This window comes from Brachionichthys hirsutus, unplaced genomic scaffold (genome assembly GCF_040956055.1).
Source record: "Brachionichthys hirsutus isolate HB-005 unplaced genomic scaffold, CSIRO-AGI_Bhir_v1 contig_327, whole genome shotgun sequence".
Classification (NCBI taxonomy): Eukaryota; Metazoa; Chordata; class Actinopteri; order Lophiiformes; family Brachionichthyidae; genus Brachionichthys; species Brachionichthys hirsutus.
Window position 1 is genome coordinate 1 of NW_027180448.1, and position 141,763 is coordinate 141,763.

At 42.6% G+C, this 141,763-nt stretch overlaps 10 protein-coding genes and 2 non-coding genes across 12 annotated transcripts in view; 4 read left to right on the forward strand and 8 right to left on the reverse strand.

Annotated features, from left to right (window-relative positions):
* The first annotated feature begins 6 nt into the window (after positions 1–6).
* Positions 7–3,608, forward strand: LOC137914978 (translation initiation factor eIF2B subunit delta-like). Its single transcript, XM_068758457.1, has 11 exons — positions 7–48; positions 130–212; positions 576–608; positions 982–1,073; positions 1,177–1,291; positions 1,866–1,942; positions 2,082–2,184; positions 2,312–2,439; positions 2,656–2,833; positions 2,918–3,098; positions 3,263–3,608. The coding sequence occupies exons 1-11, from the start codon at positions 39–41 to the stop codon at positions 3,460–3,462; spliced, it is 1,200 nt and encodes a 399-aa protein (XP_068614558.1). The 5' UTR covers positions 7–38; the 3' UTR covers positions 3,463–3,608.
* Positions 3,609–3,801: 193 nt separating this feature from the next.
* On the reverse strand, positions 3,802–8,222 carry LOC137914985 (all-trans retinoic acid-induced differentiation factor-like). The gene is made up of 7 exons (XM_068758464.1): positions 8,096–8,222; positions 7,809–7,942; positions 5,480–5,548; positions 5,067–5,138; positions 4,858–4,979; positions 4,690–4,790; positions 3,802–4,546 (listed from the first exon to the last, which is right to left on the reverse strand). Exons 1-7 carry the CDS (start codon positions 8,186–8,188, stop codon positions 4,442–4,444), a joined length of 696 nt encoding a protein of 231 aa, XP_068614565.1. The 5' UTR covers positions 8,189–8,222; the 3' UTR covers positions 3,802–4,441.
* Positions 8,223–9,504: 1,282 nt separating this feature from the next.
* LOC137914976 (sorting nexin-17) lies at positions 9,505–26,929 on the forward strand. The gene is made up of 15 exons (XM_068758455.1): positions 9,505–9,564; positions 12,286–12,360; positions 13,892–14,009; positions 15,411–15,475; positions 16,462–16,572; positions 17,783–17,873; positions 19,310–19,397; positions 21,105–21,174; positions 21,738–21,830; positions 21,949–22,152; positions 24,079–24,207; positions 24,327–24,404; positions 24,594–24,668; positions 24,770–24,811; positions 24,963–26,929. The coding sequence occupies exons 1-15, from the start codon at positions 9,505–9,507 to the stop codon at positions 25,080–25,082; spliced, it is 1,419 nt and encodes a 472-aa protein (XP_068614556.1). The 3' UTR covers positions 25,083–26,929.
* A 2,442-nt stretch (positions 26,930–29,371) lies between these two features.
* On the reverse strand, positions 29,372–35,263 carry LOC137914986 (zinc finger protein 513-like). The gene is made up of 4 exons (XM_068758465.1): positions 35,224–35,263; positions 33,594–33,728; positions 30,432–31,202; positions 29,372–30,321 (listed from the first exon to the last, which is right to left on the reverse strand). The coding sequence occupies exons 1-4, from the start codon at positions 35,261–35,263 to the stop codon at positions 29,372–29,374; spliced, it is 1,896 nt and encodes a 631-aa protein (XP_068614566.1).
* An 8,142-nt stretch (positions 35,264–43,405) lies between these two features.
* LOC137914981 (E3 ubiquitin-protein ligase RNF19B-like) lies at positions 43,406–53,855 on the forward strand. Its single transcript, XM_068758459.1, has 9 exons — positions 43,406–43,571; positions 44,222–44,696; positions 48,406–48,611; positions 48,732–48,879; positions 50,271–50,433; positions 50,819–50,933; positions 52,391–52,522; positions 53,095–53,365; positions 53,564–53,855. The coding sequence occupies exons 1-9, from the start codon at positions 43,406–43,408 to the stop codon at positions 53,853–53,855; spliced, it is 1,968 nt and encodes a 655-aa protein (XP_068614560.1).
* Positions 53,856–56,191: 2,336 nt separating this feature from the next.
* LOC137914982 (low density lipoprotein receptor adapter protein 1-like) lies at positions 56,192–75,757 on the forward strand. Its single transcript, XM_068758460.1, has 9 exons — positions 56,192–56,276; positions 65,986–66,128; positions 67,429–67,541; positions 72,152–72,266; positions 72,589–72,661; positions 72,970–73,047; positions 73,517–73,644; positions 74,875–74,909; positions 75,667–75,757. The coding sequence occupies exons 1-9, from the start codon at positions 56,192–56,194 to the stop codon at positions 75,755–75,757; spliced, it is 861 nt and encodes a 286-aa protein (XP_068614561.1).
* A 5,993-nt stretch (positions 75,758–81,750) lies between these two features.
* LOC137914980 (fibronectin type III domain-containing protein 4-like) lies at positions 81,751–94,898 on the reverse strand. Its single transcript, XM_068758458.1, has 6 exons — positions 94,823–94,898; positions 89,905–90,020; positions 88,682–88,886; positions 85,522–85,611; positions 83,440–83,573; positions 81,751–81,792 (listed from the first exon to the last, which is right to left on the reverse strand). Exons 1-6 carry the CDS (start codon positions 94,896–94,898, stop codon positions 81,751–81,753), a joined length of 663 nt encoding a protein of 220 aa, XP_068614559.1.
* An 8,090-nt stretch (positions 94,899–102,988) lies between these two features.
* On the reverse strand, positions 102,989–108,088 carry LOC137914977 (tyrosine-protein kinase Blk-like). The gene is made up of 12 exons (XM_068758456.1): positions 108,017–108,088; positions 107,852–107,882; positions 107,439–107,532; positions 107,232–107,333; positions 107,037–107,140; positions 106,801–106,950; positions 106,296–106,448; positions 106,020–106,199; positions 105,150–105,226; positions 104,247–104,397; positions 103,791–103,922; positions 102,989–103,191 (listed from the first exon to the last, which is right to left on the reverse strand). The coding sequence occupies exons 1-12, from the start codon at positions 108,086–108,088 to the stop codon at positions 102,989–102,991; spliced, it is 1,449 nt and encodes a 482-aa protein (XP_068614557.1).
* Positions 108,089–113,601: 5,513 nt separating this feature from the next.
* On the reverse strand, positions 113,602–113,684 carry trnal-cag (transfer RNA leucine (anticodon CAG)). The gene has a single exon. It is a non-coding gene; the product is annotated as a tRNA-Leu (tRNA).
* Positions 113,685–115,614: 1,930 nt separating this feature from the next.
* Positions 115,615–128,338, reverse strand: LOC137914983 (dentin sialophosphoprotein-like). The gene is made up of 7 exons (XM_068758462.1): positions 127,970–128,338; positions 125,730–125,895; positions 125,086–125,213; positions 123,470–123,681; positions 122,898–123,043; positions 120,953–121,141; positions 115,615–120,374 (listed from the first exon to the last, which is right to left on the reverse strand). The coding sequence occupies exons 1-7, from the start codon at positions 128,336–128,338 to the stop codon at positions 115,615–115,617; spliced, it is 5,970 nt and encodes a 1,989-aa protein (XP_068614563.1).
* A 5,009-nt stretch (positions 128,339–133,347) lies between these two features.
* Positions 133,348–133,430, reverse strand: trnal-cag (transfer RNA leucine (anticodon CAG)). The gene has a single exon. It is a non-coding gene; the product is annotated as a tRNA-Leu (tRNA).
* An 8,167-nt stretch (positions 133,431–141,597) lies between these two features.
* LOC137914974 (transcription factor Sox-7-like) overlaps positions 141,598–141,763 on the reverse strand; it is a 2,209-nt gene continuing 2,043 nt past the window's right edge. The window contains exon 2 of the mRNA XM_068758454.1: positions 141,598–141,763. This exon is cut by the window's right edge and continues 826 nt beyond it. Coding sequence (XP_068614555.1) covers positions 141,598–141,763 — 166 coding nt within the window.

Below are 141,763 nucleotides of genomic sequence, written 5' to 3' on the forward strand. Positions count from 1 at the left end.
AGACGGCCACGGCCAAAGCTAAAGTGCTGCCCAGTGAGATGTTGCCAGGTACTGTAATAATAATAATCAGCATCATCGGAAATTATATCTTATATAATGGAGAAAGTCACACCTTTCCAATATTTTCAGTGGTGAAGAGGCTTCCAGAACACGTCCAGGCAGACAACCCGGATGTTTTGAAGAAATTAGCGAAGAAACTGGAAAGGCAACAGGTCGGCTTACGTAATGCTTCATCTCTAAACATTTCGGTTGTGAATGTTTTGTCTCATTCAGTTCACATAATGACGCTCACACACTCACCACTGCGTGCTGTGGACAAACTGTGTGGTAATATGAGCATGAAATGTAGGAAAACACCATGACGGAACGAAAAAACTTTATTCAAAGAAGGTTGATGACTCGCATCGACCTAAAAGTCGAATCTTCACACATCTTCTGTAACGAGCTGTGATAATTGCAGTAAATGTCTTTACCCGTTGTCTTGAATTGTTGTCGGTAATAATAATAATAATAGTAAAACAAAAACAGTAGCGTTCTCCTCGCGTGACCGTGAGTGATAACCACGTTTCTTGCAGACACCAGAACACAAAGCTGCTACAAAGGTCCAGGTCTGACGTTTCCCGTTGTTTAACGCTGACTCTGGTCCCATCGCTGCTATTATTGTACTTCAGCTCTACTAATGAACGGAAGCATGTAGAATATGGAGGTATCCCGGCGGCATGTTGGTAGCGTGGTTGCTGTGCAGGTTTATACTTGTGCTGCTTTTGTTTGCTGTATTTACAGCGATATCCGTTCTAATAAAACTCGAGTCGTGCCATGAGAAGCGTCGTTCTGTTAGCGACGTAGCTCTGGGCTCTGTAGCGGCACACGTTTGGCTGAATGATGCCCAGGCTGTGCTGTGATTGTGTGTTTCCCTTACGAACGCAACTGTCTGGGATTTGGCGCTTGTGGTTTCTAATCTTTACTATTTATTTATTCTAGATCCCTCTCCGGCCAGAGTACGGCCACAAAGTCAGCCTGTTCTCACATCTCCACCAGTATAGTCGCAAAGCGCATCTAACCCAGCAGATCGGGTAAACGGATGACACGCCATGCGGCACCGTTTGTGAAGAGTTCGTTTAACTTTAACTTTGGATCACCTTAAATCTCACCGTTACTGACGTCTTGTCGTCGCAGCATCCCATCCACAGTGATTCATCCTGATATGGTTCGACTGGGTCTCCAGTATTCACAGGGTATTGTGACTGGATCCAATGCTCGCGCTATTGCCCTGCTGCATGCCTTCAAACAGGTACTGAGCACTAACTGCTAAGTCGTTCTCTGATTCACTTGTCTGTAGATGTCATTGTGAATATTGTTGCAGCTTTCATTTGCAGCCACAGAGTCTATTCTAGTTTCCCCTCTATATTGTTGTTTATGTTGCATCAACACTGTGATAATGTGTGTGTGTGTGTGTGTGTGTGGATATTCAACATAGATCCTCTGGAGCGGGCCAGATTTTGGAGCATGAAGGACTTTCCTTTCAGATTAAAAACTGTGAAAGAATAAAAATGTGTGACTTCTCTGTCGTCACACATGTTGCTCGGAAGACTTAGACTTCAACTCATAGTTAATTTCCTTCACTTAATTTTGGTTAGAACACTTAAATGTCTCTCAGATCCTTTTCTGTGCACTCGGCACATTTATGTCCCTATAATTTCCAATTTGATGCGTCATATTTATCCCTTTTCTATTATTCAAGCTCTTCATGCTTTAATTGTTCCCTCAAGTGGAGCTAGGCCAGTAATACCATCCTGCTTAATTTTTTATCATTATTGTGGACTGATTTGAGGACTGGAAAGTTAAAGCATTGTTTTTGTTCTCAGGTGATCAGGGACTATACTACACCTCCAAACGAGGAGCTCTCAAGGGACTTGATTAATAAGCTGAAACCTTATATCAGGTACAAAAAGGCTTTTAATTGTAGCCGATTCTCATCATTAGTGAACTACTGTTGCTATTAATGTTTCTCATCACTTCACTTACGAAATAACTTCAACTTACAGGCAAACATAAAACTGATTCCTGTCGTCTTCTTGCAGTTTTTTAAATCAATGTCGCCCTCTGTCAGCCAGCATGGGTAATGCAATCAAATACATGAAGAAGGAGATCTCCAACATTCCGAGTCAATGCAAAGAAGAAGAGGTTATTCTGTTATTTAGCTCATAATCTGGACAGATATTATAAGATGGCATTCCTAATACAGACACAATGTTGCTGTTTTTCACTCCCAAACTCTTCTTCCTCGTGTCTTCATTTATTTTCTGTTCAGGCCAAGAGCAAACTGCTGACTTGTGTTGAGCGCTACATTAATGAGAAGATCATTCTTGCTGCTAAAGCCGTGGCCAAGTACTCCATAGAAAAAATCAGCGATGGAGATGTCATTCTAGTTTATGGATGGTAAGTCATTAAATCTGACATGCGAAAACATTCAGCTGCAGAATCAACAGTTCCCATTTTGCCCTGCATTGCTTTATGTTATTGCTAAATACCATATAAAATAAGCACAACACGTATATCTTAATTTTGAACTCGGAACTTTCTCTTCTCTTTTTTCTCGTCTTACTCTTTCACCATCACCTTCCCGCCACTAACATCATTATCTCTTATTTCCAGCTCGTCACTCGTCAACAACATCCTTTGTGAGGCCTTTGAGAAAGGCAGGAAGTTTCGTGTGATAGTGGCGGACAGCAGGCCGCGGCTGGAGGGTCGGGAGGCCTTGAGGCGCCTGGTCCAGAGAGGCATCAGCTGCACCTACGTCCTTATCTCAGCCGTCCCTTACATCCTTCCAGAGGTTAACACCAATCAGTTGCAGATTCCAGAGCCTCGCCATCTTGTCGAACGCATTCTTCTTCTAATCGTTGTATGAACTTAACAGGTATCGAAGGTGTTCCTTGGGGCTCACGGGCTGCTCGCCAACGGCTATGTGATGTCCCGTGTAGGGACGGCACAGATCGCTCTGGTGGCCAAAGCCTTTAATGTGCCTGTGCTGGTGTGTTGTGAGACTTACAAGTTCTGCGAGAGGGTGCAGACGGATTCCTTCGTATCCAACGAGCTAGGTATAGAAAAGATATCCACTGCAGCTTGGCTTGTTGAATTATTGCACAAGGTTTATCGTCCTGTCACTTCAGATGTCCTTCCTGCCCATTCTGTGTCCCTTTTAATATAAACACCTTTACAAGACAACTACAGAATGAATCTGAATCCGTTTGTTTGTTTCCAGATGACCCCGATGACCTGATTGTGACACGGAATGGCAAGACCCAGCTGAAGCGCTGGCAGGAAGTGCCCTCGCTGGGCCTGCTTAACCTGGTATATGATGTGACACCGCCTGATTTTGTGGACCTGGTCATCACAGATCTGGGGATGATCCCGTGCACGTCGGTGCCCGTGGTGCTGCGAGTCAAGAACGTGGATCAGTGAACCGCCTTCTGCTCAAATCGACCTGCACACAGAGGCGGTTTCTATATTTGATGGGGTCGTGTGCGCTTGATTACCTGCACACAACCAAAATATCGTGCTTTTAGCATGCAATAAATATATATCAGAAGTGACATACACTTTTTAAACAGAGTCCGTTTGCATTTTTCTTTTGTCAGGAATGAATAATTGTAGATTTAAGGAGGGTTTTGGTTAAAGCGTAGATTTTTCACTTGATTTTACACCAGAACATTTAATATCCAGTATACAAAGCGAACGAGCTCACAAAATGCTCCCACAACAGCATGTAACACTTAATCAGCCAGAAACAAAGGTGCAGTATCTCAAGAAGAATTTAATTTTTTTAATTCTAGTTTAAACGCATCAGTTAAACAGCATAAAGAAAAAGACATGAAGTAGTGAAACATTTCTTGGCAAAGTGCTTTAAAGTTTCAATAAAAAATACATAGTGAGAAATATTTTCCTAATTGCTACCAATTATTATTTGGCATTACATTAACTGATAATCTAACATGAGGCATTTTAATGACATTTCAAGATAAGTTGCTCATCTGAACAAATGCTTGTATTTGTGCAGTTATTTGGAAGCTTGAGCAAAACAAAATCTTTCATTCTTAAAAACCAGAAGTGACTGAAGAACAAAATACAGATTCATGAATGTAAACCAAGAGCAGGCTTAACGTTTTGATTCGTTTCATCGTGGAGACAAAACGAGAAAGATGTAACAATGGTCAAAAACCTGCTGTAGTAGTCTTTTTTAATGTTTCCATTAATTCAGAATTTTATTAAATACAATTTCAATTTAAAAACAGACTCAATAGTGTCATCAGCAGTATCTAGTGTGTTTAGTAGCTCATAACGAGGGTGCAAAATCAAAGTATGTTGAGAAGAAGTCCGGGATCACCTCAGACTCCGTTTCAGCGCAGCACAACGTTGGAGATGATGAAGATGCCGTTCACGCTCAGAGTGGCTTCACCTTCCGCCGCTGGGTGATCCACAGCAGGAAAGTTAGCACAACAGTAGCCGCTCCAAGAGACGCAAAGACGTTGAGGGATGGGAACTCGCCCTAACAACAAAGGAAAAAGAGCATAAGAAACGAGTGCAGCAGTATTAAACTTCTGGAATAAAATCAGAACATGCAGGAGACCTAAGCGTTCTAGTTTCTTAGAGCTACACGAAGCTTCACATGGCTGTGCCTGCAGGACTGACCTCGCGGAGACACTTGTATCCATGATAGTTGTCCGCACAGCTGCACCCGAAGAATCCGGGGCCGTAGCGGCCGCAGAGGGAGTTCTCTGGGCAGGTTACGGCTGCGGGCGGTCAGACATTAGGACGAGCAGATCTGAACAACTGAAGGATTCTGAGACGGGAACTTACACAGCTGTCCAGTCTGGTTGCACATATTTATCTGCCCTTTGCAAATACGATTTCCATCTTTGACCTCCACTTTTTCCCACGAAGTGTTGCCTCCCAGACAAAGTAGGTCCTGCGGCAAAATCCTGCATAGACACAAAACAGGTACAATGAAATAAAACTTTCATTTGTACACGTATTTTTTTTTCCTCTCAAAGTTTTTATGTACTTACAAATAATTCAACTCGACAAATCCTTGAAATATTGCATCGCTGATGTTGACGAGGGGATTGAGCGAGAGATCTCTGCAAAGCCGAAGTTCATAAAGTAAACTTTTGAAAGGGCAAAGAAAGTTTTCATACAGTCATCAGTTTAAAATAAACATTCATACAATACTTGTTTGGGAAAAGATGCAATTACCTACTATTGTAAAAAACCGTATTAAGGACTAGAAGAGTTTTGATTCTCGTCACCAATGAGAGGGACGTTTTTAATTTGCGACTAGGAATTGAAACTTGAAGCTGCACAACATTTCTTGAGACCAACGGTGCAGAGATCTTCCAGTTTTCATGTGACACAGGCCCCTATAATCAATCTGCCCTCAATGTTGTCTCCAAGCATATAAAAATGTATTTACTGCACACACATCATTAAGGCTGTTGATGCTCCCGAGAGATCCTTCACGTCAGTCAGTGAACAATTGGAAAGATCCAACCTGACACACACACACAAAAAAAATAAGATGTTGAGAAATCAACAAAACAAATTAACATTTAAATCTTACCTTTTACAATAGGAAAGGCATTGCAATCAAAATGAAACAGTAATGATTGATAAAGTATTATTTTGACTATTAAGTGTCACCACATCTCGTACGACAGGGGCATCTGAGAAACTGAGCATCTTGTAAAAAGTGAAACGTTTTCCCATAATTTAATTCAAATGGAGAACCCTTTAAATATTTCAGATTCATTACACATAAATCAAAATGTTCAAAGTCTTTTCTCTGTAATTATGGTTTTCAGCTCTTGAAAATAAATAAAAAATGTGGTAGTTTAATATATTAGCATTTTTGGAAGATCAGTCAAAGAGTCTGTGTTGACTTTGGACTTAATAAAACACAGATGACGACGATGGATCCCGAACCATCACTGACTGTGGAAACTTCACACGGGACTTCAAGCAGCTTGGATTCTGTTCGTCCTGCAGACTGTGGGACCTTGATTTTCAAAGGAAATGTCAAATTTACTTTCATCTTAAAAGAGGCGTCTGGATCACTGAGCAATGGTCCTTTGCTTCTCCTTAGCCCAGGTGAGATGCTTCTGATGTTGCCTCTGGTGCAGGAGGGGTCTGACACGAGAAATACGCTTGCAGCCCGTTTCCTGGACACGTCTGTGTTGTGGATCTCGTTGCTCCTCTCCTTGTGAAGCTCACCAAAGTCCTTCAATCAGCTTTGCTTCGCAATCTTCTCAAGGCTGTGGTCATCCCTGTCGCTCGTGCACCTTTTCCAACCACAACTTGTCCTGCAAGTCAACGCCCCATGAATATGCTGTAATGCAGGACTCTGAACGGCCAGCCATTTCAGCAATGATCATCTGTCACTTCCCCTCCCTGTGGAGGATGTCAGCGAGTGTCTTCTGGAAAACTGCCGAGTCAGCAGTCTCATTATTGCAATAGTGAGTACTGAAACTGACAGAGACTCACGGTGTATAAATATATATATGGCAGTTCCATCCTCAACATCCTTCTACCGATATAGTCCCTGTCTCTCCTCTAGACGTGTCCAAACCATCAAAGTCTGGTCTCTCTGACTTTGTCTCCAAAATGTCTAACCTTCACTGTCCCTCTTATTGTCTCATTTCTAATCCTGTCCAACCTGGTCACTCCCAAGGAGAACCTCAGCATCTTCATCTCCTCCTCTTCTAGCTCCGCCTCCTGTCTTTTCCTCAGAGACACTGTCTCTAAGCCGTCCATCATGGCTGTCCTCACCACTGTCTTGTAGACCTTTCCCTTCATCCTCGCTGACTCTCTCCCATCACATAAACACATCTGATACTTTCCTCCTCCCGTTCCAGCCTGCCTGCACACGATTCTTCACCTCCTTTCCACATTCTCTCCATCACTCTGCACTCTTGACCCGAGGTACCTGAAGTCCTCTCCCTTCTTTACGTCTGTTCCCTGTAACTTCTCTGGTCCCTCCTGAACCTTCTCATTTACACACATTTATTCCTGTTCATCTTAATTCCTCTCTTTTCTGGAGCAGACCTCCACTTCTCATAATTCTCCTCTACCTGCTCCCTGCTCTCAATGCAGGTAACGATGTCATCTGCAAACATCATTTTCCAAGGAGCTTCCTGTCTCCCCTCGTCTGTTAGTCTATCCATCACCATGGCAAACAAAAAGGGGCTCAGAGCGGATCCCTGGTGCACTCCCACCTCTATATTAAACTCCTGTCACTCCTACTGCACACTTCATTGCTGTTGCACAACTGTCATACACGCTCTGAACTACTCTGACATACTTCTTTGCCACTCCAGACTTCCTCATTCCTCACCCTGTCATAGGCTTTCTCTCGAATAGATGCACAAAGACACAATGCAGCTCCTTTTGACCTTCCCTGTACTTCTCCATTGCTAGTCTCAACAAAAACATTTCATCTGTGGCACTCTTCATCTGCATGAAGTTATTAGTCTTCTTTCATATATATACACAGCCTAAATGATGATTTACTCAAACTTCAAATTAAATATTCTAATATTTTTAGATGAAGCGTTTTCTATTTTTGAGCTGTAGACCATAATTATAGAACTAAAAACACATGTAATATTTTAGTTTACTTGTAATGAGTCTAGAATATACCCATTTTCCATTATACAGTATATTCTACTCTTTGGAGCTGCAGTTAGGCCACTTCTTACTTGGCGTCCAAAAGTCAAACTTTTTCCAACATTCAGGAAGGCAACACTGAGTCCTACCCGATGATGCGTTCAGGGTCGCTTTTGTTGTCACTTTTCAAGCAGCAGCGCCTGTCGATGCGACCAGCGGACGTGGAGCAAAGCCGGCCCACTGCGGTGTCATTTAGAACCGTACCGCTGCAAAGCTCACATACCTGTTATTGCAGATTAAAACAGAGAATAAATACTTAATAATAAACAACGACATTTCCTCCCGTCCACCAAACGAATCCGGGTTCCATTGTGGATGCGGTTGTTCCATCTGCTCGCTCCCGTAAAAACGACTTCTGGTTGGTTTTAAATCTTACCTGCTGCTCCGTCAGTTGATGACTTGTATTAAAACAAAAACTGATGATTAAAACAAGCACTCTGTGTTTGAGCTGGCTGCCCACAGCTTTCATTTTCCTCGACCAAAAATCACATGATACTACTGTAGTGATCACGTGACCGGAAGCTGCTCAGTGTTTTATAATTATTCTGCAGCGCAGTCAGCGATTTAGAGGAAATGTGCCGCAGTTAGTCTTTCGCTGAAGCAGCGTTATTATATTGTATTATTATACGGGAATACATAAAATAATAAATATGATAGTTATTTTGTATAATCAAATGCCGTTGTTTTGATTCGGAGTTCTCGTGCGTGGAATAAATTATACATTTTAAACCTCACGAGTTATTTGAGTATTTGTTTCATCGGAAAAATATTTTCAGCAGTAAATACAACCTGTCAACGAAACCAAAATGTAAAAAATAGTTGCTAAAATTAAAAAGGAAAAAAGACGCTTTCAGAGTCCCTTTGGACTGCACTATTTGTAGTGTGGACTTCGAATTAGTTGATTTGACGGAATTCGATTCAAGAATAGAATGCGTTGGCTTCACACTTTCACACATGTATTATGCAATTACGTATTTAACTGTAAAAAAGGTGACAAAACATTTTGATAAAGTTTTATTTAATTTCTATCACTGAAGAATAGACCACCCCCCCGGCGGAAGAGGAGATGGTTTGGCCCAGAAGGATTGTTGCGTTGCCTCTTGATGGGTCACTAGCTAGAGATACCTTGAACGCAGAATGTCCTGTCCTGTCCTCGCTGGGACACGCGTCCTCGGTTAGTCCACTTGTTTTATCTACGAGTCTCCGTCGCCGAATAGATTTTTCTACGCCAAACTTTAGGAGCCGGGGACGAACAAGCAAAACGAGTGTAACTGTCTCCTCTCCTTTTTGGAAAGGTTTGCTAACGGGGCTTACGACGTTTTGTTTTTGCAGGACCCAGAATCCACCTTTAATCCGGTAACTTTATATCTGTCTGCGCAAACGAACAATTATCTATCGAAGTTGAGACTCAAATATCACAAGTAGGCGGTTATAGGTTCCTGCAAATGACGCTAAAGTTCCTGTTCTGACGCTAATAGTAAAGGTGTAATTGCTTAACACTTTGCAACATGGCTGCTGCGGGAACGGCAGTGAGAAAAGTTTTGCGGTGACGTGGGAGAGGAGTTTTATGTGAATGCTAAGTTAGAACGTTAAAGCCATCAGTCGTCTCCTCCAGCCCGCCGCCGCGTTTCTCCCGGACTAACACGCCGGCGGATGAACCGTGCGGAGCCCCCTCCTCCTCTGTAGCCACCGCCGACAGACACTGCAGCGAAGCGGGCGTCTCCTCCATCGGCAGCGGGATCGGCGTCGAAGGGCAACGACTTCATTCTGCGTTCCGTCGCTGAAATGCATTTTTCCATCCCCGAGACGGAGGCTCGTTCGGGAGAAAGCGGATCGAGCTACGTGGTGAGCGGCTGATGATTTGTGTTTGCTTTGCCTGTCAGGGTAACACGGTGCGTGCTCTCAGCTGCACAACAGGTTGTTGTGGGTCCGTCCAAATACATCAGGTGTCCAGGCACACTTGCGTGTATATATATATATAATCAGTCCAGACTGCTTCAGTCGGCTTGTATTTATTTCCCTTCAATCTGCTGCTGTTGTGTGTTTCTGATCTGTGTTTGTGTTCAGAAACGGCTGCAGTGAAGCATCACGCGTATAAACCGACACACAAAGCTGTTCAAGATGTTGCACATTGCTTTTCCTCAAACCACCAACGCCAATCGCAGACACACACACACACACACACACACACACTGGATTGCGCAACCAGCAGAGGTAGTGTTGTTTAAAAATATATAGTATTTGGCATTGTGCTGCTTTCTAATCAGGTTAACAGCGTTTGTGTGAACATGTCTTAACATGCATGTAAACCAGAAGCTTTCAGGAAGGCACTACATTTGGTTGCTAGGAAACAGTTTGGGTTGAAGCATATGTCTCGTTGCTGAGGGAAATGATTTGAACGAACGTTTTAAGAAATTCTGCTGTCCTTCATAATGCATCTATAATGTCCAATTTGTCAATTTGAACAGTTCAGCTACTCTCATATATTCATCCCCGACTCTGAGCAACTTCTGATCGTCATGTGACAACAGACTGTTGACCTCGACTCCGTGTGCTAGAAAAGAAAATACGGGAATATCTTGAATAATCAGTAGTTTTAGCTCATCAAAGTGTCCCCGTGGAAGAAGACAACCCCAAATTCGTGTGATGCAACTTATTTTGCGGCGGTGCTCGACTGTAACGCTGTGGGATGTGCTCTGGACCTTGGAACCGGTAGGAAACAAAATCTGCAGCGTTCGCACGGATCTTTTAACAACAAGGGCAGCACTTTTTTACGAGACGCGATTACGGTGCGAGTGCCGACAGATCAGTATTTTCCTCGCGTCTTGTAGGCTTGAATCCTTCTCTCTGTTTACTGGGCTGTTTTTTAGTGTGTTGTTGTTGCTGGTGGTGAACTTAGATATGACAACCTTTATCTGTTTATTGTGCTACCATTGATGCTCGGCAGTCATCCTTTAGCAGCCAGCATGAGAGTCAGCAGCATGTCTGAACCTCGATGCTTAAAAAAAATAGCCTATTTCAGAAAACCCCTGACTTAAACGCGCTGCGTCCTCTACATCCTGCAGGTTGGTTGATACAAAGGAAAGTAGAACACACACTCATCAACTTAAGTGCAGCTCAGGTAAAGAAATGGGGCCGATGCGATGACTGCAAGCTGCAGATAGATTTAAACGCAGTGTTTTGTTCGCAGTCTTAGTGTTTCATCAGGTTAAAACATGTACATGAATGTGTGCAGAAAGGAGACAATAGATCACAGCAGTCATATTAAAATCCACACGTTGAGCCGGAATTGTTTGTAACTCACTCTTTATTTGATTTTTTTTCTATCACATAGAGCAAAGATATTTTGCAGAGTCATTCTTCCTTCCTGGATTCCGGTCACGTGCTCTCTGTCGCTTCAGTTCATTTGTTGTCTAAATTCCTTCTGACGTTTGCCCGTCGATGGGGCGTGTCGCTCTGTAAATGGCATGTTGTGCCGCATGGGTCCTCAGAAAAATGCCTCGTTTTGATGCACGACCCGTCGGGTTGAGTGTAAATATGAATTCAGCGAGGAGAGTGAGCAGATATAGTTTTGTGCTTTGACACCCGAATTGGGAATCTTTTTAAGCAGCGTGCTTCCCCTCATCTGAAGCCAGAGCTTCGCTTCCTCGGGTGGAAGCCACTAGTTTTTTATCAAATCAAAAAACAAGTGTTATTGTTGGTAGAAATGGTCCAATCATTTTCACGAGTGAGTTTCTTGTTTTTTTCCTAAAGCATTAATGAAGAAAAAGCTCCAATTTACCTAAATTCCAATTTGGAATAGTTTTTAAAGTAATTTTCTGGTTTTGTTTGAGTCTCCTTTCCCCTTTTTGCTCAAATCTTCTGCAGGGTTTTCAGAATGAGTTATTGTTTTCGTATTCTGCACCGCGATGTTTCTATTCTTGGCCGAGGTGACCAAAGACTGAATTCCTTCAGCTGGTGGGAGCCGGTCTGCGTTTTTTTTAATGTTTTTATCAGTTTAATATTTTTATCGCTTAGTAACTTGGCATCTGGCGCGTAAAATAGATTTGCTTCATGGCATTGGCTCTAAACTTGATTGCAAGCACATGTTTGGATTGTTGATTCCAGGAAATGATGTTTTTTGCAGAGGCTTGGGGGGGGGGGGGGGGGGGGGGCACACACCTCCTTTTATTTCTGTCATAACAAACGGGGGGGGTTCAGATTGAGGTTCCTTCTTTCTGTGTTGTATAAGGAGAGACTTGGTTGGATTGAAAATGTGCAGCGCGCGTTTTTGCCTTTTGGAAGTCGGCGGCTTTTGATGGATTCCAATCACACATCTTTTCTTGAGCCCTACTAATGAAAGTAAAGAGCGAGGGATGAGACGGATGAGAGCGAGGCTGCTTTTAGTACAACCTGCTGGTGTCGGATGTTTGTTGTTGTGTAACCGCCTTTCACCAGTTTATTACTTTACTGCGTTCGTGCTTTAGATGTTTTCCTGTGCGCCTACCGCTTCTCAGAATGGCAGAATGTCAGACTTTCACATTTCAACGAGTCCTCTCTCTCTCTCTCTCTCTCTCTCTCTCACAGGCCTACAACATCCACGTGAATGGCGTGCTGCACTGTCGGGTACGCTACAGCCAACTGCTCGGCCTCCATGAACAGGTAAGCCTTCCATCATGATGCCAGAGCTTTGGCTCAGAAGTGACCCCAAAAGCTGCGTAAACGCCACCACGCCCACCCAGCATGAACCCGCGCTGTCTCCGTGTCATGCAGTCGATATGTGGCATCACTTTGAATCAGGCGCACAGTGGCTTTTAGTCTCGCACTCTTCTTTTTTCCCCCCTCAGAGTCCAAACTATTCCAGTTTTTAGTCGCCAGTGTTGCGGGGGTGTCTGGAGGGGGGTGGGCGCCATGGAAGGAATGTTTCTGACCTTTATTTCACTTCACCTGCAGGGAAAAGGAACTTAATCTAACAGAAATATTGGAAAATATTGCGTCACCAGGTTTTAAAGACGCATTTTAGGCTCCACGTTGAAGCTTCAAACAGAGCCTCAGCTTTCCTTTAGAACGTTTATTAGGAGTACTCGAGACCTACTTGTTTTTCTGTAGTGATGTGGAAAATCAACTTGTGAACGCCTCTTTTATTTGCTACTGTGAAATGGTGTCTCAGGGGTTTGATGCATTTTCTGTAAGATGGATTTACCTGCTTAATGCTACGTGCTAAAACAGTCTTTGAGACTTTCTGCTGCTTTTGCCCACTAATACATTAAAAAGCATCGCCCAAACTTCGCTATCGCCGTCCTCAAGTCCTATTTTATTCAGTTGGTAGGTGTTGCCAGGCAACAGGGTGTGTGGTAGCAGACGCACCAGCATCACACACGACCTCAGAACGCTTGATTGTGGGGTGCACGCTGCACACACTCAAGTTGTTTCTCTTGTTGTCTTCTCGCGAGGTCACGCTTCTCCTGGAACAACAGCTTGTTTAAAGCTGATAGTGAAAACGAAATGAGCGTTGCTAAAGCATAAAATAAAAATAAAGGCCCGATGAGTTCAGGAGTGCGTCTGTGGCTTGCGTTGAGTTTGTGTGTCTAGCAGCACCGACGGGTTTGCCTTGCAGCGCTAGCTCTGATGCACTCACAATGCCAACATACCGTGTGCGGTCCCTTCTGTTCCCCTCGTAACCCTCGGGGCCATTCTCCATCATCCCGCGTGATGGACCTGACTGTTTCATAATTAGAAAACACCGTGCTGGTGAATTCCTAATGACGAGTGTGATGCAATGCTTCTGCCTGCAGCAACGTAGATCAGACGTTTGATCTGCGAGGACTCGGTCGAAGAAACCCGCAGCTCACGGCTACGAGCTCTCGGACGATAGAAAAGGGGAAGAAATGAGTCAAGGAGTTGGGAGACGACGTAAATGTGGAATGACTAGATATTCCCGGTTCCAGATGTGTCTGCGTTTTGCACGGAAACTCCTCCGGGGAGTCGTTTGAAACGGGGCTTAAAATAAACCTTGAGTCATCTCAAGCAGCGAGAACTTCAGACTCAAAATTAATCCGCAGCTCTTTAATTGGATCGACCGCCGCTCTATTCTGAAAGTGTTTCCATTAGAAGGAATCGTATATTTGCTTTCAGAAATTCTGTAAAACGTTGTCGAGTCTGCCGTCCTCACCGTCATAACTCGCATCAACAGATCAAGAAAGAATATGGCAGCAACGTGGTGCCTGCGTTCCCTCCAAAGAAGATCTTCACGCTGACTCCTGCCGAGGTGGAACAGAGACGAGAACAGCTGGAGAAGTACATGCAGGCCGGTAAGCTCTCCGCGCTGAACGGGCTCCTTGCAGATGGTTCCGCTTCATTTTGTCTGGATTCCAGTTCCACCGTTGTTGTTTTGCTGTCGGTTGTTTTTTTAATTGGACAGGATTCCTTTCTAAATTGCGGGATGCGCAGCCCCCAAAAACAAAAATCTGCTTTCCGACTTAAATGGAGGACAGTGCAGGTGTTCTTGAAATGAATGTTCGCATCTCCACAGCAGTCGCAGGAGCGATGTGTCCTGGTGTCTGTGGGGAGTCCGTCCGTCCGTACGCCGGGACTGATCTCTGCACAGGATGAGCTTTGATGTCGGCTCTCCTCGGAAAAATGAGTCCCTTCATCGGGATTTCAGGGTTTTGAAAGGTTTTGTGCGATTCAGGCTTCACTTTGCACCGTCTAACGAAAGTGTTTACGGAGAGAGACCCGCATGTTATTTCTGCAGTAAACGCGCCTCAACCATTTTGAATGCTTTCCTTTGAAAGCTTTCAATCATATTCACAAACTGATCTCAGTTCGGGGAGGGTTTTCAGCCCATTGCCTCGCTTTTATAAGCAGGTTGAGGGTGAACACACACACACACACACACACACGAGTAAGTGGAACTGGCAGCAACGCTGAGGGTTTGTTTTAATCCTCTCAAGCACCAGCAGTTACAGCAGAACAAGGACGCGTTGTTCAAGTGTGTATTTGCTCATAGTCTGGGCGCATACGCACACAAGGGCGTTCTTGGCTTCAGGTTCGGTCGGTTACATCATGGCTTTTTTCTTTTTTTTTTGCATAGTTATGGAAAATGAACTGCCACAAGCACAATCTGTTGTGACGCAGAAGTTTGATCTTTTGTGAGAGGGGGTGGCGCCATTTAGAAAAGGACAACGGCGTCCAGGCTGTCACGCTCTGTCGTCACGCAGTCGCAGCGTTAACACGCAGATAATTAAGTGCAGTCCTGCACAAAACGCGTCTCGATAGAGAACCAGGGACATGAACGAATGACAACAGGACCGGCTTGTCTGCTGCTTACCCAAAGTGAAGCCTGCAGAATGAACGCCGCCGCTTCGTAATCCTTTAGTTTATAGAACTTTATGGAAACGGATCGTTAAACTGGCTTCTTTTCATAAACGGCTACTTTCAATTATTTATGTGAAGGTAAATAGACTTGATACAAATCTTGAAAGGTCAACGTGACTGTGCAGAAATGAAATGAGACCTGCCTGATAAGATGATGATGATGACGAAGAACAGGGAAATGACTGGCTTGGGCGTTTTGTGTTTACATAACATCCAGTAAAAGACCCTCAACTAATTACGGAGTTCAAATCCAAACATTTGGGGGGGGTTATGGAAAATATGTGCTCCAGTTGCTGCTTTCCTGGTTTCCAAAGTTTCTGTTCGTGTCTTCGCAGTGCGCCAGGATCCTCTGCTGGGAGCCAGCGTGATGTTCAACAGCTTCTTAAGGAAAGCTCAACAGGTGGGTGATTCGGGTCGGCGGGTGGGTGATTCGGGTCGGCGGGTGGGTGATGCGGGTCGGCGGGTGGGTGATGCGGGTCGGCGGGTGGGCGATGCAGAGCTGTTTCAGGCGTCTTCTGATACGTCGCCGTGACGAGGCAGGACAGACGTCTCCCGCCAACAGGCTGATGGAGTCATTTCCGTTGGCAGCGTGGTCGACGAGCTCACGGTGGGTTGTGGAGGATCGCTCTCGTTCAGGACTGCGTCATCGCTGCTTGTGAAACCGTCGGTCAGACGTTTGCTCACGTGCAGGCGTGATTAATTGAGATGAGGAAAAGCGAGCCTCACGATTCATCTCCCCCGATTCGCCAAAAGGCTTTCCTTTATTTTCAAACGGACGACTTGCCGATTCCTCATTCGGACCAGGTCGTGAGATTCGATCGGCCGTCGGTCAAGCTGTGGCCTGCGTTGCCAGTGGAGACGCAAATCCAGTAACCTTCATGGATGTAATCGTCCATCTGCAACCGCATCACACCCCATCTGCTTCTCCTGCTCCATCCTCCCATCTCATTAATCTGTGCCCTTACACGTCCACCTCACCCCCACCACCGCCCACATTCTCCCGGTGCCTTTATGGACTGAAAGGGACAGCAGGTGCAGAATAGAAGGTGAGTTACCAGCCGACAGTCATTTCATCTGCACCTTCAGTGGTCAGGATGTGGTGGAAGATCCCACTGGGGCGACGGGGGGGATGTTTCTTCTAATTCCGTTACTGGAATTAGAAGGAATCCTCCAGTTTACACACTTGAGGAATCAATGAATCTCAACCATCGACTTGAAGCAGCTGCCCTCGTTCCTCGGATCCATGAGAACGAGGTGTAGGAGGAGCGCTGTTGCATCTGTCCGGCCGCGCCGCGCCTGCTTGTTGTGGTCCCACTGAAATGAAAACAGGAACCTTATCCCCAAAGCTGCAGGACGGCCTCGTGATGCTTTGTGTCTTTCCCACAGGAGACGCAGCAGATTCCCACAGAGGACGTTTGCCTGGACATCTGCCTCTCCAACGGTCAGAAGGTTACGGTCAACATTCTGACCTCGGATCAGACGGAGGATGTCCTTGATGTGAGCTCCTTAGTGCGGACAATTAGGTCGTAGTTCATTCAGGTTATGACGGGGAATCGTGTGATTTAGATCTGATTAATGGAATCCTTTTATTGTTCATTATCACCCTCTGCAGAACGTGTGCAGAACCTTTACTTTCCCTCCGGTATTGATGTAGATTCTGAGCTCTGATCTTTTAAATGAAGTCGCATCCATTTTCTATCGACCCATTTCGCCACTAGCAAAGATCACACAGTTGGACTTCAGGACAGAACAAAAGGCCGAGACATGAATGAGACGTGCTTTACAAAACGAGCTGACCCGACTATGGAAGCAGCCTCAGACATGTTGAGACAACACACCACAACGACATCAAAGCATTTGTCTTGACACTGGCCAATCGAACATGTTTAACAAACCTTTTAGCATACACACACACACACACGCACACACAGTGCTCATCACAGTACAGTAAACATGGGGCTCAGACGCTGTTCTCTACAGCAAAGCTCAGTATCTCAGAGTAGAAACATGTTTTCATCGTCATCTGGGTGTCGTTTACCCAAATCTTTAGCTTTTGTTCTTGTTTTCAGGGGATTTACAGCCGATAAAAAGCAAGTCAAAGTAGAAAATGTCACATTTAGCCAGAATAGCATAATCTAAATTGGCTAATCAACATAAGAATCCCCCCCCCCCCTCCTACCATAAAACAACTCCTGATGTTCCACTTCTTTTCACAATGAGATTTGGCTCTGGAGTATAATCCAGATCTGGGAGATTAAATTATACACATGGAGGAGGTAATATGGAATGGAATATGCTGGTATGTAGATGAGATCATGTTGGTTTTCTTTCATCTGTTAATATGAGGGGTTATATCGAGATGTAATATAGATTCAACCCCAAAGTGTCGCCTTGCTGCTGCGCTGTCATGATGAATTAGCATCAGTAGCATCGGTGGCGCTAGGAGCCCTATGAATGCATGTAGTGAACACGCAGAAAACAGTCGTGTGAGCTTAGCAGTAAAGATTTGTGCAGATGTTGGAAGAAGAAACAAGAAACCATTTTGACTTTAATTCTCCAAGATCAAAAACATTTTTTATTTTTTAAATTAAGGACAATTCAACCTTCAATTTGAAAGAAAACATATTTTCCATCTCGATTTAGTGCGAAATGAAAGTCAGGAGGAGAGCGCCGTTAACTGAATCTGATTCTTATCGTCTTCTCGCAGGCTGTTGCAACAAAGCTCGACCTTCCAGATGACCTTGTTGGTTACTTCAGCCTGTTCCTCGTGCGCGAGGGTGTGGAAGGAGGTTTAACATGTAAGTCCGAACACAAACGTCTTCTAGTGGAAAAGACAGATTAGAGATCAAATGAATCCATAATTTATTCCCAGTGGTTCTTTGCATTGTGTTTTTATTTCAGACAATCTGCATCTGAAGGATTTTTTTGTTGTTTCTGTTGTTTAAAGGCTGCAGCTTGAAACCATGAACAGTAAACCAGTTTCATTATCAGGTTAAACAGAAACAGGCCGCTGGTGTTTCCTGGTTTGTGTAGTCGTGCTATGTTAACAGCTTCTGCCTCGGGTTGTTGTCCCACTTTTTCTGGGTGGGGCTACACAATATGACCTAGAGCTCATCCCAACCAAATATCAATACATTCATCATCATCATCATCATCATCATCAGATGCAATAAACTAGTAAACCTCCGGCAAGCAGCTCATTCCCCCTCCTAATTAGATTTACACCATCCACATGGTAACTTTATACTTTATGTATTTTTAATAGATTTTTGAATCTGTAAATGCGGCTTTCAATGTTAAAATGTTATATTTTTTCCTAACTCCATTCTCCATCTGATCTGAATGAAACTCTGTGGTGAGACAGAATTATTCCTGGTAGCAGTCCCAACATTTCCTGAAAATTTCATCACGATGCAAACCTTTTGAGTTATGTCGCTAACAGGCGGACAAACAAATCAACCAATTTATTAATAAATAAATTACCAGATATAAATGCCTGTGTATTAGGTTTTAATTCTATGCTTGATAATAAAGTGTGTCCTCATATTTGTTTATCTTCCTCCTTTCATGTAACTTAAACCTGAGCGTAGAGGATCTAGAAAATAAATAGAAAATGTGGTTCTTGAGGCGCTCAGAATGTGCTGCTCCTTTGTTTGTGCTCATGATGAAAACGTTTGTAGAATATTTGCATCCTTTCTCCTTTTACCCGTTTTTGTTTCCATGGTTACTTGCTGAGTTGAGGTGTGTTTTTGAAGTGAGGGTTTCTCCCTCAAACTACGCAAGCCTTTTAACATTTAGTGAATTTTAAGCCTTAATATTGCTTTTTTTTTTTTTGTGTGTGTTTAAAAGTGCTACCTTTTTTCTTTCATGCAGCTTCCTACTGAATGTTTGCTTTGTCTAAGTTTGTTGGGGAAACTTTCTGAAGCTTCCAGGTTGTGTCTTTTTGCCTTTTTATAACAGCAATACCGGCAGAGAACATGCAAGTAACCACCGTGTGTTTCAGCTTCCTGTTTACAGCATGACAAAACACACGTTTACAAAAACTGCTGCCAACCTAAAGCTCTTTTCAGTCATTTGATCAAATTTTTTTGATCACTATGAACTTGAGAGCACAAAAACAAAATGGTAAAAAGTGTTAACCCCACTGTGACCAGCCCGGATGGACTTTCCGCCTCCTTTGACACTAATCATCGTCATCCTTCTCCCTTTCTCTTTTTCTCTCTCTCTCTCTCAGTCGTGCGGAAGCTGCAGGAGTTTGAGCTGCCTTACGTTTCCATTACCAGCTTGCGGAGCTCAGAGTTTCACATACTCCTACGGAAAAGGTACCGCCACCTGCTCGAAGCACCCTCTGCTGTAATTCTGACCGGGATTCATTAGGAGGGTATCCACGTGCTGTTTGTCTAACCTTGTGAAGAAGCAGGCTGCTTATCTTTTACGTTTGTATGAGCGGCACCGAGCCTCCATCTGCTCCAATGTTGTGAAGCGCTTTCTGTTCCCGTTCTTCATGTGTAAAGGTAGCCGTTAGCCTAGCCAGCAGCTGCTAATCGGACTTTACATCTTCTACAAACTGGGGGTTATTTAGAAAACCGACCTGATCCGTCTGATAGCCGGTGCATTTGGCGAAGCACTCACCGATCATGTGTCTGAGTTAACAAAAGGTGCAGGATGTTAGCCTCAAATGATCAAAGTACTAAATTATTGACTGTTATCAATGAGGTTTTAAACAGTTTTTTTTTTTAAAGCAGCATCTATGGCTTGGGGGATGTTTTTAATTCCTCCTGCTCCTATTTGTAGCCGCAGCATCTACAGCTGCAGCCGGGCCTAAATAATGCATTTAAACGTGTCGTAATTGAACAGAAGCTTCATTTTTGTTTTTTTCCTTCCCTGATAGTGAATGATAAAGGATGACCTGGAGCTAAAGCTGAACGGACACATTGCAAAAGCAGAAAAAGGAACAGCCTCAATGAAACCAAACCCCTGCAGTACTGGATTGTGTTTCCTAGGATTTAAAACTAATTTGAGGTTTTACGATAGAACCCAGAGTCCGGACTGATTGTGCAGGTTAATGATCGTCTCTCATCATGGGCCTCATGGCTGAGCCAGAGTGCATAGGAAAGCCCCAGCGTTTATTCCCCCATCAGGTCTGACTGCTGAACATTTCTCTTCTTTGTCATGCGTCTGTTCTCTCATCGCCCCGGCCTCCCGCTGTTGGAGGTACACAGGATGTTTACTTTCTTCCCTCCTCAGTGGAAGTCTCAGTCCTCCTGACCTAGTTATTTCTGTGGAGTAGCGAGGGAAGAATGAATGTAGAACTAACAAGTGGAGGTGGAGGAAAAACAGACCTCCAGCGGAAAGATCAAGTCAAGATGTTTTCTCTTCCTTCCTCTTCCTCATAGCACCTTTTAGCTTTCTTAACTCTTTGTGCCTCTCCTGACTTGCCTGAACAATTCTCTCGTTCCTTTGCACACCAGTAGTAGCAAAAATTACCCAGACATAAATGTAGTTAACTCTTCCAATGCCGTCGAGGTCTATCCAAACCCAAACATTGAAATCTGCCTCTCTTCAATGGCCAATAACGGCAGAACAAAAAATTATAGGAACACACTTTTTTCTCTCCCCCTGATGAAAGAAGAGACTTTAATCTTTCAATTTGGTAGATGTTTGCATAGTCTTAGTACAGAATATTCTGCAGGGCTTGAAAAGTGAGCGACACTTGGGGCACTCTGCATTTGGCTGAGCTGAAGATGGCTGGCACTGGAAGAGTTAAGTTAAGGTGGATTAAAAGAAATGCTGCTGTTCTAACAGACGGTAATAACATGAATCCAGTCCTGACTTCATGACGATGCTTCACAAGCAGAGGCGATTGTTGGGGTTTCATAGTCAGATTTGAGCACGGAGCTGACGTTAACCCGTTAACTCCTGTGCATTTGGTCGTCATAGCAAATTGAATAATCGGAGTTAGAATCCAATGACTTCCACTTGATTCGTCGTAACGCAGGCATAGATGAAGGCTGGTTTTCTCTCTGCAGCTACTGGGACATGGCCTACGACAGCGACGTCATGGACAACAGAGTCGGCCTGAATTTGCTCTATGCCCAGGTAAGAGGTGACTTTTGTTTTTTTTTACTTTCATAACGTCGGTCGCTGCTGCTGTTCTTGTTTTCGGCAGTGCAAAAGAGCCTTTGAGATTAAATTGCCCTTGAAATGTGCAACCAAGCAGAAAATCCAAATGAAACGAGATTACGTTTGTTTGTTTTTTAAACTTGCTCAGCCACCATTTCATCCCAAGGCATCCAAATACCTTCGTATACGCCAGGTTGCATTGTGGGTTGTTTTGACTTTCAACACCCTGACTCCTTTTGTTCTTGTGTTCCTCCGTGATCCTGTTAGCTGCAGCTTTAACTGAGCTTTTTAGCATTTCAGGCTTTTAAGTTTTGATTAGATTCTGAAACTACTGGGGGGGGTTAAAATTAAATAAAGTAAATGCATGCTTTCTTCACATGAATGTGCATTTGTGCATGTCTCTGAAGAATGAATCGCTGACCTGCACCGTTCAATGCGTGATTCCTCCCACACGTATCAAAGGAAATGCCCTCAGGCCCGGCTTGATTTATCAGGCTGTGCAGAAAGATGAACTTCAGTTCTTGTTGTTGCTTCACCAGACAGTGTCTGACATTGAGCGGGGCTGGATCCTTGTCAACAAAGACCAGCACAGGCAGCTGAAATCACTGCAGGAGAAAGGCTCCAAGAAAGAGGTGAGCAAGGGCATCGCATCTCACATGTACAGCTGACACTGTAAATCTGCAGAACCATAGTAAATAAAGTCACTAGTGCAAAGTACATGTGTGTTTTTTTCATATCCCCCCCCCACAGTTCATCCATCTAGGACAGACTCTGAAATATTACGGCTACATCAAGTTTGATCCGTGCATCACCGACTTCCCCGAGAAGGGCTGCCAAGTCATCGTCAGCGCCGGCAACAATGAGCTCAATTTCCACGTTAAGCTGCCCAACGATCAGATGAAGGAAGGGAGCTTCAAGGTCACACGGATGAGGTGTTGGAGAGTCACGTCATCTGTGAGTGTGTGTGTGTGTGTGTGTGTGTGTGAGAGAGAGAGAGAGAGAGATGGAGGATGAGCATTGCTTCATCTCCAGCACTCCTAAATAATGAGATTGGGATTTGTTCAGATTTTAACCCAACAAGTACGCCCTGCAGTTTAACCTGCTGCAAAGCTCTCACCTGGAAACAACGATCTTGAATCAACCAAGCATCAGTTTGCACTCCTAATGCTTGTGAAAAGTGCTGACCGCCACACCATCCATCTTCTTCAGTCCAATTATCCCAACACGCAGGGCCAGGCCGGTATTGATCTGGCAGCATCCTCTCGTCGAAATGATAGTGGTGAAGGAAGCCGATGGCACACGCAGTGAGAACGCGTCCATAAAGCTGACCCTGCATCCATCTACACAGCGTTCAATAACAATATATAAAAAAAATGAATAGGCTTTTAAAAGGGGACCCCCAGAGGCCCAACAGACACACAACTACTGCTTAGACTCTTGCCTAGTAAATTAATTGATCAGTAAACCTGAGAGGGCAGTGGTAGAATATGACGTTCAAATACCAGGCGTTGATATTAAAAAAAATATATAGAATATATTCCTGTTTGGATACATCCAATGGAATTTTTGGAGTCAGAAGAATCGGCGCAGTCAGTTCGCTGGGCCTTTGTTTGAAAAACCACTGCTACTTTCAGACTGGTGGGTTGTCAGATGAATGGAAAAACGGGACAAGGTGGAATACCAAAAAAGGGACATTCCACCAGTTTAGAGGGACTCTTTATTCAGTTCTTTGTGCATTCCTCGGTGTTTCTGCAGGTTTAGTCTAAGAATGAAAACAACTGTGGAAAGATTGTGTCCGAAATTAGGATTGTTGCTCGATTTCCCGATCCCTGTACCAAATATTGTTGGAGCTACCTTAGAGAGACGATCAGAAAGTTTTAGCTTCATGGATTTTGCCCAAATTTCAAAAAAAGACCCCAAAATACTAAATCACCCCCCCCCCCCTTTCTTTTTTCTTTTTTAACATTGTGAGACTCAATTTAACACTCCAATTAAGTCTTTATTTTTATTCATTGATTCTAAACGCACCCATGAGAAAATCATCTCAGTCTCTCAAAATCAGGATAAATTCACGCGCCGTGCGCCGTACAGCTCGTCCAGAGTCTGGAGCTCCTTCTGATTGATGCCATATTTTCACTCGTGTATTTACAAGATGAAAATTCGAAAAAGCCAAACTTTGCTGAAGTGGAGACGAGGACAAACGGTTCGTTTCCATGCATTAGTGTCGGAGCAGCACAAACTTAGTGTGTCAGAAGCGTTCCTGATTCTCCTGAAGTTATTTTGCTCACGTGGATCCATGGCAACACATCTCAAATGAAAATGGATGTCGGCTTGTCTGATTATGCAGGCTCAGCCCCCACGCTTGTTAATTCCCGAGCTCATTCTAACAGGGCAAAGTCCTTCTAATGAGTCCCTTCTTTGTTGCTCTCTGTAAGTGGTGCAGCGCAGCAAGGCCTCATAGCCACATCTCAAATTACATCTGAAAGAATGTGCATAAAGCGTCTGAGCGTGCGTCTGTCCCTTAGTTGTTGCCTCTGATTCTGCTTTACACTATTGTAATGTGTTTAATGCAGAAGGTAGCGTGTGGGTGCTGTCGTCCTTCCGTCCACCCAAGGACATCTTCAGCTCTGTGTTACTGGTGGTGCGGCAGCTTAAGAGTTAATAGGTCTGAGCGCTTACGTCACCCCTCCATGACATTAGAAGCTCATGTTGGATGTTGCTTAAGAAAAAAAATGAACAAATATTCATTCACCAGAAGTCTGTTAAAAGTCCTCAACAAAGAAAAAGAGCCTTCGCCAGAATAAAGCTAAATCCTGAGGGGCTGATGGTAACGGTCGTGACCCCCCCCCCCCCCCCCCCCCTCTCTGTCCGACCCTGCAGCAAGTCCCAGTAGCCAACGGGACGACCAATCCCTGCGGCTCTTCCAAATGCGAGGTCAAGCTGGAGCTGGCCTTTGAGTATCTGATGAACAAGGACCGCCTCCAGTGGGTCACCATCACCAGCCAGCAGGTGAGTGGGTTATGATGGGGGGGGGGGGGGGGGCTGATATTCACTCAGTAACTTAAACTTGAAGCGTCTCAGAAAACTGTTCCGTGTTCCAGATCGTGATGTCGACTCTGTGATTTCAGGCTATCATGATGAGTGTCTGCCTTCAGTCCATGGTGGACGAGTTAATGGTGAAGAAGTCGGGCGGCAGCATAAAAAAGGTTTGTGTGGATGAAGATTAGATTTAGTTCTATCTCTGAGAGCAGCCTTTATTTATATGACTATATGGCTGTTGTTGTTTTTTAATGTGATGATACAGGAGGTCATTGTCACAGCAAAACCTCTCAATTCACAATAATCCTCACGAAGGTTCACATCGTTTCTCCTGCTGTTTGGCCTTCACCTTCCAGATGCTGAGGAAAAGACATAACGGTTCCATCCACCGGCCAGACTGTCAGCAAACTGTGAAATCTCCCCCTCTACTGGTGAGAAAAACGCCTGAGAGGCTCTGAAGTCTCTTTGATTTGTGTTTCCTGGGTATTTCAGGACTGATCGTCTTTTTCTTTTTTCTTTTTTGGGGCTGCAGGACTCCCCCGACCCCAACCGAGAACAAACTGTCAAACTCTCAGTAAGCATATTTTTGATTTGTTGCGCATGTGCTACTGTTTAATGAGAAAAGCATTGACGACTAGTCAGATAAAGTGTTTCAGACCTTTTAACGGATTCTAATCAATCACTGTCAGTCTAGACTTTAAAACAATATTGATGATTCCATTTAGACCAAGCTGAGCTCTGTGTCCCTAAGAGGGATCAGCGCCTCCAACTCTGCAAATGATATCAGCGGAAATGATTTCCATGGCAACTATGCTTTCGAGGGGATCGGAGATGACGACCTGTAACGACTCGCCCTCCTCCTCATCATCATCATTCCACTGTCAGCGACTTGGAATACGAAAATTATAAGCTGAGCTGAGCCGATCTGAGCGGACCACACACGGAGTCCCATTCTGAAAAATTGTAGCTTCTTTTGTGGAGAAAAAACTGCCTTAAGCTCTCAGTATAACTTTGCTGTCTTTTTTTTTTTTTAACTCCTTAAAGCTCATCGTAGTGTTTTTTCGCTTTTAATCATTCAGTCGGAATTGTGTCCTCTGTTATTCCACGCGTGCCAACATACAGCAAATAGCATGTAAAGCTACGGGTGCTTAAATAGGCAGGTTTATATATATATACTTGTTTAAATTCCTATGTCGCATCATTTCATTCAAGACACATGAAGTTCTGTTATGCTCAAAGTCTCAAGGTAAAAGAGTTCATTAATATAAACCTGAAAGATGCTGGATCCTTCCTAAATCGGTTGCATGTTCCTTTGGCCAAACATTCAGTCCGACCTGGAGCTCGTGGCGATGAAACCGAACTTTCTGCAGTTATCAGAAGGACCAGGAATCCAACGAATGCGCTGAAATCCATCTCAGAACCGTCGACCATTCCGAGCAATTGCTTGTTCGTGCGAGATGATCAACGTTTGGCTTTGCTTGATACCAAAACATGCTTTTATACTGTAGTGATCATCTTTGCTACTCATGTGCCAAGCCAGTAAAATAATACCCTAAGGAGACAGTGATGGTATTTCCAGCTAAGGTTCGAGGTACAGTCGCTCATATTGCCTGCAGAGATAGTCTGATGCCTTAACTTTTCCTTTTCAGCCGCTTGGGGGTGTCAGTTTTCATTGGTGGGAATGTTAGCATCAGCCGGCGGAACCTGGAATCTTGCAGGACTTGATAGATGCGTGATTTTAGCTGTTTGCACTTGCTGAACCCGTCACTTTGCACAGTATTACAGGTGGAGACGAATGTGAGCATGACTTTTAACATTGTGTGGAGATTTTTATTATATTTCTGAGGGGCTCTGTAAATCCATGTGATTGTTTTGTTTTTTTCAAACCATTTTTTAATGGTTTCTCAAATGCCAAATTATAGTTTACTAAAGCATTTTGCACAAAATAAACATAAAAATCATGACAATGTCACTTTTTATATTATGTACAACATGCATTTAAGTATTCAGAACATTTGCTGGTACCTTTATCATCAATAGTTTATTATAATCAAATAGATTAAATGTAATCTAAGCTGTATAGAAAAAGATTTTTAATGACTAGCATTTATCATTGTTTACATAATGTTTAGGGGACTTCATTAGCTCAAATGAAAGTGTTTACAAACGTGCGTCTGATTTTCTTTTAAGCGTCGTTTGGTTGAGCGAGGCTTTAGTTCATTTTAATTTGTACGTACGACGTGTCGATCATCTCAGAGGATTCAGTTTGTTTTTTGATGAGGTGATAAACGTGATGGTTGCTGGAGTTGTCAAAGTTGCGTTCCATTCGAACGACTGTGGGCGTCAATGTATTTTGAAACTTGTAAATGTAAATCGATGCCAGCCAATCAGCAAACAGCCTTGCTCTCACTGGTAGCCAGAGCTGTAAACAAAATGTTCTCTCGATATCTTATTCTTTCACTGCTCTGCTTTGTCTCCAGTTGCAATCACAATAAAGGGATGCCAGCATTCATTTCTATCATCTCCGGTACATGGACGGTCCTGGATGTTAATTCATGTGCAGGTGCCAAAGTCACACTTTTAAAGTGTGTTTATCATCATCAGCATCACAATAGCAGATTGTATTGACTTGATTCATTTTGATCATTGATCGTGACAGCTGTCATGATACTACAATAAACTCTGATCATGAGGTTCTTGTCATGTTTTTTGCCTTTACTAAATATTCTGTGTATTTATCACTGAAAGTAGGGCTAAACTGAGGCTGTGAGAAATGTCACGTATTCTGACAGGAACCAGATTGAGAACACATTTCCCCTGTTCCGGCGTTGCGTTGGCTTCCTGTTAGAGCACCTTTCTGTGCCACGCCCCCTCCCGCCCCCCAAAAGGTGACAGGTCAGACACTAAAACAGCACCTGGCCAAAATGCATGGACATGCATTGTGTTCATTGGCAAAGCAGACAGAACTTCTCGGTGATTTCTTGGTCAGGTATTTCAAGGATATGGATATTTCACTGAGGAGCTTTAAATATTTCAACGAAGGATTTTATTTTACTCGGTTTCGATGTATATTTGTGAAAAACGGTGGATTTAACATCACTGCGCCGGTAAGGGAGTCAGAACACAGTAACGGTACAAATTTCAACTGACTGTCGGCACCACTGAAATCTATGGACTCTGTTCTTGTAAAGCACGGTAAGAATTCATCCTTATTATTTCATAGACTAAGTTTTTGGTGGCATGAAATGCGTAAATTTACTCTGTTCCGGATCAACGTGCAGTAGCCAGGATTTCTTTTAGAAGCAAGTCTCAGGGGGCGGTGAGGTCTGCTTGTGATTATTGTCCAATGTGGTCCGAGGTTCGTTCCCCCCCCAGGGTTTCCTTATACTTGATGGAATCCATCGTACCCTCTCTACACTGCAGGTCTCTGACCTTTGAAAGCAAAGCAGCCCAAGATAATCATCACTCCACTTCTGTGGTTCATCCAGATGAACAGAACAAACAGATTTTGACTCATACTTTTGGGCCAGAAAGTGGTGAACATCTGGGTTAGACCACGAAGTCATAATGTAAAAGCTTTCACAGACCCCCCCCCCCCCCCAATTTCCAAATGCTAGGCAGAAGTGATGAATCTCCCAACTTGCATGCCTAAAAACGCACCTCGGACATCGGATGGAAAGGAAAGTCCACTCGGTTTTCGGACATTCAATGAAATGACTTCCAATTTGTTTATTTCAAAATCCTCACTTAAGGCATTTATGAGACTGCATGAAGACAAGAACGGACCAACAGATTCGACGCTCCGCCGGATCATGGCAAGACGGAAACCTGAAAAATCGCTCACTTGCATATTACAGGAATCCAAAGAGTAAATTTAAGTCACAGTCCCTATTAGTCTGTGGCATCTTTAGTGGCAATAAAAGACACATCACACATTCAAAGTAAAAAACAATTCTCTCTCTCTCGCTCTATATATATATATACTGTATATATATATATATTAAAGTACGCACTTCTAGTAATGTGTTACACTCACATTAGAAAAATAAAAATCATTACACACTCACATGCTTGCTAATAGTGTGATTTGTTTTCAAGTAAAAGACACAATGGGCTACTTTCACAGTAAACAGTGATCAAAAACAAACAGTTTCCATCAAACAGGACACAAAATGAACAAATGGAAGCTCTAAAAATGTAACTTAATGATGCGTCGTAAAAATCTACGGGGCCGAAGTCATTCGAATGACGAGCTCGGTTGTTCTTTGTGTTACTCGGGATCACAGCTGAGACGCAAACCTCGACCCCCCCACTCCCTCTTTTTGAACCCGACTGTGCATAATTGTGCTTTTCCTTAATCATTCCATCCGAGGCTGCAGACGGGCTTCCCAAATGTCTATGCATGCAATTTAAAATGACAGGAAATAAACAACTTGGCCACATGTAAGTAATCCTGAGGGATTTCTTTTTTTGGGGGGTGGGCGGGGGGAGAGAATCACATGGGAGATAATTCAATTAGATTAACAAAATCAAAATCTAGTTCATCGATTTGAGGACTTTAATAGGGTATATACATTAGTAAAATAACACAACGGCCCTCACAAGAATATATATATAAACTTGGCATTTCAAATCTTTCTGTCAAAATAACCTCACGAAGGCAAGTAAGGGAGAGCGAGAAGGAAAACAATGAGTAACATTCAAGTCATTACTTCAGATGAATACAGCAGTTGTCCCTTCTTTAAAGAACTAGATAAACAACACAGGAAGAGATGCGCATGTGTACTGAGGAGTATTTGGCTGCGTTCACCATCCTGTAAAAAAACAACAACCAGATATGCGTGAGAGGGAAACGAGTGTGGTCTGACAAACGGAATGAGAGTCAAAGACTCCGACGGCAGAGAACGGGAAATCATTTGTCGCAGAGTAGAAGACGAACTCAACAGACTGACCCAGGATCAACGTTTTTGGAACAGTTTTGTTTCATAGTTGTGCGAGATTCTGCAAGTAAAACGTTTAGCAGCTTTTGAAGACTGACCGAAAACACCAAGAAGACGAACATACACACTTGAACGATACGAAGGCTCTGTTAAAACCAAAAGTTGCTGGTAGCTTAGTTTTGCTGAGTTATCGTTTATACAATCTCGAGTTTGTAGCATGAGTGTATCGCCTGACCCCCCTCCCTCGACATGTACTGCATATCAACGCCCGCCTCTTTTCTGTGACTCTGGCCGCTGACTCCCATCTCCTTCCTCGCCGCGTTCTCTTCACCGTTGCCGGTCATTGGAACCTTGACCCAGCCGTCTGTGGCCAGGCCGTGCTTCTTCTGGTGTCTCTTGTAGTTGTCCCAGTGGCCGGTGGTGTAGCCGCACTCCTGACACTTGTACGGCTTCTCGCCGGTGTGCCGCAGCATGTGCCGCTTCAGGTTCATGCTCTGGTTACAGCTGTAGCTGCACACGGCGCACTCGAAGGGCTTGGCGCCCGAGTGCACCCGCTGGTGGCGCTTCAGGTTGGCCAGGTTCCCGCAGGCATAGTCGCACAAATGGCACTTGTAAGGCTTCTCGCCCGTGTGCACCCTGTGGTGGCGCTTGAGGTTGTCGAAGTGCGCCGACGCGTAGTCGCACTGTGGGCACTTGTATGGTTTCTCTCCACTGTGAGTTTTCATGTGGCGTGCCAAGTGGTTTGGGTAGTGCGTGAGGAAAGGGCAGGAGGAGCAAGTGTACACCTTGTCGCTGCGCTCCCCGGGGCTGTTGGGAGAGGACGAGTCCTTGGTCAGCATTTCAAGGGTACACTTGGCACAGATCTGGGCCGAGGTGCCGTCCTCGTCCTCCAGGACGACGCCACACAAACGGCAGGTGAAAGGGAAAAGTGACGGGGGCAGGGCGGCACCGTCCTCGACGCCCCCCCGGGTCACCCTGCTGCCACTGCCCCCTGTGGTCCCCAGCAGGGGCGGAGGCTGGTGGACGGGAGCTTGGTTGGAAGCTGCTACGGGCGGCGTCGACGTTCCCTTTAAGGTGTCAAAGGCCGACAGGTAGCCACTGTTCTGAGCTCCCAAACTCAGGTTTGAGGTCGGCCTCGCGACTTCTGAAACGTCACAACAATCACAAAGTGGTACTTAGTACTCAAAGACTGGTGAAAGCCAGCTAGCGGGAGCGATCGTGTACAATGGAGCAGCGGCTAAACGCCATACTTACCCTTGGTTGACGCTCCAGGCACCTCCTCGCCGAGTCTTTGCTCGGCCGCAGGCCTCTTCAGTCCGACTTGGCCGCCGCCCGGCCCTGGTGAGGCTTCACGCCCCGCCCCCGCAGACGGCTGATGCATGCGCTGGTGCCTCTTGAGGTTGCCGAGGGAACTGCAGGCGAACGTGCAGCTGTCGCATTTGTAGGGTTTCTCCCCCGTGTGAATGCGCAGGTGTCTCTGCAGGTTCACCAGCTGGGCTGAGGCGTAGGTGCACAGGGGGCAGTTATAAGGCTTCTCCCCGTTGTGCGTCTTCATGTGACGCTTCACGTGGTTGGCGTAACGCGAGGAGAAGCCACAGACGTGACACGAGTGCAGTCTGGGCAGCTTGTCCTCGTCCGTCAGCGCTTTGTCACCCGCCTCGTTCCCCACTTCTTCGTCATCGAGCTGTAAATGTGCACCCGAACGAATCCCGCTAATGCTTGCAAAAGGCGAACAGAAGTCTGTGTTTTTGGCCTCCCTGGACGCTTTGCAGCACCGAAGGCAGTATGGACCGACCAGGTCGACGCCGGGTCCCAGAGGTCCGTCACGGAGCTGTCCGCAGCCCCGGCAGGACAGGTAGGGAGGAAAGCTGGGCTGGGAATGGGCCGCTCTGCTGTCATCGTCCCGGCCGCTGTCAGCTGCGCCGTGTGAGTTGCCCGTTTGGCTCTCCATGCTTAGCTGGCTGTAGGCAGGGCTTTCCTCATCACCCAGAGGATATACAGAGAAACCGATCTCAGCAGCGACTTCTGGAAAAGAGAGGCACAGAGAAAGAGCCGTTTCTAAACGCTGCACATGTTCACCGATTCCAAACGCCATCGCAGACGGCGATAAAGTCGGAGCACATTCCTGCAAAGCGTTTGAATTAAATCAACCATCCCATCGCCGTCCCTCTATCCGGAATCACTCATGAGTCAGACATTCATTTTTCTTTCATCGGGCGCCGCCGTTCAGATCCAGCTTTCTTCTGCGAGGCTTGCCCGGATCCATCAGAGGAAATAATGAGAAAGAGAAAGACTCGCAGACGTCGCCATTGATACCGCATCGCTAACCGTATTGTTCAGCCAATCAAAACAAATACCAAACTACAACAGATGTTGAGCACGCATTAATGGAGATGAAAAAAAAAAAGACTTTGGATGAACGAGTCCCATGATTTATAAGCATGAGAGCGATCAAACGAAACACACTCCTTTGACATCGTGTGTGATCAAACAAAAGAAGCCAGAAACAAAGGTTTCAAAAGAGGGATGCATTCTGAAATCAGAGGAGGAGAAATAATAGCTGTATTTGCACAAAGAGCCACTGAGATCGTCACAAATAAACCGGTACGGCGTTCTAATGGCACCAGAAAGAGACAGAAATCTGAAGGCACAAATCCAGCAGAACCACAAAGTACTGAAGGAGTCAAAACTGACAGAATAATCAGCCCTGCCTAGCCGTTACAGATCCCCCCCTCCCTTCCCTTCACACCAACATAACTTCAACTCAACATCATCCTTCAGCAGAAGAAGCGGGGGGGGTAATTTCAGAGAAATAGGTGAGATTCAGTTTTACCAGCACGGTCGACTGCGTTGCTGCTGCTCTCAGACCGTCTGAGGTTGTATTATAATGAAAAAGAAAATCCTCAGGACTTCGGCGCTCCTCGGCTTCGACGCGCGCCGCCGTAAGAGAGACGAAGACCACCGTCCTCCACAGACGCCGAGGCAGGATGAGAGGGAGGCGAGGGTGACGGCTGCCCTTTTATCCTGCCCCGTGAAACCCCCTCATGGGTGATTACTGAGCCTAATGATAATGATGATGACTATACTGGTGAAGCTGCCGCCGCCGATGATGATGATAATGATGATGAGGGTAGATGATGATGATGATGAGGGTGGAAGATGATGATGATGATGAGGGGGAAACGATAATGGCAGTGGGGTGGTGGAAGCACAGCCAGATGATGATGATGATGATGATAAATAAATGTCCTCTTATAATGGTGTCCTTGATGGTAATGGCCCTATTTTTATGACCATTATATAATAATGGTGTCTCAGCTCTTTTCCCTACTTTTCCATTTTTCAGATCAGTCTCTCTGACAAAGAGCCCTGCTATAAAATCGACGCTGGCGCTTCCATTCGTCTTCCTGTCGCACAGAGGGGCAACATTTCATCGCCCGGAAAACAAACTACAGCAGCAGTTTGTGGCGAGGCCGCCGCCACATCCACATTACAAATTAATTCATTCATTTTTAATGCAAAACACGATCACTGCGGAAATACAGCTCAAATCGTGAAGCGGACCGAGATGTCTCATGACCAGGCTGTGAGATCACCTCATTTCCTTTATTGTTTATCCGACAGACAGATTTGCTCAATGTGGGACGAGTGGGAAGTTGCAACATGTCGACACAGCGAGATGCAGAAAGAGAAACATGCGGGTTGATAGACTTGCTCTTCTTCATCTGTATGGATGGAAACAGGATGCCATTCCTGCACGTCGTTATCCAGAGATTCACGGGAAACGTGAAGCATGTTACCGCCACGCCCGAAATGCATCTGACCGTCTGACTGTTTGAGTCGATCGCTGTACTAGAGCTGTTAAAAAGGGAAATACTTTAAAAGTTCTCTAAAAAGGGGAACGCTTTTTGTGGTTGCAAACACGTAGTTTGTATTTGGGAAGTCTCTTGATTCAAACTGTCCCTGTCCAAGTACCGAAGGCCAAAAACAGCCAATTAAAAAGAAAAAGAAACAATTGTGAAAATAACCTGCAGCCCAATCGAATGAACGTTTGTTACTGAGCCATGCAAACACAGGCAGGCTAATGAAAAAAGACCGTTTTGTGTATAAAATGCACTATGATGTCGAATTTTTGTTTAATCTCTTCTAATTTATTTTGTACACAGTGCAAAAATAAATAAATAAAAAATGGATCATCTAAAAAAAATAAAATCGAACAGTTAGTTCAGGTCTTTTCTTTCACAAGGAACAGCTACAGTGAGCTGCTATGAATGGCTGCATATACAAAATACTAAGGCCTGCTGTTACCACGGTGACCATCGTTGTGAAAAAAATAAAATAAAAAGAAATCCGCCATAAAATCCTCAAATGTGCAGGCATCATAAATGAGAATAGCTTGTAAAGTAGATTGCAAACCTGAGAACTTTTCCAGGCCTAGAAGCTTGCCGTCATGATCAGGATCACCGAACTCGAGGTCTTGTCCTAAAAGGAAGTCTGTGTCTAAGGTGAGGTTTCCAGGAGCTTCAATGGTTACACCATCCTCAGAATCCACTGTGGTCATAAAGAGGAGCAAACGATCGCTGGTTAAACCCACTTGATTGTTCAGATTTAAAGGAGTCGTGTGGATAATTCAATGAAAACGGCACCCAAGGCGCTGCAACAATGCAAAACATCTCAGACCCACGAGTTTCTCTGCTCTTTCTACGTGGCCCCACTCCCGTGGGATACCTCAGGGGTCCATGTTGGGCCAATTACCGTTTCCCTTGTATATGCCATTCCCCATTTGTGTGGGTTAATACGCATTCATCCACCGGTCAATGCTCTGAGGTCGCTCAATCCGACGGTGAATGAGCCTTTGCAGTGGCGGAACCAAACTTATGGAATAGTTGACCTATTCAAATACAAACCGCTCAGACCATTGAGTGTTTCAAGTTCATTTCCCCCCAAAACTTACCAAAAGTGACTTCACACAATGAATCCCGCTGCTTATCCAACTTTGGGAGTTGGAGTAGACCGTGTGTGGGAGTTAGCTTGCAACTCCTGACCTCCTCGCCTCTCTCCTACGCATCTGGCTGATGAAATACTTGTGCAAAGTATTCTTCTTAAGTATAAAATAAATCTTAACTATAAATAAAGCAAAAACCAAGGATTAAATCTAAAGACGACTGCCTGAGGACACGCGGCTCACAGATTCAGCCACTTCTTTTGAATCACTCTGAAAACTATTTTTTATGGACTTTTATCGATCTCCTTTTGTTTGTTTTTACTTGCCCTTTAGTGATGCCATGACATGCTGACATGCAATAACGTGACTGAAAACATTTTCATTTAGCACAGTGGAGCCTTCCTGGAAAGCCAACGCACCAAAGAGCTCCACCCTCACCTGAAGTGAACAAAAACGTAATTAGTTTGCTGTAGAAAAAAGTATATGCTTTTAGTTTGTGTTCATTTTCTCTTCAGAAACAGCATCATTCTGCCACCTACCGGCCGTTGTTATGTTTGCATCCAGACAGTAGGAAGTCTTTCATCCACAGAAAGAAAGTTCCCTTTATTATTCCACATGGGGAATTTCTTTTTTCACTCGACATACATTTTTTTTCTCATATATACACAGTTAGATCTACATTTCTTATTACTTTTTCAGACATCTGTTAAATGGGTGCACAGAAAGGTCCTGCTAAAATATGCTGGTGACATGCTCCTATAATACTGAAAAAGCAGGAAGTCAAACCACTTAATGTATTATTACTACATAACATCACAACACATGCCTTTACGGTGACGACTTTTTTTTTTCTTTTTTCTAGCAGTGATGACATTCCCTATTGAAATACTTAAAACAAATTACAGAAACGCAAATTCTTTCCCTGCATGACTGATAATAGCGTAAAACACCTGGTGCCGATGTGAGCATATAAAACAGGACAACAACAAAGAACCCAGTCCAATACTCATGAATGCCACTTGAACTAACATTCAGTGCACAGATGCTGCACTCAACCATGTCAGACGTTTTCAACATGAAAAAAGGCTGATGAATACTTACACTTAACTGCCTGTGGATTCTGCTGTTTTTTTCTTGGCATCTTCCAGTCAGCGCCTCTGTTTTTAGCAACGTCTTCTTGCAGACTTTGACAACCATCAGCTCATTCTCATCTGTCCGGAAGATATTCTTCAGTATTTCTGGAAATGCGAGATAGAACAATTAAAATTAAAGAGGGAATATTTTTTACGAATTTTATTATCACATCACAATTTCCCAAAGGCCAAGGTGATCGTCAAATTGCGTTTTGACTCACAAACACTGAGAACCCAAACAGATCAACTCCAAAATTATGAAAATAATTATAAATACACAGTACATGTGACGTTCAGATCACTACATTTGCAGCAGAACGCATCAGTGCAGTTTTAGCTGCCCTGCAGTTGCGTTCGATCCTCTTTGCATAGAAAGTGTTGGCTGGGTTGGATAAGGCTAAACTGTTTACTCTCGCTTAAACCATTTGTCTTCAAAAACATTAAGATCATCTGCCCCTGATTTATTTGAGGGTCCCAGAAAGAGTCAAGAGAAATTCAGGGCAGTTATTTGTCATTTGTGGCCGATCTCTTCACTTGAGCATTTAACTACATATGAAACGAAATCATCAACTTTTAGAATGTTGTAGATGACATACATTACACACGTATGCTATTTCTAATTTAATGAAACAATTCTGTATTATATTTGAATCCTGATTTTTATTCCTATTGGCATTCTCTATTAATTAGCAATTTTGCTTTATATCTTGTTTTTTCAGCATGATATGCATTTACATGTCTTTGCTGTAAAGTACTTACAGCTGCATTTCTTTTCTGAAGGCGCTGTGTAAATAAATGTAACTAAAAGTATGGTCCACGATGATGAAACGTATTGAGACTATTAAACAAGAGTAATACGCCTGACGATTTAGCTCCACAGACACTGAAATAATCCCAATTTAAAACAAATTTAAATTAAATGTTTAATTTATAACAATACAAGGACGTAAAACGATAATAAACGTATACAAAGTAATCTCTTGTCTAGCTAGTACTTCCATCAAAGTACCTTGATGGTAGTACTAGCTAAACGGCTAAATCATTAGCTTCGTTACTGCATTAAACAGAGAGCAGACAAGCGGGTCAGCTAGTTAGCAGTATATAGTAAGTAATGTCCTTACATAGCCTTATACAGCTAGCTAATGTTGTCAGTGTACAAGAAGAAATATTAGCCATGATTTGTTCAATCGATAATTACACCACGTAACCAAACGCTCAATCGAATTCGTCCCCATCAGCAAATAGTAATGATTGACAAGTGTCATCTTCAGTAAAGATTAGCCGTGCCTAAACATGTTAACCATAAGCTAATTTAGCCTAGTAGCTATCAAGCTAACATACCTACAAAACGAACCGATGTCTGTCGATTAGGATGCTTTTCATCGCCATCGGGTGTGAAATGCTCCACCTCAAATGTACTACGCCTGAAGATCCGCCATTTCTTCATGAGCTGCGGCGACAAAGAAAGGCAATTAATGGTATTTTTCATAACTTAATTGATTTTTTGACTCGTCTGTGAAATGACAACATCAACAACGATACGACTTCCGGTCATCATCTTTCAGAATAATGGTAACATCCTTACTAAACTCCGTCAATTGGCAAGACAGCGAACACAGAAATTAGATTTCAATCGTTAGTTGAGTTTTAAAGACTGATGGTTTGCGTTGGTGTTAGGATTAGGTGTATGTGTGTATGTGTGTGTATGTGTGCGTGTGTGTGTGCGTGTGTGTAGGTGGGCAATTGCTACAGATACAGGTTTTTTTTGAAATTGCTAAAGTACAATTTTATAAACCAGGTTGGTTTTATATATATATAAAAAAACACACACAATTCACAAAACCACACACCCGAACTGCAAAATACCTCTTATATCCTGCAAAATGACGCACTTCGGCGAAAACCACATATTAGCATTAGCAAAAGCAAACTTTTGTTTTTATTTATCCAGGTAGGCCAATTGAGAACCAGTTCATATTTACAATGACAAACTGACATTCAGTCATTCATTCATTCACTCACTCACTCACTCACTCACATGCTTACACCAATGTGAGACAGTGGATCCAAGGTGGTTGAAGTGTCTTACCCAAGGACAGTTTTATAAAATGAGGCAATAATATATATATATATAAATTTTCTCTCAGCAATTCAAATTTAATTTAATTTAATTGAACTTGTTTTAATTTATTTCATTAGTTTTTATTTTGAAAGCCGAGGGATGAGACGGGACATATTAATGACGCTGACGGGATGCACCTTGACTTCGTTGTATGCTCGTCGCTTCCGTTGTGACGTATTTCCTTTTCCGAAAACGATTTCCTGATTCTTTATCTCACGGGATTATCGCATTTGTAGTTTGTACGTATTATAGTTGAAATATTCTCGTCCTCGAAGATGTTTTATGATTTTTCTTTCACAGCTCTGTAACTGTGCGTCTTTTTTAAATATATAATTTTCAGTTGTACAAAGTTCAGCACACTCTATTCTAGTGGAAGAGAGAGTGCTTAGTCCAGTCACAGTTTTATGGGTTACAGTATTTATATGGCAATAAGTAAAAAACAAACAAAGCCCTTTGCCATAACGTAATTTAAAGCTTGAACTACAAGGTGAACAAGAGAATCCAAATAGCTGATGATTCATATTGCGCAGCATTTTACAGTATCGAATTTAGAAAAATCATAATTAGACACTGTAAACGTTGATGACCAAGATGTAAATGTTGAATATTCATTTTCCACATGATTCCGGACACTGTGGCTCATTATCTTTATTTCAGAAATATATCAAATATTACGAGAGCAGTTTTCCATGAAGACTTTCTCCACAGATTGCACAAATACAATACAATACAGTCCAATTAATGATCATGAGAACATTTTCTATATAATGACAGCTGGACATTACATGTAGAAAGGACCTTTGTTGAGTTTCTTTTCTCTGGACAACATAATGCAACATAGATTTGCTTTTCACAGATCGACTCGCAGAAGGTGCATCCATGGGTTGTCCTCTTTAGAAATTCCACAGATTATATTTAAAGATCTAACCATGTCAGGATGTGCCGTAGCTTTTTTTTTTGTACTGTATTTTTGAGTGCTCAATTTTTACTTTATTAACTACAGATTGGAAAATATCTGTGTTGTTTCCAAAATGTGAGTTGTAAAATACAGCTTTTTGGTAAGAAAAAAAATCTACACAAAAATGACATTGTATTTGACCATCTCAGGGCTCCACAGACAGTAGAAGACCTTCCTTTTTAGAAAAGCGTTTACAGGCTGATTTTATCTGATTTCTTTTCTTTCTTAGTAAATTACTTATTAGGGTTTGGTTCCCCTTTTTTTTTTTATTGATTCTACCATGTTATTCTTAGGATTTTATGTTTTGCTCTTTCTTGTTTTTTTGTATTGCACCTTGAGACTTGGTTGCCAAGTATAAAGTGCATTATAAATCGAATATATTATTATTATTATTATTATTATCATTTACTTGTTTTTAATACTGATAATATTTGAGAAATGGGATCGCGCATGCATGAGCAGGAGATTCTGTGTTCGTGCGTCATGCTTCATGACGTCACCGCAGTGTGCCTCCCCTCAGGCCGCCGCACGGCCAGCCGTCAGTCTTCATGCTGCATCTCCTCCTCGCCGCGCATCCCTCCTCCTGCGCCGGACCGAGCGTGGCTGTCCGACCCGCCCTGTCTGCAAGCGTTGACGGTCAGATGTTTTTATTTTCTTTTTCTGAGCAGAAGTGTGTGTGTGTGTGTTTGTGACTTATGTATTCCTTTTTGGTCCACAAGGGGAGGAGCCAGTTGTTGAATCTCCTCTACCGTGCAGAGGTAGAGAGACGGTTTACGTAATTTCATTTATTGTGCGTTTTATTTGCGGGCTTTCAAACGCGCGTTTAATTGCGCGGCTTGTAGTGTCGGTGTCTCGCGTCTGTGGAGGATATATGGACGTGAATGCGTTTACTGAGCCAATATAACATGCCACTCCCTGAAATAGCATATTGATGCCCCTGATAAATGTAACTGATAGAAATGGAAGTATGACAATATGTTTTATTATATAGACGTGAAGATTATGCAGTGCAGCTTATTATTAAGTCGCTTTAATTACATCTGTAGTTTAAAGCATTTATGCCTGCTGACACACATCATATATATATATATGCTGTGGTTTATTTTGATGTTCTGTTTATTAATAACACTTCTCATATTTAGCATACCTTGAGTCAAAATAGTGACTTTTGTTACACAAAAAAAGACAATTGCCACTGCTGCAGACGTTCCACAACAATACACTTTACTACAGCATGATATAAAGCAAAAACCTAATCCTTCAAGCGCATGTTGTGGTTATTTAATACCATCAGTAGCCTACGGGCTGCCACAGGTTACGGTATTGAGCAGCACATGGTGCAGACACAGGAGGCTTTTGTCAGGGATACCGGTGTGTAGGCGAGGATACATTGTGTGTGTATTGGGTGCAGGCTGAGGTCACTCTCATGCCTCTGAAACCCGCATTGCTGATGTGGGTTGTGTCGAGTGAACAGATATTTAATAGCGTACATCATCAGGTTTCCCCGGGCTAAGGCAGAACTCAACATCAGCCTGAGCCTCATTGCTCTACTTGTTTTCTGGAGATAGTATGATTTAGATCAAATAGTTCATCCAGAGGACCAAAACCCATCAAAAAATAACAGTGCTGCCCCCCCCCCCCCCCCATCCCCCCTCCTTGTATCGAAGGAATGCTTCAGGCAGGTTCTAGCAAAGGCGTGATTTTTAACATAAAGAGGTGGGTTTTGTGAAAGCAGGAAGGTAAAATAAGACTCAAGAGAGACTGCAGTAAAAACATGTTCTGAGGGTATTTACATTGTTGAACTATCATTATTTGGTCTGTCTGTCTATTTTATTTGAGCAGGATTACTCAAAAGTTTCTCATTGGATTTTATTGGATTTAGAGAAATAGTGTCGCGCAACGCAACAATAAATTACATTTTGGTGGTGATTTGGCTCATTACTGGCCTTCATTGCACCGTTCATGATTTGCTGCCTGTTAAAGGTGTTCAACAGGGAGATGACAGTAGAACACCTGCAGAACACCTACCAGGAGAGGGCACCAGGCTCCCTTGAAGGTGAGATCCATTACAGATTTGTTTAGAAAAGGATGGAGCGCTAGATTTTTGCAAATTCTTTTTTGTTTTTAGTTTTTGCAATTTTTCCGATTTCTCCCACAGGCTTTTAAATTTGTTTTCCAAACCACTACTACACAGATTTGTATTTTTACTTCTATAAAGCTGCTATATGTCTGTGTTTCTGCATCTGCTACATCTGCAAAAGTCGAGAAGGAATCTGGTGTCAGAATAGAACTTTCTGAGACATATTTAGTGTTTCTCCTTTATTTCTCTGTGACACTTGAGATGCTTTTAGAATGCGAATTCTCTTACATACAATCTATGCTGAGTTGTCTGGAAAGCAAGTGAGACTAAAGAGTGCCAGGAAAAATCTTCGTGTCTTTGGCCTCAGGAGCATCGTACCATGTCCCGTGCACACAAACACACCGATAAAACCATTAAGTTGTAAACTGAGGGTCTCTCTCTCCCCCTCCCTCTCTGAGCAGCATCTGTGTCCATCCTTCATGCCGTTAGCTGCGCCGTCCCCACAACCTTTTAATGGAACTCGTCTTTATATTTCTATCCACTGTATCGTTGTTTAGTATAGTTAAAAGTATAAAGTCTGTGTAGCAGAATCATTTCAATATGTTAATCAACAGATAACAGTTAACCAAATGAGCTCCAATTTTCCCTTTAAAGATCCTCCATCATATAAGAATGACAGCATCATCTCCTTGGTGCAGCAGCAGTAATGTTTTGTTACAGCTCAAATACTGGGTGCAGTACAACACAGGGTACATGCAGTATACACAGGGGTAAGGAGAGGAGCCGGGCAACAGGTGGAGGCAATAACAATCAGACAGTCTCAAAGGAGAGAAGAAACGAAGACAGAGCGTGTGAAGTACAAACAAAAGGAAAGCTCATTTTTGCAAGGAATAACAGGGAATGTTGAACACAAAACAGTGAGAATAAACCTACGCAATAGCAACTATCTCTAGGTATAAGTAGGTCTGCGATGGGATGAGTCCGAGGACCACGCCGGAGCCAAAACCAGGATGCTCCAGCTAAATGGAGCTGATTCTTAGTCAGTCCGATCGCATAAATCCCCATCCAATCTGGCAGCCCATGTATGGACCAGAGCTGGATGTTGGAGCCAAAGCACAACAAATGGCTAATGAAATATAACATATAATGCTGCGACAATGTTTTTGGAATGTTTGAGCTTTTATTTCTCATGAAACATAAAAAAAATGGACAGAAAGAATAAGAACTGCAACACCTGCTCTGCATTGTGAGGCGGTGAATTGTGCAGCCTAATTGTGCAGCTTTGCTGTCCTGTCAGGGCGGCGAGGTTAAAGCCTGGCTGGAGTCTCACTGGACTGCCATGTAAAACCTCTGTGTGCCGGTTTGCACAAGCGTCCGTGCATTTGAGCGTGTTTGTGGGATTTCTGCGATGCCGTCTTTTGATGTTTTCAACGTGGGAATTGGTTCTATAAATAAGCAGCAGCGCAGCGATACGTTTGTTGCGGAGGTCGGCGCTTTGGATCCTTTGCTTGGGCTGAGATTTCTGTCCCTAAGAACTGTTGAGATGGGAAGATCCAGTGCACAATGCAGCTACCAGGAAGTAGGTGCACATTTGGTGAAATCGGCTTTATTTTTTCATTTCAAAGGTTTCCATGAGAGATTTAATCTGAAATTTTAATCAACGCTGCAGTGGATAAGATTTTCCATTCTGTGAAGTTTAACTGTGTGCCAAATGTTTGTAACTGATATTGATGTCTGCATATGGAGAAAAGGTAGACTATTAAATACACTTTATAGCTTGTGGTAATGTGGAGCAGTTTTGTTCATTTCTAAAAGGTTTCTAATGGTGGCGGTTAAAAAGAAAATGAGACAAAGCATAGAACAGATTGAAATACCTCTGTTTGCTTCTGTTGGTTTGTATAACAGAACTTTGAATCTGCAGCCGGGGAGAAGGAGCTCATATTATATTCATGCTCACGGGTTCACACAGAGGTTCGTCTATATCAGGAAGAGACTGAAAGCTCAAACGGGAACACTGCAGAAAATTAGGAATTGAACCAAACTGCTGCTGAACCTGTAGGAAAGGCAAATTATTTTGATTTTAGAAAAAAACAGTATATTCATATTTTTTTAAATTTTCAATTAATACAATGCGATTCTGAATATTGCATGGATGTAATGATGGAAAATATGGTTCAAATAAATCACGTTTAACTTAACATAAGAACAAACACGCCTTGTGTCATTCTTACGCAAGATTTAGTGGATACACAATCCCAAATAATTACAAATATATTCTCATTGAGATCAAAAATGATTTATAATCACTGTGTAAAGATTACATTAGTACTAGTGCATTAGTACATTAGTACTAGTAATGAAATTAGGTTTTCTAAGTGGCTGAATACAATAAATTGTGTTCAACTGCAATGCCATGATTATGACAAAAATATTTTTCACTCTCAAGTAAATTCTTTCTTTATTTGGACATAAGAAATATGTGCAAGCATAACACGTAATCAAATATAATACATATATATTTGATACATATCTAGGTTGATAACTGATCTGAGGCATTCAGCAGCAGCTGCTTTGTATTTTGTGACCAGGGTTACAGAACACATCCGTCATTTGTTTCCAGGCAGATGAGGAGGGCTGACACGATGAAGGACAGCCGGCCAGTTCAGGTCTAGGTCAGGCTGAAGCAGCTGAGGTGGAGGAGGAAGAGGAGGAGCCAAACACGACTGGAGAGAAGAAGCAAATCACATGACCAAGCCACAGAAAAGCTCCTAACTGCTGATGCTCCCCTGCAGCAGGGATTACCTCCTCCCCATCTTCTACCGCTCCATCACTCCCGCTCTTCCTCCCACGTACAGCAGAGCAGCCGCCAGGCTCCTCCCAGACTCTGAGCTGTGAGAGCTCACTGCCCACCCCCCCCCCACCCACACACACACTGCTCATGGTCGTTGGCCTGCCCTCCTCAGCTGCTGCTCCTGCTCCAGTCCCAGACCATGAAGAGACCCAAGCAGCAGACGGGGCCGCTGAGCTTCCTGAATTTCTTCACCAGAAAACCCAAATCGGAGCCGAAGTCCGAGAGGCCCCTGGAAGCCCGGCCCAAAGAGGAGGTGGCCATCACCCTGACCCCAAACGAGAACCCAGAGCAGGTGAGACGAAGACGTCGCTGCTGAATTACTCCCGCATCGTCTTGTTTCTCCTCCTTTGGCTTCTTGCTTTATTTTAGGACATTTCATAAAACATGAATATGCTTTTATATATTTCACTCATTAAATGAAAGTCTTTAAATGTAAGGATGTGTCAGGGTTTTCCGTATTTGCTATAATTTCTTTTTTTTAAATAACTGTATGTTGAAGTTTTAAAGAGCTGGTATGATTTCTGATGAATTCTAGATCAGTTTCCCTACACATAATAAAATATATATTTCTGTTGTATTTGTTATCAACATTAGAGAGCTTATTAGAGTATTCCAGCTGTTCGGTCTGAGGAGAGTCTGTAAATCAATAACTTGTATTCACTTCTGGTTGCTTCCTCCCTCTCCCATTCTGTTACAGCCCAAATCCATTAGAGTGTTTATTTAATTAATTGGGATTGTAGAGAAACTGGGTTGCCAAGAAACCAGCTACACTAAATATAAGCAGTAAACACCTACATGCACGCTGTCCTGCCCTGAACTGATCTGAACCGCTTTCATTTGATTGTAAAATGAAACGACAAAAGGTTTTTGACTGTATGAGAACATTGTAAAGGCACAGGACTAGATTTGCTAAATCACCGCTTGTGTAATTATTCACAGGACCTCAGCCTAGCAGCAGAAGAGGCTGGAGAATCAAGAGCTTTTGGAGGAGAAAGAGGAGAAAAAGGAGGAGCGCCAGGAGTAGCTGAGGGGGTGGCGGATGGCGCTGCCGCTGCTGAATGCGTGGGCGGGGTCAGTAGCGGCTCCACCTGTGTCTTGTCCCTCTCCTCCTCCAGCCAGGAGCAGCTTTTGGAGGAACACCTGGAGGAGTGCCCACTGTGCCTGCTCAGTCAGCCGCGATGCCACTTCCCCCGGCTCACTTCCTGTTCGCACCGGACGTGCACCGACTGTCTCCGCCAGTACCTACGCATCGAGATATCGGAGAGCCGGGTGAGCATCGCCTGCCCGCAGTGCTCCGAGACGCTGGCGCCGCTGGATGTGCGTGCCATCCTGGATGACAGGGCGCTGCTGGAGCGGTTTGAGGAGTACCAGCTGAGGCGGTTCTTGGCTGCTGACCCAGACACTCGTTGGTGCCCTGCACCTGACTGCAGGTGAGAATCAGATCAGCACATCTTCGTTGTTTCCAAACATATTAATTTTACAAAACGTTTCAAAAACATGACTATGAAAAACCTGTTAATAAATAGTCGTATACACCAGGGGTTCCCAAAGTGGGGGTCGCGAGACCCTGAGGGAGGGGGGTTGTTTAAAATATATATATATTTTTTGTGATAATTTTAAATATATATATATATATTATATCTTCATCATAACTGTTATTTCAAAATAAAGCGTGCAAATAAAAAAATATTACACAGGCATTTAGAAAGTTACCCCTGATGAGATGAGCGACGGGTCAATCACTTAAGAGCACCACATACCAACAGGAACATTTTTTTTGCAACTAGCCAACAACAGCTTCAGGTGTAGGTAGCAAAACACATTTTCATCAGGACAGAACACCAGAGAAACCAGCGGAGAAGCCGGCAGACAGGCCAGCGGAGCACAGCGTAGAAGCACAGCCGCTAGAAAAGCCATCCATCGCTGGTGAGGCAGGAGCCCGCCAAACTCCAAAGCAGAATAGCCATCAGCTATAGAGAGGAATTTATCCAGCATGGATTCACGTGCACCATCATCAATGAGGTGCAACAGCCTGTGAAAATGCTAAGACACCTGAACACCAAGCCTCGCAGCTAAACCCGTTGATTTATTTCCCGCAGAACGGAGAGAGAGTTAAGAGGACAAAAGACACTCTTAAGTAAACAAACAGCAATCCCTCAAAAGGCTTCGTATGAGGTGGCGTGTTTAATTGCGCAGGCAAAAAAAAAAAGCCTGAAAAAATCTGAATGAATCCACTGATGCATCAAACTCTGCTCAGCTCCGTGCCTTCGTCAGATACGGTTTTGAAGGAAAACGTAATGAAGAGATGCTGTTTTGCGCCCCGCTGAAGGGCAGCGTGCACAGGTGAGGACATTTTCACTAAACGTCATGGAATAAGCGCGTCGCTGTGTGTACAGACGGCACAGGAGCAATGCTGGAGAAAAAGAAACCAAGAAGCTCTTGCAAACAAAACACTGGATTTAATGCCTCCTTGAAACTGGAAGAACTTGCACACATTCCCAAAATCCTCGAGGTCTTAGTGGCGGAGGCTTAACTGGAGATCGTGTTGGCTCTGCATGTGTCCACACATTTGTGTCTGTGTGCACATCTTGTTCTGTTTTCTCGTGCTCGTCATGACTCTGCAAGTAGGTGGTTTCAGATTAGAAGCTGCCGGCGATTCTTCCCCAGCAGAAGATGTTTCATGTGAAAATCTTTCTGTGTCTGTTGAGGTCAAATAGCAGTGCGCTTCTACGCAAAATTCTTTTTGACAATAGACTTTTGAGAAATGATTTTTCTATTCACTCATAAAAGAAGCGTCACCTAACATGATGCTCACTTGCTGGCGACCGGATTCATATGTGTGCATACTGTATGCCTTGGGAAATAAATGGTAAATGGACGCGACGGGATGCAATTTGCAACCGATGGTCGTTGGACTCAAGCCACAGATAAGTGGACAATTGCCCTGCCTCCTGAGCCACAGCTTCCCAGCTGCCTCCATAAATATATAAAGACTTGTGCAAAAATGAAGCAACAGAAGTACACGTACCTAGTACATTCTGCTTTATGGATTGCACAACAATGGAAACCTCTGGCGTTTTCTCCAAATATGTGTGGAGCATTAAAAACTTCCGCTGCTTCTCTACGTCGTTAAGTAACAGACAGCAGACATCCGTAGGGGCCTGTGTGGTTGATAGCAGAGCAGGTCAGAGGCATAACACAGCTGGATCCTTGGACAGACAGGAAGTCAGTTTAAAGATCTGAGCAGAGCAGTGATGTAATCCACCCTCCTGGTATTAGAGGAGATTTGAGCTGCTGCATCCTGAATCAGCTGATTCTGGTGATGCTTTCCAGCACAGCCTTATTGAACAATGATGCAAACTTAGTTTCCACACCGAAGAATCTGTGCTGGAAAAGTGCTGACTCTGAGCATATTGTATTTGAACTTCTTCTAATGATACCACACAGTCTTTGCTATTTCTGAAAATTGCCAATCCAAAGGTACCTTGTGAAATAAGATTACATTTCTCCACTAGAAGATTGTGTGTTTAATTGCTTAATTGTGTGTATCCTTTAGGCCTATTTATCATCTTTTCTCTCCTTTCCTCTCTATTTCTACAAAAGGGCTGCACAGATTTTCATTGTTTTGTGACTATTTAAAACCACTAACCACCACCACTTTCTCCTTTTTCTGATCAACTGCTGTGTTTGTGGGACCTGACTGACTGGATTATTATTATCATTATTATTTTGGCTATCGCGTGTATAAGATTTGCAACATCAAAAAAGGGACGAGTTCAGGCCAAAACCTTTTTCAGAATTTAACCATTAGACTGCTCTTGGTTCTGCCACACAGCCAAAGTTTATGTGCGCTTACTTTGAATCTAAGTTGTAAATGTATGTAAATGAGAAGGACACAGGGGGGACAATGAAGTTACAGGGAACAGACGTAAAGAAGGTCGAGGACTTCAAGTACCTCGGGTCAACAGTGCAGAGTGATGGAGAGAATGTGGAAAGGAAGTGAAGAATCGTGTGCAGGCAGGCTGGAACGGGAGGAGGAAAGTATCAGGACGTGTCAGCGAGGATGAAGAGAAAGGTCTACAAGACAGTGATGAGGCCAGCCATGATGGACGGTTTAGAGACAGTGGCTCTGAGGAAAAGACAGGAGGCGGAGCTAGAAGTGGAGGAGATGAAGATGCTGAGGTTCTCCTTGGGAGTGACCAGGTTGGATAGGATTAGAAATGAGGCAGTATGAGGGACAGTGAAGGTCAGACGTTTTGGAGATAAGATCAGAGAGACCAGACTTCGATGGTTTGGACATGTCCAGAGGAGAGACGGGGACTATATCTGTAGAAGGATGCTGAGGATGGACCTGCCAGGGAGCAGGACTAGAGGTCGACCCAGGAGAAGATACATGGACGTAGTGAGGGAGGACATGAGAGTGGCTGGTGTTGGGGAGGACGATGCAAAAGACAGGGTGAAGTGGAAATAGTTGATTTGCTAATAAGACATTCACTGATATCTCGAAATGTGTCCAACTATAAGCTGATCCCAGCCAAGAGTGTTTGATTTGAGCATCAGACAAAATCAGTTTAAATCTTAGGCCGAAGCTGAATCTAGGCAGCGGTCTTTTTGTCCACCTGTGTGTGGTACTGTCCTCTGGGTCATCTGATTCGTCTGCCATTCTAACAAAGCTATATGAGCCACACGAAGCGGAAGCTGCCAAAGGAAGAGCCTGCAGGAGCTTGTCAAGTACTTAACAGCAGAGCACTGCATGGTTATCTTGATCAATAATCACAGGACCATTTAAATATTGAAATTGATGGTAATGTCCCTCTCTAAGGAGTGACATGAGGTCCAGAGGCATCAGGCTTCGTGTTACTATAATGGCTGCCAAAGAGCTGATGGCTTGGTGTTGAACCCTGGAACGCCATCCCACAACTTGTGATTCACTGTGATTAACCAGGCCGATCAGATCATCGATACAAGGAGAGCCGGCAATTGGTGATATCTTTACTGTAGCTTTTTCCAGCCATTCCAGCCAATCAGCCAGAGGAAGTATTTGATAGGGGACTCTCCTGGCTTTCCCTTTAGACATCATGTGACATGCTCATGGTGTCACTTTGGCATGTTTTAGCGGCAGTTTCTTTTTCTCCTCAGCTATGCTGTGATCGCTTATGGCTGCGCAGAGTGTCCCAAGCTGAGCTGTGGCCGAGAGGGTTGTGACACAGAATTCTGCTACCACTGTCGGCAGCTGTGGCACCCCAACCAGACCTGTGACCAGGCCCGGCGCCAGCGAGCCCGCCACACATCGGGCGGCAACGAGGCCTCTGGCCTGTACGTCTTCAATGAAGAACCTGGAGGAGGTGAGCCGGACGGCTGCAGTTACTCCACTGTGCTAGGCTAGGATCCCTATATCACACGTGTTAAATGAATGTTACGAAACATGTGGTAAGCGCCTAACACATTGACTCCCCTTGCTGGAGATGCAGAGGAGATCAAAGCGTGCCCTCGCTGTGGCGCCTACATCATGAAGACCAATGACGGCAGCTGTAACCGTATGAACTGCACTGTGTGTGCCTGCCAGTTCTGCTGGCTGTGTATGCAAGAGATCACCGACGTGCACTACCTCAGGTACTCGTACTGTAAAGCAGGGGTGTCAAACTCGTGTTCTCCAAGGGTCACATTAGCATTATGTTTGCCCTCTACAGGCCAAATGTAACAGTAACAGTTTACACAGTAAAAAATGTGTACAATAAAATATTCAGTTTTGATATCACTTTTTTAAAAGGTTGTAACTTAAAAATTGTTAGAGATAAAGCCATACTGTAAATGAGAAAAATCATAAGTATGAACCGAAGTTTGTGATGGGAATAAATTAACACATCTAATAATGTGGAAAAGTTCCATTCAAATGCACTAATCACTACACTCAAAGCAAAACCAAAAAGCCACCACCTTGTCTTGTCATGGACGTGCGCAAACCATGGAAGTGGGCAAGATAAAGAACATTCCCCGAGTCAATGCCGCGGAAAAGACGTCACTTTCAGAATCAGCACTGGACAGCTCCATATGTAGCCGACTACCTATGGAGCTGTCCAGTGCTGATCCTGAGCGCCATATGTCGCCGGGATCAACATGTTAGCACATGCTGGAAAAAACAAAGAAATGCTCCCGGCTGCATCTTAAAATGACTGCTTGTGTTGTTCGAGCGCTCGTTAATGTTACCACGTTGTCAAATCATGTTTATTCAGAAAAATTATGCAAAAGGCTTCTATGAATGTGTCTATGTCAGATGCATGAGAGGTCGTCATCTGAATTACAATGATACTGCTGTGACCAGAAGTGTGTCTATGAACGATCGACTCAAAATCTGCACTGATGCAATGAAACCAGCTGTAGTCATAGTACCGTGCTCTGAGCTAAATGCCTTGCAGGTGGACAACAAGGCAGTTAATCTTCAGAGATATCAATCTGTCCATTTAGGAAGCGCAGGTGATTGTCAAGCCATTTTTCCTGCTTTTGGGACCAATGAAAGTGACAACAGGTGCAATGCAGAGGCAAAAGCAAGACGACATCCGAGAAGAGAATGGTTTGGCAGTTTGTGGCCACAGACACTTTACTTTAATATTTGATGTGATTGTGAATTTAATGGTTTTGGATTTCATTGATCCTTGTTATGCCATTTTGTTCTCAATAAATGATACAACGTGCATCAGTAAATGCTTTCAACTCGAATAGATTGTTCATCAATTTGCAATGTGATCTAAGCCTTCCCTTAATCTTTTCAAACAGGGCATTTTCCGGGTACATCATTTTAATTTAGGCTCTTAGCTGGCCAACATATCTTTAGATCGTGAGAATTGAATTGCATTTTTTTGGGGTATTTAATCATAATGTCACCCGATGATCAGGATAAGAGTGTTGGAGGTAAACACAACGCAAGGCATTTAAGTCGGGATTGAACTGGTTAAAATGTTCATTGCTGTAATATGAACCATTAGAAATCTTCTCCTGTGTCTCAGTCCCTCAGGATGCACATTCTGGGGGAAGAAGCCATGGTCTCAAACGCGTAAGGTCCTGTGGCAGGTGGGCATGTTGCTCGGAGCACCGGTGGTCATTTCCCTTATAGCAGGCATTGCCATCCCAGTAATTATTGTCGGCATACCAATCTACATGGGCCGCAAGGTATGGAACAAACATTAAACCATTTGATTTGGAAGCATGTACTTTCTTTCTAGGTGTTTGGTTGTGTATTTGTCAGCAAAGTAAGCAGCCCAAGATACGTAAAATGCTTTTTTATTTTTTTAAAGTTGGTATCAAAAATGTCCTTAATTTTACATGTAATAATAAACTGATGTGAAATGCATGGTTAATTGGAAACGAATACACCCAATGGTATTTTAAACATTCATTATCCTTATATTATGTCTTTCCATCTTGTGTTGGACATCTGAGACTGGGACACATGAATAAGTGACAGGAATCAACTGTTGCAAATAATGACAACAAATCCATGGAACAAATACAATTTTGTATTCATCTCATTTATGTTCTATGTATTATGTTCCAGGTCCATGGCCGCTGTAAGAAAAATAGTATCTCAGGAAGTAAGCACTACTTGACTGTTGCAAGTGGGGTGATGATGTCAGTGTTTGTGTCGCCAGTCATAGCAGCTGTCGCTGTGGGTAAGGAACAAGCAACAACGTGGCTGCCTTCTGGCCCTGTGAATACAGTAATACTTTTATATGTTTTTCCCATTTCTCATAGGAAAAAAAAACATTTTAAATTGCTAAATAGACAATCACACTACACACACACGTAATGATATAATAAGTGAAATACAATATTGCTGTAATATAAAATCCATCATCATGCATTTTCTTCCCTTCTCCCTGCCATCCTTACCACTCACTGTCTTTGGATCCATCACTTATAAAGAATACACAAATACAGCGACAATCACTGAACTAGTGTAGCGTGCTCGGGGCTCTCGGATCGCTCGGCTATCTAACGTCAGAATCTGGAAGCGTTCTCGCTCGTGTCTCAGAACGCTCGTATGTTAAAGCCCTCGTATGTCGAGGTTTTACTGTATTTACAGTTTGTTTTTTTAATTAAGTGTTAAATTAAGCTTAGGTTAGGGACACCTCATAAAGATGATCCATGTGGGTCAGATTGACTCAGACTGTCCTCATTAGCTTGCAAAACCATGAAAGCTCAGCTGAGCTCAGTGGCATGGAGTTTCATTTGAACCACACTGCCTTCAGTCTTTGCTTCATTTAAATTCTTCCGTTTTGTGCCGTCATCGCATTCAAACAGCTCATATTCTCCTCACCTACTTTCTTATTTGTCAGCCATAACTCCCTGCCATGTCTCTGTGTTTCACTCACACACGGCCTCTTGTGCATCCTCCTCTTTCTCTGTCAAGCCTTTGGCTGGCAGGCTCATCCCCATGCCCTGCTTTCACTCTGTTGCCAAGCTAATAGTGCCCCAGTGTTCCCACTCTGCTAATGAGTTTGGATGGCACTCGGCTTTGTTTTTCCCAAATTCCTATTGCAATCACGGGTTGCGTAATCACGGGACACACAATGCTGCTCATCCAGTTCAGGGACTTATTCAGCGTGCTCATGGAGGAGGAGAGTGGGAAGAAATCAAGCTTCTGGATTCCTACTGTTTCATTGGTAGCTTGGTTTAAAATGAAGATAAGTAAAACAGGTTCCTAAAAGAAGGTCTAACGAGAGAGAGAGAGAGATCCACAATAGTATAACATTAGAAAGTATTTGCATACTGTGTACAGTTCATGTCTGTGTCGGATCATAAAGATTAAATCATCAAACACATAAAGTGTTTACAATGTGAATTATTCACATTCGTATAGATGTTTTTTTAGTGGACTATATTACTACTGGGAGTTTGAAATAGGCCAAAAATGATCAAGCTTTCCAAAAACATGTTACGCTGTTGCATTATGGGAAACGTGGAATCCAGTAATGTTGGAGGCTAACTTGTAGATGGGGTGGAAAGTCAGACTAGTTTGGCTCCTTTTAAAGCATTACATGTTTAAATGATACTTTGGATCTGGGTCTAGATGAGGGCTAATGAATAAATGAGGAATTGTTTCTCATACTTTTCTGTTTCCCCGCAGGTGTGGGTGTGCCGTTGATGCTCACTTATGTGTATGGGGTGGTCCCCATGTCACTCTGTAGGAATGGCTGGTGTCGACCGCAGAGCGAGCCCCCTGAAACTCACAAAATCCAACTCGAGGATTTAGCGAGCTGTGAGTAGAACATATAAAGAAATTGTCACTCATTTTCTTTCTTGCCAAGTTTTAGAAGTGAACGCCAGACTACAATAGCTCATTATCCATGAATGCCATTCCATGTTTCTGTCCCTTACCGTACTTCACCCCTCCCTTTCTATCACGAGTCGAATCATCCAGATCCAGATTATGGATTTCTATTCAGTTGTTTCGGTGCTTTTATTTTGAATTTCCTCCTTATTTTTTATCATGATATTTGATCAATAAAAAAAATAAAATGCTCTCAATCTCACAAATTTTTAACAAAGTGAAAAAAGCGATGCAGCCCACATTTGCAAAAAAATTAAATCAGCTATTCCCTGGCTCAAGATACATGCCTAAGAAAAATTTGGTCAAAATCTTGCAAAAACCAAAACAAACAGCCACCGCTCATTGAATGAGGCACATATGCTAAAATGCAAAGCTAATCATTTTACCCCGTGCTTAAATCAGGCTAAGGACTCTGATGTAAGTGTCATTAAGTACTTTGAGCGTTGTAATCTTTGCTTCAGGACGCGGCTGTTCTGATGGCATTTCAACTTCTCTTATAGATCTTCTATTCTCTCATGTAGTCAGCGACCACTGGACGGGTCAGGCCAATCCACCTCTCAGCGACGCCAGCGTCCAGGAAGTTAGAGTTAGCGTACAGGAAGTGGGCATCCCCCCCACTGGGAATGCCACACCCCCGGAGCCAGATAGCTATGAGGAATTGGATGAAGCCACAAAGCAGCACGTCTACACCCAGCAGGACGGCCAAACAGACTGTGAGGTGTTTATTGTGCCTAAATTCAAGCTCGATGGCACACAAGCGCTTCCTTTGAGGTGAATGCAACTTGTCCTCTTTCTTGTTTATAACCCTGCAGGTTTTTAGGTGACCCCCCCCCCCCAGGCTGATTTGTATTAACTTTAATGAGCCTTTCACCTAGCAGCACCATTACAGCAAAATAACAATAAATTAAAAAGACACATAATATGTACAACGTCGGTGGATTTATCTTTGCTTTTCTGCCATCACCACAGGGAAGGAACCAATATTGAGGTACGTGTGGAAATTGAAACCCATCCCAGAGATGCCCGACAGTCCAGCCTAAGTAGCATCCGCTCAAGCCGAAGCTTGTCAGTGGAGTCCGTGGGACACTCCAAGTTCCCATTCCAAGACTACCTGTGTGCCTCAGAACTGGAAGAAAGTCAAGAGGGGGGAGGAGATGGAGAAAGAGAAGAAGAGGAGCAAGAAGGAAGAGAGAAACCAGGAGGAGTTACAGAAGAATATGAAGAGACAGTTTGGCCAGTCTTTGAAATAGACAGTGTATGAAGTCTTTCAAGTAAAGCTGTCTTTTTTTTTTACTTGCTTCAAGAGTAGTGAGGTTTTATGGAATAGAGAAACCCGTGAGTTGACGCATCGTCAGACTGACCTGAAAACTGTTGCCCAAGGCCACCTCCTGGCCCTCCCACCAGTTGCCTTGTTGCTACAGCCTCGAAAAAAGACGCAGGTTCAGAGAGAGCAAATTAAAAAATTGTGTGAGAGCGTTTGCTCGAGACAAACGGCATGCGACTACTAAAATAGGAGGGGGTGAAACTGCAATGCAGACAAGATAGCATCCATCAGTTAATCTCAAACAGAAGTGACAATTAGAGCATGTTAGCTGATTAGTTCAGTCTTTTTTTTTCGATCTTGTCTTTCCTGAAGGAGACAAACGTTCTCCCCTCGATGATGAATCTATTCCATGAAGTCTGCTCTTCGTCTGTCCGCTCATTCTTATTTTTAGCAAACCCTCGCCTCCCTCTCATTCCAAATAAAGAGATTGCGAGCATGATTTGTTTATTGGGAGGGGAAAGAATCTAACTGCTGTGCCGCCGATTAAATATAATCTAAAGACCTTCTCATATGATCACAGAGCATTGGAATTACAACATCAGCATGCCACCTCAGGCTCACCTCTAATTACCCCTACTAGGCGATTTATGAGAAATACATTCTATACATGCTCTGCTTATCATCCTGAGTGTGAAATATTTGTGCGATATGAACTCAGATGTGACAGGAGATCCTGTGCTGCATTTTGGAGGAAAATAAAGATTTCACCATGAAGGACACCGTATATTATGTTTCTGTAACAAATTGACTTTTTTAACAGAAAATAAAATTAAGTGGAGATTTACTAATTGTGAGCAAATCGGGCTTTCTGTTTTTTTTATATATATATAGCTTAGCAGGAAACATGCAGGCATGAAACTTCCTGACCTTCTTACTTCGTGTCCTTTTAAAATGTATTCATGCTGACTAAATGTCTCGTCAACACATTCACACTGTTTAAATATTGTGCTGAGGCTAAATAATCCATAAAGAATCAATGATTTAAGAAAAGTCTGACAGACTAAAATGTTTTCATTTATTTATTTATTTACTGTGTGCCTAAATTCTCAGGCTGGGAATTACTGTCTGACACCGGCATCATTCTGTGAATGTGGAAACAGCAACGCTGTAATTACTGGTTGCTCTCGATAGATGGCGCCAACACACAAAACAGTAAAACAAGTACTGAGACGCGCTGAACTCTGGAGCAGTCTGAACGTTCACTTCGCTCCACTTGCTGCGACCCGCTTTCCATAAAACCCTAAAATAAAGCATGAAATCATTCTGTTATTCATCACAAAAATCTCAATCTGAATTCCCCTCTTTAGAGTGCAGACATTTACTGCATTTATTAACGGTACACAAAAAATTTCCTTTAAAATACACTTGGTTTTCTTTAAGAAAGTAAAGAGTTTTTCTTAATATGATCGGCTGAGATGATTAATGGGTGCATTACTTATTTACACGTACTTTTAGCAGGAGATATTACTTTCAGTGGCTCAGAAATGTGCAGAGAGTTTATTGAAGATGCTCCAATAGTTCTTTATTTCCAGTGGACAGTGCTTTATTATATTTCTGTACAACGAAGAAGTGCATTTTACTATCACCCGCAAAATATGTCAGCAATAAGAGAAGCTGAGAATAAAATACACAAAAATGTGAATGACATTAATCCAGTGAAAAATCCGCGCCCCAGTCTCTCCGTCCCGGAGACTCGATCTGCCAGGAGGGCCCGCCCAGTTCAACCCCATCCATCATTATCCAGCTCGTCTCCATAGCAATAAGTCCTGGTGGACTATAGAGTGTTTGGGCAGAGGCGAATCTGAATTCAGTTAGAATTTGAGTTGAATATAAATTCAGTGATTCATTTCCAGCCACCGGGACGCATGAATGTCTGCTCAGGTCTCAATCGCCTGACATACAGCACAGGTATTAGAACCAATAACATCATGTAGTAATTGCTGTCCAAACACATGCACGAACCCTCGACTCTTTTTGTCAGTCAGACAGACTCGTCGGATTTAAGATGACTCGTGAGCCCGACTCGAGTCATCTCCAGTGACCGAACCGGCGCGTCGGTGCAGGACGCCGGAGGCTGCTTCAGGTGGACGGACACGCCCCTCCACGGCGGCGGCGGCGGCGGCGGTTCCCGTGCTGGTCCTCAGTCTCTGCGGGTGGGGGGAAGCAGACGAGAGTCAGAGCAGAGCCTTGTCGCTTCTCCGACCCTGTGGTTCCGGTGACCGGGGGGGGGGGAACTCCACCTGCCGGTAGGAGCAGACGCGCCTCGCCCCGGGATGGACGCCCTCAAATCCGCCGGCAGAGCCATTATCAAGAGCCCCGGAGTTCCGCGGCACACATGGGGAACTTCTAAGCACGAAAGTGAGTCTGATCATGCTGACTGTGGCATGCGCACCTTTCGGACGGAGCTTCTGTCGGTTCCGGTGCCGAATGGACCCGAGTTTCGGGCGCTGAGGTGTGAAAACGCGTAAATTAGAAGCTGCGGCTTCAGCTGTGATCGCTTCTTTACCTCTGAGTAACTTGGCTGTTCTCACCGGTTTAACTGAGACACACGTATCGCTTCAGCTAAACCCAGCTCGATCTACCGATACCGACGATTATTTGATTAATTGATCAGCTTCTCAAATATGTATATATCTGAATGCCTTTTTTTTTTTTGCGATCATTTAGATCAAGACTGTGATTGTGATTCGCATTTCTCTTTTTGATTAATATGAATTAGGACTTCATGGAATTGGACAAACATTGACATCGGAATATTTCAGTATTTTATTTGTGCAATTCATATTTCAAGTTTGATACACGTGGTGTTTTCTCCACATAGCATGAATAACTATGAGGAATTTTTAAAAAAAATCCTTTATTTCACTTGGAAATGAGGCAAATGGGAGAATTAAAAACAATTAAGTTTTGTCAAACTGGACTTATCAATCAATTATGTTCCATCAGCCTTCTGACGTTGGTCAATTGTGAAGGATGAAAACTGTGAGGGTTTTCTCAAGTTCATTTGTTAGAGGATCATCTTGGAACGACTTGAAATAGATGCTGTGCAAAACCCAAGTCATCCTTTTGCAGTAAGTTAATATACTGCATTATCTGCTTTTAATTTCTTAGTGGGCCATTCGTTTGATTGTGAAGGGGTTTTCTTGGCGTTTCTGCAGAAGGAGGAGGCATGGAGGTTGTGACTGTTGAGTGAACGACCCTTCGCACCATCTGCGTCGGGCTGTTGTGTTGCCTGCAGCCTCCCCACTGACATGAATGCCATAGTTCACTGCCTCATGGGTTCCTGCCGAGTGAATAGTGAACTTCCATTGACGACTGAATCATTTCGCAGCCAGGAAGGTGCGCTTAGTTTCTTAATTCTCTCAGGAGATGTTCTGTAACTTTATTGATTATTGAGTACCGATTCTGTGTCAAAGTTTTTCGTCATTGGATTAATCCTTTAATGAGTCTCTGATTGGCTACACTTTAGTCTGTAAATCGCTGGTGGGCTGATGCTTCTGACATTGACTTGATTAATGAGGCTCTTTATTCATTTCCCTCAATTGGCCAACACTAACATGATCACATCCGCTATTATCACCATGGCGACTCTATATGCTGACAGAAGCTGAGAAACAAATCATCCACCTGGTCTGTCTCACATTGGAAGCGGGCGCTTCCTCGTTGTACTTGTCATCTCTTGCTGTCGTGGGATTTGATGATGTCGCCAGAAGAGAGAATGCATGATGGATTTCAGCATCTGATGACAGAAGCGGTTTGTGTCTGGGATCCGGCAGAGGAATGAGGCTGGAGAACTGTGAGCATATAGCACGAGGAAGCTGTGCAGACAGTGATGGTGACTGCTTGATGTCCAGAGGAGCCTAGCTGGCTGTCGGCACGCAAATAATTGTTCAGTATGTGAGAATGTATTGATTGTGTGTTAAATATCGGTGCTGCTGCAGCATTTTAAATAAGACTGGGAGGGGACAGAACTGCGTCACTACTTCGTGACTTGGTTTTGTGTTTCTAGGGCCGAACAAGCAAGATTACTTTGGCTCAAACTTGACCTCTCAGCCACACCGTAGTGCACAATATTTTTTAACTTAAGTAGTGAACTGATCAAACAGAAACATGGAAATAACAATAGCAACACGCTGCAGTCAGGAAATTAATAATCTGCTGGCAGTGACTATTGAAAGTTATTTGAACTTCTTTGTTTTTTCCAGCATGTGCTGAAATGTTGATCCCGGCTACATATGGCGCTCAGGATCAGCACCGGACAGCTCCATATGTAGTCGGCTACACTGTCTGAAGGTCACTGTCAGCTGGTAGAATTGTGTAGCTGTTTAGCCAATAGCTGTTTGAAGACGTGCATGAATGACATCACAATCAGCCAATGAATGTCCTCAACTCAAACGTCCCATCTCGTTCTCCCTCTGGCGTAGGCCTGTCGTGAGTCAAAGATGAGTGGGAGTATTTTTGTCCTTTTATTCCCACAGCTCTTGTTTTTGCATTAATGCCCCCAAAATCCTCAAAGCAACCATGACGAAGGTGCTTGTTGAAACGCATCCTATAAACGTTGCTGAGATGTCCCTTCAGGAACAACCGTTATTTATAATCTTAATTTTGTCCCGTGCTGTGAAAATGATCCTCTGAGGACTCAATTTCAACTCGATATTTAGATGCTGAATCAATGGAGATTGTTTTTCTCTCCTTCAAGTACCTTCGTCTTTCTGCTGCATTTGAAGCTGGAGTCATATTTTCTTCGCCATTGCTTCATCTCTTGGAAAACTGTTCCACCTCATATTCTACATTGATTTTCTTTGTGAGACCTTTGGGACGTGTGTTTTGGCTGTAAAGCTCACAGTATATACACAGTACATAAAAAGGATGTGCTTGGTATCTCATATGTTCTTTTAAAGCCTTTGAGGTTATCGAAACTGGATTTTATTTCTTAAAAATTGCTGACAATTTTAAAGAAAATCATATTTTACTCCTACAGCCAAGCACAGACTAAATACATGCCAGAATATCTCGGCCACTGAATTTGAAAACAGTGATGAGACTTGCATTTACAACACAAGAACAATCTTTATTTTTATAGCTGTTGCTTACTGTGAGATATTTAGCATATCTATTGAATGAATAGAATATATATATATATATTTTTGTCTTTTTTTTTTTTTTGTCTCATTGTTTGCGTTGGAGTTGGCGTTCCAATGGATCCACATTTACTCACAGCTCATTGTGGGGCTGTTGTGTTCAGTATCTCTGGAGGGTTGCGGCACCAGCGAGGTTCCCCGGCCTGAGGTAAGGTGAATTATGCAACACGGGAAACAGGGATTTTTGCGTCTTTGGAAAGTCGCCCGTTTATTCTGCCTCAGAAACAGAAACACACGCAGCTGAGCTTCCTTTTTCTACGTTGAAGATTCAACATCGTTTTTAGTATTTGGTGTCAGTGATGGCTTCCTGTGAAATAGGATATGCTGTCACTCCAGTGTGACAAACCTTTGAGAGGATGTTTTCATTTGTCTGTATAGTTAGTTCAGTGTGTGCGTGTGCGTGTGCATGCATAGCAGTTGTGCCTGCTCCTCCATCAGAGACCAAAATCCCATCTCTGTCTTCTGTTTCTTTGACAAATTCAAACTCCATGCACGCTTTCTGAAACATCGTGTTCCTATCTGAGCTCAGCAGCAGCAGCCGAGGAACTCGCTCCTTAAAATACATTTGTCCTGGAAAAACAGGAAATGGGAAACTGCTGCAGCTCGGTGCTGTTCAGAAACGCAGTAATCATGCTTTTAGGTTTTCAAACCAGCCCAGAATGGTTTTTCAATTCAATTCAATTTTATTTCTATAGCACCAGATCATAACAGAAAATGATCTCAAGGCACTTTAACGATGTAGCAGGGGAAGACAGAACCCAACTCAAGCACTTTGGCGACGGAGGCAAGGAAAAATGTCCTTTTATCAGGCAGACACCTTGGACAGAACCTGAGACTCATCGTGGGCGGCCTGTCTTGACCGGTTGGGTTGAGAAAGAGAGAGACAAAGGTAGAAAGACAGAGAGACAATGATAGAGAGGGAGAGACAGAGACAGGGACAGGTAGGAGGAGAGTCAAAAACAAAGAGATGGAGAGAGAGTGATAGAGAGACAGAGAGCAGGAGCAGACAGTTGTCAAACAAATTGAGAAGAGCTTTTGAGGTTCAAACCAGAACCCCTGCACTCGTGTAAAGATTTATTCCTACATTCAGTTCAGAGCCTTTTAGCTCAGACAGAGACGTGCTGAGGTTAATCTACTTTCAATGAGCACGGCTCAGGCTTTCACGGCGATTGCTCCTTTAATACCCACCGATAGATACTCCAGAGACCTTGAGGTACCCGGCTGCGTCTGCCATCCATCAGTGAGCCGGAAGGGTCTCTCCTTTCCCATTAGAGGGGATTCCCTATGGGAAGCCCTCATCCGGGGACGCAGAGCCGCGCTGCCTCAAATGAGATCAACAGCTCTCAAAGGTGACTTGTTTGCTTTGGCGTGGTAATGGATGGGGGATGCCAACGGCGGCTCAAGCAAAGCGTTATTTTTCCCCAACACTCATGTTGAGATGTGGGATGGGAAACACTGGGAATTTAGGAACCACTTGTCTGTTTATCACAGCCCTGCAAAAAAGCTTTGTGTCAGTCAGCAAAATGAGCGAATTTATGGCATGTACAGCAAATTTAGTGATTTGTGTTACCTCTTTGTCTGAAGTATTTAATGAATTTATAGCTGAATACTTTTATCATGGAACCTTTACATAACCACTGCGTTCTCTCCCATAATGTGGGGTAAGCAAATATAAAGCTATGATGATAATAATAATATAAAGGTATTTATAGTTAATGAAGAAGTTGAAATGGAAGCTAGAATACTCGAGGCAGAAAAGATGCGTATCAACAAAGAGAAAAATCCCTCCACGGAGCTCAGCCATTTTAATTTAGGAATAAATAGCTGGAAGGATATGGTTTTGGTTTGGTTTTGGATATGGTTTTTTTCTGTAGTCTGTTTACATTGTCTTTAATTCCTTTTTCTGTGTTTGATTAACGGGTGTAAGTAAGGATAGTAGGAGGTATGCAAACAGGCCATTGTTTTGAATAATCTGTATTATTTCACCCTTTGTGAACATAAATCTTAATCTGTCAGATGACAGCTGTCTACACACGTGGGGGCGAAGACGAGCAGTCGCCGCTGAAGCACTTCATGAAGATGATTTAAGGCCCTTTTGAAAGACATTTATTTATTGCCACCTCCATATTTAATGGCCTTTAGTCATAACTGTCAGGAGGTTGTAAACAGTCTGCGTAAAGCACCGCCTCTCCTCCCACTGTGTTGCGTTTGTTGTATTAGCACATAAAAAAAGTAGATTGATGATTATTTAATTCTTTACTTAATTTATTTCCTCCAACAGCTACGCAGTCAGCGCTTTCAGACCTGCCTGTCCACAGTGGCCTTTAGAACCCGAATTAGGAACTGTTGAGGATTAATATCAGACAACAGTCGACTGCTGTAAGGACGCTTCTAATCAAAGAATGCCGCAGGTCATGCTTTTATTATTTATGTCATTCTGCTGGCATACATTCACAAGCTGACTGATCAATTAGAGATTTATTTATTTTTATTAAATATTCCTAACATAATATTATTGATCTTATTTATCTTTTCCATCTCTTATTTTGAAAATGATAACATCCTGTCTGCGCTGGAATATATATATATGTGTGTGTGTATGTGGTATTAAACCTTCCTTTTCAGCCTGCTTCCATGCAGAAGTTCTGGTGAGGTGATATCCATCTCTTCTTCAAATATCATTTGAAGCAGTGGGAGATGGCTTTTAATGGGAGGCTCAGCGGTTGCATCATAGCTGCAGTTTGTGGAAACGATCAATCAGGGCTTTGGAGGAAGTTGTGATTGGCGTTTCAGACATACATTGTTTTTCTTGTTCCCAATCACTGATGCTTTAATGCTCTTTTTTTCCTTTGAAATGGACACATTTTTTTCCACTTCATTTTACCTTCACATTTTTGCTGACATTGTGAGAAATACTGTGGCAGTTTGCTGAGTGTTAAATTACTTGATCCCTCATGCACATTTAATAACATCCCATAGCCTGCAGCTGTATAGATTCAGTTAGCAAAACTGGAAATGGGTTAGATTGTTAAAATCCATTTTATAAAACATTTTTTATTTCATCTTAGAATTTTGTTGCACCTGCAGATTTATTTCATGCTTGGTCACAGTCCGAATATACTCTTGTTCCTCTATTTCTGCTGCAAGAATATAAAACGACATGATCGCAGCATTGCAGCGGCTCCCATTTGATTGAACCGTTTGCGCAATCGCGCCTGCAGATCGCTCACATCATCATGATTTACAGCAGAGACGCTGCTCGAAGAAAGAAAGCCGTTAATGAGGGCTTGTGATGAAAAGGAAATGATGTTGAGCCATCCTTTTGAGGGTCTCGGTAGATACCTTCACTGTGGTGGAATATATTCTCTATTATATGTATAAATATTAGTTCTGAAGCTGAACTTGAGTTCATGATAATGATATTAATAGAGCAAATCACACTTGCATTTTTCTCCAAGGGAGCTTTGCGTTCTATTTCATTCGCCTCGGTTCACGCCTTGATGCTTGAACGTGATGCTTGATCTGCCGGCTGAAGCGTTCCTCTTCATTCATCAGCGCGTCGATGAGAGGACAGAGAGATGATGAAATCTGTGAAATGTTTTGACATGCGCTTCAGTGTTTGAGTAATAACAGCTGAGCACTTGATCCAGTCGGTGCACCTTCTTCAGGTGCCTAGCCCAGGTGTTCAGTTTAAAAAGCGATTCTGATCAATATATGTGAGGGGGGGGGGGGGGCTTTACTTTCATTCGAGTGGACTCGGAGCCAGACGTCCGCCAGGTGATCCACGGGATGAGAAGGTGAGCGGAAGAATTGAATTAAGAAGACGGGAGAGAAATGGCTTAAAGTGAAGGACTTTGCATCTCTTGGTTCCAGTTAACCCCCCCCCCCCCCCCCCCGACACACGCACACGCACAGTCCCAACCTGCCATATTCCTTTAATACGCGCCCTATTTTCCCTTCAAGGTGGTGTCCTAGATTCAAAGTTCTCCTTGGATGAGTAAGACAGACAGGGAAATAGATTAGATCAAGAATGCTTTGGAGGATGGAGGATGGGGGGGGCTGCCAGTTGGGTCTACAGAGCTGGCTGAATGTTTATGCATATACTGTATTGTTGTTCCACTTATGGTTTTGGACCAAGATAATGTGTGATGCCTCTGAAGACAGATATCCTGTTTATTAATGCCTCATTAATTTGATCCCGGAGCACATACTTATTCCAGTCGTTAACTTTGATGATGGCATCTTGGGGAAATTTTGTGGGTACCCCCCCGGATGCCTTTGCACGTTCCCTTATGTCCTATATGTTTCTTGTTTGCATACCGTCTGCCCTCCTGTTTGCGTTTGTAATTAGGGATCAGTGGCGGCGTTTACCCGGGTACGATTACGGCTCGTCGCTGCAAATTAAATTACTGTGAGCAGAGAGAGCTACAGGCGACAGATGGTGAACGCTGCGTGTAGCTGAAGGCGTGCGGCGCACATGGCGGCCATTATACAACAATCAGATCAGCTACAGTGAGGTGCTACGCTTATCACGAGTTCCTTCAACAGTGTCAAATATTTTGCTGTGCTCGGTATCTCAGGGCACCGCTTTTGTTACTTCTAATGCAAAGTCCCGGTGCAGCAGAACGTCATTATGCCACGCCTGGATAGTAACGCATCGATTTTTATTGTGTGGCTTTCGTGTGAATTTAATGCAGTCACAGCATTTGGTGCAGAGTCCCGGGTGTTTCAGTTTCAAGGTGCTAACATCATCAGCATCACGCCGCACCATCCCTAATCATGTTTTGTGTGCCTTTAAATCACATCACCTTAACACGCACGCACACTGGCACAGATGGCAAACCCACAATTCATTAAAAAGTAAGAATCAAAATTTGAACCCGGTGTTTTCTTTCATACAATGAGACTCCATATGTTCTTGTCACTCTTCTCTGAAGACTCACAGGATTTATCAAAGATTTAAGCTCTCCTCCCTTTAAGGGGATAGTATATTGGAAACCCTGCAGCATCAACATGCAGCTCTTTAATAATTCATGTGTGTAGCCTGGTGAAGGCACAATATGGACCGCAGTGCACAATCAAGCTACCCACATTGTGGTCGGACATAGCAGGCATCCCACCAGAACTCGTATGTAAACTGTGGATTGAAGGCTTGTTAGCTATATTTTCTTTGATAATTAGTTCAAACCCCTTTTGAAATCCATCCCTTATACTTATGGGAAGACTAAAATTGTTCCGTTTTCCAACCTTACTGTTTTGAGGGATGGGCCTGGCCAATTTTCACCTATCAGTGCAAGTAGTTTGGTTTTTATTACTTTAATAGTACTCTATAGTAAAATGCCTTTCCAGGATATTTAATTTAGCAGCAGGCTGGATTTAATAAATGCTGCAGCTTCTCAAGGCGGAGAAAGGTTTCCTCCGCTTCCCCAACTTGCTTGCAAAACGGAACAAACCTGTCTTCAAGATAAGAATTGTCTTCAGTCCCGGATGAAAATAAAAAAAACCCAGTCTCATTTAATAATGTCAAATGTGCTGTCTTTTTTTTATTATTGTAATTTTTTAGCCAGCCCCTATAGTGTGACTGAAGATTAGTTAATAATTCAGAGCTGATGGAAGCAGCGTAAGTGGCAGTGGTCTGTTCGCCTTCACAGCTGCATGCGGGGCTGCCAGTGACAGATGGCTCGGCCCATGTGGGGATCTGGTGCCGGTGTAGCCCAGTAGACAGCTCAGACGGGGACATTGTGTGTCTCTCCCTGTCCGCTTCTTCTGTTCACACGCTTTCAAATTCATTTCTATCAGTTTAGTCAGTTCTGCATGTGCTTATCTTTGTGGTTGTCTTTATTAGAACAAGTTCCTTGCTCACAGAATGCATTGACATTTTGTTTAAAAGTGGATCATGCTTCATTCTAACGGTGTAACACAGAATATGGTAAGTTGGTTTGTATAAGTTATTTGTATCCCCGATGTTTAACAAGGGCTGTCGAGGATGTGGCTTGAGGATACGGCTTTGAACGTGAAAAGCACCTGGAGAGCGCAGACCTCCACCAAGCAGCTCATTCACCATTTTGGAAAAAGCCTCCATTATAAGTAAATGGGAAAATCTGGATTCTTTTGTATCCAGACAGGTATCCGGATCACTCTCAAAATTTAATGGGATCTCAATCTTCAGATTTATTTTTCATCAAGATCCATCAAGCAGTTTGTTCCGTAATCCTGCTAACATACAAACAGACTGACAGACAAACACCGTCAAAAACATAACCTCCTTGTTGGAGGTAATTAAAGTCACAATCATTTCAAACTTCATCCTCAGTTTTGTGTCCTTTATTTAGAAATGTGATCACATTTCAGATAAATTGGTGGTGACAATTTAACTTTGTTTATTTGTTTGTTTACTGAAATCAACATTCTCTCATTGGTTTGATGTTTGCACAGATCACATTTATTGCTTTGCTCGTACGTCGGTTCTGATTGAATGCAAACTAATGCAAAGATGTGAGTTGAAGTATGGAATCAGATCAGTCAACGTGATTCAGTTTAAATCGCTGCTCTTGACCTATTTTCTCTTCCTGGGTGATGCGTTACTTCCCGTCCCAGGTCGGAGGACAGGTTGGTGCTTCTTGTTGGAAACCCCAGCAACATTCAGACTAAAAATTCTACGTGATAATTTTGTCATACGTACAAAATCTGAATCCTGAAAAGAAACACTGACAGACTTCTACATTTATATTCCACTTCGTAATGATCCATTTCTTTCAAGGTGATTTCAAACTCTTTCTAGATTGATGCCATACATGGAGTAAGAGTTGTTGGTTGTAGATATATGTGTTGATGATTACAGTCTGATTTTATATACCCTGTCTTTTTCAACTTTTTAAATGTATTTTGAAGGTTTCTTTTTTTTTGTCCTGTCTTTGTCACAACAGAGCTGCCAGAGAACTGGACTGACACCAAGGAGACCCTTTTGGAGGGGATGGTGTTCAACGTGAAGTTCCTGGGCATGACTCTGGTTGGCCAGCCCAAAGGAGAGGACATGGCCTCGGCTGCAATACGCAGAATTGTTGCCATGGTGAGTCTCGTGTGTGTGTGTGTGTGTGTGTGTGTGTGTGTCCTTTACGTTTTTACAACCACGGCTTTCTGAAGCTTGTTTACTGTGCAACTAATGTGAAATTCAGTACATTCCGTATGCAATCGTGCTAATAAAAGCAAAAATGTTTCATACGTGTCTCAAGACAAGGCGGACACCATCAGGATGGCAACAGAAGCTGAAATGAGTGTGTTTCATGCCCATGATTTAATCCATCACAGATCAGCAAATGTAGAGACCCCAGTGTGGACTCTGTCGAATTACCAAATCCAGTGTTCAATATCAATCAATATTCAAGGTAGCACGCAGGACCAACAGCCCATTGAAATCAAACGTGCTTCCTTTAAGTATCTGGTGTGTTGATATGGTTGGGTCATGCTTATAGCCAGTAGGATGGCAGCATTCAAACACAACTGCCAATCAGGGATCATCAAGACTCCACATGTGCAGCAGCCAAACAGTGTTGCGTGTTGCTAAACAGCGACTCATGCAGGGGGTTTCATCATCAATACTGAGTTTGGTCGGTATGAAAGACTGCGAGCAGAATTGCTGAATGATTGCAGTGAGCCCCGAGACGAAACCTCCAGTGATCTCTTTTGAATGCACTCACCTTGTACATCTTTTTCACATTTCCTCCTCTCATTTTTATGCAGCGTCTGCATGCAGGCCTTTTCACCAACTAGAATATGCAATCATTTGCAAGGGTTTTCTCTTGCAGGAAAAGAAGACGCTGGCGCTGGCGGCCTTATCGTAAAGCCCCCCCGACTTCTCAATTAGAGACCGAACCAAAACTAATGACACGATTAAAATTCAATTGATTCGTACTCGGTTGTCTCTATCTGTTCCCTTGGAAACCAATCAACCGGAATGAGATTATTGAATACATTTGCGACATTTTCATTTTCCACATGCTTTCAGTCAGACGTGATAAGACCAGACAGTGGACTGCCTGTGTAGAGAATGTCTTGAACATGGCGTATCTCGAGCTGACAGAATGATTTCGCCTTGTGGCATAATAAGAGTAACATGGTGGAAGAAAATGTAGATGTTAGCGCTTCCTGTACAAATGAGCAGCTGCAGTAGGACGCAGCGGCGCACAATGTCGCTTATGAGTCCTTTGGTTCTGAGCAATGTCACCTTGCATAAATGTCCCACATTTCTGCCATCTTTAAGCTTCCTAACTCGCCTCACATTTGTGTTATTTTGTCTTTAAATCAAAAGTGAGATTGTCCAATATTTACATATTTGTGAAAGTTTGTGTCTTTCATTTTTACGCCCGCAGGCCAGAGCAAGTGCCAAGAAGTTTCGTAAAGTCACATTGACTGTGTCGCCAAAAGGAATCATCATCACGGACACAGAGACTGCTGACCTCATAGAAAATGTCTCCATATACAGGTAACTCAAAAGTACTGGATTAATGGTTCTAACACCTTTGCTGTATGTCAGGTGATTGAGACCTGTGCAGACATTCATGCATCCTGGTGGGTGGAATAAACTGATTTTATTTGTCCCATGATGTTTACTCTAGCGCCACCAGGAGGTTGATATTTGTAGTTTGGACAACTGCTGGCTGGATTGTTGGATAATATTGTAAAAATATTTTTTTTGGTCTCCAATCATTTTTGTGACTGTTTATTAAAACTGCTTTCTTCGTCAAAGTCAAAGTAGATTTATTTGTCAATTCCTTCACATGTCAAAAGCATACAAGGATTCGAGAGGACGTTTCCCGCTCTCCTACGGTGAAACAGATAAGATGCATAGGCACACATTTCTGATATTAAAAAATATATATAAAAACACACGATACTCAGAGAAAAAATTACATAACAGCAATAAAATAAGATTAAATAAAACCGTACAGTAAGTTAGACAATTGGAAGTCTCTTAGTGAAGTAACAGGATGTATTCTTATATGATTTTAAATAATAACGATATATTATTAACGACATATTATTAACACATAAGAAGCAGTGATCTGTTGAAAGCATCATGCAAAACAGTATGGACTGTAGGTTTGAAATATTCATAGTTAATCCAGAAATGAATGTCTGACTTTCTGAAGGAGTGAGGAATATTATATTGAATTGCCATTCCTTTTCTTTCTCTATAATGATTGGTTCATCACCAATCCGATGCTGGTGGCCTCATCTGATTGGTGAAGAACTGATTTGCTTTATGTAGGTCACTTTACTCTGTCCTCTTTTTTTTCAGCATTAAACCAAGCAGTTTTCAGCTCAGAGCTGTCGAGTCTCATGTTTAATCAGTTCTCTAAGAAACCAATAATGGAGGGCATGAGCTACAGTGTGTCGCCTTGGGCGGGGGGGGGTGTCTGTCCCTGTCTCTCTGAGCTTTTTCAGCAGCATGGAAGGTTTTATTCTTCCAAATCAAGTGTGTGTATGTGTGTGTGTGTGTGGGGGGGGTTAAAGTGCTCCACAGGGAGGGGAGCAGCTACCCAGAACGCTCCGTCAGCGCGTGGTCCTGAGAGGTAAATGGTAAATGGACTGCACTTATATCGAGCTTTTCCACCTTCGCGGTGCCCAAACCGCTTTACAATTTGTCCTCACATTCCTAGTTACTATCCCAGCAGTCAACGGGCGAGAGGTGGAGTACATCCCGGACAAGCCGCCAGTTCAATTTAGTGTAAACATGCACCTAATTTGCATGTTTTTGGTGGTGGGAGGAAGCCGGAGAACCCAGAGAGAACCCATACAGACATGGGGAGAACATGCATACTCTTCACAGAAGGGCCAGAAGTCTGATTCAAACCTGTGACCTTCTTGCTTAAAATGATTTCTGTTGCAACACGCCAACAGGAAAACCGTGTTGGACAGTGGAACTGTTTTTATAAATATAAATGCCTTGTGTGTGTGTGTCCTGATCAATTGTATCAGCAGCAACAGACCAGGAGACGCATCCTCAGCTTTGATCTCCTCCTCTTCTCTCCTTCTCTGCCTTCCCCCTTTCCTTCTGACTGGCTGGAGAACTTTCTTTCTTTGCTGCTCATATTAACATGAACAGATCTCCCACCAATAATTGGCCACTTTGAAACCCATCCTGTCTTCCCAGATACTCCCTAATGACGGAGGAGAGACGCACGCTGAGCTCAGGTCGATTGAGGAAGGCATGCGCTCCTTTATGAGAACCCACCCCCCATCTCCCCCTTATTACAGCCTCTTCATCTTTTGCTCCTCCCTTCATGTGACTTTTTTTTTATTTGCGGATCATTAATTTATATATGAAAAAAAATTGACTGTAAGAGAATGGAGCAAATCAGTCAATGCATTATTCAAAAGAAACGGAGGCGAAAATAATTGCACATGGTGTGTGTGTGTCTGCACATACTGTATGCACACACATGGTTGGGCATTTAAATAATCACCCCGTCCAGTGTTAATGTGTTGTAGACTTCAATGTGCATTCAGATCGGCTCAAAGTGAGGCATTTTCCCTGAAGGCAGAATCTTGCGGTTGCAGGAAATAGAGGGGAAGACATTTTTCCATCACTGTGGAAGTGGGTGCTTGTAGCTGTAACCGTCCCATCCTGTCCACCCACAGACAAACTCAAACCCACACAAGAAACAATGCATTCGCCCTTTATCAACAGTAAAACCGCAGAGTGAAGCAAATCATATTGTTACGAGCTTCGTCTGCCTTGTGCTGCTGCTGGAGGTCAAACTAGTAGCAGGGATCATGTCAAGAATTCAAGAAGAAGAGAAAGAAGGATGTAATTATTATTTTAATCAAATTGTATGTCAAAATGCAACCGTGGTAAGGCAGCCAATGGAACCCAGACATTCAGTATGTTTGTATGTTAGTAACGAGAGAAATGTGTCAATTGACTGACAGTGTAAACGCAAAATAAAGTGCATTTTACGTTATTTGTTTCAACACATCTTTTACGGGAACAGTAAGGTTATGTAAAAATGCATCCAGGTATAGCTACTGTAATAATGCCAGCAACATTCACTGTGAGGTGTTCGGCTTCTCTCTGGTACTGATTTCTATTTTTGACAATTGTTCTCAGAGATGCATCTTCTGTAAAAACACTGGAAATACAAGCCAACAAACCCTCTTCAACCGTAAAATTCCGTTTTTCAGTCTCGCATAAATGTCGAGTTAAAAAGTGGCACAAATACACTTGATTGTTTTGTTAAAGAGCAAACCTGCTAACTGGTGAAGCTTTGATGTGTGAAGTTCACGCTGTAAATATTTCAATATTCCCATTGATATTCCGTCTCACAAGCGCCGGCACTCCGCAGCGCGGAGATGAAAGGATGTGGTCATGCAGAGTGACGGCTCGGCTGCTGTTCTCAAGCTAACAGAAAACTCTCTGATGCTGTCATCTCATTATTTTTTTGCTGTTGTAACAAGATGAAAGCCTATTTCGTGAATATGATCCATTGTGTGGTGCATCAGTGGCAGCGATTCACACGGTTCTTTTGTACCAAGGATTTTTTAATGGGCCTTCGTCGACATATTCATCACACTTAAGACCGGATTCTTGTCGAAAATATTAAATGTTACCTGTATATGTTTTACCTGTATTCACATCATCCCCATTTTGACTTACCTAATTAACTTAATGAAAAGTTGTCCAGGAGTTTATTTTGCTAAAAAAAACAATGGAATAGCAATGCAATGTTAAAGGAAGACTAAATAATTGATGGATCTGTCTGTGGATCCACAAATATGATGGTGTTTATCAGATCTGTGCATCCATGGTGATATTAATTAAATTATCAATAGTTAATAGTATAATTAATATTACTGAAAAATAAATTAAAAGTCAGAAATTCAGCAAAGCACAGGTTGTGTATAAAATTATGTTTAGAAGGTGAAAACTGAAGTTTGTATTGAGGAGTTACATCACTCTTGTTTTCTAAATGTAAATAGGTCGGTGCGTTCAACTTTTTGATTCCTTATTTTTATGCACATGAAATGCAAATATAAGTTTGGGAGGGGGGGGGGGGTACAGAGCTGGGTGTCCTGGGCATTGCAATGTGGGTCAGACATCGGCAGTGAAAGCAATCTAAGAGGAGAATCTGAAGGCTGTGTGGTTAATATGGAAAATAACTTCATTTTTAATGACTTTCTTGAAGTGGGAAATGGACGAGTGACTGCCACTCTGAAATAACAGCAGAATAAGTGGAGACCCACTCATCACTGTCTGGAGTCTTATGGGTTGCGCTCTCATTTATGATGATGAGCTGCATGCAGTCTAATTGGGATGCGATGCTGTTCTAGTAAGAGATAACAACAACTTCGGCTTCTTGAGTTCTGTGCCTGACATGAGAGTAAAGCTAATCTTGTCCTCCCATGTCTTATATCAAAGGTTGTCTAAATTAACATCAAAGTGCATCGCTCACTGAGGCTCATTTGCACGTCATGTTCAGAGCAACAAACATGATGAGCATGGCCGGTTCAGTAACAGCCTCAGAGAGAAGTACAAGGTCAATGCAGCCTCTAACAGCCTGCAAGAAATGCTGCCAAAAAAACAACAACTTTTGGTTTTCTTTGCTTCACTCTGGTGAACCCATGCAACCTTTTGTGGGAAGGAAAATAGATTGTTGGGTTTTGTCTAGATTGGCTTCAGATAACCATTGAAAATCCCGGCGCCAGATCTCATCATCTCCAGACCTCGACACGAGAGCCAGAAGAGATTCAGCATGACTGCTGGAGATAAGGTCTCAAGTGCAATATTGTCACAGTGGAGATTATTTCCTAATCCTAGGAGTTTTATTTCCCGTAGACAGTAGAGATATTTAGATATGTCAGTACTGGTTATTCTATTTATGAAACCAGACTGATCTTAAATAAAATGGTTTGTACTCAATGAGGCTTACTATGTCATTCTGCAAGTCTGCAGCTGTTGGTGCATGTTGTCCTGCGTCTGTTAGGCTTGAAGTATTCATGTCCCAAATTGAAACCCTGTCTTTGCAATTGCTTATTCGTCATCATTAGCACCGAAGTTAAATGCATATTAGAAATCTGTTTCTTCCCTTGCAGAATTTCCTACTGCACAGCCGATAAAACTCAGGACAAGGTGTTCGCTTATGTCTCCCAGAGTCGGTTCAACGAGACCCTGGAGTGCCACGCGTTCCTCTGTCAAAAGAAGAAGATTGTGAGTGTGCAGCAGTACAGTTATAGCTCTTGGAATGGAATTTATGCTGCAGGACGTGAACACAGATGGTGCGTGGCGCCATCTTGTGGAAGTTAAAACGTGCCATTCTTATCTGTTTCCGTTAATCCAACCCATGAGGTGAAAAAATCAAGTAAATATGGAAATGATCTAGTGCCTTAAATGAAGTTCACTGTGAATTAACATATTTATCACAGATGATAAATGATCGGGAACTATATGGTAGAGCCGTATACTTTACTCATTATGGTTTCACTCTTCATTTCATTCCGGTGTTATTCTTCCTGTCTTCTTCTCCCTGCAGGCTGAGGCTGTGACGTTAACGGTGGCCCAGGCCTTTAAAATAGCCCTCGATCTGTGGGAGGTCGCTCAGGAAGGTGAGCTTCCTGAACCGAGGGGAGGAGGCAGAATAGTGGAAAGTTTTCTCCTTCTTCTACGTAGGGAAAAGTTCTACCTTTCAAATCAGCCTGGTAGGACAGTTAAGGAGTTTGAATAATTAAGTTTGACGCTGCACGCGCACATTCGGACTTTCACAACCTGTACTGCCCGAGCATGAATGACACACTGCAACTGGAAACGCATGTAAAGTTGCGACTTAAACTGAATTATTCACATCTAAATGTTAACATAGTTATACATACAACAATGGGATCTATAGTTTAGTTCTTTTTTTTTCTGTCTGAAGACAAAAGCAGGAAGGCCAGGACCTGCTGCTCTTGTGCTGCAAGCAAAGCCCAGACGGAGACAACCGACACGCCCGTGGGTGAGTCATTTTGATGTTGTCTTCATCCCTCAGCACATGCACACTTTTTGCACGCCACTTTATTAGTGAATTCACACTTGTACTTTGCTCCGGTGCGCCCTTCTTTTCTGAGAAGCGCTAAAGTCCCCTCGATTATTATATTTTACACAGTTGAAAAAAATACGTCTTCAGACCCAGACCACTGCTATCGCGTACAGAGAAGACAAGTAGGCTTTAAGTTTTAACATTTATAGGTCAAAATGTTTTTGACGGCTCAGGTCTGCAAAATGAGACTTAAACATTCGGTTTGGCGTTATGTAAGAGCCGACTTGTCTCTCCTGGACAGAGTGAGAATGTGATGTGAGTTCCTCCGGGGACTCTGGGGGGACTCACAGTACAGTACAGTATGAAGGTTTCCTCTTCCTTTTCCATCTTTGCCTCTCTGCTCTCCTCCTGCTGACCTCCCGAACATGCCCACCATCTCCCTCAGATCCAGCGGCTCAGAGGCCCGCTGGGATGGAATCGAAGCTCCAGAGGACCTTCTTCTCCACCTCACTCAGGCTGCCGTCACCGCGGAGCAACCCTACTCGACGGCGACCGATCAAACATGACTCGTGGGTAGGTCATGTCATCTGCCTCCAACCTGCTAATTAGGGATGGGTTTCATTTGAGAAAATATACAATACCGACGCTCTTGTAGAGACACGTGTATAAGTTGAGCTAATCAGCATCGTATGAATGGAAACAGTTTTTAGTTTCCCATAATTTAAACAATGCAACGTCATTTGATGACTTGCTTTCCCACCAGTGCAGGAAGATTAGGGCTGCATGGTATGTTAATTCCTTTATTTAAGTCATGGGATGTTACCAGGGGTGGATCGGTGGTGTAGTGGTTAGTGCTGTTGCCTCACAGCAAGAAGGTACCGGATTCGAATCCTATCTGTGCTGAGGTTGTATGTTGTTTGTGTGGGTTTTTTGCCCCCCCCCCCCCAAAAAAGAAGCAAATTAGGTGAATTGATTACTCCAAATTGTCCATAGTGTGTGTGTGTGCGTGAATGGTTGTTTGTCTCTGTGTGGCCCCGCGATGCACTGGCGAGGCATTCGGGGTGTACCCCACCCCTCGCCCATATCAAGCTGGGATAGGCTGGAGCAACTCCTGTGACCCACAAACTTTAAAGGTAATGGCAATAATAAAATGCAAACTACAGAGCTAATGCTATAGGATATACCAAAAAATACACTAAGTAAAAAAAAAAAAAAACGTATGTACACAGAACCCACCACGAAAACAGCAGCATCACGAGTGGATCCACAGATGTGTAACAGCAGCAGCAATAAAAACTAACATAATCACGCAGTGCAAACAGAACAGTGCAAGTTACCGGCTGTAAAGTGTCCATGAGTCTGAGATAGAATTATTAAGTGTTCATTAGTCTTACAGCCGAGGGGAAGAAGCTGTTTTTGTGGCGGGAGGTTCTGACACGGATGGATCGGAGCCCCCCGACTGAGAGGGGAGGGTCAAACAGTCCGTGTCCAGGGTGAGAAGGGTCGGCTGTGATCCGACCTGCACGCCTCCGGGTTCTGGTGGGATGTCATCTTACAGCCGATCAGCTTCTCCGCAGCACGTACGATGTGCTGCAGGCTGTGTCTGTCCCTGGTGGTGGCGCCAGCGTACCACACGGCGATGGAGGTGATGAGGACGGACTTTCGGTCCTGAAATCATTTGTGTTCCTTGAATAAAATAAATGGTGACGGCTGACTCTGTGGATACACAGCAGGGCTTGAAAGCACACGAGCAGCAGGATTGTAATTTTGTGTTATTGATTCATATCGTTTATGTTCCAACAGGATGTGGAAGATGGACTCGATGACACCTTCTCAAGGTAACCTTTGCATCTGACAGCCTCAAGTAGTAAAGTGAAGGCGCGTGCAGCTAACATCAGCTGCGTTTAAAAAGGATGCAGCTAAACGTTTTCTTTAATTTACCATTTGTAAATGAATGACGACCATGTGACTGCTGTCCTGCCCTTAAGGCGCTTGAGTTGCTCTTTTCCTTTCAATGTGTGTCTTTACATTGTGCATAATGAAGCACATGCGATGTGCGATGCCCACTTGTTAGAGTCCCTGTGCCTTTTTCTGAGCTCTTACCCTTTATTGTTAAGTAATATTGTGGTTTCTTCTGTCCTCTACCTGGAATGCAGCAACATGGAAGCAGAGGAGAGGAAAACAGGTGAGTCGTTCACGGTTTGGTCCTTCCTGGTCGCTCGAGGCCTTCCAAACAGAAGGTTCGCTCTTACATAGAAACAGACATCAATGGATTTAAAGACAATGATAGAGTCTTCTGTACTCCTTTGAGAAATACTTACCGGTAAGTACTTACTTATATGCAGTTTAAAAAAAAAATCCTGTTTGTTTGCCTCATGGCTTGCTCGTTTTTCTTTTTGTCATTAAATTGTGTTTTTGCATGTTTGCCCTCTGAACCGTTCAGTCATTGTGACCCCCCCCCCCACCCCACCCTGCATTTGATCCCCTGTTATCCTCTCACCTTTAGGCAGTTGCACATCCAGGGAACCTGATGATAAATATTTACTGCCTCTGACCTCTGCAGTTTTACATTTCCTTTTACTCTCCGTCTTTCAGACTGGACAAGTCCAGCTTCGAATCCGTCTGTGGCAATGCAGCTCTGAGTGCCCAGGAGGTCACGGGGAGCCTGTTGCTACTTTCACTTTGAGTAAAAATCCACCCAGATAATAACTGCTCAGCCTTGCAGCACCACAGATGTAAGACGGATACCGAACCACAGGCCCAGATCACTTTAACCGGAGGGGGCGGAGGAAAGCAGGCCTATCGGTGCCGAGTCCAATCAGAGAGGCTCTGGTTGATATCCATTAGGTGTTAACGCCTGCCAGCCCAACACACTTCACTCACTGTAAACGGCGATCGCCTGCCGTATTGAAATCCCTAAAAACTGCCAGGGACACGGCGCAGGCTGCACTCCAAGACAAACTAGAACTACTGAACACGCTTCTGTAAAATACGCTCCAGCATTACACGGTGGACACCGTCTGCTTTTAAAGTCTAGATTAGAGGGACATTCTATCAAATCTGGATTTCCTCGTGTACATTCTGGTGAAGAGATCATGAGCGGTAGAAGGCTGTCTCTCTCTCTCTGAAAGTGGAAAAGCAGTCTTCATTCCAATACTGGATGACATATTACATTAAAAAAGCAAAGATGAATTTGTCATTCTGTTTCTTTTCAATGAAGCAGCATACAGTAAACAGACTAACACTGAATCCATGTTCGGTTTTTATTGACTGAAACATAAATTGGATGAGAAAAAGTGAGAATCAGGACTCAAAGGAAAGAGTCAAACATAACGTTTTACAGTGTACAACTGTCATCCAATCTCTGTTGCCCAGCGGCTGGAGTAGCTCAGGGCTCGTTTGTCATGTAATAGATGGAGCTATTAAAGAAATAGCAGAAATTCATTGTTTTTAAAGACCTATTTTCTGTTATCACAGGATCAAAATTCACGCGGAAATCGTGCTACAACAAAACAATCCATTGTGATCAACTCAATCTGCTGGAGAGGCCGTAAGAGTCCAGAATAAAACTGCGATTTTTGTTCTGTTCTCCGGTGTGACGCGCCGTTGGAATCTCTCTGACCTGTTTCCGCAGGCTCAGCAGCACCTCTCATCAAAGCTTAACTGCACCAGCTGTAAAATAGGTCGAGTAGTTCCTAATAAAAATCTATATCTCCATTTTAGTATCCATGAAAAGACAAGCTTACAATTGTCAGAAACATGGGAATGAATCAGTCAATAAAATGAATGAGCCTTGTTTCGTGCAACTGTAACATCAATAGTCCATCCAGGTTTTGTAATGCAAAAACACAACAGCGAACAGACTGGCCTTCCCGTTGTTCTTTATGCTGTTACACAACCATGCAATGTTCTTTATGTTGGCTTAACAGTCTTTTACTTCCTCATTTAACATGCTGCTGCTGGTTAGGTTGCATTGATGGCTGTGTGTATCAAGGCCAAACTAAATCTAGTAAATCTACCTGTTTCCAAAGCTGTGTAATTTGTCTTTTCTCGCATTAGAAATGAAGTCGGATGACCAGTGAGGCTTGTGCAAGGCTTGTGTCTTTTGTTTGATAATTCCTCTGGCTGCTTGCTTTGCATTAGGTGAGATGATTTGTACACATGTGATCACATTTTTGACAACTATCCATCAGTAGCCCACGTTTGTTCACCCGTTGCACTGGTTCACAGTTATATGTCTGCGCTCAGACTCTGACTGTCCTCGTCCTTCCCGTTGGATGATGCTCACTGTCAGAAGGATGTTGTGTTTTTGCTGAAGTGGTCTTTCTCTCATCCCATTCATCACCACTGTGACGTTAGGGAAGCGGTGGCTGGCTCTGGCTCATTGTCATGACAACCGGTGCAGAATAATTGGATAGCTTGTCGGGTTACGCCACAAAGTTTAATTGCATTGCTTGGTTCCTGACCGACTGAAAATGCCAGCTCCGCTGCATGTCAAATGACAGCTCTAAACGGCAACCCTGCGGCGTGTCTGTTTGTATTTTAGTGCCGATCAAAGTCGGCGCAGTGTCGACATTTAGAAATGATTTCTACTACTTTTTCACATTCTTTTCCGCTCTGCAATCGACTGACTGATCATCCACACATGATTTATCCATGTATGGATGCTTCAGTTCCACTGATCCACTGATATTTGCAGGTTGGCTATTGTCCAGCAGCTCTCACACTAAGAACTGGTCAAATATTTTTTTTTAAACTAAAGATTCATCTTTGGAGTTGTCGCTCAAAAGCTGTACATTTCCTAGTTAGACTGGTCCTAACAGCAGTTAGATATTGATTGATTTTGCAGCCGAACCCCTCTGGAATTTTGTTTGATCGACCCCTGTATAAATGAAATGAAGGTAAGGGGTGTATTTCTATGTTATGGGCGTACCGTGTATAAGTCTGGGTCACACTCGATACAAATCAGCCTGTGAGGCCAGAAAACATTTGAAGCTGTGAAACCACTGAGTTGACAGAACTGATTTACAGTGAAGGTGCTTACTTTATATCTATGCAATTAGAGGATTTGCAACAGTGTTGTGATGTCGTCATAGCAATTTGTGTATAAAGCACAAGCAGTTGTCCTGAACTGTCAAATATGTATAGAATTGAACTGTTGTGATTTGTTTCATATTTATGTACAATAATATACTTTCTATAAGGTTAGCGGAGTCCTGGGATTTTTTTCAGGCATCTTTAATCAAAGTTTACAGCAGTTTGAGCCTGATATTTGCGTTCTTGTGCAATAAATGGACAAAAAAATTGTACAAATTCCTGAGTGAAAGGTTTATTATCGTGGTCTTTTCAGGACATTTTTTCTGTAAAAAAATAAATATGAATCCATAATGTTTGCTTTCTGACTGACTGATCCAAAGCCATTCTCTGTCTGTCTGACAGGACATTGATTGATATATTCTCTGATTGAGAATCTAAGTGAATGCCGACCAGGTTCAGGCAGCAATGTCTCTGTTTTCTCAGTATGAAATAAATGTAAAAAATAAAACCTCTGATACCAGACATTTTCATATCTACGCACCAGATGGTGAATATAATGATCCTGAGCTGCTATATTTATCCCAGCATGCTGCCGGTTGCCCCGGGAAACCTGGATGTAACTTATTACCTTGCACAAATACCTCTCTGAATGTAAAAGTCTTCTTCGTTGTTACAGCACAGCAACCTAATACATAATTATAATCCTATCAACATGCAGATTTTCAATCTTCCAGATCTGAATTATCATCCAGATTATGGTCTGGATCTGGATCCATCTGTGCACAGTGGTGGAACATTATGTGTCATTTCTGCCTGGGTATTTCTATTTCATTTTTATGATAATGGAAACATTTTAAAAGCGAGAACTCAGAATGTTGAAGTGAAAAAGCGATATGTCTGCATCAGTGCCTGCATCCGCCTCCAATTTTGCAGAAACACTAGCAACCAGAAGTGGGTGATGACAAAAAGTGATGTAAAGAGGGGCTGTTACTTTCTGCAACCACCGCTGTTTTCACATTGTTGTAGGAAACACAAATTCACAGTTTAAGGTTTTAATAATATTTACTCGTAGTTGTTTTTGATCACATGCAGCATACTAGACTAATGAGTAGGCTGAAACACTGCTCTAGTGGAGTATAAGGTGGATGGCACAGTTCTTCAAGGGGAAACAATTCCTCTCCTAGCGGTGTTTAGAATACGTTTACATGGCTGACAATTCACCGGGCTAAATCTAATGTCTTCCTTTTGATCCCAGGCCTAATTGATCATCACAGATATCTGAATTGTTAATGCTGTCTGGGGATCTTACAGCGTTCCTGATTTCATAATGAATTCCTAACTGGCTGTTGGATGCAATCTGAAATGGTTGGTTAGTTTCTGATAAGGGGCTCCACGCTGCCCTGGTGGCTTAACGCTGTGTTGGTAATGGCTGTACTGTTTGATATTGAGACGGACTTGTGAAAGTCAGATACTCGTATCAAGGAGAATAACCTTCAAAGACAGTGAATATTTCCACTTGAAGACCATCGAGCACATAGCTGTGAAACGTCTGACTTGTGTTGCATATTTGGAATGGATATTTTTATCCATTCCATTATATATATTTTTTGAATACAATCGCCACAGGATAAATACACTGTGTAAGGGCCAATGTGCGCACGCTGGGTGTGCGCGCGCTGGGCGTGTGTGCGCGCTGGGCGTGTGCGCGCGCTGGGTGTGTGCGCATCCACGCCACGGTGATTGGGGCGTGGCACAGCTGGAGTGGAGGCTTTATTTGTGTGCGCACCTGCGCTGCGTCAGTGTGTGTGGCCTTGTTATGCTGGTGGGGTGAGCGTGAGGAGAAACTTTTTGTTGACCGCATGACCATAACGCAGGATAGATGCGACGGAAGCAACGGCAGATCGCACTGGCAAGGAGGTATTTACTGTCAACCATTACAACAGCCAAAGTAAGTCCTCAAACCGTTCTCTCTGCGAGCTGGAGCGGAATAAATCTGCCAAGGCCTGTGCAACGTACTGCGTGCGCGTCTTCAATGTTTTAACCCCTTCGACTTAGCCCACCGTGGCGTTTGGATTAATTTTATACACGCCGCAATATTTTGTCAACAAAAAGTTTCTCCTCACGCTCACCCCACCAGCATAACAAGGCCACACACCCTGACACAGCACAGGTGCGCACACAAATAAAGCCTCCACTCCAGCTGTGCCACGCCCCGATCACCGTGGCGTGGATGCGCACACACCCAGCGCGCGCACACACCCAGCGCGCGCACATTGGCCCTTACGCACTGAATTTGTAAAAAGTGTATTTTATTACATTCTGTTGCAGCAATTTCAGCATTGTGACAGCGCTCCACAGAGACCTGCTCGAATAAACCTGGCAGGAATATGATGCTGATGTCATTGCACATGGGAAACCAGTGCTGCAATAATGGATCCAGACTGCGTGTTGCTAAATTATTTATCTCTGAATCACGTCTGAAATCTAGCCATTGTTTATCTCAGACACACAGCCCATAAATCAATTAATGAAATAGCGATCGGAGCTCCACAGTATTAGATAGGTGTTGTTAATCTCCATTTAAGATGAGCTATAGTCTTAAAAACATTTGTGTAATATTTTTGTCGGTCATGTTTGTCTCATTACTTTTGATTCAGTTTGGCATTTTTTTTTTAAACATTTGAACACCTTTCAGCGTTGCTTTACCGCGTTGCTCTTTAAACAACTTCCACACATATTGCTCCTGTGTATGCATGCAGTATCCTACTGCCCTATCGCCAGGAAATAAACTTGTGCAACGTCTACTGGGTGATAAAAGATGGCATTCGCCACTGAAAAGAGGCGACAGGAGGAAGCGGTCGCTTCACGTTCTGCACTCGTGTTTATTTCTTCATTTTTGGCATCTGTTAGAATGCACATCAAAATACAATTCTTACAGGCATATGACCTGCATGCAACTTCATTCAGTAGACAAATGAAATATGTACAAATATAATGATTAGGAAACATGAAAAAAATACAATATTATGCTGAAAATGGTCATTGACTCTCAATAATAAAAAAAACATGACATGTTGGTCGCGGGCTACGCTTAGCTTTCAAATACATACATTACACGTCTCTCCTTAATACTAATTTGTCTGCAACATACAGATAATATACATTTATGATCCGATGACATAGTAACACAGCTTGCAATGGGAGGATTTGGTTTATTTAAAGCTTAGTTGGTTATAAGGGGTGATCAGGCGTCTAAATGCACATGCTGATATAAAAAATACGCTGAACCTTTACTGCCATGAAGACAGGCCTCCCAGAGTTGTAAGTTATTGTACTGTGCGTGTTGAGTGTTGCAATGCTTACCTGGAAAACACATCAATGTTAACTGCACCAAAGGTTAACATTAATTTAATTTTAGTAAAACCTGCAGGAGACAGGAGTTTCTGTGTGTCGCTGCTAAAGTACTGTGTGCGTCTGTGTAGACGGGTTTGTGGCTGAGATTGAGAGTGTGCAAAATGCTTTGTACATGCATGTGCGTTGCTATGAAGACAGCCTTCGCCAACCTCGTTCACTGGTGCGAGCTGGTGTGAGTCTTCCTCATCAGCTCTGAGATGCACTAATGATAGAAGAGACGCTAAAGTCTCAGACTTCAATGATGTTGATCGACGGCACAGACGGATGAAACTGCAACAGACAAGGCAGATAAATATCAGTTACTGCGTTACTTCCTGCAAAAACTTTGATCATAGAAGACAAATTAATTGTTAGTTCTGTCAAGCCTGAAAATCTTTTCTCTGTTCTGTACCAACAACATATTTAATATGCATCCATCATATCAGCAGGAGGTTTTAGTTGTGAGATATATTGAATCTCTATTTCATCTATAATAAGGCTTTAATGGAAGCTTCCGACAAATTTGTCTAAAAAAATTATACATATTTTTTTTACAAGTGCTCTAATTTATGTAACTTTTGCAATATCCTGAATTGTTTTCATGGAAAATGCAGATGCATGTGTTGGCTTGTATCTACCTGCTTTTTCAGGGGGGGGGGGAATCAAACTTCTGAAGTAGAATGGTCAAAATCCTGAAAGGCCATCTGTGTCAAATATGATGCGTTTGGCAATCAAGGGTTAAGTGATTTTTTAATTTTATTTTATCTACGCATCCTATCAGTTCTTTTCATTTAGCTCTAATGAGTCCACGATTTCTTTATCTGTCTGTGAGTGAGTTTTTCTTTTGCTCCAAGCGGTAGTTGGAGACAGGATCCTGCGATTTCGAATGATCGCTCATTATTTGAAATGGAAGCTTTGATTTCACGCGTCAGGGCTGCTTACAGGAATTCCTCTCTGAACAGGATAAAAGGTATTACTGTCAAGTATAGAAGAATACATAACGATGAATCTGAACCCTCTCGCCTCCGACAAGGAGGACAGTTTCATCTGTGTTTGTTGGTTTGCTTGTCAGGAGGACTATGCAAAAACCACTGGATGGATTTCCATGAAAACTGGATGAGGCACCAGAAGGTGTCTTTACTTATTCATGTTCATATAATAGATCTGTCGATACCAATGAAATCAGTTAAAAGCATTTAAATATATGAACGGAAACAATAGATTTAAGCAACAGTTTGAACAATATGTACTATAATACATAGCATAAAGTCATTATTGTTGTTTTTATATTATTGTTGCTCTTGTTGCAAATTTGTATCAAATATTTTAAATTGTATTAATTGCTGTCTGTTATTTTGCATCTCGATGTCCTCATATCCTTAGTTGATCAGTCTGTGTCTAACACTTTAATAAAGCGAACACCTGCTATGATGATGGGATATCTTAGCCATTGATCGAGCATCAACACAATGAATTCATGCGGAAGAATGGGACATGGTATCGTTTTTGTTTTCCATTACCTGGAGCAGGTGCCAGAAACCAGAGCCTGCATTCCACTATTAATCATGTTTACATTTCTTGTTGTGGATCTTGTAGCTATGAAAGTACCAAACGGTGACTGCATTTCATGGAAATAGGCAATGCAAAAGGATTGGATGCAGTCCCTTTATTATTCACCAGGAAAAATGCCATCAACCAGAATGTATGTAGAAATGCAGAACAAAAAACTGCATGTGTGCATCCTTCAACACACCAAACATCAATGCTTTACCTGACAGAAGATACTGAAGCATGTTTCAACAGTAAAAGCACACATGTATTGGCTGGGTTCCATGTGGCTGTTCCTGTTGGCATGCTGCATCATGGTTTACTGACACTCTAGAATCATTGGCGTCATCGATTGCTATTCCTTACTCCAAGTCGAGGCATTGTGCTCACCTTGCTCCTCAGCAGACCTCCACTGTGGTGCTCCGGTGTGCTCATTTCAGACGATGGCTTGGCCTTCTCCTTATTGTTGCTGGAGTCGTTGTCCTTGATGATGTCATACTGCCGGCAGAAGAGGGCGATAACGGCTGCAGGGAAGTGACAGTCAGACACACAGATAAAAGAGGATGGTAATTAAGTCATGAGGCAGCAACTCTTAACTCGTATGTCAATATGGCCTCTGACTGAGCACACTGAAAAGCCATGTGGATAATGGGACACTGCTCCCGAGGGAGGACGCTATCTGAACACTTGGAGAAAAGGAATTCTCCAGTTTGCTTCCTTCTGTTCTGTCATGGCCCAGATGCAGTTCTTCCCCGGTTTAAATTGATACGGTATGCGCACAGTGAGCTTCCTTCCTTCAGTGACTGTCTATGGCAATCAGTAAATATTCAGAAACTGACATGCACTTCTGGTAATGACAGCTGTGGGGAGTGTGTGCAATCAATTTAATGGATGAATTAATATCTGTGCATCCTGTAAGAGCTCTGCAATCTAGCAGCTACATGTCTTTGTAACTTTAGGAGAGAGATTCATTCGCTGTAGGGGTGCTGTAATCATTTGTGTAATTACAAGTAATTATTCTGCTTTTAAACGGTTTACACCGCAGCTTATTTTAATGTTTTAATGTGAAATTCATACATTTCTGAAAGACATAAGAAACAACTCGAGCTTGTTGGCATGTTGGGCCTTTACTTTAAGAAGTAACCAGCTGGCTTGCAGAAGCATCGCTGCGTTGCATCAAAGAAACGGCAGTGGCTTTATAATTGAATTACCGGTATCTTTGTTCAGATGATGGAAAATAACAGGAATAATAGAGGAAAATGAATGAAGTAAAAAAAAAAAAAAAAACCCTGAAAATATGCATGATGTATCACAAAATGAATAAACTGAACTAATAAAATTAAGTTTGTTAAGAGCATCTCATGAGGTGTTTCTCTTCTTTCACTCCTACTTTTCAGTTTCTTCAGTGTGACCAGTTTTTCTTGCAACACTGTGTATGGTAGGGACGGTGTTTTCCAACGATATGGGGATCACACTGCTCAGCCTCCCCGGTAAGGTCGATTCAGGGGTACTGGCGAGGAGGGTCCGTCGGATAGTTGAACCTCGGATTCAGGAGGAGCAATGTGGTTTTTGTCCTGGCCATGGAACTGTAGACCAGCTCTACACCCTCGGCAGGGTGGGCGCAGCCATGGCGTTGAGGGGGTTCGGTTTGGTGACCTCAGGATTGGGTCGCTGCTTTTTGCAGACGACGTGATCCTGTTGGCTTCATCAGGCCGTGCCCTCCAGCTCTCACTGGATCGGTTCGCAGCCACGTGTGGAGCGGCCGAGATGAGAATCAGCACCTCTAAATCCGAGGCCATGGTTCTCAGCCGGAAAAGGGTGGGGAGTACCCTCCAGGTTCGGGGGGGAGATTCTACCCTCGTACCTATGGTCACGAGCTTTGGGTAGTGACCGAAATAAGAAGATTGTGGGTACAAGCAGCCACCCTTCCTCCGCAGGGTGGCTGGACTGTCCCTTAGAGATAGTGTGAGAAGTTCGGTCATCACTTGGATCTTTAATAAACCTTTTAATAACCTTTGATGAAATTGTATTCTTCCATCACCTCAAAGGACGAGGAGTTTTTATTTTGCACTTTCTCGTGTAACAGGCTGAACTCCAGCGACGTCATATTTCTTTCTCTGCATGGCTTTTAATCTTTGCAGTAAGTTGTACTTTTCTATGATATTAATTATCTATGAATAAATATGCAACAGTAAAGGCTGAAGTCAAGAAAATTGTCCTTGGTTATTATTCAGAAAGCGTTTCATAGCAACATTTTGATTGGATTCGATTGAGGCTTCTGGAAACACAAGCAAATGACGTTTAAATTCAAGTTGCTAATATCTGTTTTCTAAATGACACAGCATCTTAAAACCAGTAACAAATCAAGGAATTCGATGTTTATACAAGGAGGATACAAAATATTCTTCCAACATTTCAGTAAGATTGAGGAAATATGTTTGAATGAGTTAAACATTCTGCTTTTATACGTACCTGCCCACATGACCAGGACCACCACTATTATGATCATCTCTCCTGTCTGCAGATGCCGGGACTTGTCCAGGCCTTGCACGGTGGGGTCATCTAGGAGACGGGAGAGAGGATTTCTGTCTGTGAATACAGAATCCTCAACACAAAATGCTAAATACGATGTGCTGAATATCGTTTATTTTTTTTTAATCCTTGTAGTAAAGGCACAATATATGTGTAAAATGCAATCCAAAAGAGCATGCAGTGGTCTCAGACATTACTGTGGAGTTGAATCAACAATCTGTCTCGTTAAATATGAGAACTTGATCACAATCGCTTCTGTCAGGAGATTTTACCTCTGGTTGATGGTTGTTAAGCTATTTAAAAAAAAAAAAAGCCCAGTGGAGGACATTAATCTCACACAGATGAACACCGCAGCATTAATCGTCCTTTACTGCATCATTTATGGCCCTATTTCCATGCCCCCAATGCTTTCTTTACCTGCTGGGTGGAAGTTTTCCAGAGGTCCACTCTTCCAAATGACCTCTTTTAGTGAATCAATCTGTCAAGACTGGCTCTGAATGCCCAACAGTCAGCTCTCTTTACACGGCTATAAAGAAATGGGGTTAATTATACGACTGTGTTTAGTGCAGTAGTGTGTGTTGGTGTGTGAGGGGAGGGGAGGATATCACAATGGGGATTATGAATGGATACAAGTAGTCGAATATCTGTAATAAAACTCTTCGTATATGTATAAAAAAAAAGGATCACACGTCACATGACCATGCTTGTTATTTTGAAGTTGAGTAAAATTTGCTGTCTGTATTAGCTGTTGGCTACTATTACACAAACTGCTTCCACGGGTAACAGGTCCTCGGCCTGGGTGCAAAGTGACAGCAGTTTTTGAAATGATGATCAATGATTGCACATGTGACACTAATCCATGTATGTTGGACTTCATAGACTCTCGACTTGATATCAGGATCCATAATCCATATAAATTCCTCATAATCTCAGGACATTGCTTCCTGTGATCTCCTGTCTGTCCAAGGGCTTGGTGGAGTATTTATTGTTTATGCATAAATAACCTACAAGAAGAAGTGTTGGAATAATGTATGTACATAATAATGTGTATTTACGTATTTGTCCATTTGACTCAACAGGTTTAATAGTACGCAGAATGTCCAATTAACCTGTAAATCTGCAGCTGTATTTCTATGCGAGCAACTGGAAGAGTGCCAAGGAATTTGTGTTGAGATAATTAATAGATCTTCCCTCTGCTCTGCCCGAGCCGCGGGATGATTTCGTGGCTGTGGAGTGTGTCAGGAAACTGTAACAACAGACTAGAGGTGCTACGCTGGTGTCGCAGACGGATTGTGTGATTTATTCTTGCAATACCTCCTGTCTAATAGCACTGGAAGAAACTGTTCAACTTATTAAACATGTTTCTCTGCTGCTAAACGGATCCTTAAGAATAAATAAAAACAAATTCAGGGTTATGGATCGATGAACAAATGATCGGTCACCCCCCTAGATTTGCTTTAATTAGCATCTTTGTAAAACTGAAATTGAAGAAGGAATCTGCTCAGGAACGTCGGTCGGTCGTGATGTTCAGTACAGATTATCTGGTAGTCTGAGGCGTTCGTGGGTCTGGTCCTGATCTGCTTTTGGACACAGAGGGACCCCCAGTAATAGGCAAACATGTTTGATATTTATAACGCTAGATTCCAAAAACATGCAATTTACCCCAAATTGTCCATAGTGTATGAGTGTGTGCGTGAACAGTTGTGTGTCTATGTGTGCGGCCCCGCGATGCGCTGGCAACTCATTCAACATGTACCCTGCCTCTGCCCATAACAAGCTGGGAGAGGCTCCAGCAACGCCTGCGACCCGCAAAGCGTAAGAATGTAAGATACGTTGACTTCATCCCATAAGAATGGATGAATAATACAGCTGCATCCTGACTCTTTCGTACGGCTTCCAGTGAAAAAGCTCGTTCACCATCTTTGCTGAGAGCTTTTAAACTTATTTTCAACTGGTCACGGTCTTCATATTTCCTCCGGCCCTTTCGGGCAGCACTGACACTATCTTGAAGTGTCTTAGAGCGTGTCTCGGCATCCTGAGTAGAAACCCAGAGTGATATAGAGCTGCATGCATTCAGACAAGCATGCCTGCATCCACGCTTGGAGGGTCTGTCAATAATGAATTGGTGTGGAGGAGATAAAAAAAAAAAAAAGCCTTCAACAAGCACATAGAGATTCCAAAGAGACTCTGTGATAGCAGGCTTCAGTTTATTCGTACTTACGTTAGCACTAAACTTTACTTTACCTCATTCTTAAGTCCAGGAGCTTAAATTCATTCAACATTCAGACGAGGCTTTACTGAACAGCAGGAAAAGCATCTGTAATGGGTTGCTCTTGCCTGTGCCTCTAGAAAAAGGTCTGTGGTTGTACCATGCTATTTCAAAGAAAATTGCATAATAGATAGATCTATTTTAACTTTAGCTATTTGACAGATCTTTTAACTATGCAAAGTTTATAATATCTTAATTTGAGAACAGATTCTAAACTAACACAATACCTGACAATTAAATGGAACTATTTCATTGTGTGCAAGTCCCATGAACACACTTAACAAGTACCGCTTGTGCATCCAAAGCCTGACATATCCGCAAACTACATTATCACACAACAGAGCCACATTAAAGAGCAAATATGTATTTCTCCCCCCAAAAAATCACTTATAATTTTTCCCTGGTTGCCTCTTTTTGTAACTCAAACAGCCATGTTCAGCTCATCAAGGGATCAGGGCTTCTTCCCTGACAACACTCCATTGAGTGGGTCCTCATAGAGCCGATATGACAGCCATACACTGTTGGAACTACACAGGCGCACCCTGGATGGGATATTCAATACTAATATGACTACCAATCAATAGTCTTTGAGCATTATGGATTAGCTACATAGCACCTGTATTTGAGGCTGCACTAATGATACTTAACAGGATAGGTTGATCGCTGGATTTGGCCTTTTTAAGACTGGATGAGAATGAATGTTTCCAGCTATTTTAATTGTAATGGATTTATGAAAGGTCTAATGGCATCTGAGAATGCAAACCATAAACACTCTTTATATTTAATCTTTTGCAGCTTAATTATTGGCGCCCACATTTCAAAGCGGCTCACCTTGATTGGAGCTGTTGGAGGGGAAGAGGTCAGACTTCTTGAGGGTCTTAAAATGCACCTTTTTGCTGGCTTGGCTTTCCCCGTAGAGGCCGATTGATTGGACCTGGATTATGTAGTCTGTTTCCTCCTCTAGGTCCCACAGAACACAAGATTGGCTGGTGGTGTTGACTTCCCGAATGAATCGCTGCATGTGTCCTTCTTGCCTCTGGGGATTTAAAAGAATGCAGGACACAATCTGTTTATCGTTGGAGTGTATCCCTGAGGAAGACACGGTTGTATATAAAATTCTGTTATTGGATATTTTGAATCTCCTCTGAGTGCATCTTGCAGTAATGACTTATCACTCCTCAACATTATAAAGCAGCCTGCATTGATGGTTTCTTTCTTTCTTTACACTTAATCAAGTGTCTTTGGGCCAGATGTCTCACACTTACCGGTATGTTAATGGCTCTTCTTGACATAGACATCTGATTTTAAAAAGCCTGATGATGTCCATTAATGATGAGAGATATCATAATTAAACTGCCATTACAAAAAACACAAATCACCTTGAATTGCACTGTGAGAGATGCGTGTCTGTAACAAACAACTCATCAGCCGAGAATGAGGTTCATAGTTTTGTGGTGCATTAATCGCAAGCATGATTACATCAGCATATGAAATTTTTTGTCCTTCAAGTTTAGCTTTAAATTGATTTCCTATTTTGAACATTGAAATCTTTTAGTTTGGATGCTTCAAGCACTTCGGTGCGTTCTTTCTGCACGCTTGTTTTCTCTTAACCAAGATAGAGTCTGCTTTCCTGCATGCAAAGCTAAGCTTTAAGGCCTTGCTAAGAATATCCGTTCAAGGTTCAGCGAAAACACATCTTTATTCCATCAAGATCCTGTGCATATGATTCTACATGCTTGACACGCATGATATACTCCGAGGTGAGTATATCCTCGATCAAGCTCTATGATTTCATTACCCAAAAAATATTCCCTCAATCACCAATCACCATCAGTTCCCAATATTGTCCATAGGAAGACGAGACATGTGACATAGTAAAAGATTGACTCATCATTTCCCCTCCTGGCTGGGTGCCAACACTGTCTCAGCTGGACAAGATGAAGGCCAAATGTCAAACCACAAATTGCAGCCAAAAATAAAGCATCATACTTTTTTTATGTGATTCTTTTTTGGTGACCTGCCAAACGGCGTCACCGATTTACATTAGGATTTACCTGTTGTGAGATAGAGAAACCAATTATTATATCTCCCTCTGGAACCTCCCAGGATACCGTTGCCGAGTCTGCTTTCAGATGCATGACGGACACATTGATTGGAGCCGGTGGCCGGTCTGTCGGAGAAGAAACAGAAACTGAGGTGTTAATCCACTCACTTCTTTGGGTGTTAGATTATCTGGGTTCCAGTGTCCTCAAATGCATGTGGGAATCCAGCTTTCCCAACAGAGCAGGTTTTAAAGTGGTAAATAAAAACTTAATAAATTAATTGTAATCTCAAAATTCAGCAATGGGATGGGACCCCAGGCTTTATACAACACACAAATCCTTCCTCCCTCCCAGTTTCTCTTTCATGTTTCTTTCTACCAGACAGGATTACACCTTTTCACCCATTCTCTTTGCAGCCATCTATCATGATTCGGTTGACTGTAGGCACTGATTGCAAAAGCCTTGGATAAAAGCCTTGGAAAGCAAAAGCCAGAAGGAACAGAGGGTGACAGATCTTATCGAGGGCCCCTTACGGATTCACAGACGCCTAGAAATCTCTTCAGTCCGATGGGCAGATCGGGACCTGGGGGGGCCATCCTGAGGGCTTTTGTGGTTAACAGAGCACTGATGGACCTTGTGTGTTGTCACAGAAAAAATGTGATGGCAGGTTGAGAGAGTCAAGTGGGTGGAACGGTCTTGAATTGTCAGTTGTGACCAACCATAACCCCCCAAAAATAAAAAGGTTTCTTATGGGAACGTCACCAGAACAAATAAAAGCCACTATACCTCACGAAGCTTTAATTACAGGTTCACAGCTGCTTTTAAATTTATGATTTTAAATGAGCACTTGTTTTTCAAACTGCTTGAGCTTTGGGAGAAATAAACCATAACACAGTTGTTTGAGAGGACAGCCACGGGTATGTACTGGACAATGCTGCAGCTAAAACGGCCACTCGAGAGAAGATGAAAGACAAAAGAAGAGAATTGGGAGCAGTTATCAATGATTTTAGTATCAGTCCCTCCGACAATCCTCTGCTCGTATCACCCTTACCTACCGGTTGGCTTCTTGCACTTCTTCCCGTTTTACCTTGGAGACAGTCAGCGACGGTCTCTGTGTTCCACGTTAAAGGTGCCATTGAGGTCAATTTCAAGACCCTCAGATAAAATGAGGCTATCAACATCCCTCTCTCAGTCATTGTGGCGTTATGAACACAGGGAGCTGAAGGTCAGACATAGGCATGTTGGTAGGTTCCTTAGGTTCGCGACTGGGTAAGGATATAGTAGGTGGTGGGGGATAGGTCACATATAGTGTCCTGCTGCGGCGAACGAGGGGAAAAAAATATTAAAAGTGTGTATTTTTCACTTAATTGCGAAACAAATACACAACAAGAAATAGTGGCGCGAACGAGAAATAATTTTAGATTCTGGGAAACACAAACTGAAAGTCCCACCGGGGTCTCCGTCTAAAATTCATAATGATTGTTGTCAACTAAACCAACAACAGACGCCGTGATTTTTCTAGTACAAATGCTGCGAAGGCCGACTGTCCAGATTCCTTCTGGCCTGTTTGATGTTCTCCTCTGCATTGTCATTGTGGATACCTCAATATTTGTTAGCCACGTGCTCCAGAGGGAACCTCACTCCAAAGAATGTGTTATGTAAGATCTGAAATCAAACAGCTATAGATCACAGCGGGAGTGAGCATTGCTGCAAACAAATAAGACCCTCTGGCTGCGTTGGTACGCTGCCAGGATGAATCATTGCCAAAGCCCAGCGACGCACAAGCTCTCCAGATTGCACCAAGATAGTTGAAAGTGCAGCGACTTTCTGAATGGCTTACAAGTCACACGGCGTGTTTTATGTTCCCCTCTATTTGCCTATGAAGCAGAATTGTATAATACAGCTGATTTATGTATAGTTAGCATCACAGCGGAAATTTACTGCTGATGTTTTAATCGTCAAGTAGTTGGATTTAGCACAGTGGAAGAACCTGTGCAGCATTTAATCACACGTCTGGACGACGGTGACGCACGTCAAACAGAAATAGAAAAGTGAGGCATGAGTCAAAAAAAAACAACAACCGGATTCTATGTCACCTGCTGAAATGATCAGAAACATAATTTACCACATAGCATTTCATCGCCATTAGAATCTCCAAGAGCCATTTCTGTGTTTAGTTTGATGCCACCCAAGGTTAATAATTAAGTCTGTGTTTATGAATAATATAGCTGTCTTTTAGTGTTTGGCATCAGCACATGTAGGTTATTACCTCCAACAAGGAGGTTGTGTTATTTGGTCCTACAGGGTCACTGTTGTTCACCAGCAACTCAATAAAACTCTCAAAGGTGCATTCATTCATTCATACATTCATTTATCTGAAGTTATGGTGCTGACAACTGCGCCCTCTTCTCAAAGGTGCATCAATCAATAATTCATTGATGGGCAAACCGCTGTTTTACTCTGGCTTTGGACTTCCTGTGCTATCGATCATATTTCAGCCTCAATTATGCCTGAGCCGGTGACAGCATGAAGGACGGCTGGTAATATAATATTCTCTAATACTAATCATGTCTTGGTTCCCTGGCAGATGAAATAGACTTGCATAGACATCTTACAAATAAACGTAACAAATCACAACAAGTGCCTTGAATGTTGATGTACCAGCGAGTATTCAAGTAGCTTCATCTGGATTTGTCTGAAAACCTGGTTGTGGGAAGTCTAAAAGTGCTCACCTGCCGTGCTACCAGACTCCTTTTGAGGACCGCTCAATCCCACTGAGATCATGTCTGTCTCTTAGATGTGATGCCATGTGGGATGAGTGACTTTATGCCTTCTTTGCATCAATATCCAGTGCAGAAGCTACAGCAGTAAGTAGTTCAGTAGATGGATACATGCGTGGTTAAATCCTCTTCGTATACAGTTCAGAGCTTCCCTGCTGTTAGGGTATTTACTGCGCAGTCCTTTATGCACACTCTCTACACCCATTTCCTCAATCTATAGGATCCAGTGAAAGAGCAGCGAGACCAGAGGGGACCAAAGCCCTGAAGCTTTTTGGATGCAGTCTAATGTCACTCAACCATCCAAAATTTGGGAAGGCTAGAAGGAGGATTTATGAGCTCAGTGTTTACACTCAGAATTTGGGGCACAAAATGTATTGGTCAAAGTGGGTTTTTACTGTTTGAGAGACAACCATGAATGGCACAGAACACAGACATAAAATATAGTGCTGAATAAAATCTAGCCATCTAATTGTCTGGATTTGTGAACGTTTTCCATGTAACTGTAGATTAAATCATGACAATTTGAGCAAACATTGTCACTGCTGGATTCGGCTCTAATAAAAACAAACAAACATCCGTCTGTAAAGAATGTTCACCGAGTTCACAAACAGCATATTGCCAATTTGAAGAACGATATGAGCCCAAGCATCCAAAACAGTCCAATAAACTCCAGTTCACATTTGCTTACTACCTAACGCTCTGATTAAGCCTCTCAGGAATTCATTTTCTAGCAGGTTCGCTTTCAATCTGTGTGAAGGTAAATATTGGCACCCACTTTCAGGTAATTAAACTATTTGTTCTTGTGATTTTGGAGCAAGAAAAGTACATTCTGTGAGTTTAATACGTAGCTTGGAAACACTGGGTCTTATTGGATTTCTCCGCAATAGCATTTAAATATTGGAGCCTCAGTTCAGACTTGAATTATTCATGACTGTTTGGACAAGATTGTTGTTTATGCTGATTTTACGATCTGCAGTTTCACCAATTCTAATAAAAAAAACAACATTTGGCTTCTCGTGGAAGAGAGAAGCTTTTCAGTGAATACCGGTACGATGGCTTTATTATAAGATACCATTCACCATTACATCATTTTGATAACACTTGCTAAAATATCAAAGCATTTTCTCTTCAATGTACCACCTTTCAGCTTCACTGAAATGCTTTCCCTGCTGTGTTGATAGATGACCTCACCATGAGTCACAGTCCATGGAGACCTTCCTCTGAATGCCATGGCACGGTGAATCCCATCATCTTATACCATGCATAGAACCAGTGGTAATTAAGTCAACTGATTATCATTTATAAATCTATGACTGCTATATTTAGTAGTCTAATAGCAGCTCTTCCTGCAAAGCTCCATCAAGATCAAAAGCTCTGAATACCTCCGGATTTGACATGCAGAGCACACCCGCAGTGCCAGTTCGATAATCTCAGGGCTCTATCACATGTAGGTCTCAGTTCCCTTGAGCAGTGAAGGAGGTCTGATCGAGGTAGACGGGTAGAAAAAGAGACAGAGGCACTGGAGATGCATGCAGATACAGCTAAAGAATATATCTGTTATGTAGATGTGGAACAATTCCTGAACAGTCTGAAGCTTCCAAGAATGCAAAATGAATTCTGCGAATTAATTAAATCATATACTTAACAAAAAACTGTTTTTTGACTGATGCTTTGTCTGACTGCAAGCGGAGTTGGATCTGCGTCAGTTTTTGTGGTGCGTTATTCTAAGTGAATATATGCCAGAATGTGTATTTTACCCCACAGTGAGGGGTACCATAAATATGTCTTCACATAATGGAGAAGGGCTGGATGAATGTGGTTATTGCTGCTGGTGATCTCCATTAGACAATATTACCATGTTTCTTACTGTAAAAGAGGTCAGATTGTTTTATTTAGATTTAGATTTAGGTTTATCCTCACTGTAATGCATTTAAATGCATTTAAATGTAACAGACGGAGGATATTTTCAACAACGTCTTGTTTTCATAAATTATTTAATGAAATGCATGAGGTGCCAAAATAAAATAAAAATAACACACAGCAGTGACTTCTTCACGTTTACTCACACTTAATACGACTAATGTTCCGTTTTAAAGGGCTGTAAAGTGCCCAATGGATTTTTATCCGCTGATTCGAGGGGCGACACTTACTCGCTCCGACGAAGAACACGTCGCTGGCAAAAAGCAACAGGACCGCGGAGTTGAGCAGAACAAGCAGGCGAGCCATGTCTCTTCGGGGTTCGCTGCTCCTCAGAGGTTAGAACGCAGAACGTCCTATGCTTGAACTAAATAGCGGAGGCTCATATTCGACAGTATGTTGGAATTCCGCTGAAAACGTGCGCCTAGTCGCTGAGCCGGTGAAAGTACGCAACAAGCTGTGCGGGTTGTGACGGGTTCCGTCTTCGGGCTTTAGATCCACCAGCCCTTCGCGCTTCCCATCGCACCCGGGGCAGCTCGGGGGCATTGGAGAGGCCGCGGACAGAAGGACGCCGCTCACAGGCTCGCCGGTCTCATCGCAGGCGGGCGGAGGAGGCGACTCCAGCACCACGGACAGCGACTCAAGTTTTCAGACGGCGCGCGCGGCGGCGCCGTGTTTGCGAGAGGAGGGAGGGGCAACAAGCCGGCACGCCCCCTTGAGCTGCAGCCGCCGCCCACGTCATAGTAGGAGCAATGACGGGGACATTCTTTCACGTGGCGAGTGCTGATGTTCCTGTAGGCATGTTGCGTTGGACGATAGGGAGAAGGTTTTATAATCTGTCATCAGATAAAGCTGTGCAATATTATCTGTTTTTTATTTGCTCAATTTGCGATGAGAAATACACAATACACACAGGGGCTAAGAAAACAGTATGAAAATCAGACAAAGAGAGCGGTTCCCATCTACAGCAGTAATCCTCCCCTTCATGGACGGTACAACCACCTGATGATGTCATCCTGTGGGGTGGTGGGCTACACTGCAGTCAGAGTGGCCCAAAGTTACATCCTAGTCTGTCGAGGATTGTCGTGCTGTCGCATCTGCAGACTCATCAAACCATGTTTTCTATAGGGATTAGGATTATTGTTGAAGTGCAGCTGGTGGATATGTCATTCTGACTCTGTGGGGAGTGGCGGGGTCTGTCATAGATCCCAAGCTATGCCACACTACCATAGAAACAGTGGCACAGTACTTGGATTACTTGGATGATGGTGCTGTAGCTTCTTTAAAATCTGATTCAAGGCTCATCTCAAGGATCAGTCAAATGCAATGAAACCTTGTTGAGAATTTTCACCCATAGTTAGTTGTTCACATACAGTAAATTCACAGGCACTTTTAAAATAGACAAATCTTTCTTTAATTGCACCTAAAAAAAATGCTGTTGCAATTTTAGATCCCCCCCCCCAAACGTTTGATGCAACCATTCCTCTGGCCCCAGCAGTCAGTCTATTCCGGGTCCTACAGCCTCCCCCAAGACACAGAGCGTTATCGGGAAGATGAATCACGCTGATAAGTCAAGTGCATTGCCTCATGGGGCAAGCGTTTCACTTTAGATTGCTTGTCGACACAGAATGGGCCAGCACATACTGCAGTCCTCAAGTCATCAGATGTGTGAGGCATTACTTATTAAACACCAGGAGATTAAAGTATGTGGAAATTTGATTTTTTTTTTAATATGAGTTTAACACCACAAGAAAAGGAGAAGATATGCCTCAGACAGAAGTGTATGCTGCCTCCTCTCAAACCTCTATTTTCACTTGTTCTCTTTGGTGTTGCCACAGTTTATTTGTGCTCTGCTGTCCTCTGCAAGATGGAACAGGCATAGAGACATTCATGAAAAGAAAGAGCCAAATAAATAGAAGGTCTGCAATATATACACACAATTTAGGACTTATTATGACAGCTGCCTGTTTTCCTGCTGACATTTACCTGAGCAGAGACACAGCAACACAGGGCTATTGGGGTTTGTACTCGCTGCAGTGCTGCAATTACTTTGTGTGATGTTTACTCAATGTAAAGTCGGTATATTACAGCGTCTCCGTGGTGAGAATGAGGCTGTGCTGTGTATCAAACATTTTTTGCGTCATGTGACGCATCAAACACAGCTGGACTTGGTCTTCAGCGTCCATTCACCCCTCAGTGTGTGACTCAAAATTGGAATCAAATACTGGGACAGCTGACATGTTTGTACAAATAGCTTAATTGTAATTCTTTTATTTCCAGTAGATGGTGATGATTCTCAGGAGAAAGCGCAGTCTTGGCTCACACACACAGCTAAAAATCACAAAGCTTTACAACAATGCAGATTTATGTTCTTCATCCCTTAAGAAGTTTCCAGCAGCCTTTTTAGTTTGCCATCCTTGATCCCACATTACAGACTAAAGCATTGCATGAATAAGCTCTAATCAGAGAAGAGAATTTAACACAGCAGAATAGAATAGAATAGAACAATACATTTTCATCCATCCATCCATTCAAACAAACAAAGGAACAGGGGCAACAAATCCGTTAAAGTGGTGATATCAGCACTAAACAGAGGGTATTGGGAAGGAAATATAAGCTTCATTCGTGCTGAAAACTGAGCTCTAAGGGGTTAAATGACCAGCATACTCAAGGATTAAAATGATCTAAACAAGCAGCACTCAGGCATATGGATTTTTAATTTTCCATAGAGGCATAGAACCTGCTCGCTATTTCACTTTTGCCTTTAATTCAGTTATTTATTTTCAACGTGCAGTAATTGCTGGCAGCACAAGTGGCCCCCGTTGCTCTGCTGTTTGCTGCATGAGGGAGAACAAGTCCTTCATTTCATGCTGGGTAAAGGCAAGCTCTGAGCACAGCTTCACCACAGTCGGTGGGTTTTTACACTCACTGTTGGAGCAGTTTGTGCATGATTTGTGTGATGTTACATCAGGGTCACATATATCTCTCATATCCGATAAATGAAAAGTCAGTAGAATTACAGAGGCTCTGTATAACGACAAGAGGCTACCTTCAAACCTTATTTGGGGATTGAACCCAACTCCCCCCTCCCCCCTGCATACTCTTAACATTTAACATTCAGTTTGAAAACAAAAATATCCAAAGATTTTATGTAGACAAGGTTAGCATAGCAAAATACCATATACCAAATGACTGGAGCTCACTTTCCCCATCTCCTTTATGATGCTCAGGTGCGCTTAGTGTAAAAATGGAAGAAAAAAAATAGCTCCTCGACTGCTGAGGAGTTTCAGCTGAAGAGGAAGCAGTTATGCATCAATCGGTATCTACTTCCCATCATGCACTGCACATCAATTGCATCTCATGTCAGAGAAACTGTACAGTCCATAATAATACATTCACAGGACACTTCGCCTCCACTGTAACATCATGTTCTGCTTGATTTTCCTCTTTTTTTGTCAGTGAGTTTCAACCACAGGCAGAAGGGAAGCAAGCTGGTAGAGACAGCCATCCAAGGTCAAATCCACATGTATGAATATGTACGGTGACATTTGGAGCACACGGCATCAGGAGAAGGGGAGATGGCGACAGCAGGGATCTTAAACTGGGTGGGAGCACCGTGCTGCATACTGATAAGGGAGCTGTCTCGCTGGAGAGCTAACAAAAGGCTCGTTTGTCCCCTCACACGGCATATCGGATGTCACTTAGGTCTGCAGCTGTGTGAAATGTAGCTGCAATGCAGCTTCGCTTCCAGTGAAGGCTTTTGTGATTGCACAGAGACCTAGATGCTCACTCGAACCCACTTCATCTTGTTCTTCATTGGTGGTCGTTCTTTTAAAGATAACAAGATCACGTTCAACTTATATGCTTCACGGTGGCGGCAGAAGGTCTAGCAGAGCTTCGGATGGTTACATTTCAGCCCCCCTTGTTCTTAGCCAGCAGTATCTTCCAGTACTTTTTACCGCACCAGGGCACATATAATTGAATTTCAGTGTAGTTACCAGATAGTGGTCAATCAACAGATACGTTTGTGGGGGGTTGATGCATTTCTTTCCTGCTGCATCATGAATTTGAGGCTTCATAAAGTAAATTAACTAACAAGAACTTGCATATCAAGAAAAAAAATATCAATTTGCAGATGGTTTTCTAAATCCATCCCAGTCAACAAAAGGTAGCATAAATTGCGCCTCACTTTGCAGATTTCATTTGGCTTGGCTCTATAAAAGAAAATACATTAGCATAAATTGACTTCACATAAGAATTAATTTTGCTTAGAAAATATAATCGCTCTGATGCATGGATCTGTATAACATAAGCCAAATACGAAATTGCTGTGTTCTTTTTTTTCTGGACATGTTTTCCTGTTTCATAATCAGTATCAAGGGCTCAGCGCTGTAACGCGTGTTCTGCTACTAATGCTGAGGCAGGCTTTGAATGTTGAGGTAAACAGAGCTTGTGTGTTAAAGGATAAAGCCTTTGGCATTGGTTATTGGCTTTACAACCCTGTTTCTGAAATGTTTGGAATGGTTTCTGAAATGTAAATCTCAACAGAATTGAACGATTTGCTAAACATTGAAACCCCATAAGGCAGCAGGGTGGCGCTGTTGCCTCGAGCCGCAGGTTTGATTCCACTTGGGGCTTTACTGTGCCGAGTTTGCATTTTCTCCCCACGTCTGCGTGGGTTCTCTTCGGGTTCTCCGGCTTCCTCCCACTTCCATAAACGTGGAACTTAGGCCAAATGGTTGCTGTAAATTGTTCATGAGAGCGAGTGAATGCTGGCCTGTCTTCCACGTGGCCCATTGATGAGCTGGCGTCTCATCTGGGGTGTACCCCATCCCCACCTCTCGCCTGTAGCCACCAAATGTTGAAAATTACCAATTTAATGCCTTTTGAAAACTGTATGTCCAAATTGAATTTTATTGTGAGCACACATTTCAAATAAAGTTTGGGCAGTGCCAACAATATACTAGAAACATCATGAAATGCTAATAGAAAACATCCTGTTGAAATGTATTATTTTAACTGGTAACAGGTTAGAAATATGAAATAAAACGTTCCTCCAGAGATGCTCAGTCTTTCTGAAGTAGAGCGGGGGAGGACTTCTCCACTCTGTTAAATAGTGCAAACAATTTAGGAAAATTGTTTCCAAAAATAAAATTACAAATAATTTGTTTAATCATCTATATAATTTGAAGATTCAGATTATCAGAAGAAATCATAACCAATATTGGACGGCTACGACCTTTGGGCCTCAGACATCACTGCATGAGGAAAGCAGACAGAATTCTGTAATGACATCACTGGATTAAAAGAAGACAGGATTCTGTAATGACATCACTGGATTAAAAGAAGACATGATTCTGTAATGACATCACTGGATTCTGTAATGACATCATTAGATTAACAGCAGACATGATTCTGTAATGACATCACTAGATTAAAAACAGATATGATTCTCCAGTGACATCTCTGCATTACGTCAGGAACACTTCCAAAAGACATTGTGAAGTTTGTTGCTGCTCCTCAAATGACAGTTGACATTCTCGCAATGCAAAGAGGAAACTGTATAAACCGGATCGAGAAACGTCACGGACTTCACTGGACCTGAACTCTACTGTGTTCTGATGAGTGAAAATATGACATTCATTTTAGAAATCATGGAGCGCGGAATCCACCGGATGAAACAGCTATGAGTTAAAGAGTTATGTTATGAGCACACAGTTCATGAACCGGCATCAGTGATCAGGATGGGGTCACTGGTGCAGCCAGACCGGTTCAGCTCCTTTATTATAGGCACAAGCTGCAAAGATGTCTGCTTGGCAGAATTTGTTGCTTCAAAACCTGCGTGTGCTTTTGTGTATATATATATTTATAAATATAATTGTTGTTTATATAACTCACATATTTTATTTTCATTATTAAGTTTCATTACTTTGTGCTTCCAGTACTTTATTTACGTATGAGGTTTCATTGATCTGCAAATCACTGCCTTTTTTTGTTTGTGTTTCAAATTCAAACTCATAAAACATTACTTGCCATTTTAATCAATAAATCCTGTTGATAATGTGAAGAAAAAGTTGCTAAATGTTTCAAACCCCAATAATCCTGATTTATGTGTGCTGCAAATTCTCATTTGTGAAAATACTTTTGTCGTCATTTCAAGAGCTATTGCACCAAATGCTCCTGATTGATGGACTCCATTAAATTGAAGACATCAAAGACTCGGAGAGAAAATGTTCTTATGAGCAACATAATCCCAATTTAACACATCTGAAACCAGAACCATAATCAGATGATGAAAGCACATCTCGTCTCTTCTGTGGTTTTGCTCTTTGGGGTTATCACCACAAGATGCTAATGATACGATGCCTTCGAAGGGATCGGCCATCAGTCTGCAAACAAGCCACTGTTTCCTGTCATTAGTCCTCTAAAGTAGTGGTGATAAACAGATGGGGGCGGGGGGGGGAATTTAATCTCCCAGCCTTTACCCCACATGTCTTGTTATCTTGTGTCAACATCATGCTTAATTCCAAGGTAAGGCTGCTTCATCAATTACCTACAGTGTGACACTTAGCGGTAATTTTCTCCTTTCATCAGCAGATAGAATGCTGCTGTTATGACCTCCAACTGTCGGCGAGCCTCTGGAAAGCAGTGGGAAAATGTTCAGCGGCTTCCGATCACATCTGATATCTGGATGAAAACTGCTGCAATATATCCCAAACATAGGTGTTTATTTTGCTTAGTCATGTTTTATGGCCCTGAAACAGCTGGGAAAGTAACTAGTGTGTCTATTTGTCTAAGTCATATTTTGAAGCATGATATCATACAGTTTGCTTTGAAGGAAGGAAATCTGACTCTTTTAAATGTTTTGTTCCATAACGTGAAACACTGACCCCTGCAGGATGACAACGTGAACGTTTCAGTTTTCCTTTCCTCATGATCGTACATATATTTTTGCACCATACAATTTATATGCACTTTCAAGAAAAGGCAAAGAAACCAAACGTTTCACTGAAGGTAAACAACCAAGCCACCACAAGCCTTAAAAGTACACAAGTGCCAATAATCTGTCTTTGCTTACATTCACAATAAAGATTGATACTACACTGACTGCCAGTGTATATAATGGAATTAATTTACCCTAAAGGAAACATATTGATGCATCTATAGATGAATCAGGCGGATCCTGTCCAGTCTGTATATACATTTTAAGTGAAAGTACTTCACTCACTGTGAATCAGCACCGAGCTCTTTTGATGATACAACAGGAACGCTTGCCAGTGGTGCATGAACATGCATCAGTCTATAATAATCACTTAGCGTTGCCTTAGAATGTCTCACAAAAAGGATTTTTTTTAAGAGAAGAATGTCCCTAACATATTTGGAGTGATAGGACTTCTAGGTGTGTGGCATTTGAGGAATGCTGACACTTGTTTCCTGTTTCCTGTTTCCTGTCATTCAGGAAGCAGCGAGGTTTAACCCCTGGCCATTCCACACCCTTATCGTTTAGATACCGTCTTGGATCCCCAGGGATGGTTTAGTTTGCCGATCCAAACCGCTGTTACTTCGTCATACCTTCCTGTGTAGACTGCTGTCGTCACTCTCCGTTATGTAACTAAAAATTCCAGACTTTAATTTGATCTTCAAAGATTATTATTATTATTATTATTATTATTATTATTTTCAAGGCAACCCTCACTGTCCTTGTTCCAAAGTGCCATCTTCATTTAGCCCGGTCAAGAAAATCTTCTAATAAAAATCCATTCTTATTAAATTTAATATTTTGGCTCACTAAATGCAGCACAAAATCTCTCAATTTTTCGGTGAATTTTTAAACTATTTATGAGAAATGCAGCAGTCACTTTTTCAAACAGCACACCATAAAATATAATTGTAACTGTATAAAACATAGAATTAATGAGAAGAATGTTTTATGGAACTGTGATTAAATGATCTGAATAGATCCAACAACAACTGATAATGCTAGTTTATTTTAACAACATGTAGGCATTGACATTTCTCTTATATTTTTGATGTGTCTTCTGAAACAATGTTGACATTTTTTTTTAAAGTGCAAAATGGTGTGTATTTAATCTCAGACTGATATTTCTGTCCCGTGCAAATGTTCCATCCATTGCTTTACGTGTGCCAGCCTCCTCGGGGCCAAAGGCCTTTTCACTTCTTCTGTATTTGTATTTCCATGTTTGGAAAGCCAGTACAATATATATATATATATTTAAAATCTTTGTGCGGAAGTTCTGAATATTTCCTCTCTGATTTTGACGTTGTATGGAGAGGATGTTCCCATCCTTGATCCATAGACTCTCACATCTCACTTTTGGACGTTGTTGTCTTCAGGTTACCGGGCGGAAACACAGCTTGTGATCAAAGATCGTCTTTAATCACGGCTGCAGCTCATATTGTCCCTCAGTGGCAGTAAAGAAATCATTAAGAGTGTTCTGCAGAAATTCAAACGTGGGCCGGTCCTCAGGGGTCTCCTTCCAGCACATCTTCATAATGTCGTAGAGCTCCTCGGGGCATCCATCTGGACACGGCATCCTGTACGAGCGGTCCAGGCTCCTGATCACCTCTGGGTTGGTCATTCCTGATGATAAAAAAAAGAAAAACAAAGGCAGCATGTGTGAGCTTTTGATGGCTCTTTCAAACATTTCACAGTTCAGTTGTTGTTTTTTGTAAGAAATTAATTCTGAAGACTTTGTAGCAAAACCTCACCTGTACTTCGAACCAAACACCTTCCTAAGAAGAAGGTCTGAGCTGAGGAAAGTGTTTGGTTTGGTTTGTCCTTTTTGAGCTAGTGTACAAAACTGGTAGCTTCTCTCTAAAGAGGTCCTACTATGAACAGCTCACACAAAGGCAATGACATTTTTTATCAGTTTCAGACATGAACATAAACGTACATCCCTCTGGATCCCACACACCGGACTCATTCTGCCTCCCTCCGCCGAGGCAGGGGTTATGTAATCACCGCCGTTGGTCTGTCTGTCTGTCTTTTAGCAACATAACTCAGAATGTCACAGACGGATCTTGATGAAAATGTTGGGGATGTTACCAGGAACAGATGATTCAATTTTGGTGATGATGCAGATGAGATCCTGGATTCTGGATCACTTTGAAATGTTCGATAACATTGTAGTCAATGGAGCTTAAAAATGTATTCCTCAATTCATTCCTCCCTTCTCATACCTGGGTAGGGTATTCTTCCGTAGGTGACAATCTCTGTGAGGAGGATCCCAAAAGACCAGACATCTGACTTGATGCTGAATCTGCCAAAGTTAATGGCCTCCGGCGACGTCCATTTAATGGGAAATTTAGCACCTGGTTGTCAGAAAGAGAATTGATCATTTTCTGGCAATGTTGGCCACGCGACCATTTTACGCGACCATCAATATGTACTGCTGCCATAATATGAAATGACATATAAGAGATACGTCATCAATTTCAGACTGTTTGAGACAGTAATGCATTCAATATGTTTTGGACTTGGGGAGGTTTACAATCTACAAAAAATAATTTTGATGTTTTAATTTAGACTTTCATATTGTCTGCTCAAAGGGTGATATCAGACTCTTAGGTGGACAGGACATCTAAAGTCCTGGCTGTCCTCAAGGACGCATTTATTGTCAGATCACCACACTGCACCTTCTTGGGCCATGTACTCCGACTCGATGATCCTGGCCAAGCCAAAGTCGGCTATCTTGCAGTGCATGGCGTCACTGACCAGAATGTTGGCCGCACGCAGGTCCCGGTGGATGTAGTTCTTCTTCTCGATGTACGCCATGCCTTCGGCTATCTGTCACGTATGAAATGAAAGAGGGGGATAATTGGCTTCCGGAGGGGTTTTCAGATGAAAAGCTAGAAGACGAGGAAATGAAGTTCATTCATTGGTTTGTAGCAGAAAGTAAAACAATGATTCCTTTCATAGACAACGCCTGAATTAATACATAGAATAATTATAGACAAGATGTGTTTCCTTTGACTGCTGCACACGGTATCAGCTGAGCATGTGCACTTGAGAAGAAGAATGTGTTTTAAACCCATGCGCTGTGGCTATCAGCAGCAAAGTGGTTTTAGCAGGATGTGCCAACTTTCAGGAAGTGAAAACCCTTGGGGGGGGGGGGAGGGTCAAATGAGTTGTGGGGGAGCTTGCTGATGATGGAAAAAGAGAGTGACTTCCTGTCCGGATGTTAATAATTGACATTGGGTGGGGCTTTCAGGCCAAGCTGAGAAAAAGTCCCACACAGCGGCCGCTGACAGTTTCCATGTGTGCCCACGTCAGGACTGGTTTTTACTGCAGCTGGTCTGTCTTACTGGGTGAATGAAGCGTTAATGTCATGCCCTCGCAAACAAACAGAAGCAGCAAAAAAAAAAAAAAAAAAAGACATAGAGCAGCTTTTGCAGGCCAATAGAAAAACATTTCTTATACTTTGCTGAACTTATGGAAAAAGCGTGGATGAGCAGTGTCGTAAAAAATAACCCATGCAAAGACACAATACTGTAAACCGTCTGCCTCTACACTTTTGTTAGTAGAAAGATGTTCCGCACCTGTGCCGCCATGTCTATTAGTTTATTCGTTTTTAGCCGCTTCCCTTCATCTGTTTTTAGAAAGTCAAGAAGACATCCTGCATTCAAGAAAAGGAGAAGCACAACTCCATCACCACGAGGCATGACAACAAAACATGTTCAAATGTGTGACGCTGATATTTCACAATTTAGACTGATCTTTCACAATTTAGACTGATCTTTCACTGGAAGCAGCCACGCGTGTCTGCTGCTGCTGCAATACAGTGTAATTTTGACATTGGAGGTCGGCGTCTCCACCAGGGGGGGGGTACCCCACCTCTTGCCTGTAGCCAGCTGAGATAGGCTGCAGCAGACGAGACGATTGTGGCCGTCTGAATGGTTGGATGTCACATTGGAGTCTAAAGCAAGTACACGCAGCAATGCACCTGCCCAATGCCATTCAATCAATCAAATAAACCCAACGACCCAGAAGGACATGCTGTTGTGAAGCTTTCAGTGTGTGGCCCTCTGCTTTCTGCAGCCTTACTGAACATTCATTCTCTCATAATGATTTTGGTATCTTAAGCTTCACCTTTAATTCATTTTTACATGATTGCATTGCTTGCGTAACAAAGGAGTGACAGTACATTTCACAATAAAGGGCTTCTCCACCAATTCAGATTGATTCAGAGCTGCAGAGCTAAATCAATTGGACACCAAATGATTCTGTTTGATCCTGGTTTCCGCTTCTGAGCGTGATATAGTTGTGTTTTACATCACAGTAAATTGAGCATGTTGTATTTTTTTTGCTGGATATTCATTAGTTTCTGCCCTATTGATAGCCTAATCTATCACCTCTGACTGGTGAGGTACATTCAATGATCAGTCGTTCCCTTCCTCTCTTCGTCCTACCGTTGACCATGAACTCGGTGACTATAAGAATGGGTTCCTTGGTGACCACAGCGTGGAGGCGCACCAGCCGTTCGTGTTGCAGCTTCTTCATCAGGTTGGCCTCCTGGAGGAAGGCCGCTGGTGCCATCGTTCCCTCCTTCAAGGTCTTTATGGCGACCTTCTGGGTGCTCTTATAGTAACCTGCAGTATGAATTGAAACCAGGTGTTTACTCCACTGTATTCTAATCTTTTGTCTTCTGTAATAAAGCCAGAAATAGAACATTTCCTTCCTCTTACCCATCCACACTTCCCCAAACTGCCCGGCCCCCAGTTTCTTCATCATTTTCAGGCTTTCTCTTGGAATCTCCCACTGATCATGAGCCCACGGCTGCTGGGGAGTATTGGTTTTGCATGCGGCACAGAGCCGCCGACACAATCCGTCTGCATTGCCTGCACACAAACGTTGTCACCAAACAAACCTGCTTTTTCTTCTTCTGTGGTGCTGACGTAAACTACTGAGATGAAGGCATGATGGGTTCTTGTTACATACATTTTGAAGGCTGCTTATTTCTACTTCTTTCTGTTTCTGTTATCTTTTGTCACAGGAGAGGAACTTCTATCACATTTCGCACAGGAAATGCACGACTCATAGCAAGAGTCTTACTTCCTCGTGTCACTCAGCGCAGCCATATTATCATCCGCAGAAGTAAACCGAATCTGCATCCAAATCTGATCAGTGCGCGGCCAATTTATGATTTCCACAAACATGCAGAGAATAGAATGAGTTCTGCTTGTTTCTTACGGCTGTAGTATTTCACCAGCTCCTGCAGGGATGGGAACGTCTTTGACGGCGAGATGTAGAACCCTCCTTTGTCCAGACAGCGGATCTTATAGTGTTTTACCACATCCCCTTGCTCAAGCACATGATCTCTGACTGACAGGGAGAAGGACCCTGCAAGGAATGACATATAGACAGCACCAACATGTGTTGGACGCAATGCCATGAGGTTTGCATTTGAAATTCTGCCTGATGGTCACCTTGACTGGTCTCGCTCTCACGGACAAGGAAGGTCCCCAATTTATTTCCAGGGGCTAAAAGCAGTCGTTCCGTTTCTTTCCGGCTTACGTCCTTGAAAAACCATCTGTGGATAAGACGCCACAAAGTACACTTGATATAATGATTCAGGACATTGGATAAGAATATGTAATAGAATATATGAATGTTTTTCTCACTTTTCCACCTCCAGTGTGTCTGCCCTGGCGACATAGTTACATGGTATGAAGCCCTCCTCTCCGGTCACCAACGACTGAGCCACCCACCATTCTCCATTTCTGCAAACACGACATAGCAGATCTTTATATATCATATCATTAGAAGTGCTTAATTTTTTACTGCTGCTGGATGCACAATGTCAACCATGAACCGCTGGCACTGCTTACTCTTGTAAAACTCGAAGTCTGTCTCCTTTCTTAAAAGGAAGATCGCTGTCATTGGTTGCCTTGAAATCGTGCTGTGCCACAAATACGCCATCCTCTAAAAGGGAAGACGAGGTTAATTCAGTGTATATACGACCTTCCATTAACAGCACAATGGCATGCTAACCACAAGTTAATATATAGAGGAAGCATGCTGCAGAGTAATGCAGCTGAATTCAAAAAGTTCAAGGGTGCTCATCCAGTTGTGTGTTGAATAGCATGATCTCGCTCCCAGAAGGCAATGGAGGAAATCCAGGAGAGATCTTAATCGTATAATGTAGGATCCCCTCGCTGCGCTGCAGCGGTCGGCTGCTCGGGCACAGGCCCTGCTGCCCGTCAGGAAATAATCATCTGTATGCGGTGTGGTCAGTGATTACCGTTATCTGGATAGGTGTTTCCAGTTCGGGCCTGAGAAATAACCCCCCCCCCCCCAAAAAAAAATCATTCAGTGAGAAAAATGTTAAATCATTTAAATGAATTAAAGTAGAATAATGTGAAGTCCCAGTAAATTGTGACACTAATTATTGACTTGAGCAACTTACTACGTGAGAGTTTTTTCCTTTGTGGGACTTTCTGTCGTTGACTTGTTTCTCGTTGCTGCAGCTGCAGCCCATCCTGCATGCAAAAGGACATTTTCATCGGTTAAACAGCATACCTCTGACAGAGCTATACGCGTTACCTGTTCCTGCTAAGAAGCTAAGACAGCTGCAGCATCTTCAGTCCGACCTGATGAAGAAGATGATCGTCACTGAAGCAGATTTCAGTCGCCGGCGGTCCCGCCACTGGACCTGCGAGTCCGCGAGTTCATGTCCGGCACTGAAAAAATTAATTAAACGTTGCATCAAAAGCGGAGAGTCCCTCGATGTTTGGTCAAAAGTGCTCTTACACAAAGCACACTGCTTCCCATTAGAGGAAGTCGTAACTGGAGAGACACTTTTAAGAGATGTATACAGTATACTTAAACTTTCAGTTAGATGATGACTCATTTAACTCGCTTCCTCTGATCATCAGCGGAGCCAAAAAAGCTGTGAGAATCATTCTAAATAACAGCCCAGCAACCCGAATGGATTCATGTTAGTCATGGACGCTGAAGTTTGTGTTTATTTGGCCGTTCACTGAATGACTTTTGACCTTTTGAAAACATTTAGCACTTAAACGCCTTAAATGCACCACGAAATTACAAAGGTATATTAATCACTTTCACAATGTTTGACAACAACATCAACATAAAACTGTTGTATGATGGAATTATATCCAATGACGTGTTTTTAAAACATTATTTTAATGATATAAAAATGTTTAGTAGTTTGATGAGCTTGCGTCTTACTCATTCACTCATTTATTCACCAAGAAATTAACCATTTAAAAACACAACCACTTGTTTCACCGTTCAAGGATTTCATCTTTTTCTTTTTTCTTTTTTACAGTGAATCACTTTTAAACTCTGAACTCAACAGGTTTTTGGTGTAATAGTTGCAGTCATCATCCTGTTAGCAGTCTAAGAAGAGACAAACAAGAAGATATAAATACCTGGAACTTGTTTGTGTGTTCAGATGTCCAACAGACGCAGCTTGTCTTCTGTTTCCTTATTGAAAACCAACCGTCTGTCTGTCACTTTCACTCCTTCATGTTTCTCTCTCTCTCTCTCTCTCTCTCTCTCTTTCTTTGACACAGTTACAGTTACAATTGTAGTTTGTCTCTTTTTGTTTGTTCTCCTCACCCGATCATTAAACTTGCATATTTTAACGTTATTAATCTAAACCTCATAATATTTATCGGTCAATTTACAATGAGAAGGAAGTCTGTAGCAGAATGTGTCTCCATCATTTTGTTACTATGTAACAGTTATATTTATTTGTAAAATGCAAATGTCCTTGCGTATCAAACGAGATGTGCAGTGCGTGTCGGTATGTGTTTACAACAGGTGTCGGGCGTTCTTCTCGTCTGTCCTATTTTTCAGTGTCTCTGCCGGTTTGTTCTTCATGGAACTGAGTCCGACTCCGACTTTCAGAAGGACTCTGACATACTGTAAAACACAAATGTGTTTATTCATATTTCTAATGTTTCTTTTTCGTGTAAGTGTATATATGAGCTACAAACACTTGTAAAATGCATTTAAGTTCTATGTAAACTGTATATCTCTGTATTTAACACTGGACACGTCCAGCACAGCCTGGAGGTGAACTGCCCTTGACAGCGAGTTGTCAACTTGTTGTTGTTTCCCAGTTTGGACACTAGAGGGCAGAGACAGTCATGTTTTAATGTTGCATGTTGCGTTGGAGCAGTTTGTGCGCAGCTTGACAAAGGCAAGGTGTTGGCCCAGACCATAAGGAAAGGGGAGAGGAAAAGTCGCATCCCTGATGACATTGGTGGTTAAAATCTCAGCTAAGCATAAGCTTTGATTTCAGATACTTTAAAAATGACTCCGATAGTTGTAGGGGAATTTTATTTATTTATTGTTTTTACTTTGTCAGAGAGGTTATGCGAGCATCGTCGTCGCCATGGTGAGTGGCCTGAATTCTTCGCTGATTGACTTGTCAACTGATTGCTCTTAGCATGGTTTAAAGTCGGTTTATCTGATGACCTTTTTATTTTAAGTTGTGTACCTTAAGGGTGTGTCCTCTCACATATTCTTTTTTTAAATACAGTACAACAACACAAGAACTGGCGGCTTGTCCAGGGTGTAGCCCCGCCTCTGACTCCTGAGATCGGCTCCAGCATGACCCCTGAACCTCTAACCAGACAAAGCGGTCAGGAAGATGAATGAATGAATGAATGAGGACAACAACACTGGACAAGGTTAAATGTGAGGCATATGACTCAGTCTCCTATCAGAGGCGATGACTCCTACTGTGGCTCTGCAGCGAGTCAGCATTTGCTGGCCGGGGTGAGTCGTCCTTTTGTCTGCATCAATGTGTTAAAACCGTGGTAATATTAGGAGGAATCCTGGCTAATCCAAACCTCCTAGTGTCCAATGATTTTAATCCACAGGTACAATTACACAATATGCCGGACAAACAGGCCCCTCACTCAATTCATTGTCATGTGTATGAATTTTATTTTCTCTACTGAACTATCTTCATTTATTCATTCACTACTTCTTCTTCTTCTTCTGCTTTTGGCTTGTCCTATCAGGGGTCGCCACAGCAAATCAACCTTCTAGTCGATTTGATGCTTAATTCGGGTAAAGTCTTACGCCGGATGCCGGTCCTGCTGCAACCCTCTGCCGGGCTTGGGACCGGCTCAAGAGAGACGCTACCCGTGAAACCGATGAGGCAGCATTAATCATTCACTACTTCACTACTCAATATTGGTTCGGATAAGCGACTGGAGACGAGACTACTACTGATCGTCTCGTCTTCTTTAATCCGGGTCACGGGTAAATTGCTTGTTTTTGGAGGTGGGAGAAATCCCACGCAGACACGGGGAAGCAAAGCGCGCAAACTCCGCATAGGAAGGAATCGAACCTGGAACCTTCTTGCTGTGAGGCCACAGCACTAACCACTGCGCCACCGTGCCCCTCCTGAATCTTATTTTCTGTTGTTTGTTTTTGCCGATTCCCGTGCAACACACTGCCTCAAGGACACAATGCAAACACCCTTGAGCTTGCATTCATAGAGAACTCGCATTAACCTTCCTTTGTAGAAAAGAGCCAGTGCAGTATTTCACTTTGGGTACGTCTGTCGTGCGATGCTTGTGCATCTGCGCCGGGTGCCATGGCACAGGGTGAGGATGTGAATGCAGATGCAAAGACCACCACGTTGGAGGGGGGGGGGGGGGAGGAAACGTATTTCCAGCTGGTGTGTGGTCGGTCTATCAAAGTAAAAAACAATGCTTTGTATTTTCACACCATAGAGCACAGCTAAGCAGGTCTTTCCTCTTCTCACCACACAATGCACTGAAGAGGGAATTCACCCCTCTTCTTCAGCGATTGAAACAATAAGTGCAGGACAATGTGTCCTTGAGTTATCGCACAATGATTAGGAACCATTTCGTTTCGATTTCCTGCCGATATCACTATTAGATGTTACTAAGCATCAATCAAAGAGCCCTGTGAGGAAGATATCATTCAGAGTGTGGTGTAACCTGTAAGTGCAGGGAGCATTAAATCTTACAGCGCCGGAAGTGTCGGTTTCCTATGGGGGGGGGGGGGGGGGGGGCTTTATACATCACACAACCTGGGATATTACTCTCTGGGCAACACTTCACACATTTTGTTTGGACCACCTGTGCTGTGTGTGGGGACTGTGCTATGCTGTAGTTCTCTAAATGAACGTTCTCACTTTACTACACACACACACACACACACACACACACAGGCTGCAGGTGCATGGTGAGTGTTATTGAGTGTGTCCCAGTTGCTAACTGCTGTTTCTCTTTATACTCTCTTCTCCCGGTTTTCCATCAGCCCTTGTTTTCTTCCCAGGGCCTTGGCGGATGCTTGTGTACGGCTCTGTCGGGGTCCCCAGACGTTGTATCCTGCCTGCAGAAGGGTCATAAGTGGCCCCACAGGATAACCTGAACAACGGTGGGAAAGACAGGGAGCGTGGGTCTCCTTGACTCTAACGTTGTCCCGGGCCAGCGAGCCACTGCCAACCGGCACTTTCTATTCCCCTTTATCAGCGTGAGCGTGTCTTGCGTGTAACTGAAAACCTCTGTGTGGGCATTCTGTGTGAGTGTGTTGCTAAGCAGGACGTTCATTATGTAAAATGCACATGATGAATCACGAATTAGGAATACATGCAAATTATTCAACAAAATTTGAAAAGCTTTGATTTATTTGGGCATCCACTTACACCACACAAATAGAACACACACACACTGCTCATTTTTGATCCCCCACTACATCACGAGAGGCCACTCTTTGACTTCCTGTCTGTGTGGGAACCGGTTTCATTCTCTGTCACACATGAAGTGGCCGTTTTTGTCTTCAAGACAAAGTGATTCTCAACCTTCACTTTTACTGTTGCTTGTCCATCTCTAGACCTCAAAACTTTATTAATCCTTTATTTGTGGTTTTCTGAACTGCCAACATTAATTCCTTTGGGTTTTTTTTATATTTTAGTTAATTTATAGCGGGGCAAAAGTTTTCACTGTCAAATCATTAGATTCATTACCAGCATGTTGTTTTACCTTGAACCTTTAAATTCAATGATCCTGACATTTCAAAATCCACAAACTTCCCTCTCCCTAGTATTTGTCAGTCTTTTGTGAGACACATCTGCAGTAACAGTTGGGGAAACGTCTATGCAGCTGTTCCAGGGGTAAGTTGCTCTGAGGTAAACATGGCTGCAGGAAAGCCCCTTATTATTGTGCTCCGGATGACGTTCCACACTCTTCCAGTGTTTGCCGTGGAACCAGCTCTGTGCCAGCGAGCAGGTGCTTCCTCAGAAAACTCGGCTTTTCCAAAAGATCTGATGATTGACTTAAATCTCAATCAAACATAGAGAACAGTGCAGGATGATTATGAAAGGCAGCATGATAAATATTAATGAGATGAATAGTATCATTTTTTCATCATTTAGATAAAAAACACTAGAACAGATTTCAGCGGTACTCCGGTCACATCTAGAGATCACCGTCGTCAGCGCCAGCTATAACTGAAATGTATAACTTTCTCTACTTTCTTACGGATTTGCTTGAGAAACATCTCGACCAAGACTGAAAACGAGAATGAAGGAGCATCTTTAAAACATAAAGCAGGTCATTATTCCCAAAGAACAAAAATCTATTTGCTCCAATCAGGTGATGATGATGATGAATATATTAGATAGAATGTTAGAGTACAAGTACAGTCAAACAGTAGTATGTATTACAGTACAAGTACAGTCAAACATCCTGTCTAAGAGGAGCATTTCAAAAAAGCCCTTGCGGTCTTGTTTCCGTTGAAAGTCCTTAGTACATAAATCATTGATATTTAACAATACTAATAAAACTAATATTAAATTACTCCACAGATGCAAAATAACAATAACTTAAAAAGACACATAATATGTACAACGTAGGTGGACAAAAAAAGGGGAGGGGGATTGATCCGGAGAGAGTCGTGATGACTATCTCCGTTTCTGCCCCCCTGAAAGATGATTTTTTTTTTTAGGGCCGTTTTGAATGAGACCAAAAACGTACCTGTCAGAAGTGGGATTCGAACCCACGCCTCCAGGGGAGACTGCGACCTGAACGCAGCACCTTAGACCGCTCGGCCATCCCGACTTATAGATGTGCCACTTGGGGGATTGGTTTGCAGGAATGCACTGATATGTGTGAGTGATTATCATCTCCCTCAGCGTTTGGTTTATTTTGCTCCAACTATAAAAGAAAAATCACTTTTTTTAAATAAAAGCTAATGTTGGTGAATGCCCACCAACTGCAGGCGCTGTGTGACGGCAGTGCTGGATTGTTCCATTGGAGCTCATCCACACACAGATCACAGAAGCCCACACGAAGCCAAGAAGAGAGTTTCATTTGTTTTTCATTCATTCTTTCATTTTCCAACTGCTTTATCTGTAACTGGGTTGTGTGTAGAGCCGGAGCCTATCCCAGCAGGCTACGGGCGAGAGGAACATGCACCCTGGACAAGTCGCCAGTTCATCACAGGGCCACACATCGACAGACAATGATTCACGCACAAACTCACACCTACAGACAATTTAGTGAAAGCAATTTGCCTAATTTGCATGTTTTTGTGTGGTGGGAGGAAGCCGGAGAATCCGGTGAAAACCTACGCAGACCCGGGAAGAACATGCAAGAGGCCGGAAGTCGGATTCGAACCTTTGACCTTCTTGCTGTGAGGCAACAGTATCTGTGCTGCCCAAAACCTTCAGGCATTACAAGCATGTTGGAGTACTTTGTGAAATTCTTCACAGGTTTACTTTTATTATTTTTACTGAAAGGGAGCAGAAGAAGTCCAAAGAGGCTGACAGAAATCCCTTATAGTTTATTAGCTGGTAGCATTCAAGCTAACAAAGGATTCGAATTTTCTTCTCCAAGAAGGCTGGAGAAGAAGTGATCTGCACCTCACTGTGGTTTTACGCAGTCAATCAGAGTGGCACCAATTATGTAAGTCACATGACCTCATGAGACTGCGAATGGAAAGGGTGACGGGGGCAAATCCATCAGTGCTGTCTGATGGGACGCACAGTTGAAGGAGAATAACTTAAGTCTCACTAGAAAGCCTCCTGCACTCATTCATCGGACCCTGACATCTGTAATGCTTTCAGTTATTTTGGACAGCTCATTCAATTGTACCGTATTCCCGCTTGTATCAACGGCTTTGCAAGTATGATTATTAAACCACTTCAAAAATGAATCCAATATTACCAGCACTGTCCAAAGAGGTGGGGAGAGACGCGTTTGTGGAGCTGACTCGTGTTTCCGTTGCCATCTAACTTGGAGCACGAGTTTGATTTATACATGCAAACAAAAGAGTAATAGAAATGACTTTAAAGTGCGTTTTAATTTCAGAGAATAAGTACAGTACATTCAGCAACAGAAATAATACTAATAATAAGTATTTTCTTACTGATAAACACTGGCGAATGATCTTTACAAAATATGTTCATGTTCATCAAATCATCTGTACAATAGTATATTTAACATATTATATAGAATGATATTAAAACATTCTGGCTTTCCAGAATAATGGAACATTAACTACAAAAATATATGCATTTTATATATTCATACATCATACATATATATTTAAATATATAGATCTGTGTAATTTAAAGTAAAAACAAAAACAAAACAACATTCAACAAAAGTCTTTGACGAATGATTTTGATTTGGTAAAATACATCCTGAGACTTGAACTTTTAAATAAATGTTTACAGTAAATGTACGTGTGCAAGGGCCTCTCAATGTATCCCTCATGGCGTGTTCTGTTTGAGGCTCAGAGTTGTAGTAGATTGCATAAATTAGTCATAGTGCGTGAAAATTATATTTTTCTGTACATTTAGAATATACATTCCAGTTTTGAACCGGTTCCTTTACTGCTGGAATACTCTTTGTATTCTAAACTATAATTAGATCGATAAAAGACAAACCCCTTTCCTGAGGCTTTCACTCTTGAACTTTTCCTTCCGTGTCCAAATCTTGAACATCTGCATAAGGGCCTTCCTCAGATCGAAGTATCTGCTGGGATTTATGTTGCTCTTTTAGATTCCTTTTGATCATCTGTTTTACTTTGAATAAAGGTTTCAACCTCTTCATCTGTTTCATCCTCTGATCCATCTGATGATTCTTCTTCCTTGTCTTCTCCATCATCTGAATCTCCCAGGAGTCCAGTACTGTCTCGTTTGACTGCTTCAGTCTTGTCTTTCTCTTCATTCAAGGTTTCAACATTGTCTTTATCTTCGTGGCTTCCATTCGGGATATTATTGTTTTCACACCGTGTTAAATTTGTCTTTGACTCTTCATCATTACCGTTATCTACATCGTCCATTATATTTTTTCCATTTTCATCCTCATCCTTTTCTGCCTCGAGGTCCACCGCATCATCAGTGCGCCCTGGGTCACCGCTTGTCTCATCTAATCCAACTCCCACCATGTCACTTTGGCCATCTTTTCCTACGACAATGTCAGGATTAGTCTCAGATTCACTGTCAACTTTCACAGCTTTGTCATCAACTCCTTTTTTACGTTTCTGCTGGTTTTCTTCTGCAGATTCATCTTTGTTGTTATCAGAGGATTCAGTATTTGCATTCCCCCTCATTTCTGGCTCTCCCAGTTCATCTTCTACTCCATGTCCTTCAATCTCATCTCCTGTCGTTCCAGCTTCTTTGCAATCTTTATCTGCTGCACTGGATTCCTGACAACTTTGACTTTCAATGGAGACCTCATCGTTTTCACTCTGTTCAGATTCATTTTCTTCTTCTTCAGTGGCACTGTCTGCAGCTTTGGTGCTTTCCTCCCTGGCAGATTCACATACAAGTTCTTCTCCGCCTGTGGTTTCTTCCATCCCATCCTCATTTGATCCATTATCAGCATCACTGATTTCGTCTTCATCCGAAATGTCTTTTTCTTTGGCTGTGTCACTAGTTTTATCATCAGTTGCTGCTGCCACATCTTCATCGGTCTCTACCTCTGCTGCTTCCTCTGTCGCATATTCTTGTGCAACTGCAGTGGCTTCAACAGGTTCTTCCTTAAACCCATCTTCATTTGTGACAGCAATCCTCTCATCTTCAGCAATTGCACCTCCAGCTGTTGACTCGTCTGCTCTGAGAGCTTCCACAGCTCCATCTCTCTTGCATTGATGTTTACTTGCAGACCCGTCTGAGTCACTGTCAGCTTCAGCTTCCTCTGTAGCAGCATATTTTTCTGTAGCATTTTCATTTCCTACAGTTTCATCTTCCTTGTTCCTTACAGGACGCCCTTCTCCATCTTCATCCGTCCCTGCTTCGACTGTCCCGTCCATGTCAGATTCATCTTCAGCTGTGGCTGCCACATCAGACTCCCCTGCAGTATTTTCATCTTTGGCATTAGCCGTGCCTGCAGGCTCGTCATTTACTACGGCCTTGCCTTTTTCTGCAGCGGTTTCATCTTCCGTTGATGCTTCTTCAGCTGGTTCACTTGTTGCCTCATTGTCCTCTGCTGTGGAGCCCTCGTCCTCTTCCTCAGCAGTCGCTTCCTCATCATCAACAATCGCTGCCTCCAAAGCCTCTTCTTGGTCACCACTCTCTTGATTTGAGATCTTTTTTTCTGGAGCCATCACAATGTCAGTTTCTGCCTCTTTATTCAGTTCGTCCGCTGTGTCTTTGTCTGTGTTGTCATGTTTTGTCTTTGTTGCAGACTCTTCTGCACGGATGTGAGCGATGACTGTTTCATCGCTGCTTGTCTCTTCGTGCACAAAGTCTTCTTTGTCTGATTCCAGTTCCCCGTTGGTGATTTCCTCCCCAAGTTCACCCTCAGCTGTGGTTTCTTGAGCACCGACTTCTTCACTCGTGGAAGCAATCTCTTTTTCAACAACCATTTCATCTTCAGCTGTTTCCTTTGTCGGCTGATCGTTCTCCTCTTCGGCGGCGTCTTCATTTGTGGTGGCGTCTGAACCCTCTGTGGAACAATCGTCACTTGTGGCAGCATCCTCCATCCCACCTTGAACTGCTCCTGGTACCAAACCCACCTCTTCATTTTTAGATTTCTGTTCACTGGCCGCTGCATTGTTTTTGACTACAGATGCCTCTTTGTCAGATTCTTTTCTGCTTGGGGATTCCACATCTGCCTCTCCTGCTGCATTTTCATATTTGCGAGCAGGCACAATCTCATCCTCATCATCAGGTGCCACTGCTTCCATGATATCATCTCCACGCGACTGATGCTCAGTTAGAGGCGTCACACCTGTCGCTTCAGCTGCAGTGTCATCCGTTTCCCAGTTTTCTACACTCACCACATCTTCCGTTGTTTCCGCTCCAGTTTGTTCTTTGGATGTTTCATCAGCGGTTGCCTTTTCATTGTTCTCATCTGTAGACTCGTCAGAACTGGCAGCAGTATTGTCCTCCTCGTCATCAAAGTTCTCCTCCTTTACAGTTTCATTTTCAGATGCTCCCTCCTTCGTTTCATGTTCTGCATCAGTTGTTTCTTCAGCTGATGTGTTGTCATTGATCTCATCTGCAGGCTCACCTGAACTGGTAACAGTATTGTCCTCATCTTTGTCAACTTTCTCTTCTTCCGTAGTCTCCTCTTTGTCAGATTCATACTCACTTGTGGCTCCCAAAGTTGTCTCTACGTCTATATTTTCATTTTCTGCTGGGATGGCTTCAAGAGCATTTACATGCAGTTCATCTTCACTGGTGGCCTCAATCTCATCTTCATCACCAGATTTCCCTGCTTCCATGGCATAATCTTTGTCTGACAGATGCTCAGTTAAAGCTGTCTCTTCATTTTCATTTTGAACAGCTTCTTCCTTTGTTTCGCTTTGAGCCGGTTCTTTAGATGTTTCATCAGCTGTTGCCTTTTCATTGTTTTTGTCTGCAGACACTTCAGAACTGGTGGCAGTATTGTCCTCCTCCTCATCAAAATCCTCCCCCTCTTCCACGGCTTGCTCATTGTCAGATCCATGCTTACTCGTGTCTTCCACAGTAGTCTCTTCTTCTGCATTTTCATCCTTCATTTCTAACATATCTCCATGTGTGTCTGCTTTCTCGGCATCTCGTATCATGCATTCATCTTTATGCACTTCTGTTTTACACTTGGTAGCCCATGTTTTAATTGAATCAAGATTCTTCATCACCAGAATTTTCTTTAGGTCAAAGTCCATGGCAACGGGTGCGGTATTTCGAACTTCTGCAGGAATTGGTGGCCGAGATGTAAATGTTTTCTTAATGCATGTTTCACATGGACAGTAGTCGTCATCGTTTTCACCACGCTGGTCACTGTATGGTGTGCCTGTTGCTGAACCATCACTTTGGTTTGCTTGTAGATCATCTGACTGTTTCAGAATCATCATCAGTCTCTCGCTTGTTTGTACCGACGTTGAGCGGGTCATTGCATCTTTAGAAGGTCTCGGCGGGCCTGCCTGACCTTGAATTTTCTTCCATTCTCTGTCTATAGTTTTTTGGATTCTCTGGTGGAGCTCGGCCGTAAGTTCATCCATCATTGTCTCAAGCGACTCGTTGCCATCCAAGTTCCACCTGACTTTAAAGTCTCTCATTGCGTTCGCATAATGAGACATGAACTGCTCTTCTATTTTAGTTAATAAGCTTAAGACCCAAACAGGATCGGGACCTTGAGAAATCACTTTGGTATATTGTTCTCTTTGATGGAGAGCAGGACTCTCTGAATTACTGTCTTCTTGACATTCCGCATTGACTTCTTCTTCCAGTTTCTTTCCACTGCTGTCATTCCCCGAACACGTTTTGGGGGGTTGTGGAGTTTCAGGTAGTTCTCTTGGACCGTCATTGCTTCTGAGTGTGTCATCTTTTGCCGGATCGTCATCCTTTTGACTTTCTTCACGCATTGCCTCCGAGTTTCTCTCACTCGTCTGTTTCGATGCTGCATCTGCTTGACCTTCACGGACGTCTTGTGCTTTCTGCATCGTATCCACACTGGCACGTGGTCGAGACAAATCCGCATTGATGCCAGCGCTGCTCTTCCCAGATCCCATGGAGCCACTGTTTACATCCACACCAGAGGATGACGCATGATTAAATTCATCATCCACAAAATGGCAATTGCCCTTTTGTATAACGGTCTCATTTTCTTGCGGAGCACGAAGCCAAAGAGACTGCAGAATATTCGTTAGTTCTTGGTATCTTGCATCTCTTTCATTTGCATTTTCGGGATTACTGTCTATTAATTGCAACTTCACAAGACAATCCAGAAGACCTTGGGCCGAAGAGCTTAGTTTACGTCCAAATACTGGAGAAATCTCTGGTACGCTGTTACACCTGCCATGCTTTGGATTTAAGAGGACTTTCATCACCTGTATGGAGGAATTGAATATTTTCGTGGGAGCTTCTCTCTCAGCATGGGTTTGATCTGAATTTGGTGCGTTTGGGTTCCTTTGACAGTCATTAGGAGACGAACTATTTTTCACATCTGAGTCTCTTTGATCTTCAGCTGCAGACTCTTCTATTTCTTTCATTTTCTCTATTGTGCGGTCAGCGATCTGTCCATGACAGTCTCCATTAAATTCACCTATAACATACATGTCGCTATCTGCTGGTATCATTTTCAACCAATCATTCACAACTTCAGTGGGAGACGCGGTCGGTAGGTTAGATGGGACCGCCTCAAAGCCATCGACTTTTGTGCTCTTCCATCTTTGTTTGCTGCTTTTGTCACCTTTGGCATCCGTGACACGAGCATCAATGTCTGCAGCTGTCAAATGACCATTTACTCTCCTCTCAGGCTCCGTCGATTTTGAGTGCCCAGTTGGTGGAATCTTACCGATCGCTTTGTTAAGGTCTGAACTGGACAAGGTTTGGGACAAATCGCTTTCATTTGACTCTGTGTGACAAGCATGCTGTTGATTTAGTTTTGACTGTTGTTCATCCCGACAGTTTTCTGACACAGAAGAAAGCAACTTTGGCTTTTTGGCTTTGGTTTTAGGATTCCCAACTTCCCCTCCATTTATTGAAGACCCACCTGTCTTATCTGAAGTAATACCATTGGCTGCGAACATATTATAGTTCACCTCCTTTCCCACATATTCATCTGTTAAAATGTCAGGCGCTTTGGATTGTTCAGATTTCAAAGAGAGATCTGCTCCTTCTTCAGCAGGACTCTCAGAAACTGGTAATGGAGCATTTGACTTTTTGGATCTGCTTGCTGCTTGAACTAGAGTGTGATCGGTGCTTTGTTCCCTTGGATCATTGCCCGCAATGCAGGAGTTTGCTGAAATATTTGACTTTCTTGACTTGGCAGACACGCCTGATTTGGCTGACAGGGTGCTTGGTTGTCTTTGCACAGCAGCGCCATTATTTCCAGCGTGTTTCTCAGAAGGAAGGCCGCATCCTTTACTCTTTGATGAAACAGAAACATACCAAGTCGTTGTTGCGTTGCTTGGTGGCCGTGCTTCAGCCTCTTCTTCACCTGGTAATCTTTCTTTTTCTTCATCTTCACTGCCTCCTTGACTTGAAAATCCGACTGACCTCTCGGATGGTGCGACTGACTTTGCAGATCCGTCTGACACAGCGCTTGTTGCGCGTTGCAGGATGTTCTTTTTTGACTCGCTTGATTTTAAAGACAAAGAAGAATGTGGGGATTTAACTGGCATTGAATCTTCCGTTTCTACGTCACCATTCATTTCAGAAACTTCCGGAACATGTGACTTTGCTGATTTAGCTGACAAAGTGCTCAAAGCTGTTTCCGGTGCCAAATGTTCTGTTATATCTTCAGTAGTGACATCAGAGACTTGTGACTCGGTAGAGCCTTCAGTAAAATAAGCATGAACTGATTTGGCTGACACACGGCGAGCTGCTCTTTGTTGCGTTTGCTTTGTGCCATCTTCACTGGGGCTTTCGAAGCTTTCTTCAGCTGGAACAGCGGAACATTTGGACTTTTTTGCTCTTGCAGAAATATTTGAATTGACTGACATTGGGCTCATTCTCCCTGTGTTCCCTGAATAATCTCTTTCGGTACCGTGTTCAGAGGGAATAGTAGAAGCTATGGATTGCTTGGGTATTTGAGAAACATCCGACTTTGCTGATTTTGTTGATCTGACTGACATATTGCTTGAAGCCCTTTTCACATCATCAGCCTTTCCTTCTTCTGAGGCAGGGAAGACCTTTGATTCTTTTGATTTTACTGAGATCGTTGACTTGGCAGACTTTGGACTTTCTGCTCTGCCTCGAGTTTCACCCTCATCCTTTCTGTCGTTACCAGAACTTGTTTCAGAAACTTCACAAGCATGTGTAGAAGTATGTGACTTAGAACTTACATTACTTTCTTCAGCTGAACACTTTGACCTCGCAGAAACATCTGACTTGTATGAACAGAGTGACATTGAACTTAAGGAACTGCTTTTACTGTGCTCCTCTTCATCTGTCTCTTGAGGAGAATCTGCAAGGTGGTCAACAGGATTGTGAAACGCTTTGGAATTCTTAGGTAGTCTTGAAATACTTGCCTTTTCTGAGTCTGCCATTCTGGTTGACATATTACTTTGGGATCTGTCTTCCGTTGAACCTTTTGATTTTGTAGATATGGCAGAAATGGCTGACGTGGCACTGTGTGCTCTCTCTTCACCATCTTCTACATCAGGAGTGGAAGAGTGTGACTGCGCTGATTTTAATAACGAGCAGCTTGCCGCTCCGTCTTCAGTTTCCTCTTTGTCGTTTTCTTCTTCGGGGTTCTCAAAGCCTCCATCAGACGAAACGCGTGCAGAACAATTTGACTTATTTGATCTTGTAGAAATATTTGACTTCGCTGACTGGGCAGACATTTCTGTTGACTCGGAGGATTTGTCAGATACAATTGACTTTGCAGTTTTGTCGGACAGGGAACTGTGTGCTCTCTCCTGATTGTCTTCGCCAGGAGTGGAGTAATTTGATTGGACAGATTCTGCACAAAGATTCGAGTTTGCTGATTTAACTGACATTTCAGAATCATGTGACTGGACTGATTCAGCTGACTCACAGCTTGCTGGTCTTTCTCCATTTTGCTCTTGTTTATTTTTGCCATCAGATGAGTCGGAGCTAGGGTTCACTGAAACATCAGCGCAACATTTTGACTTACTAATATTGCTCTTGGCTGATGTTGAACGAACTGCTCTCGCGTCACTCTCTCCTTTGGAAAAACTTGAGTTTGCCGATTTTCCCGATCCGGCTGACAAAATGCTTGGCGATCGCTGTACATTATTTTCATTAAGTCCTTTTGACTTTGTAGATTTGGCAGAAATGGTTGACCCACTACTTGGTGCTCTCTCAACAGACGTGGTGGATTCGATGGAGCTGCAGCTTTGCGTTCTGTCTTCAGTTTGCTCTTTGATACGTCCTTTTTCGTGGCTCTCAAGCCATTCATTTGAAACAGTAGAGCATTTTGACTTTCTTGACTCCACTGACTGCGCTGACATTGCGCTCACAGATCTCCCATCAGTCTCCCCTTCAATAACTATTTCTTCAGAAGCCTTGCTGCAGCTTTCAGGAGAAATTTCAGAACCCCTCGATTTTGTTGATGCAGTGGAGATACTTGACTTTTCAGATGTCACAGATGTAATCAAGACATTGCTTGGAGTTCTTTCTTCATATTCTGAGCGATCTGCAGGATTTCCTAGAACAGCTGGCACATCCCTGTGCTTTGAACTTTTAGATCTGTCAGAAACCACTGATGATTTTGATGATTGAGCTGACATAGCCGACTGTTCTGATTTCGCTGACGGTGCGCTCGGCACCCTTTCCAGCTGCGATCTTGCCGAAATATTTGATTTACAGGATATATCTGACATGCAGCTTGGTGAGCTCTTAAAAGTGTCCTGCACGGCATCTCCATCACAAAAATCATCACCGTGTTTAGAAAGAACTTGAGAAACATTCGCGTTTGTAGACAATGTGGATGAATCCGACTTCGCTGACGTCATCGTATCATCAGAAGCCACTGATTGTTCAGATGCATTGGATTTGTTTGATTTTCTGGACCTCGCCGACACATTGGACTTGGTGGATTTTACAGACATGGCACTCTCAGCTCTCTCCAAAGTTGCCACCGTCTCAGTTTCATTTAATGGCACTCCTGGCGAAGCACCGTCGTCTTGCCTTTCTTCTGCGTTTTGTTTCACCTGACATTTAGAGGCTTTAGACTTGGTTGACATGGCACTCGACACTCTCTCATGGGTTTCTTCCACAGCACGTTCTTCATCTCGATGCTTAGATGCTTTTGAACGTGTGGCTAGGTCTTGAGTGGAAGGTCTTGAATGTTTAGATTTTGACTTCACCAACATTGCACTTTGTGCTCTCTGTGCGATTATATTCTCACCTGTTTCAGGCAGGCTTTGAATGCCCTTCTCTGTTTCTAATCTAGAATCTGCATGCGATGTAGCTGACATAGCATGGGATGTCCTCTCTTCAGTTTCCTCTTCAGCTTGTTCTGGTTGAGCAACTGTTGAACCTTTGGATTTCATTGAGGCTTTAGATTTTGATGGCATGGAACTTAACGCTTCATCGACATTCTTCTCTGACTTCTGTTTCTCATCGGCCATTTCTGTCACTGATCTTTTCGAGTTAGAGGATTTCACAGACATGCTACTTAACGGTCTTTTCCCACTTTCTTTGCCCTCCTGTGTTTGTACTTCTTCCGCTGTAACATCTGAAGTATCCCTTTTGGATGTTGAGGCATTTGAATGAAACGACTTGGCACTTTGGGCTCTTTTCTGTTCTCTACCTCCAGACTCTGTGTTCTGTTTTGGTTCAGATATCTCAGAAGGATTTGATTTAACAAACATGGCACTTGATTGATCATTTTGTGCATCACCATCTTCATCTTGGGTCTGGATTTGTCCTTTTAAATCCTCCTCAGGCTGATTAGATGCTTTGCATTTGCACGTGTATGACCTTCTTGATTTGCTTGACTCCTCTGAAGCACTGGCTCTAGCTGTAGAGCTCAGAGGTAACTGTTGAGTAGATGATAATTCTGTTTCCAATACTGCACTTGTAGCACTTAGTGGGATGTCCTTCTCCTCAACATGGCCTGTTAATACCTCAGAGGAACCACTAGGAGAAGAAGCTGCTTCCCCTCCTCCTCCGTCTTCTTTCACCTTGCACTTTGGTGAGCAAGTCTCACTTTTGAGGACACAGTACTGAACAGTTTCTGCTGCCTCCACACAAGTTTGTCTCTCCACCATTTCATCTGTATGCTCTTCGCTTGATCGAGGCGCTGTTTGTCTTTCAATGACCATCCTTCGAGAAACCATAGTACTTGAGGAAGCTGTTGAGCTTGAAGACTGAATGCAACGACTCGCATCCTGTGTCGAAGTAGCATTTTTCCAAATGTCATGATATCGACAGGAAAAGCAGCGAGGACGGTACATCTCCTCTGAATGTCTTTGGCAGCACCTGTTGATGTAAGCCTCATTGCACTCACCAGCGGAGACGTTCTCAGGTTCTGAGCCGTTTACATCATTACAATGGGCTAAATCTGGTTTATGTTTTCCACGGAGACACTTGCTGTTCTTTCTCCTTAATACCTCTGTTGACCAATGCAATGTCTCATCGTTTTGTAGCCGGAAGCGCACTTTCATTTCCATTGACAAACTGCCGTCTTTATTAACCCGAACCCGTTTCTCGATATCATCATCATCTCTCATCCCATCATCTGTTTGAGGGCGGGAATCCACGTTATCCGGAGATCCAGTTCCATCCGGTAACGACTCATCAGACGACACGAACTCTCTGGTGGATCTGTTTTCAGACTCTAGTTTTGAAGTTGTGGCATTTCTCATTGTTGGTTGTCCTTGGTTTCAGACATGAAAAAGACAGAAGTAAAAAGAAAATGTAATAGATGACATTCATCTCTTTAGCTTGCAATACATAATGAAAGTATACTGTGTACTGCTGAAACAGTGCTTAGATTGTTTAGCGACCTCCGAGAAGGTCATATTTTTACAAGTATTGCTGCTAAAGTAATGGAAATATCCTATAACGCTTGCAGAAAAATTTAATTATGACGTCCCCATAAAGTCGACCGCAAAAATCCTGAGACAAGTAATAATAAAGTAATATGGAATCTAAAGATTTATAGGGCTCACAAGACTGGTGATAGTTGAGTTCTGTGTAGCTGATTATTTTAAAATTGTGATTTAGAAATGAAATCCTTGTCAATAAAGTGTACCCTCCTGTCCGTCACCGCAGCCATCTGACTGTGACATCATGCTCAGCTTCGGAAGCTTATCGTCAGACAGTTTCTGAACTGCTTCCACAATGGAAGGATGAGAGGGTTCACATCCCACACAGATGAGGACACTGGGACACAGGGTGAGACTCTGAATGCTGTCAATCTGAAACAGAAAGAAAGAGCAATATTGGTTAGTGAATGAAGCTGGTAGAAAAACAGAGAAGTATGTTGGATTTGGAACAGATCATTTACCAGAAATAGACATGCCGCAAAATAAACACAGTCTAAATCATTTCAGTCCATCAATCCGTGTCAGGTTTAGAAATAGGTACTATGATGAGGGTTTAGAATTGGGTCACGGTTTTGTCCTTGCTTTTGTGTCACAGAATGAAGTCACTGCTGTGAGTCAAGCGTTGAGTCAAAGCCAGATTAATATCCTAATCCGGGATAATCTTGGGTAAACTTTAATAGATGACGGTGCATTCTTGCAACGGTGAGTTCTCACCTGTAAAACTACTGCTCAGCAGTGAATTTAGCAGATTGACTGACAAAGGCTTGTAAGCACAGTGGTTTGAGCATTTTATGTAATTCATTTAAAAGAAAGATGTTTGGAGGTGTATTTTAGGCAGGGATACATTACACATTCTACTCTTGAATCCCTTTATGCTTGTAGAGAGGCACTCGTCAGAAAGACAGCATTCAGTCGTGCAGGCTGGTTACCATAATATGACCATCATTAATTACCTCCTGTCTCACAAGTGATCAACCTGAATGCTAATCTAGGAGTGACTGTGTGCTGGAAGGGTAATTTGCTGTGGCGACCCCTGGTGGGACAACCCAGAAGAAGAAGAACAAGAAGAAGATCATTTCATATTTGGGTGGTTTTAAAATGTAAATACACAGAGATTATTGTTTTAACAAAAATATTTTACTAGCACCACTGAAATGAATTTAAATTTAATTCACTTTATTTTTATTTCTATAGCGCCAGATCATAACAGAAAGTCATCTCATGTCACTCTACAGTTGTAGCAGGGAAAGACAAAACCCAACTTGTCCCTTTAACAGGCAGAAACCTTGAACAGAACCTAATACTCATAGTGGCCATCTATCTTGACCAGTTGGGTTGAGAAAATCCATCTTGAAACAGTGGATTTTGATGAAAGTTTGTTGAGTTCCTGCTTTGTTAGTTCTTTGTATGGTGAAGTAATCAATAGGCCAAATACTGTTGTCCACTTTTATTTAATTAACTAAACATCTTTGCATTTTGCTTATCCCTTCTGCTTCTGCTCACAATTGACAGATATGAAACTTAAATTTTTCTTGGGCGCAGTTCTGATGAAGCTGCAGTTTTGGATTCTATATCTGCTGATGAAGGCAGACGAATGGCTGCAACCATGGTCACACTAAACCTGGGTGAAGATAATTAATTGCCAGTGTGGAAGATACATTTCTCAAATACTCCTGCATCAAAGCAGGGGAAGTTGAGTTCCAACATTGACCTGTTTTCTCTCATAAATAGCTCTGATTTGACCAAGATTAATGGGTTTCAAAACGGTAGCCACAATCTGAATGTGTGAAGGAAAATCCCCGCTTCATCCCATCGCACACCATCCTGATAAATATGCATTTTAAACAAGTGAAAAAGGAAACAAAAATGACCTGGTATGAGTGTGTTTGTTGTATAAATGTTTATCACTCTGAGATAAAAATAAAATGCTGGAAAGTTGAACAAATACAAAACAAAAAATACCACATGGATTTCAATTTTAGAAAGCTATTGTATATTGCATAATATTAGAACAATAGACAGAAATTATTTGATGCATTGTGGAAAAGATGCAAATAGATTCCAAAGGATTTTGAGGTACTGTGGGGATGATAGTTGGCAAAACCTCCAAAGTGGACTTTAGAATCAGTGTCATCATAGAGACCTCTCCTTTTTGCCGACATAAATAACAACTATGTCTAAAACATATATCATTAATTTATCTTGGAAGTCCTTTCACGATAAACTAATATAGACCAGAGCAACTCACAGTGCTGCTGTTAATGTCATATCCTTTTCAACTCCTTACAACAGACTCCGGGGGTCAAGAACAACCACTTCCTCTTTAAAAAACACATTTCCTGAACACAGAATAAAATCTCCCATCTCTTTACTCCCAAAAACAAATCTATAATATGACCTATACCTATTATTTAACATGTATGGTTCCAGCTGTGCATGGCCTCACCTTGTGGCCCTCCAGAGTGTACAGTTTCCTGGTGTGGTAATGCATGAGCTCAGAAACTTCCTCCAAGAAAAGCCTGAAACTGCCCAGACTCCTGCGGTGCAAGACGATGGTCTTCCTGAACGAGGGGTCACTATTCTTCAGCAGCACCACCCTCTTATTGTACCTGTGGTGACAAAGGTTGTGGCCTGATGGGTCCTCCTTGGGCCTGGTAGGTCTCTTGTGACCATACAGGTGTGGATCGTAGCTGTGGTACTGTGGATGAGAGTAACATGGAGGTTTGGCCAGTGTCTCTAATGTTTCCAGTGCCTGAGCATGTCTGTATTCGGAGCAAAGGTAGCATTCCTCCAGGGGTTTGTAATGGGATACCATGCCATGTTGGGGGATCCTGGGCAACCAGCTGGTGCGATGCTTGAAGGGTGGAGAAATCTTGTGTGAGTTTTCCCCACCTACAGTGCTAAAGCACTGGACGTTTCGTGTGTGGGATGACATTTTGGACAGTCGGGTGCTTGTTCTGGATGAATGACGGGCTCAGGTGAGCAGACATAGAGGGTAGGTCACACGAGTCGTGTCAGGGGTCATACAGCACATCTTCATCGCTCCCACTCATCGCAGGCTGAAAGGGAAAATATAAGGTGAGGTAGAAAAAAACAGAATGGGATGAAGACTTGGAAACTAAAGAAACTATTTTTCTGTCTGCTATTCTTGAAGACATTGCACTGCTGTCTTCATACTACTTCTGGTTATTTTAAAATCTAGATGAATGACAATCTGGAAATTGTAAATGGTTCTTTTATAATAGAATAGAATAGAATAGAATAGAATAGCACTTTATTGTCATTCCACACAGTGATGCAATGAAATTTTGTTGCTATTAAGAGGTTAACATGCTCTTGTACATGCTTTCATACACTTTTTCTTATAAGTAAATACTTGTGTGTGTGTGTGTATATATATGCTAAACAAAAAAAAAACAAATAAATGGAAGCTAAAAATAAACTCAGTCACAGAAAATCACTGATCATTCCAAACACGTGACTTAGTTGACACGTACTTTACGTACACACTGCTGAGAAGATCAGAGGACATTAGGATGAGGATACTGAGGATGCAGCAACAAATAAATCCCCCAATTGACTTTAAATAACGAGATTAAGACTCTGCACGCAGTGAAAGTGGACATTACCTCAGCGATCACTGCTGAAGAAAAGACCGTCTTAGCCATCTTTTCCAGCAGTCAGTAAGGCAAGGATTACCTATAAAAAGCAGCAATATCTGTAATAAGCACAATGTGACAATGTATTGTTGCTCCTTGGAAGGGGACGCAAGCCCACTGTGAAAATGCAAATTAAAATGAGTCAATTTTTGAGTCTCAAAATTAGGCCAAGCTTGACTGACACGTGTAAAGAACAGGTTTGGCTGTTGTGTTTATTCTTTTATTAGCCGTGTTATAATTTCGCAAGTGAATCTGCAAGTGTTTACTTTATGTTAAACATTGACTGATGTGTTTTGGTCAATGTCATAATGGTAACATCAGAGGTCGAACCTGGTGGATGCAAATAGTTTAAAAGGAATTTTGCTTGAATATAGTTGGAGAGGATATTATTCTGTCGACCATAATCCAGGATTACAACAGGGGATTCTGGGTCACTTTACTGAATTAAGTGTTCTGAATGCATGTTCAGTGTTACATTCAGTCTTATCTGTACCATCAGCGGTTTCATGATGCCAGGAGCAACACATAACAATATAAACTAAAGTCGACAGAAATGACAACACAGGCTTCTCCACCATATCTAACCAAGGTATTCTGCTTTTCCAGGATGCAAAAAATAAAGATGTAAGATGAAGGTAATATATAGGAATGAGATAATAATTTTTAAGTTAACTTTAGCATAGTTCAGACAAAAACACACCAGAAGCAATTCATCTGCAAACTAATAATAAATGTGTTTTCTTCTTTTCTTCAGGGCATTATTACATATGCAAAATGTTTTTTTCTTTACTCACAATGACCAGGAAACATTTATGGCCCTGGATCTGTAAAATAATGCTATTTATCCCTAAGGTGTCCTGTCTGCCAACTGAGATGCCTAAAAAAAAGTAAAAACAAGGAAAGAATAAATCATCCTGCATGCAGGCCAGCATGAGTTCACCCAGTTTCAAGTGGATTATTTTAACCTTTGTTTGTGCAAAGCCCACAGACCACCACCGAACATGACACAAAGTCTAACTTAGTCTTAATCTTTTGTAAGTGCAGTTTGCAGGGTTGATCTTTCAGTTAGCTGCATGTGCATATTTTTCTTACTATGCAAAAAACAAAAAAACATTCATGCATTCGATTTAATGAGGAGATTAAACAGTTCTTATATAATCCAACTATGTATACTCACAGGATCCAGAATCATAAAAGAACCTAAATGAAAATAGTCCCAAAGCAGCAGCATGCAAGACGTGTACTCCAAAAGAAACACCAGAGCTATTACAACAGAGATGCCGGTTCCAAAGCCTCCCTCCAGATGCAGGTCTACCTGCTAATCACATGAGAAGCTAAGGATAGAATAAAAAGCTTCACTAATCACCTTGAGATTGGACAGAAATCTGCTGAGGCTTTGGACACATGACTTGGACTTCAACACTGCATTAAAGGAGTTAAGCACACTTTTAGAAAGGACCTGATGTGACCAGTGACAATCTATGACTCTGCAGATTATTTATTTATCAGGTATATTCCCTTCAGGCATCTTGGTATGATTCTAGTTAGCAGTCTTTATGTGTTATATCTCATATGCAAAATATGAAAACATCTTTTTGTATATCAACTTAACATAATGTCAGAAGATTATTTATGCAATAACCGTGTTGGTATAAAAAGAAACAAAGCTGACCCTTCTTCTTAGAACTTGTTAATCTTATTTAGGCATTGCTGTGATCTTTGGCTTTACATATTAATTAATAGTGTAGCAATAGCAATATAATTTATGTTCCCTTCCCTTCCCTCCCAATGGTAAACATTTATATAATTAGGGTGATGCTTTTTTGCATTTCCTTGATATGTGCAAGAAATGATTCAATATTTGCAATAATCTGGAGCTGAATTAGAATGGATCCAGAACTCAAGCTTGAAACAGAAATCTTTGCTCTTCTGTCTTGAACAGAGCAGCCTTTGCATTGTTTCTGTGTGTGAGACGTCTTCATGTGTGTTTGTTGGACAGTGTTACATCCCAGACGCATTAGAGCTCTGGGAATATTTTAAATCACGATATAAGAATAAGGCACCACGAGGAAGAGTAAAGTAAAAGTGGCTCTGATGATTTTGCATAAAGTATAAGAAAGGTGCGTTTGTTGTAAAAGAGAGAGAATGAAGCTAGTTTAGAGAATATCCTGTCTAAATATCACCTGGGGTCAGCTCGCTCTTTTCAAGGACAAAGGAATGGCCACAGAATATGCGAGCAGTTACTCTTATCAGAGGCTCGCAGCCTGCATGCCATTCCCTCCCTGTGATGCTGGGAGTATCAAGAAGTGCTTCATCACGAGAGCACCCACTCCCACTGAGCTTACATGATCACAGAGTGAGGCGAGCCCTCACGCTGCCATATGTCTTCAGGAGCTTGATGGGTCACGGCGGGGTGGAGTTGAGGTGGGTGGATTTATTGCGTCCTGACTCATGGGAGAAAATAGTTGAAAGACCCCCCACTGCTGATTCATGACAGTGAGCGAGTGACTCAAGAGAACTGCTGAGAACACGGTTTTGTCCTTCTGACCATGGTCTTTCCTGTGCAAGGAAGGTACCTCCCTGCACTCCCCTTGTAAAGAGGCCACAATCAGTTTGAGTCATCATGAAGAGGTGATTTATCTTTTAATTAAATGTCCGAATTCTAAAACAATTATTTCTTTTTTTCCCATATTGGGGAATTCACCGCCAGCCGCAAAGCCATGAGAAAATATTTCCCCGAAATCCTGATGTCTACATTAAATTAAAATAATATGCTTAACGGACATTTTGGTCCCCTCTATAGGCTCCACTCTGCAGGTGGATTACCATCACAGTGGGATGCCTTGAAGCTCATCGTCTGTCAGGCTCACACGTGAGCACTGATACTCAGGCTTAGCACTCCCCCCCTTCTGACTGTAGTTAAAATATCTGGGATAATTAGTGTGCGGTCGGCTGTGCAGCAGGATTCCTGCAATGTTAAATCCTATAAAGGTTTTACACCAAGGAAGTGGAGGTCCTGATATACGTCTCCAATTAAAGGGTGAAATTTGCAGGTTTAAAACCAAGTTAAAGGTTAAAAACTTAAAGGATGAATTTACAAATACTAACACTGTTATGTAAATTCATTAATTTAGGCATTGAAATAGCAGGAAACATTTTTTTCTCATACCAATGTTTTTTCTTTTTCTATAAGAAAGAAGGTAAAAACCAAAAAAAAATCATGTTTGTTTGTTCTATAAATGAAGGAACCTGTGTGTCCAGACAGACTCCCTCTGGTTGTTGTTCTTTCTTTAACCTTTACCTGTCAGCGTGAGGTCACACTAAAGCTCACAGAGAGGGACGTACAACTATAACCGAGAGAAGGAGACTCATTTAGACATGAAGCGGAATTACACAATCCTCCAGCAGCAAGCCACACCCTGCACAAATCCTGCTGTGCAGACCCCTGCAGATTTAAATGTCAAGTTCTATTTATTCATCTGTAGTTTTGTGTATTTTTTCCTTTCTAAGGTATCAAACAAACAAACAAATACTTGGATAATATACATTATTTCACTATTTAGTTTTACTTTGTATGGCTGCTACCTTGGTCAAGTCTTCACTTATATATAAACGAGATTTATAATATCATTGGGAATTCCTGGTTAAATAAAGGATTCATTAAAAAAAATGAAGGTGCAGGAATGAAGTTGATACTCCATTAAAAGTGAGAACAAATAATTCTCCACATGCATTACGATATATATATATTTGTGTGTGTGTGTGTGTGCGTGTGTGTGTGTGTGTGTGTGTGTGTGTAGGTGTGTGTGTGGTAAGTGTCAGTGCATGTGTACAGTATTCCCTGATGCTTGTGCATGGGAATATTGAAAATCTGTGATTAGCCCTGTCCATTTATATTTTGCTGGAAAATAAATATTTGTTTCTGACAGCAGCTGACTTGAATTTAATGAATTTGCCTCATCTGACTAAATATGTTTGACACATTTCAGTCAGAAGAAGCGCATATATTGTTTGATATTATTGCATGAAATTGATGATTTGATCAGAGATGATGATCATAGAAATATATAGAATTAAAAATTATTTACATGATAAATTATCAAAGAATTATACGATAGCATATATCACGACGTACCGTAACTGAAGTTGTTTTCGAAAAGGAACTTGTCAGAAGTGGGATTCGAACCCACGCCTCCAGGGGAGACTGCGACCTGAACGCAGCGCCTTAGACCGCTCGGCCATCCTGACTTATTCGCGTTGCTTTCCACGTGCCCTTTGTACTGTGCTTCGTCTTAGGTCCTCTCGTTTCCAACAGGATATTTCACGCGCTTTTACTTTTCTAATAAAATCAAGCCCTCAGTGCAAGCAGACATTTAATTAAGCTTAGCCGAAAATATCGGCTTCCTGTGCATAGCACACGTGCGACTGATGAGTCACTGAGTCTAAGAGACAACGCACAAACTTTTGATTGGCCAAAAATTCCGTGCGACCCATTGACGTCATTCTTTCTGTTTTAGATCTTATGTCTCGTACCTTTTTGTGCTTTTGTTACTGTTCTACATCATTGTAAATGGACATTAACCGCAATATAAAACTATTATATAATTGTTTATTCGATCATCTTCTGAACCAGAAATAATTTACTTTTATCTCCCATGTTTCTGCATCAGTCGTTAGTTGTTCGTCCTTTTCATACACAGAAGAATACCCCTGTCGAAGGCACCTTGTGTGTGTGGTGACAGTGTGTCCATAGCAAGTTGTAACTCTACAAAATAGCTTGATAGAACTTAATTTGCCCACATATGAGGAAGTGCCCCGCAATGAGCATGGCGTCTTGTCTGGGGTGTAATGATGGATGGATGATGAAATGGCGCTATTTCTGAAGTTGAAAGCTGTTTGAAGAGTCCAGTCAGCCTCAATGTGAAAATAATCCAGTCTGTTATCAGTCTTTTGGACGGTGGTTGAAAAGAACAGGACTGACGCTCTGAGTTGAGATGTTTGGTGCGATCAGTCAGCTTCTCCACACACTGTACCCACAGTGGATACGTGACTGTTCTTGTTTGATTAGCTTATCAGAGCTTTCATCTATGACTGCTCTGAAGTATCCACCATCTGCAATAAACATAGACGTATATCCAGCTCATATCCTGTTTTTAAGCTGTCAGCATGGTGCTTATAGTTGAAGTGCCTGAACTCTGGGGACCGCCGTGTGAGTCATTTCCACGGCTCTCGTTTTTGATGTTGAGTCTTTAAGGAAACAGAAGCGAACATCCAGCAGGAAGGGATTCCTTAAAACGCAGACAACAACAACAATCCGCATATTGACCCCGTAAGGTAAGGTTGGAGGAATGGTAGGGGGCATGGAAATGATGGCAGGGTCGGCTCGCTGACAAGGCCGGTCAGGAGAGCTCTTACACAGAAACAGTGAACATCAAGGCAACGGAAATGCTGCGTGTCATGACTGACGCACTTCAGCTCTGAATAAGCGCTCACATGTCAAGCCATTGATCCTGTAAGTAGGAATTTGCATTGCTGATTTTGTGATTTTATGTTTTACAGGCACTCACATATATTTTCAAACCTTTAGTGTCATTTTATTCTGTTTTTAACTCTTTTGATCTCTTCTAAACTCTTTAAAATTTGGCACCAATTGATTTAACATGGATCAATTCATAGCACCAATTTAATATTGGTGCTTAATTTATTTAGTTAATGCTGTTACATTTCATTTGACTCTATATTTAGTTTGCTTGCCAGTCATGTTAGTGTTATTCTATTTTTATAATAGAATGCAGCATCTTATACATATGTGATGACAAATAGTCAGACATTACAAGATGTTATCTACAGTTTAGGAGATTAGAGGATTAGCTGCACCGATTTTATGACAACAGTTTCATGATACTGATGCATTTTTTTCCGCTGAAGTTCACTGAAAAAATACATCCTTTCTTCCTTCATTTTTACATGTGGGACAACTGAGGGAAAACATGCCATTTTATACACAACTGAATATATATATAAATGTATTAAATCGTTTACCTTTCTCTATGTAAATATCAGATTATTTTGAATCAATTTAAATGATTAAATATTTATTTTATAATGTTACATATGTTTATCTTTGCTTTTTTTCTGTGTATGTGTAAAACCTTTTTTTCTGAATATCAGTTAAAAAAAAATCACATCTTGTCAAAGGAACATATTTTACCCACTATTGATATTTCATTCATCACAGACACAAGATGTTTATTTATCTATTGTTTGTGGACACAAATGATACCTAGGAAAAGTAAAGTAAATTTAAAAATGTGAAAAACAAAACTGCAGGTAAAGCAAAAACGCGCTAATAAGATCAATGATAATAATGTGATTTTAGGTCTGAAAACTTCAACTGCTGACGATAATAAATTTTCAATCATAGCTACTATGTTTTGACAGCAGATTATTTTTTAACCATGACTGACTTTAAGAGTTACATTTGTTTCATGTATGATAAACTGAATAATTACATAACTCCTATTTTATCAAGCAAATAATGGTATACTTTTTAATAATTAGTGATTTAGACAGCTATTATTACAGGAGGAGGTTATGTAATCACCAGCGATTATTGCTTGATTATTGAACAATGTTAATGGAATTTGACACAGTCATGTAGGATGGGGGCCTCTATCTCACCACTGAATTTCATCTCGATCGGATCCAAAATGAAGGCAGTAAAAAATATTCAATTTTAACATTGAAAATCCCATTTACGGATTCAAAAATCAGTTACAAATACACATCAACTCCGATTCACTTTTAATTTTCATGGTTGGTGTATAAAGATACCAAGAACACTTTAGAACCTTTTGATGATGATCCAGAAGAGATCCTGGATTCTGGATCTGATTGCTGAAACTGCAAACGTAATGGTTCTCGGTGTGTCCCATGAGCTGTCATCAGCTGCTCTGGTGCTTTGCTTTGTCTGTTCTCCCCAGCAGCTGTTAAAAGAGGACCAGCAACACCACTGAACTTATAGCATCACTCATCTGAATCATTAGTGCGTCTGCTGTTCAGGATGCACGCTGAGTAAACGATGTTGGTGCAGGATGATGGGGCAAGAACCACGAGGGCAGCATGAGGGCCCGATAAAATGGAAGAGATCGAGACTGACTTGAGATCAAAGACAGGCAGCGCTTTAACCATTGATTGTCATATCATATTTGATACACACATACAATTTCTTTACAAATTTGTCAGAAGATTCCATTAAGACCTTATTTTCCAAAAAATTGAGTGTTCTGACGATTCCTTCATGGTGCAGGCTTTAAAGGGTTAAAGGCATTATCCAAATTCACTAAATGTGTGGACATAGCCTAAATTAGTGTTTTAAACATAAAGAAAAGAAAATAGCAACACCTCAAAAGATGACCGGCTTTCTAACAGTTTAGGAATTAACCTAATTCGTTGCAATTACACATCTCACATCAGTCCTAAAGAAATACAGCTGTCAAAGGATGAAAACATTGGATTTAAAAGTCATAATCATCTCAATTAAAATGTAAATTTAATTGTGTAATGGCTCCTCCCATTACCTAACAACATGTCACACACTGAACAGTTAAGGCTGTTCTAGCTCATGGAACAGCCTCATCGCAATTAGGAAGCACAATAGGAATGTGCTCCTCCACATTGAGACACGTAGTTACATTATCCTCAGAAGAACCTGCTGCAGTCAAAAGAAAATCAGTGCTGTTAGACAGAGACTATCCTGTAAAAATAGGACATAAACTGCTCATTTAATTCATCCAAATGTGCTGATATTTAACACCTTTTGATTTCTTTTTTTTTAAGTTTTACTTCAGCCTTACATAAAACATTTTAATCCACAAGAAAGCTCTTGTTAAAGTGAGGAGTTTACAGAAATGCAAATTGTTTTGGAGGACAGCACGTATCTCAATCTTTTTTTTTGGTCGACTCTGCGGTAAAGCTCAGGCCAATAATCAGGCGCCGCTAGCTGGAAACCTAGCCTTCTCCTTCCCACGGTTGGCAGCCATGTGCTGGCCTCCCTCCGTGCTTTCGCCGCTCGCCTGTATCTGCTGAGAACAGGTGCCGGATCCTGTTCAGCTGCAGCATTCACGGCACAGGTACGAGTGGGAGGCCCTTGGCTGCTCATATGGTCCCCCAAGTTTTCCAGAGGTCCCCATCTGCATCCCTGCACATCCTCTGCCACATGGCACCTGTCCCTCGACGAGTCTGGTCCATTCTTCATCCGGCCACGTACACGCCTGCCTGCCACCCCATACTCTGCCTGTTGTTGAGCCACAATGAGATGAAGAATAGCTGCACCCTTAATCCCTCGCTGTGAGATGTGTGTGTTTCCCCCCCTTTTCCTTTCCTTTCCATATTTGGCCAGATTTAGGGCCAAGTATAAATTGTAAACATGTTATTATGCTGCTGTTACGCACTCCAACTGGAAATGTACTCCGACAACATTTAGTATTTGCTGATGTAAATGTGTCTTTATCCACACAGAGTAGTTTAATTTGGTGTGGAGTTCACTACATTAGCAGCGATGAGGAGGCTCTAATTGGTTTTACTGTGTTTTGCTTTTGCCATGATAATTCGCTCAGCATCACTCGTTTCATTCAGTTGCAAATAATCCCATGCAGGAACAAATATGTTTTACAGTGGTGGATTAAGGAATATTGCTCACACAGCAGGAAGGTTTAAAGGGCATCTCTGTCTCAGACATTAATACGCCACAGTCATTTATTACAAATCAGTCCCTTCCCCCTTGACCCCGAGTAAATAGCACGATGTGATTGGGCGCTCCCTATCCAGCTACACAATGGACGCTGAACCAACCAGACAGTTAGCCTCCTTCGTACCTCCGGAGGACGCAACATTTGTAATGATCACGGCTCACTTTGGTCCCAGCATAGAGATAATCCTTTGCACAGCTGTGCGCCTCATCTGCACACAGCGGGCCTTACGTCGCTACCTTGACAGTTGATGTTGAGTTACACTGCCAAGTTGTTTGTTTGCCCAAGGAAGTGACGTGACGGCAGAAGGGGAAATAGGAAACATAACAGACTACCTGACAGACTCGTTCCACAGGCTTGACCTGAGACTGGATCTGAGCCAGTCAGCAATCAGAGCGAAAAAAAACAAGGAGAGGCTCTTTTGTCTTTTGTTCAACCTATATCATTATATATTTTTTTGCAAATATTGTAAATCTCATAATCCTGCAAATATATGAATGATTAGACAAGTCAAATGAAAGAGATTTGAGAGGGAGAGTATTTATGGACAATTTCTCCAAGTGTTCAGTTCATGCAGTTCACAAGGTTTCATGATGCATACATTTGATCGCATATCTATTTTATATTATCTATTTTATTTTATATCTAAAACGGCAGGAATGGCCATCTCGTGGTTCCACCAGAGCCCAGAGGGTTCCAAAGGTTGCGCTGACGAGTCGACCTCCACGGATTATAACCTCACATCTAGACAACTTCAAAATATCCTCCGGAGCTCATCTATAGACATGCCACACAACGAATTTTGATATGCCAATAAAAAACAAGTTCCTTCTAACATAAGTTAACATCTTATTAACCACTATTAATTAATGTATAAAGACCAGATGGTGAAATATGAAAGTTGATGCCATTAAAAAGCAGCAGTGCCAGAATGAATGGTTTTTACTGGAAATCCATTTATATTATAACTCTGTTTTTAGTATTTACTGCTGAAAATGTTACTTTTGAGTTCTCTATCTGCAGTTTTAGCTGTTTGAATAACGCTGATGATCTTGAAGAATGAATTTGTATTTATAGTTTGACAAAATTAAAAATAATGGAATGGATTATGGATTATCTGCAGGCGATGCATCCGGGGGGGGTACCCTGCCTCACGCCCGTAGTCAGCTGGGATAGGCTCCAGCAACACCTGTGACCTGTAAAGCAGATAAAGCGGCCAAGACAATGGATGGATGGATTATTATTGGTTGGCAAGAGACCTAATTTCACATCTTTTGGGGGACACTTTTTAATGTGACACTAGCTGAATTGTAGATTTCTGGTTTATTGATTCATGTCATATTTGCCACAGTGATCATGAAAACTTTTTTAGTCTGCTGTGTGTTGAACTTTGCACGAATATAAAAGAAGAATATAGTCTTGTTATTGACTCTGCTCCATTATAGAATCTGGGGTCTCGCGTGATGACGCTTTGACATCTGAGTCCTTGTCCATGTCCTTGTCTCTGCTACAGCGTCCTACCCTGAGGTGGTCGATGTAGTTGTTGGGTGCAGCGAGTCTTTTTCCAGGGCGGTTGCAGCAGCAACACCCATGCAGAGTTGACCCTGAAACCTCTTGGGCTGATGCCGCACCTCAGACTACTTTCTCACCCCCACGCCTGGGGCACCACCTGCCCAAAAATACGGTTGCGTTTAAATGCAACCCTCTGTAGGGTTTCGAACCCCTGCAGGCCCAGAGGGTAATGATCTAACCCCACAGAAATGAGCATGTCAGCTGGGTTGCGAACAGTGGTGCTTGATAAATGTTGTCACTCATGTAAGTTTAATCATAATCACAACACAAAGATACACGATCACGGTTGAGTGTGGGTGCAGACAAACTTCATTTTCGGTGCATTTGTTCACTGCAAGCGTTTTAACGGCGCATCTTTGTTCAAGGTACGACAAGAAACGATGATAAAGCCTTTCCTGAAAAATGGTGGGTGCGTAAGATGCTAATCAACACAGCAGTGTTTCTTCCCGCTGGCTGGACAGTGAGTTCCCTTCCCTCTCTCTCTGGTGCTTTAAAGCAGGGCCCATCTAGGCCCAAACATCCTGATGGAGAGAGGCTTTTCCCTTATCAGTCAGGAAACACCGCTCCTCCGCCACATCCTCTTTACAAGAAGCACGACTCAACCATTCCCCCCCAAAAATGCAGGAAGACCAGCCAGACTTCAGGATTTGTCAAAAGTCCCCTGAATTCCTTTTATCAAAAAAGAAAAATTCAAGAGAACAGAGAGGGTGAGAGGGAAGATGGAGAGAAGGGGGAGGGAGGAAAAATAAGGAGGGTGTAAGGCAGTCAACGAGGTCTCCGGTTTTATTCGTTTATTTATTTTTGCACAGATTACGAAAGGTCTGCATCAGCAAGATAGAACGCGGGGCGAGGGGGCTGGGGTGGAAGGGGGTCCGGCGTGCCTAAGAATGGTACCGAGAATAAGACTCCAGAAAAACAAAGGACGGTGGAGATGGAGGTGGGCGGAGACGGCTGTGCCTGTTTTACACTAATCCTCTGAACGGGGATGAAAGCGAGAGGCGACTGATGGAGAAGGATGATTTGATGGAGGGTGGAAAAACTAAACGGGGGGGGGGGGGGAGTGGGTGTCAGAATGGGCCGCACAACAGTAACTAGACAGAGCCCAAAATAGAAGGCCGTCTGAAAGCAAACTCAAAGCTCGATGAGTTCACATATGTTTCCCAATTTGTGAAACATGCGTAAATAAAAATTAATTTGTGTGTGTGTGTGTGTGTGTGAGAGAGAGAGAGAGAGAGATGTTTTCGGTTTAGGTGTCAAAATAAAATAATAAATGAAAGTATTTTATTGTGGTATGAACTCTGTGATCACATTGTCCAACGCGCAACAGAATTTGTAGAAAAAATTGAACTTTATTTTAAATTATTGTCTTTCACAAACCTAAATCAGCATACAGTTATAGTTACAGTATTATTTTCATCGTAGATATTATGATTATATATTATTAAGTACTTGAGAAGAAGTATAAATGCCTTTTTTCTTTTGTTACACCATTTTCTTTAAATTGCATAAAAACAAAAAAACAAATGTCCAACTGAAACCTCATTCAATTACAACTAGTGAGGAAAGACTCCCGAAACTAACTATCATACAAATGTTCAAATGGAAATCGTCGATAATAGCATTACAATTAGATTTTATGCAACACATTAAAGGACTTAAATAAGCTTTGAAGGCGCATCTGTACATGCCGCAGCGGCAACGGTGACGGGCGACATTTACAAGTGGACAACAAGTCTTTAACAATTTTTCCTGCGTATTAGAAATTATATGACAACTGGAGGTGGCATACTTTAGTACTTTGCGTCTGCATCCCTGAGTTGTCCATTTCCATTCTTCATATTCCTCCAAACTGCTCTTTGTTCTTTCCTCGGCTCCAGACGATCATATTGCCCTGCAGTCAGTTCAGGTTTAAATCACGGTAGCAGGAAGTTACTCAAAGATGCTAAGAAGAGATTTGAAATTACAGATGAGAGCACAAAAAATGTTCCCTTCCTAGCACCCGAGTGCAACATTTTCCAAATTTGTTTCACTCTTTTTTAGACTTTGTGGTGTCTCTTTATCAGTCATATGTTTAGTGGACGCCGTGGCAAAGCTTACGAGATGCCGTAGTTGTTGTAGTAGGCCGCCGTTGCGTCTGCCAGCACGGAAATCAGGCTGGTTTCTGTGGTGCTGCTGGGACACGCCGTAGCTGCTGCGGTGGCTGCGGACGCTACCTGGATGTGTCCTGTGACAGTCATGCTGCTGCCCTGATCCGGGTGG

Bases quoted from the DNA above. Each gene is read 5' to 3' on its own strand.
- LOC137914985 (XM_068758464.1), bottom strand. From the start codon at position 8,188: ATGAAAGCTGTGGGCAGCCAGCTCAAACACAGAGTGCTTGTTTTAATC. The intron at 4,980-5,066 runs GTAAGTACATAA...GTGTCTATGCAG, and splicing joins TTTGTCGAGTTGAATTATTT to GATTTTGCCGCAGGACCTAC. The intron at 4,791-4,857 runs GTAAGTTCCCGT...GACCGCCCGCAG, and splicing joins CAACCAGACTGGACAGCTGT to CCGTAACCTGCCCAGAGAAC.
- LOC137914986 (XM_068758465.1), bottom strand. From the start codon at position 35,263: ATGCCAAGAAAAAAACAGCAGAATCCACAGGCAGTTAAGT. The intron at 31,203-33,593 runs GTTTGCAATCTA...TCTCTTTTCCAG, and splicing joins AGGCCTGGAAAAGTTCTCAG to AAGTCGCTGCTGAGATCGGT. The intron at 30,322-30,431 runs GTAAGTATGGCG...GTGACGTTTCAG, and splicing joins GCCTGGAGCGTCAACCAAGG to AAGTCGCGAGGCCGACCTCA.
- LOC137914983 (XM_068758462.1), bottom strand. From the start codon at position 128,338: ATGGTATCCCATTACAAACCCCTGGAGGAATGCTACCTTTGCTCCGAA. The intron at 125,896-127,969 runs GTGAGGCCATGC...TTTCTGTTTCAG, and splicing joins ACACTCTGGAGGGCCACAAG to ATTGACAGCATTCAGAGTCT. The intron at 125,214-125,729 runs GTACACTTTATT...GCCCTCAAACAG, and splicing joins CTGCGGTGACGGACAGGAGG to ATGATGGGATGAGAGATGAT.
- LOC137914981 (XM_068758459.1), top strand. From the start codon at position 43,406: ATGAAGAGACCCAAGCAGCAGACGGGGCCGCTGAGCTTCCTGAATTTC. The intron at 48,612-48,731 runs GTGAGCCGGACG...CCCTTGCTGGAG, and splicing joins CAATGAAGAACCTGGAGGAG to ATGCAGAGGAGATCAAAGCG. The intron at 53,366-53,563 runs GTGAATGCAACT...CCATCACCACAG, and splicing joins ACACAAGCGCTTCCTTTGAG to GGAAGGAACCAATATTGAGG.
- LOC137914980 (XM_068758458.1), bottom strand. From the start codon at position 94,898: ATGGCTCGCCTGCTTGTTCTGCTCAACTCCGCGGTCCTGTTGCTTTTT. The intron at 85,612-88,681 runs GTGAGCCGCTTT...CCCGTCTCCTAG, and splicing joins CTCCAACAGCTCCAATCAAG to ATGACCCCACCGTGCAAGGC. The intron at 83,574-85,521 runs GTACGTATAAAA...ACTTCCCTGCAG, and splicing joins GGTCCTGGTCATGTGGGCAG to CCGTTATCGCCCTCTTCTGC.
- LOC137914978 (XM_068758457.1), top strand. The intron at 1,292-1,865 runs GTACTGAGCACT...TTTTGTTCTCAG, and splicing joins TGCTGCATGCCTTCAAACAG to GTGATCAGGGACTATACTAC. The intron at 1,943-2,081 runs GTACAAAAAGGC...GTCTTCTTGCAG, and splicing joins AAGCTGAAACCTTATATCAG to TTTTTTAAATCAATGTCGCC.
- LOC137914976 (XM_068758455.1), top strand. From the start codon at position 9,505: ATGCATTTTTCCATCCCCGAGACGGAGGCTCGTTCGGGAGAAAGCGGA. The intron at 16,573-17,782 runs GTGAGCTCCTTA...GTCTTCTCGCAG, and splicing joins AGACGGAGGATGTCCTTGAT to GCTGTTGCAACAAAGCTCGA. The intron at 24,208-24,326 runs GTGAGTGGGTTA...CTGTGATTTCAG, and splicing joins TCACCATCACCAGCCAGCAG to GCTATCATGATGAGTGTCTG.
- LOC137914977 (XM_068758456.1), bottom strand. From the start codon at position 108,088: ATGGGCTGCAGCTGCAGCAACGAGAAACAAGTCAACGACAGAAAGTCC. The intron at 107,334-107,438 runs GTAAGCAGTGCC...ATGTCGTGTTTG, and splicing joins AGACTTCGAGTTTTACAAGA to CAGAAATGGAGAATGGTGGG. The intron at 107,141-107,231 runs GTGAGAAAAACA...TCTTATCCACAG, and splicing joins GACACACTGGAGGTGGAAAA to ATGGTTTTTCAAGGACGTAA.
- LOC137914982 (XM_068758460.1), top strand. From the start codon at position 56,192: ATGGACGCCCTCAAATCCGCCGGCAGAGCCATTATCAAGAGCCCCGGA. The intron at 73,645-74,874 runs GTAGGTCATGTC...ATGTTCCAACAG, and splicing joins CGATCAAACATGACTCGTGG to GATGTGGAAGATGGACTCGA. The intron at 74,910-75,666 runs GTAACCTTTGCA...TCCGTCTTTCAG, and splicing joins CTCGATGACACCTTCTCAAG to ACTGGACAAGTCCAGCTTCG.